At 46.0% G+C, this 143,342-nt stretch overlaps 2 protein-coding genes across 3 annotated transcripts; one reads left to right on the top strand and one right to left on the bottom strand.

Moving 5' to 3' along the window:
- The first annotated feature begins 1,695 nt into the window (after positions 1–1,695).
- VAPB (VAMP associated protein B and C) lies at positions 1,696–54,745 on the top strand. 2 transcript variants are annotated; one of them, XM_027559004.1, is made up of 6 exons: positions 1,696–2,071; positions 26,483–26,635; positions 39,517–39,620; positions 43,403–43,483; positions 45,309–45,485; positions 47,816–49,308. In XM_027559004.1, exons 1-6 carry the CDS (start codon positions 2,014–2,016, stop codon positions 47,972–47,974), a joined length of 732 nt encoding a protein of 243 aa, XP_027414805.1. In that variant the 5' UTR covers positions 1,696–2,013; the 3' UTR covers positions 47,975–49,308. The 2 variants fall into 2 exon arrangements, with proteins under 2 accessions (XP_027414805.1, XP_027414804.1); XM_027559003.1 differs by lacking the exon at positions 1,696–2,071 and adding an exon at positions 24,036–24,130 and having other exon boundaries at positions 47,816–54,745.
- Positions 54,746–64,276: 9,531 nt separating this feature from the next.
- Positions 64,277–114,113, bottom strand: APCDD1L (APC down-regulated 1 like). The gene is made up of 4 exons (XM_027559005.1): positions 113,405–114,113; positions 73,196–73,334; positions 70,309–70,861; positions 64,277–66,737 (listed from the first exon to the last, which is right to left on the bottom strand). The coding sequence occupies exons 1-4, from the start codon at positions 113,658–113,660 to the stop codon at positions 65,973–65,975; spliced, it is 1,713 nt and encodes a 570-aa protein (XP_027414806.1). The 5' UTR covers positions 113,661–114,113; the 3' UTR covers positions 64,277–65,972.
- Between the last annotated feature and the right edge of the window lie 29,229 nt (positions 114,114–143,342).

Here is a 143,342-nt window from a genome sequence, read left to right on the forward strand (position 1 = left end):
TCTAAGCCATCTAGTCTATATGGTATTTTGCTAAAGCAGCTTGAATGAGCTAAGACAAATAAATTAGAAGATACATTGCGATAAAACTGCAGAACCCCAGGACAATGGGAAGAAACAGAACTTTTCTGAAGGAATAATGAGGAGATTGTCATCTGAAACCTCAGCAGTAACAATGGGAGCTGGAAGTCAGTGGTGGCATCCTACAGTTCTGAGAGAAAACCATTGTCCCTCTAGTAAACCAGCCAAAATATCTTGCAAGAACAGGAGAAAAATAAAGTCAATTTTAGAAGAACAAAATCCAACAGCATTTGCTCCAACAAACTTACTGAAACAGAATTTAAAGATTCAGGCATGAGGAAAGTGATCCTGATTGTAAATTCTGAGATGCAGGAAGAAAAGATGAGCAAAGAACTGTGTGGTTGAGTCTAAATTAATATTGACTGTATAAAATAACTTAGTAATGGCTCACAGGGTGAAAAAGGAAAAGATTAAACTTAAAATATAGTATAATTAAGGCATATAATTTAGAGGATGGGCTATTAAAAGTACACTTAAGTCCTTTTATTTTCAGGGAGCAAAGTAAAGAGTAATCACTGAAACAAAATAGAGTATATAAGAGGAAGAAAAGTGGAATGAGAAAAAAATCAGCTCTAAAAATGCAAAAAGGAAAGGAAAAAGAAAAAAACAAATGTGACCAACAGAAGGCACAAAATAAGATGGTAGAAATATAGCCATATATATCATCAATATAATAAGTATAAATGGACCAAATGCTGTAGTTAAAAGACAAAGATTATCTTTAAAAAAACACATTTTTTTAAAATTACGAAAAATTTCAAATTGGGAAGTCGAAGAACAGTACAAAGAATACCTATATGTCTGTCATGTAGAGTCAATGTTAGCTATTTGCTATTTTCATTTATATATGACAAGGAAAATATTAATAACACATATTTCAGGTAGTACACACTACGTAATGAAGTAAAGTTTAAATGTCAATAATGAGATAATGAGGTAGAGTGTTCACTTTAAAACCAAATGGATATAGGTTCTCAGTAATTTTTAAAAGTGTATTTGTTTGTGTGGGTGGTTATTTATTCAAAGGCTGTCTCATCTATCGCCTCTAGTGAGAAGTAGGAACCAGGTCAATTTTTCTGATCATTGTATTTCTAAATATTTGTTGCATTTAGCAGTACAGGATTCAGCACAGTGCTTGTTACATAGTAAACATTTAAAGTAGGGTAGCTTTTCTTTATTATAATTGATGCTGTTGTTATGTGAAGCGTTCAGCAGAGTGGCACAAAATAAGCAAGCAATAATTGGTAGCTTACTAAATTTATATTTATTGCTTACCACATATCACCGTGTCTAACACACATCATTCACTCACAAACATCATGTTTATAAGAATAAATCGTACTTTCATTATTATTCAAAATCTCTAAGTGCCTGGCACATTAGCAAGGAGAAGTGGAAGTTCATTTTTATTAATTATTGACTAAAGCACTTAACACAAAGTCTGCCTCCCATGCGCCCTGCCTAAATAAATAATCTTCAGGATGATGGTCCTCAATTCTGGGTGTCCCGTACCCTCCCCTCCCCGGGACTTGAGCGACGCCCCGCCCCCTGCCTCCCGGCAGCCCCGCCCCACGGCCACCGCCGCGCCTGCGCACTGCTCGGCAGGGGCTCGCGCGCTCTGCTCCCCGTCGTCCCCGAGCGCGCGCCGGGTTAAGGCGGCCGGCCTGCTGCGTGTGTGCGTGCGTGCGTCGGCGCGTCCGTGCGTGCGTGCGTGTCGTACGCTCGCTGGGCACCGCGGCCTCACCCTCGCCCTCCGCCCCTGCGCCTGCACCGCGTAGGCCGTCCCCCCCCCCGCGCGCAACCCATAGGCGACCCCCGCCCGCGCCCCGGCAGGCCCCCCCTTTCCAAATTTAAAGGGGGCGCAGCATTCACGCGTCCCGCCCCAGGTGACCTCTTAGGGGTCTCCCTGCCCGAGCTGCCCCGCCGCCGAGGAACATGGCGAAGGTGGAGCAGGTCCTGAGCCTCGAGCCGCAGCACGAGCTCAAATTCCGAGGTAAGCCCGGAGGCCCGCCATCTTCGGCCGCGGGCCGGGCCCGCCGCCCCGCGCTCTCTCCCGCGCTCCGGAGGGCCCGGCGGCGCGGCGGTGACGTCGGCCCCCCGGCCGCGGCCCCCGCCCCGCCCCCGTCCGACGGCGAGTCCGCCTGCGCCCCTTCCCCGGCCCCGAGGGTCGGGTGCGGGAGTCCAGGGCCTGCTCCTCCACAGCCTCCCGCGCCTCGCCCTCCAGACACTCGCACAGTTACCGCTGTGACCCTTCCTGTCCAGTCTGTGGCCTCCGCCCAGAGTGTGGGCCCCGGCGACCGCCTGTCCCCGGAAGGCTCAGGTCCTAGGTCAGAGGTCGCCTCCCCGGGAGGCCCGCGCCGACCCGCCACCCCGCCCGGGACACCTGCGGCCGCCCCTGTAGCATCACTCCTGGCAGCTCGGCAACTTAGCCCTGCGTGCGAGGACCACTTTACACACTTGTGTACTGTGTCTGCTCCACATTGGGAGGGAAGCTCCATGAGGACAGGACCTGGTCACGTCTCCGCTTTATCCCCCGCACACCTTAGGGCCCTGATAAGAACCTGTGGAGTAAGTGAATGATAGGAACCTCCTCAGAAGTTCCAACGAGACGGGACCCAACTTTCCTTCTCCTGCCTTTCTTGTGCCTGTGGCTCACACCTGTGCAGCCGTGGGAGGGGCGGTGGGGGAGAGTTGTCAGATCTTCCCCCTCCCCACCCAGAAGAGCCTGGAACTGGAGTCCGAGGAAGCCCAGGGGGCCACCTATATGTTTGTGGCGAGCCCAAGCCCCTTGTAATGTGTGCGTTCATCTTTAGTTATTATTCCCTACTTTGTCCACCAAAGTACAGTGCTAGGGGACAAGAAGGTCTTCACCTGATTTGACCATTCCTTCTTTCCAAATGTACTGAGTGGCTGTGTAGCAGTCATTTGATTGGCACTTGAGAGGGGTGAATGGACAAGACAGACAAGACCCTTGCTTTCTTAAAGATTAGCTTCTAGTGAAGGTTGGCAAGCCAGTACTCCAGAGTATTTCAGGAGGAACTAACACAGGCTGGCATGATGCAAGCATGGTTTCCCTTGAACGGCCAGGTCACTGCAGTGTCACCAACACTTGGCCCAGCGTAGCTCCTCAGTAGATGTTTGTGGCATTGCGATGCCTGCTGGCTACACACACCCCACTTCAAGGCAGGAGGTAGTGTGAGTAATTTACCCAGAGTCACCCAGTTGGCAAATGGCACATTGGAACCCAGATTCCAGAGCTCACGCTCTTTTAACAGTTACGCTTTCTCGATCCCTGGGCATTCTTCCACTGTGGTGGCTGTCATTTTGCCTCCCAGGTTAACAATCTCAGGTTGTCACATTTGGAAGTGATTCCAAATGTATAAACAGTGGAAGGTTTTCCAGTTCAAACAAACACAGACCACAAAACCGTGACGTGGATTATAATTTCATGGCAGTACTTTAAGGTCAGGCCTTCTAGTGGAGCCAGGCTGAGAGAGGAATCTGGTAACTCAAGTGAATGTGGAAGGTGATGGTTTCAACTTGAGTTGTCTGAAATTCTCTACCCTGGAAGCCTGGCTTAACTCCTCCCGGAAGTTGGCACGTCCATTCTTTGAGTCCACAGGCATTTACCCATTGCCTGCTCCATGTGACAGGTGACAGGAGAAGACGAGTCACATCACATAGATGCCCCCATTCTCCCTCAGGCCCCCACCCCAGAACTTAGTTCTTGGAAAGAGAGTTGACAACACAATCAGCCAGAACAGTGCCGTGATACAAGGAATCCAGATTGCTCCAAGATCAGCACCCGAAGAAGGTGTCATTTGACCTGAGTTCAAAGGTCAGATGGAAGTGGGTGACAGGGAGAAAGGAGTGAGGAGTGTGTCAGTTGGAGGAAATTGCAGGTACCGAGGCACAAAGGCTGAGACTACTGGGCTCCTTTGGGATGCCATTAGTATATCTGAATGACTAGGGCACAGAGCCTTTGTTGGAGTCACGAGGCGCTGGCTGGTTGACAAGAGTCCTGTCTTCCAAGGCCTTTGTGAACAGACACAGCCTGTGTCCAAATGCAGATTGTGTTGTGTCTCCTCAGCTAGTTCTCCCTGATTAACCCCACCTCTGCCTGCAGCCCTAACCCCACTCTTGAACATACACTCTCCTCAGTTCTTGTCCCAGTTCTTTCACTTAGTGATGTTTGAGCTTAGGCTGGCCACTTTGCTCGCCAAAACCTGGGATTACTCTCTTCTCCATGGGAGTGGTGCTCATATCTACCTTGCTTCCTGTAGAAAGTTTGGTTGAGATTATGGCTGTTCAGCTGCTTCGTAAATGTGCAGTATTGTACAGAGATTGGTTGTATTTTACACAACTGGTTTCATCATTTCAGTTTCTTTACCTGAACGGTGTGGCAAAGAGGAGTCATCTCTCAGCCTAGGGTTGGCCAGAGTAATGATGGCCAAAGTTGCTGGATATGTTTGCTGGGGAAGTGATCCAGGAAAGTCCTGGTATCAGATTGTTGAGGGCTGTTGGCTTGTGACTTCAGAAGAGGCATATGCAGTCTTCAATAAACCACTTTCATGATTTGTTTGTGGGTTTGTTTTAAACTGAGCACTAAAATCATGAAATGAGGTTCAATACCCTGTTTTGCTGTATAGAGAGCATTCATTTCAGGATGAGAACTGGCTCATTTAACTAGTATCTTCCAGATTACTTGGAATGATGATTCTGACTTCGGACAGTTCACGTAGATGAATCAGACTTGTAAGCTAACTTTACATAAGAAGATATAATTTAAATGTCTGTCATCTAGAGGAAAAAAATTAATCATCTTTTAAGTGTAGCCTAAGATGGTATACGGTTGTATATGTTGGATTATTTTTCATCTTGGACATTTTGTGTGATTATGTTGAAGTTAAGAATGTTACAGAAGAAAAGAGGACACAGCCTTACAGGACCTTGTTCAGTCTTAAAGAAAGTGCTGAGCTGCTTTGTGGTTAAGTGTCAGAAGGAGAAGGCCTCCTGGCCTCCCAAAAGAAGCGTGATGCTGTGATACTCGGCATGGTGGAATAGTAGGATCTCTTTGGATTGGAGTCACCCTTCTGAAAGAGTTAAAGGCTTTTAAAACCTGAGAAAAGTGTGCTTTGCATTGTTACTCTTTTCTGTTGTTCTTCCTTCAAGGCCAAATCCTTTACTTTCTCTCTCTGAGGTTCCAGTTGTTGCCCAACTCAGTGAGAGTTTTATGAGAGAGTCAACTTTTAGGGTATTTCGTATCTCTTTTCTTTCTCCTCTCCCTCCCCTTCCATTGATTCCATCCACAGTTAAGTAGTATGCTGTATATTTTCTCGGTCATTGCCCAGGACTCTTCCTCTTTCTTCACACCCTAGCGTCCTCCTCCATCTCATGACACTGTCACGTGAGAATGGTCTGTTAACTGTCCTCAGGAGCTGGTTAGTTAAGGTTTAAATCCACAGTGGACCCATTTACCTTTGCTTGATTCTGCGACTGAACCAGTGACCTTCAGGAAACCTCAGGTAGTCCTGTTGTTGGTCAGTATGTATCCACTGGATTGTTGTGGTTGATTACCACTTTGTGGAGGAAAGGGGAGCTTGGGTCAATGGGTTAGGGACCTCTCTTTGTCTGAGGAAAGTGCTTAGAATCTTTAGTTCACCCTATTTAGTTAACTTGTAGCTGAAGATTGTTTAGGAAGCTAAAAAATAGAAAACCTTGTGGATATAGTCTGTTCTATGCAGTAATTATCTTTCAGATGCTAATTACAGCATTAATTCTTTAGTTTTAGCATAGCCCTGATTTCCTTAACATTTCATGATCACATAGAGCAGACTGTGTTTTACAGCACAACAAAATGTCAGCAGTGTGCTTAAGATTCTTTATGGTTGTGGTTTAAATCCATCCTGAATAGATTATGTTCATTTATTTAATTATTAACCAGCTTGCTCATCAGAAGCAAGTGGCATTAAACTTACCAACCTTTAGTCAAACTTAAGTCTTCATAGATTGTGTTATTAACTCCTAAATTTTTGTTTCTGGGAGAAAAATGTGAATTAGACGTTAACTTATTTTTACTCACTTATTCTTTTCTTTACAGTTAACTCCTTGAGGAAAAAATGGATAGTTGTTGGCTGTGTGCTTGTATTTGGAAAATGGTGATAGTTCCTTGTTGTGTGTGCTTGCAGTGTGAACACGGTTATCTTGATAATTACCTGGTAGGTCTGCATGCAGGTGTGGATTTGTTAAAATAATTAGTCTGAATTGATGCTTATTAAAGAAATGAACTCTTAAACATTATTAACACTATCTTTTATTTATTAAAATTATATAGCATCTTTCCTTCCAGTGCTGAAGGCAAAATATGAGAACTTTGACCCAGCAATATTACCACCAAGTAGCTGAAAATTAGGGGAGGAATCAGGGGAATAAACTATATTGGTTATGCTCACACATGGCCCTTAGGCTTAATTTTTAGAACCTGAAACTTGAGTTTTTACATAAGGAATTATTTCCGAGACTGCTTCGTAGATCTCCCATTTGTATTTGAAGAATTTGCCATCTGAAAGATGACCATGATTTGAAACAAATGAGCACAGCTTTCAGCACAAGAAAGACAAACAAAAAGAGTGCTGAGTTCCATTAGTCAAGACAAGGTTGCCATCGAATGTTTAGTGAAATAGAAGCCTTCTGCACAGTTATTTTGCACTGGGATTGTTTTAAAAACAAAGTTGTGTTATGGTTTGTGGGCTTGTGCCCTCATTTTCTGTCATTTTAGGCTCCTCTCAGCATAGCATATCCAGGATTGCTTTGGCCCTTGCCTGCCGGATGGGCTCATTCTTTGAAGTTTTTACCTGACAGACTTAGGCTGTTGGCTTTCCAAAAACATGAGTTGTTTAAAGAGCTTCATTATGCAAGCAAAATTACTGAACTCAACAGTCAATTTAAGATTAGTTTTTAAAATGCCAGTGTGTCAAAATAGTATCTCTAGAATATCTGTTTTTCAAAATGTTAAACTGTTGTTTTAACAAAAACTGTTGATGTCTAAAAACAATGCCTTAATGTGCTTTTGGATCCCCCCTCTCCCCCTGGCCCCCCTGCCCCTGGCGTGGGGGAAAAAAAAAATCCTTGAAAAAATGGCATCATCCCATGGGAAAAAATCTTGTAGTGCTTTCTTTTAATAATATTTTAGCATTGATGGCACAAAACTCTAAAGGTATAGAAATACTTTCCTAGAGGTTTCCTTCATCCTTTCAGAGGGGTTATTATTACTTTCTGACAAGTAGGTTAGCATTTCTTTTCATCTGTCAAGTATTGTCTTCAGTCAGGCTTCTTCTGGTTGTGTGTGTGTGTGTGTGTGTGTGCGTGCCTGCGCGTTTGTGTGCAGGCCCATGTGGCCACACCTTCACACAGATAACTGATGTGCTTGAATTAGTATACAGTTGGCATTTCAATGAGGTCCTTCAGCCTTAACCTGTCTGGGAGGGGCTTGGAAAATATATGTTTTGGAGGAGAGTGAGGTTGAGGCTGCTGTGTGTTTTGGATTGTGCTTTTTGTGTGTGTGTTAGTCGCTCAGTCGTTTCTGACTCTTTGTCCGATCCCATGGACTGTAGCGCACCAGGCTCCTCCTGTCCATGGAGTTCTCCAGGCAAGAATACTGCAGTGGGTAGCAATTCCCTTCTCCAGGGGAACTTCCTCACTCAGGGTTCGAAACCAGGTCTCCTGCATTGCAGGCAGATTCTTTGCCATCTGAACCGCTTTAAGACAGTATAATGGCCCCGTGGGCCATTTATCTAGGTTTGAATTGCTTATAACCTTTAGGAACCAAGTTCCTTGGGCTGTCTTTAAAAGATGCTCAGAGAGTGGAGAGGAGCAGAAAACTGGCTGAGCTCAGAACAGAGGGCATATTTGTAAGGGGCTAAGTGCTAGACTAACACCACCACTTCCCTGCAGTTACTTGGGTCCGAAATTTAAAGCAATGGCCGTAGTGATGCTTCCATCCGTTATGCAATATGAGAGGAAAGGGAAGGGAAGAATGAATGTTTCTAGAAGAGAAATGGTTGATTTCCAGAAGGTGGTCCACAAAGCCTGGGGACAATGGTAGAGGCTTTAGGTTCTTTATCTTGTTGTTTAATCTGTAGCACAGTTCTGTGATATGAGTTACTCAGTGGTCAGGAGGCCTGCCCCTGGATGGGGCCACTGGGTAAAAAGTGGTGCAGGGATTTAGCCCAGGTGTGTATCAGCAAAGCCCATTTCTTTCACATCATCTCTGGAAGGAACTTGTGAACAGGGTCGGGGGAGGAAGGCAGAGAATTTTTAACCATTACGGATGTCTTAGTAGCTGTCAGGATAATTTCTTAAGAATATTAGTTAATTAAGAGTTACTATTTGTGGAATTTTTAGAAGGGATTTCTTTCTTCTTTTAAAAAGTCCATACAGATGACTCCAAAGCATTCTTTGATTTACCTTGTGAATTTTCTTTTTTTCTTTTTTGTAACAGAAACCATTGGTGTTTAATGATTCTGTATGTTTAGAACACACTAACTTTCAAGTAATCTGCAAATCTGCTCTGGAGTCTTTGGAAGATAGGGTGAAACTTGTGTGAGGTAGAGATATCACAGGTTTTTGCAGATCTGTAAAGTGGGAATTTAGAGTTCAAAAGGGTGTTTATTAGGAATAGGAATGTCACTGGAGGGGGAGGTGGCAACCCACTCTGGTATTCTTGCTTGGGAAATCCCATGGATAAAGGAGCCTGGCAGGCTGCAGTCCACAGAGTTGCAAAAGAGTCGGACACAACTTAATGACTAAACAACATAAAAGATTTATGTTTTACTATACTATAATAATATATGTGATATTATGCACATAATAAAAAAAGATAAGAATGTCTGAAATGTGACCTTCATCGGTGCTACCGCAAAGCTTACAGGTGGGGCTGAGATGACTAGCGATTTCTCAAACGCTGTAAGAGACTGACTCACAGTGAATATTAGAAGGTGCTCTTCCATTCTGTAGGGGGTATGCTTTGGGAAGTCTTCCTTCCCTGAATGATGACAGCCACTCGTAGGAATCATGAGATGTGCAGGGGTATGGTGATTGTGTGCATAGTAGACGATTGTCCAGTTGGAAATGTTTGGAGTTTCTTCTTTTTCCACAGCTCAGGCTTTGAGGTGTTCCTCACTGACAGAGGAGCCCCTCTTGTCAGATGGAATATAACGTGGTTGTGATTCGGGACTGGTCTGGTTGCCACATCCCAAAAGCTTCCTGTGGGCCAGGCCCTGGGGTGGGGGCTGGAGTGGAGTCCTGGCCCTAAAATGTCCAGGCTCCTGTAAGTAAATGCTCAGTTATTCTTAAAACAGGACTAGGAAGTAAGATAGTTACAATTCTCAGGTTTGTAACCTGAATTAGATGTGGATTTGAACCAAGATCTGTCTGACTGCAGAGCCCCTGTTTATCATTCCATTGACTGTGTTGCTCCTCTTAAAAAGTGAGTGGGAGTGTGGCTCAGGAGGAAGGCCCAGGACTTTGGTATTTATTACCTTGCTAGGAAGATGAAAGGAGGACTGGAAATAGGACCCGGGGAATGGAGAAAGAGCGCTGAAAGACAAATGAAATATAAAAATGAAGGAAAAAATGCTTAATTGTCAGTGTAATCTGGTAATGGCTTCCTTGTCACTGCTTCCATGAAGCAGACTCCAGTGTTGTTCTGGAGTGTTGGAGTGACTGATTAAAAAAAAGTAATTGTACTAATTCTGTTTCCCCTAAGAACTTTTCATCCTAACTCAGTAACTTCTGATTATGTCATTTTTATACTAATGTTGAAAATTACGTGCTGATATTATCACATACCTTCCCTTCTTCCTCACTCCTCACATGCCCTCTTGCCTCAGTGCTTGTCATCACAAACAATGCAGGCTGATTGGGTACTGTTTTGCCTTTTAGTCACATTTCACTCAACATTTATAGTATAATGGGGAAAGGGGAAGGAAAGGAAGGGTACCTAGGTCAGTTTTCTGTGCTTCTCCACTCTCTGAGCACTCTCCAGCCTTTAGAGTCCTAAATGTTCCAAGCCCCATCACCAGCACTTCAGATCTAGGAAAACAGCCAGGATTATCATCCTCTGCGTTTCAGAGATGAGAGGAACTGGACTGGCACTTGGCGGAATGCAGAACTTGCTTGTGTGCTTGTATTACAAAGGGCATCTTGTGCTCCTGCCCCCGCTGTCACTCCCCAGCCAGCTTTGATTCCCTCTCCTGTTGGATGAGGAAGCTTGACCCCAAGGCCGCTTGGAGTTCCTTCCAGCTCCAGTCTTGAGAACATGCTATTAAAATTTGTTTTAGTTGAAGAAGAAAGATGGAAAGCCCCCTGAGGGCAGAAACTGGGGTTTGTATTTCTCTTAGTACCGACCAGTGCTTTGCACTAGTGGGGTGTCAGATCTTTAATTAATGAGCCGTCTTGTTCCTGTTGAAAAGCTCACTGTACTCTAGTAACTTTTCCTGAGTATTCTTGGATATTCTTATCCAGCTCCAGTGTTTTCTGCATCACCTCAAACTGTACAACCCGGGTACCCTGTGCATGTTTATGGCATCTGCTCCTTGTGCTTTATTTATGATGGCTTTGTCTTCCATGCTGTAGACTGCAGGCCCCTATAGGTTTTGTTTCTGCAGTTTTCCCCGGTGGTAACTATAGGATATGTTCTTGTCTTCTGCTATTTAATAGTAACCCCAAAGAAGGGATATAGCCCTGGACTAGGTCATCTTTTCAGTGTTTGGCTTGACCATTTGAAATGGACGCATACATAAAGAATAAAAAGAAGGATTTGCTGAAAAACCAAAGGTTTGTCCTTGTGGAGGCTTATTTGAATTCTCATTTTCTTGGTTGAATTGATTTGTTGGCATATTAATGTATCTTGATGGACTGCTCTGAAAATCCAAATTCGTGCTTTTTGACCTTTTAAAAGTCAGACACTGCTTTACTAATTGAACGAAGCAAAGTCCTGAATCACTCCTTGGAGAGTCCAGTCATTCAGAACTTCTCATGGAGTTTTGGGCGCAGGGGGGTGACAGTTTACAGTGCCTGCCTGGTTAACCTCTCGTCTTGCCCAGAGAATGACAGAAGTGGAAAAGATGGGAGAGGTCATCTGGAGCAGTCCAGAGAAAACTCAGTCAGTTTACCTGGGTCTCTTTATTTTATTCTTTAAAAAAAAAATTTTTTTTTAATGAATTATGCCTTCAGTGCCCTTCATAACAAGACTATTTTATTTTATTTTTTTTCTTTTACGTGCCTAACTCTAGGCATACATGCCCAACTTTGGCAATTAGTCCTCTTCAGTAAACATCTGAATATTTCCCTGTCCACTTTCAGACAGGAGTTAACTGTGTTCTCAGGTGGGCTTGCTCTCCTCGCTCCTTCCTTCCAGGAGGAGCGTATGTGCTAGCAAGCTTTACTCCTGAGTCGTCACCTGGGCACTTCACTGCCTCGTTACTACATCTGTTATTTTATTTTATTATTTACCTCACATGTACAGTACTCTTTGGAGCATTTGGCCTCTGTGATGGCGCGGGACTCGACGCTCTTCCCTTCACCTCCTCACGCACCACCTTTCGGCTTTCTCCCCCTCCTCTGGCCGTTTCCGCCTGCTCCTTAAGGAGCCCTGAGGATGGTGCTGAGGGGCGCAGGTTTTCCAGCCCCGGCTCTTGTTCCTCTTCTCCTCTCAGCGCCCCACCCAGTCGCCCTGTCTCTTCCGCCAGTTCCCTTGGCTTCTTCCAGCGTTTAGAGTGATCCTAGGGCTGACCCAAGCTCAGATGTGGGCTGCAGGTACTTTACGTGCCACACGCCCCAAAATGTCTTCTTCCCCACTCCCTTTTCCTTTTTCCTTTGGACCTCCTTTTCTGACACGTACCTCCCTGAGTGGTATCCACATGCACACAGTCGAGCAGCTCCCTCTGAACCCGGCATTCAGGTCTGTCCTGTCCTTCTTGTCCCCTCCGTGATGCCTCCTTTCCGTGGATGACTGTAATTGTTTCTTACCTGGTCTTCCCGTCCCAGTCCTTAGGCTTGTCTCCATACTGATGGCACTTTCAGATGGGCCAATCTTAGCTTCTCTCTTGCTTTCTTAAAAATCTTAAATTTTTGTACGCCCATTGCCAAAAGAATAAAATTTGCATTCTCTAACAACGCCTGGGAAATCGTTTGTGCCCTTGATCTCCCCGGCGCCACCTGCCTCGTGCCTGCGCTCTGGCCTTTGCTTCCTCCAGTCCCAGAGCTCCTGCGTTCACCTCTCCGCCTGTCCCACTGCTCCCTCCTCCACGTCTTTGCGGTCGTTTTCCTGACACTGTCCACATACACCATGCCTGTGCCCCTGCACAGTCAGCTGTGTTTGGTTACTTGCTTTCCTTCCCCACTAACCAGCAATGCCTTTGCCCTCTTGGACGGTTTTCTTTACCCCTGATCCCAGTGCTCAGCGTGATGCACGGCGCTTGGCACGTTCCAGGGAGTCAATGTCCAGGTCTGAGAGTGTCGAGAAAGGTAAAGAGGGGAAAAAAAAAAAGACAGCTTTCTGTGGAAAGGGATGGTGGAACCCATCAACAAGGCTGCTGTGTGCAGCTGACATTCAGTATTAAGATATTCTACCTAGGGTTGGTCACTTCTTTCTCTTCTACAAACGTATGTTCCCACCATCCTCCCCTCCTGTTTCAGAGACTCAGCACCACCTCTCACGCAGTGTGCATCTCTCCATCCCTTTTCCATCCCTGTGGTGTCTCGCTCCATTAGTCAGCCTCCTCCTGGTGCCTCAGATTTCTGTTCTGCTTGATGCTTTCCCAGTGCCTACAAACATGCTTAAGTTTCTCCTTCCTGAAAAGAAACTACCTTCCTCCAGATCTTCCCCCGCTTAAGCAAATGCCCAGTCTTATATCACAACTAAATTTTTGGAAGCAGTGAATTTCAGTGAGTGGTTTACATCTAGTTTCCTTTCAGTTCTCATACCTTATGTTCCACTAAGCCCTTCTCAATTCACCCATTTTCTCTTTGTGACTTTCACCTTTGACTTTTCTGGTGAACTCCCTAGCCCTTGATCATGGTTACTGGATGTTGACATTTCCCAAGCTTCTGTTCTCCATCTTCTCCATTTAAGCACTCTTTGTATGTTATCTCATTCACAGTCCTTTCAACTCTCACCGCTACACAGAAAACTTCCAAGTCTGTATCTCCAAGCATATCTTGGTCTCGAGGCTTTCTGCCTGCTGGACATTCCTGCCTGTTGGTTGTCATGAAAGTACATCAGGACTCGCTGTATTCCACGCTGCGTTCCTGACTTACGCTCTCAAATGTGCCTTCCCTGTCTTGGGACTGGCCCCTGAACCCACGCGGGTAAGCCAGGAATCCTAAACCCGTCTTCCACTGCCCCCTCTTCCCATCCCACTCGCATCTTGTCAGTCACTGTCTTCAGCAGTGTCTCCTGTACCCCTTTGCTTCCGCTTCTCCCCACTGCCATATCCTGAGTGCAGGATTATTGCCCCATGTGCCCCGTCTGGCTCTAATATACCCTCTCCTTCCCTGACCCTTCAGGCCACCCTGCGTACACTTGATAGAGTTATTTTTCTAAACTTGAAAACATTTTTTGGCTCCCTCAACCCTACAGGTTAGCAGAATTCTTAGGCCAGCATCACAGGCTTTCAAATTGGGCCATGCTTTTTTTTATTTTTAAAACAGTCTCAGCTTTTATTCTCCATTTTAAACACCTGAAATGTTCAAACACTCAGACACACACAGACTTGTGTGAGTACATCTCCTCTTACATCTGGGTTCCCCCGGAGGCTGGCAGAGGCAGTGGATACTGTTTAGAGCCCGTGAAGAGAAGAGAAAGCCCGTTTTCCTTCATCGTACCTGCCTTCCTAGAGTCACTTTTAATTTTCTTCCTTTCATTTTCTCTTGTAGAGCTCACTGCCAGACTTGTATAGGTATGAGGTTTTATAGCTTATTTTTAAACTATAAGGTGTTAAAAAGCATAGCAGATGTGATCGCCCCTCGCCCCATTTCTCCTTTCACTCCCTCCGCTCAGACCCCTCCTGCTGTAGCCACGTGGCCTCCTTTTCCAAGGCCCCCTTGTGCTTTGATCACCCCACACCGTGCTCACACCAACACTTTTCCTTCAACTCAGAAAGTGTGTTCCTTCATCTTTTCAAACTCTGGGATTTACCCTCAGTGTTCAGCTCCCCGCCCCCGCACCCTCCTGTGTTTATACAACACTTTACATGTTAACTTCCACATGGTGTTCTGTGCAGTGAGAGGTCGAGTACCACACAGCAGTTGAGAGTGTGAATTCTTGGGCCAGACTGCCTGGATGTGACTGCTGGATCTACCACCTGAAAATCTAGGATAAAATATTCAATGTCTCCATGCCTCAAATTCTTCACTTCTGGGTATGTTGGAAGGATTAAGTGAGTTGATGCACATAAAGTGCTTAGAATAGACCTGTTAAGTGTTAACTAACGTCACTATCGTTTGATAATTTTGTTTTCAAGATAGATCATTCCAGAGCCTCAGTCCCAGAGATTCTTGTTCTTTAGTTCTGGCTGGGTCCTGGGACGGCTGTCCAAGTGTATTGACCCTGTCTCTTCAGGGTTCTGGGCAGGAGAGCAGTGTCGTCTCTGAGCTTGAGGGCCTAGCACAGTACCTGGACTGTGCCGTCATCAGTTACTCATTGAATGCCTGCACTGTGCTGAATGTTGTTCTGGATGCTTGAGAGACTGAGATGAAAGAACTGACAAGACCTTTGCCTTATGGAGCTCATCTTCTAGTGGGGGAGATGGGCACTAGATAAGAGAAGGGAAAATATGTAGACTATGCTTTGAGATAATGGTAGGTGCTAAATGGGGTTGAGAGGATGGTGGATGAAGTTTAAAGGGGTTTGGAAGTGGGTTCTGTTATAAAGAGGGCAATCGGAGAAGGCCAAGTTTCTGAGAAGGCAATACAGTATTGGAACTGAGACCTGTGTAAAATGAGTGCAAGCTGTGCACACATTTTGGGGGAAGAACATTCAAGAGAGAGGAAAGGACAAATGCAAGGCCCTAGGTGGCGATAAGCTTGGTGTGTTCAAGCAGCAGCAGAGACATTATGCCTGCAGAGGAGCGGTGGGCTCAGAGAGGAAGGTGGCACCTTCCCGGTAGACAGGCCATGGGAGGGACTTTGGATTTTGTTCTGAGCTGGAAAACCATGGAGGATTCTAAGCAAGAGTCTTTTTAAAAGACCATGGCTGGTGTGGGGAAAGTAGGCTATTTAGATGTGTGGTTGGTGTGTGTGGAAGCCATGAGGCTGCTACACTTACCCATTATCCATCCACCCATCCACCCTCCACACAGTTATCCAATAATCTGTCCACCCATACATCATCCATAAGTTGTCCCTAACCCAGGCCAACAGACTGTGGCTTGAACCAGCATGGTGACAATTAAGAGAATGGGATGAGAAGTGCTCAGATTCCAAATCTCTTTTGAAGGTAGAGCTGGCTGAAGGATTAAATGTGGAATGGGAGGGGAAGTAAGGTAACTGCTTTTGGCCCAAGCTTTTTGGTGAATGGCGGTTTCTTTTTCCTGAGATGGGAAGCAGTGTGTTTGGGTGAGGGGAATTGGGCTCTGCTGCTTGGCCATGATAAACTTAAGATGCTTATTACAGCCACAAGTGGACACCAGTGGAGAGGGTCAGGATATAAATTTGGTCATCATCAGCTTATTGTTAGAACACAGTATAGGAAGGAATAATTTTTTCCAACTGAGAGATTAGGTAAGCCTTTTCAAAAGAGAATGCATTTGAGCAAAACTTTGAAGAATGAATATGATTTCCAAAGGCAGAGAAGGAGGAAAATAGAAGATATTTTTCATCCAAGTCTCATAGCCTTTTTCCCTGGCCTCTTGTTGAATTTAAGAAGCTGCTGATCTCTTTTCACTGGTGTAGCCACTTAGATTCTCTGTTGAAAAGGAAACCAAAGCAGATTACATACTAACTGATAAACCGAATTCTGCTATTTCTCATTGTTCACAAATTGAAAACTCACGCTGGACCATAGAGGTGCAGAATGCTAAGTGTGCGTGTGCTTCTCGCCTCTGTGTGTCTGCTGTGATTTGGGATGTGTTGATTTTGGTGTGGCGGCTGTTTGTATGCTGTCTGTCGTCTCCATTAAAGATTGAACATTTTGGGGAAGTTTTTACTTCCGCTGATACTGACTCTCAGCACTTGACTTGAACTGTTAATTTATAACTCAGTCAAGTTACAGCCACAACCATGACCGTGAGAAATTGGGACCCCTTGCTCTCTAATCACGCATGTCTCTCTCATTTGGGCATAATTCTGTCTTGATTCTTCCTGCTTTGTGTGGAAAAAATGTCATGTTTTGCCCCTCATATTTAAGTAGAATTTTAATTTAGTAGAGTATTGCTTACCTTTTTGTTTATTTTCATGATCTCTCTAAATCACAAATTTTTATCTTTTAAATAGAGAAAAATTACTAGATGTTTTGTTAGTGGGACAAAAGATTCTGCATTGAAAAAAATTGAGTCTAAGATCTTTTTAGAACTGATATAAAATTCACACTAGACATGTGTGCCATCACCTTAAAATAATCTTCATTGGTGTACCATAATATGTCTTAGTGCTGTGTATTGATGAAATGTACAAAACTTCAGCTCTTACATAAACGTTCTGCCATTTTCCTGTTTAGAAAAGAGGTGTTGCATTAACAAAAATAGTCATAGAATTTATCTCTAGGTGTGTAAAGGCTTCTAGTCTTATTTCTAGGTGCGTAAAGGCTTATTATCGGAGAAGGCAATGGCACCCCACTCCAATACTCTTGCCTGGAGAATCCCATGGATGGAGGAGCCTGGTAGGCTGCAGTCCATGGGGTCACTAAGAGTTGGACACGACTGAGCGACTTAACTTTCACTTTTCACTTTCATGCATTGGAGAAGGAAATGGCAACCCACTCCAGCGTTCTTGCCTGGAGAATCCCAGGGATGGCGGAGCCTGGTGGGCTGCCGTCTGTGGGGTCGCACAGAGTCGGACATGACTGAAGTGACTTAGCAGCAGCAGCAGCAGCAGCAGCAAAGGCTTATTATAGTCTTCAAGGTTTTTACAATAGATTTTGTAAGAATTTGGGGTTTGGGTTTTTGTCTTGAATTGAGACCACTGCTACTCTAAACATGTTTTAAATAATTACCTTGATTTTTATAAAAATAACATAAGAATGGCTATTGATGTGTATGTCTGTGTGTGTGTATATATATAGGTTTTCAAGAAACTCCACAATTCAGGATTCTAGTATTTTTATATATACAGAGAGCATTCTAGGCAAGAAGAAAATTCTCTCAGAATATTGTCTGGATCTTACATAAACTATAGCTCTTTTCATGTGGAAAAAATACAATTACAGAAAAATACAGATCATGTAATAAACATCTAAATACAAAATAACTAAATGTTTTGAAGTTTTTCTTTAATGAATAAGGTTCACCAAGAATTTGAAGACATGTCTGCCCTCCACATCTGCCCGTTCATGCTCCTCTCTTCTTTACTTTTCAGAGGAATTTAGTGTGAACTATTTCCTTTTTTTTTTTTTTCTTGTTTTACCTAATGTGGTATTATGGTGTTTGTATCACTTACCATGTTTTTAAGACCAGATCTACTTCATTCTTTTCAATTGTTGTGTAGAATTCTTTCATAAGAATTTGACACATTTGTTCTTAATAAGAGTTATTTATATGTTCTGAATTCTTGCTTGTCTGTTAACATAGGCTCCAAATATCCTTCCGCTTGTTAGGCGGTTGTTCCTTGCTGCCCAGCTTTTTGTCTTTCGCAGGGAGCTTTCCTGAGCCTGTCCTTAAGCTTCCATAGTACTTTGATCCACTGAGTCCTTACACTACAGCAGGGTGCCTTATGTGGTAGTTTCCCACCCATGGAGTTGATGGGAGACTGAATTTTATTTCTTTTTGCTCCAGAGGAGCTAGGAAACTAGTGAGTTGAATAAGCAGCCTTAAATGTTGGTATAGTCTTTTTCAATCAAGCCAGTGTCTAGATCATTAGTGAATATTCTTGGGTTTTGATTTCTCTTGCTATAATAATGGGTGTGATGCTTCTCAATAGCTGGCTCTCTCCCAGGGATATCAGGTGGGTTGGTTGCTCTATTAATTTAGAACACTTTGCATTCTGAGATTTCTTTAGGAAAGTTATGTGTGTGTGTCGGGTTCTTTTTATTTGTGGTACTTTCAGAATCAGAGATATATAATAAGGCTTTCTGCTGAAGTGTTGGAATCCAGTGTCTGCCAGTAAAGGCACATTAATTGCAAAGCTTTATTTTTGTTTGTAAAACATTGAATTAATGTGTGAGCTAAGACTTAAATCAAGAAAACAGATTAAAAAAAAATCTCCCAGTGTTGTTACTCTTGAGTTCATGGTTATTTAAGAGTTTACCCTCTTTGGATATCTGTTACTATGAAATCTGTTTTTCATTTTTTAGAGGGACAACTTTAAACAAAATTATCATAGAATAATAGTGACAAAAGCCTTATTGACACAAGTGACCATTTTTATTAATAGTACCTTCAACCTGTGTATGGTCAGCCCAAATATATCATGATTGCAGAGCGAAGTTACTGATGAGGCATTCTTTTACAGGAAACGTGTCAGAATGAGTTGGGTTGCCTCTGAGGAAACCTGGTATCCATTCAGGCTGCACACACTTAGTGAGCCCATTACTATGTGTGTGGTATGCGCGGTTTTAGGCTTTGGACATCCAGTGCTGAATTGTGTGGAGGTTCACTCCAGGTGGGAAGCAGTCAGGAAAGGAACACGTGAACTGTCAAGTTGATTCTGAGTCCTGTGCAGAAGATGAAAAGGGGACTAATCCTGCAGAGGGAGCTGTAGCTAGCTCAGTATTGATTCACCCAGAGCCTGGTGGTGCCTCCAGGAGGGAGGGTTCAGGAAGAGAGAAAGCCTTGTTTAAAACAGATGGAAGTGTGGCATGGCCATTCACTCATTTTCCAGCACATTTATTGAGCATCCATGCTACGTCTGGAAATGCTCTGGAAACCTGTGATCAGGAGTGAACAAGAAAAGTCTCTCTGTTCAGGCAGTTTACATTCTGAAAGCGGAAGCCTAACCTAAACAAGAAGAATAATGAGAAGGCTGGTGCACTGCAGGTAGGTTGGGAGGGCAGGAGGCAGTAGGACACATTTAATGAAAACAGACTGTCAAAGGATCAGTTTTGAAGACATCTGTAAGATATCCAGCCAGTTTTTACTTTAGAGTGTCCATTTCCCCCATTTTAATGTATTTTCCCATACACAGAGTCTGTTGTATTAAAACCTCAAACATAATTTCATTGTCTTAACAAAATCCATCATGAGTCCTAGGCTTCTGGAGACAGATTATTACCTTCCCAGAAGGTAATCTTTTCAGAGTTGAAGTGAAATATGGTAACATGTTTTTTGGGAGGGTTGAAGAAAAGAGAGATGATGTACCTCAATTGTGTTTGCAAGAGTATAAAATAATATAGCTCTTTTTATGCAGTGTGAAAAAAACTGGTGTGGAACTAATAACTCTTAAGTTTATATTTGGAAAGCTGAGACCTGATAGATAATATATCAAATTGGTATATAACTTCCTTGGTAACACACAGTTTGAGTTTCAAAGTATCGTAGCTACATCAGGAGACATATTACATAGGAAGAATATTTATTTGCAACACCAGAATTTTTCATGAACTCCAGAAAAGGAAAAGCAAAACGCAGCATCTTTGTTCATTTATCTTTATCCAATTATATCTACATAATGTCTGTTAAAAATCAGTGATACTTAATATCTGAGATGTTGAGGGTGCTTCTTTTTTTTTTTTTTGGCAGGGTGGAAAGCTTTATTTTTTAAGATCAGTTTTAGGTTGACAGCAAACTTAGCACAGAGTTGCGCCTGGCCTCACGCACGCACAGCTTCCTCCGCTGTCGGCATCCAGCACCAGAATGGTGCTACAGCTGATACACCTGCACTGACATGTCCTTGTCACCCAAAGTCCACGGTCTAAGTCGGGGGTCAGCCTTGGTGGTGTACATCCCGCGGGCTTTGACAAATGTGTAATAACACTCATCCACCATTGTAGTATCACACAGAATAGTTTCACTGCCCTGACCACCCTCTGTCCTTGGTCTGTTTATCCCTCCATTCCTTCATAAGCCCTGCAAACTGCTATCTCCATAGTTTTGCCTTTTCCAGAATGTTATATAATTGAAATTATGTAGGGTATAGTCTTTTCAGATTGGCTTCCTTAACTGAGTAATGTGCATTTAAGACTCATCTGGGTCTGAATTTTCGTGGTGTGATAGCTCATCTTAGTGTGAAATGATACTCCGTGGTCTGTATGTCCCACAGCTTATTTACCTGCTAAAGGACATCTTGGTGCTCTCAGGTTTTGGCAGTATAAATAAAGTTGCTGTCAACACCTGTGTGCATGTTTTTGTGTGCATGTGGGTTTTCTGCTCCCATGGGTGAATACCAAGGAGTGTGATTGCTGGATTGTGTAGTAAGAGAGTATATTGAGTTTGTGTGTGTGTGTGTGTTTTAAATACAGTCAGACTGTCTTCCAGAGGTTTGAATTTGCAGCAGTGAGGAATGAAAACTGTTGCTCTACATCCTTGCCAGCCTTTGATGCTGTAAGTGTTTTAAATTTTGGCCACTGATAAGTATGTATTGGTATCTCATGTGTTGTTTTAATTGGCAGTTTCTTAATGACATATGTTGAGCATCTTTTCATTTCTATATTTTTTTCTATCTGTAGATCTTAATTTCCTTCTGTATATCTTCTTTGCTGAGGTGTCCAGATCTTTTGCCCATTGTTTTTAAAAGTTCGGTTGTTCATTTTCTTATTGTTGAATTTTAAGAGTTCTTTATATATTTTGGGTGACAATTCTTTATTAAGTATGTCTTTTGCAGATATTTTCTCCTAGTATTTGGCTTGTTTGTCTTCTCATTCTCCTTAACAGTATCCATTGCAGAGCAAATCTTTTTAATTTTAATGAAGTCCAGCTTATTAATTATTTCTTTCATGGATTGTGCCTTCCATGTTGTATCTTTTGAAAAGTCATGTCAAACCCAAGGTACCTGGATTTTCTTATGTTATCTTCTAGAGGTTTTATAATTGTGTGTGTGTGTGTCTGTCTGTCTGTCTATCTGTCTTTATTTTCTAGTTGAATTGCTAAGTAAAAGTAGTACCCCTTAAATTATGTCCTGCGCTTTACATGTGGGGTGATATGATCTGCTTAAAGTTACAAAGATAAGTAAGGTCAAGATTGAGTTTTGAGTTCACTTGGCGTTTCCGCTGTTACCTTTAGAAAAGTCATTGGGACCTGAATGCTTAGGTCATTCTTTTATGAAAATGGTTGTTTCCTCTTTCTGAAAGGAAGAGTTTTGTTACAGTCTTTTCTTCCATGGATCTTGGAGTGAATGGTCACAGAAAGGAAGTACTTAAACCATGCATATATTGGTAAAATCTTTCAAGATTTAATGGAATATTTTTTCCACAAAGTGCTCTTGTGTTTCTTGATTGATACGTTTATCCAGCCATTTTTTAATGAAATTGCCACTACCTGAGGTCTGACGTCATGCTGTTGAGGAGTTTGCTGGCTTGTGACTGTGTTTCCTTGATCTTTAAAACCAAAGCTTTATAATTATGAGGCTCCATTTCTGTAAGGAAGACTGAAAGATTCACTGTTTCTGCTTTTAGTTTTAATGCTGTGCATATTTCTGCTGACATTCTATTATTTACTTTCTAAGACAGGACAATTCTAGATCTTCATGTCTTAAAATATACACTTTCAAATGACAATAAGCTGAACCTGAATGAGGAAATGGTTTATACTGTGCTTAGTTTTATCTTAATACATTTTAAAGCATGTTATGGAATTTGAATTCAAGTTAGTTAATGCTATTCATGAGCATCTATCAAACTCACAAGCATTTTCACAGATGAATATGCATAATATAGGGCATAAAGAACATTATTCAAATGGCTGAAAAGAAAAAAAATTAGGACTCGAAGGAATATTCCTAATTTCTCTCAAACTCATGTTGTTTCATTTTGGGGGACCTCCTATTTCACATTTTAGATGTTCTTAAAATATCTGCATAACTGTCTGAAAGACTAGAAGATTAGAAAGAAAAATGATTAAATGAGTGTGCTGCAGTTCTAGAGATACCAAATCATTTTTTCATCTCTTAAAAGAAGAAAGTCTAGTTTGTGAATATTTCATTTGTAAAATTGACTGTACTGCATAACCAGTGTTTGAGTTCATTGGAGATAAACACCCATGTTGGTATAGTAAAATCCCATTTTTACATAATGCTTTAATGGAAATGGCAGTTTTATGAAAGGAAAATGACTAGTAAAAATCTGAATGATGCTTACGAGCTTTTACATCATTTTTATTGGGATTTTTGTATATTCTAATTCATTAATACAAGAGAAAAGGAGAACACTAACATAGTTTATTTCCTGTAGTTACTCAAATCAAATAGAATTTGTTTTCAGTAAAATTCTTGAATTGTCTGGAGGGTGGGTTGAAGGGTTGGCCTGTTTTTACAGAATGTCTTGATTTTTTCACATTAGACTTTGCTGTTTTATCAGTGACGTTGTTCACTTGCCTATATTTTTAGTATTGTTTCCTCTAGATTTTTTTTAAAAAAAGGCCTACATAAGCCCAAGAAGTCTCTAATACTTTTGTTGAGGGAGAAATCTGAGATATTTATTTATTCTGCTTATTTATTGCAAATAATGTTTGTTTTTTAATAGTTTAGACTATCTTTTAAATGAATCATATAGGTTAAAATATTATTTAGATTGCTGTGTAATAGGTTAACCAGTGGAGTTTCCAGAAGCAGATTAGTGTCCACAGTTAAATTTGCTTAATTTTTGTGGACTACCTAGAAGAAAAGGTCACTGCAAAGGATAAATGCACTTAAATTTATCCCTGACTCTGATTTATGAGGCAGCAGGAGGAGGAAGGGACAGGAGAAACTGAGTTGGAAACGAGTATTCTTAATTTCATCACAGTGAAATCTCACCAAATCCCTGTTTTCTGCTTAGTATACTTCAAACCACCTTAGAAAATGCTGTTTTTTTGGCAGGGTGGGGTGGTGGATGTGGATTTGTGGGCTCTTATGAATTCTTGGCATTCTGATCTGAAGATGCTTCCATGTTCTTGAGGCAGAATTTTGTTGAAATGAACAGATTTCAGCTTGTATCTAAAAAGCTTTAAGGCCTGGTGGATTATGAATCACATTCAAATTGTCAATGAGAGTACTGTTCCCCCGTAGGCTTTGTATTTGGAAGCTCACCTTTTTTCAGATGTCTACATTTTTTCAATCTGTTTTCTCCTCCTTTCCCCCCAAGCAGTGTGGGGCCATTAGAGCTGGAGCTATGCTTATGTGGAGTTCTTGTAGTGGGCCCTTTTTATGTGAGGGCCAAAGAATGTATGTACATGGTGATCGTGCCCGTGTAGGTCTGAGCTGTATTTGTGTGCTTGTTTAATAGCTTTGACTCCAGGAAACCAGAGTTGTGTTTGGTTTGGTTTTTGTTTTTTTTTTTTTTACCATTGCTGAAGTGATACCATTTCAAGCAGAGACTTACTGGGAGAAAACTTCCTCCATCTTCATTCTGAGCCAGACTGCGTGTGTTGGGGATTAGAAAAGGGTGGAGCCCTGGATAATCCCGCATAAAGGTGCTGCCTTCAGCACCAAGTGTCCTGTTTCTCCCTGGAGGCCAACAACTTGATCCAAGGATGAAGCATGGTCAGCACCTGGCTTTCCCTCACTGTAGCTGCAAATCCCCTGGAGCCACAGGGTGCCCACCCTCAGTAAGGGGGTGACGTAGCTTGTAGGGAGAGGCTTTGTGTGGTGGAGTCAGTAGGGGAGACGGAACGCCCCACGTCTGGCCACAATTGGACCTGGAGAATGCCCCCCTCTCGTGGCTTCCAGTTTGGCTGCCGGAGGGTCAAAGGCAAGGCTTATGGGAAAGGTAAGCAAATGGAGAAATTGTTATTAGGCATTTCATTTTTTATTTTTTTACTCGCCACGTGGCTTGTAGGGTCTTAGTTCCCCAACCAGGGATTGAACTATCACCCTCAGCAGTGAAAGTCTGGAGTCTTAACCACTGAACCACTGGGAAATTCCCTAGCCATTTCATTCTTGAAGGTGTCATTGCTCAAAGAATGGAAGTAGCTTTTAGTGTAAGTAACTACAAAACTATAGATAATCCAGTAGTATGGTAGTTCCTGCTATAACATGATATATGCATTCCTAAAAATCGCCATCCTGTACAAAATAGCACAAAAGACCATAAGACTTAAGAGGAAGGAACAAGGTTAGATGCGTAACACTCAAAAGCTTTGTTGGTCAGAGACACACATAAAGATGGGAACCTAATATAAGCAGAAGCACAGTTTAGCACACATTAAATGGCTCAGAAATAGATAAATACTGTAATAAATATGATACTTTACCATGAAAAGCTGACGTTTGCCCGTGGAAGTGGTCGCTGGAAGGGTGACAGTTTGTGAGGGCCGCGGGGTGAGCCCGCATAGCTGGTAGTGATGGAGATGTGTGCACTTGTGTGTTTTCTGTATCTCTCTGCCATTCAGTTCAGCTGGATGTTGTTTTCTGTGATCATTTAGCGTTTCTTGCAGACAAATCACACATAAGCAAATGTGAAATTCATTTTATGCTCAGATTGTCCCCCTAATATGCACATCAATCACATTGAAACAGATTCACATTTTCAAAATAAGCTTTCTAGCAGAACTGGCTGTAGTTTATTTTATTTTGGAATTGAGTCTCTTTTCCTTTCTTTCTTTTCACCGTTATTGATTTCTTAATTTATATTTGTTAAGCCCATATCAGATTGATTTTTCATACCCGGAGTACCTCCAGAGGCGAGAAAGCAGCCTGAGATTTTAATTTTGCTGGTGGTAATCCACGAGGTAGTTTCCTCCTTGGTGAAGGACTCTCAGTCAGTCAATCTCAATCTCTCAACCCCTGCCCCCATCCCTTCACTAGATGCCGGGCACTGTGTCGGACATGTGAGAACTGGTACTGTATCATTCTTGCCCTCAGAAGCTCAGAGTCTCACTGAAAAATGTTCGAGGCACAGATGTAAATATCTGTGTTGCGGATCTTCTTACAGAGCAGATGAACCAACTATGTATTTCTTAGTTTGTGAGCACAGGGGCACATATACCTCCCCACCCCATCTCTGAATTCCCTGTGAACGTAAAGATAGGAGTAAAGAGCTTGCCTGGAAGACGCACAAAGACACCTTTGCTGTACACAGTGAAAAGATGTAAATTTGAAAAGGGGTTGAAAAGGACCTAAGAGACATTATAGTTCAACCCTCCCACCTGACTCCTTTATAAACCTTACGGGTCAGGTTTCAGAGAAGTTTCAGAGTAATGTGAGTAGTATGATCCCATTTTTGTTACCCCCCCACACACACACTCATGTATGCATGTACAGTTTGTGTAAGCACAGATGCTGTGGATGGATCTCCCACAGTGTTAATATTAGTTACCTCAAGGGACAGGGGAAAGCTTATTAACTTCCTCTTTATACATCTTTTATTATTGTTTGGCTTGTTTTGAGAAGCATGTTTTACTTTTTTAATTAAAAAATCTAATAAAGTAGAAAATGAATAAATAATAATAAAAAATACCCTTAGGGCACCGAGCTTTGTTTCAGTCTTCCAATACCCTGGGTAGTTAAAAGCGAATGCACTGTTGTAGGTGTGGGCTGCCCCACAGGACTCTGACCTTGCTGTAGCATCACTGTATTGTGTGTGCTGGGGGTTATTGTTTGCAGACCACTAACACTTGGAAGTCTTTCTTGCATCTGCTGCCTTCGGCACTCTGCCTTTGATCATCATTTTGGACCCAAGTCTCGTTCTTCACCTTCTCTCTGTTAGATTTCATCTGGTCACTGTGGAAATCAGTGTTCAGCATAGGTTAAGAGCTGGCCTTGGACTCAGGCTGCCTGGTTGCAGACCCTCACTACCACTAACTACCATGAAAATTTTAGGCAAGTGGTACGTTCTCCCAAGCCTCAGCGTTCTTGTCTGGCAGTAAAGTTGTGAGGTATCAGGGAGACCCTGTCTGCTGGAATACTCACTAGGCCAGGTGCCTGGTGGTGTGACGAGACCGTGGTGGATTTTAGCTGTCACTGTTTGTGCGTCAGCCTCAGCCCATCTCTCCTGTGTGTCATGATGAAATGATCATGGGTCAGCCGCGTTCCACATCTGTCCTGACCCCGTACCATAAATCAGTCTTTCATCCGCGTGGTCCTCATGGAATCCCCAACCAGTCCCTGTCTCATTCTGCAGGTCCTTTCACCGATGTTGTCACCACCAACCTGAAGCTTGGCAACCCGACAGATCGAAATGTGTGTTTTAAAGTGAAGACCACGGCACCACGTAGGTACTGCGTGAGGCCCAACAGTGGGATCATTGATGCAGGGGCCTCGATTAACGTATCTGGTAAGTTCTGAGAATGAAGGCCTGAAGGGTGGGCTAAAAAGGCTCCCTAGAGGCAGTGGGGTCTCTGCAAGCTTGTGTTTGCAGTATAGCAAAGGAAGATGGTAGGCATCTCCCCCCAGCTCCCTACCCTCTGATTAAGAATCTCGGTGGGTCGCACTCACCTATTGTTTTTCCATAATTAATGCCTCTTTAGTTTAATGCTTACAGCCTTTGTGCCTCAATAGTTAGAGCAAAATTAAAGTGCTAACATCAGACTTTACTTGAGAATGAGTTGGGTTTTCACTCCCTTGAAATTAAATCTGCCCTTTGGCAATAAATAAAAAAAGGGCTAAACAAACTTAATTTTACTTTGTGGGAGAAAGCTAAATGGAGTTATTTTCTTATTTAAGCTAAATGATTTCTGACATTAAGCTCATGTCATTTCCAATGATTGGTAACTGCACTTTACTGATTGTGAAAAGCTAAGGGAGATGAAGGCTGAGGAAATTGGAATGTATTCAAGGGTGCAAGTTTTGTGCATGTCTGATGGGTTTTTTCCCCCCTTCTGTCTGAGAGTGCATTTATTTTCCAGAGTCCAACTTTTGAAAAGATGCTGGTAGAGTGCCCAAACTGAGAATTGGATTTCAGAATTAAGGAGATGTAAGCGATGGGTTTGAGTTTAAATGTATTTTAGAAATGGAATAAACTTTGAGCTCATTAGGACTTGTGGATCCAGCAGTGCCTTTTGTATTTGTGGAGGAGCTCTTGGGGAGTGTGTGTTAATCCTTCAAATATCAGGAGACTGTCACCAAGGGCTCTGAGGCATCATTAGAAGCTACTCCTCATTTGAAATGGGTATCTGGCTGACTTTTTTCCTGATGGATTTTGATTGTGATACATTTGGCTATTCATTTGACACCTGAAAGAAAATGACTCACCTCTTTGGAAAGATATAAGGTGTTTCATTATCTCGTGGTTTCTATAGACTTGTTCCCTGCATCCTCTGGGTTCTCTCATTAGGGTGCGCCCACACTGGCTGTACCCCTGCGTGTTTCTCTCTGCGGCTGCAAGACCTGATTCGGACTCTCGAATCAGGTTATTATCCAGGAGGAATCAGGAGGGTGGGAGCCAACACTTGCTGAGGATCTCTTATGTGCTGGGTCTGCACACGTATTATCTCATGTGATTTCTGTTACCTGCCCAGTGTGGAATGCATTGTTACCCCGTTGTACCAGAACGACTCCGGTGGCCACAGGCTCACAAAGCTGGCCGGTGACAAAACCAAGATGTAGATCCTGCTTGTCTGGCTCTAGTCCCCAAACCTTCTGCACTGTAGCTCACTGGTCAGGGAGGGGGACCCAGGATATTGGCATTTCAGCATTCCTTGAATTCATGTGGTTTGCATTTTTCTGTTGAAATCAAGGGCAACTGATGTTTTTTATTCTCTTTTTAAAGTTGACTTCTTTTTTACCTCTTGATTTCGTTGCCCATGACATATTTAAGCACAGTTGTCAGTAGATGAGACTTACCCAGTTTTCACAGTAAATTTGGGGCAGCAACATCGTTTTCTGAATAAAATAGTCTCAACAGGAAGATGTACAGTGTAGGTGTGCCTTCTGATATTAAATATGAATGGGTGAGCATAAGTGTATCTCTTTCAGAAAGATTTACCCCTCCCCCATCAGAGGAGTGGTTTTTAAAGTAATAACTAACCCTGGGCATTTGTTTTGATTTATGATTGTCTGCTAAGGAAGACCAAGATTTTGTGGTTGTGGCCTTCCTTTTGCAGATAAGAAGGAAAGGTTCAGGGGGTGGGGGGTGGGGTAATCATCCAGAGGCACGTGGTGATGATGGCAGAGCTGGTAGTGGAAGCCAGGTGTCTGTCCTGATCCAGTGACTCTTTGGTGACACCAACTGCCTCAGCAAGGAGGTCACACCAGTCAATCTTAAAGGAAATCAACCCTGAATATTCACTGGAAGGACTGATGCTGCAACTCCAGTACTTTGGCCGCCTGATGTGAAGAGCTGACTCATTGGAAAAGACCCTGATGCTGGGAAAGATTGAGGGCAGGAGGAGAAGGGGACGACAGAGGACGAGATGGTTGGATGGCATCAGTGGACATGAATTTGAGCAAATTCCAGGAGATGGTGAAGGACAGGGAAGCCTGGCGTGCTGCAGTCCATGGGGTTGCAGAGTCGGGTACGACGTAGTGACTGAACAAAACAACTGCCTCAGCAGTGTCAGGGGATGGCCCCGCTTACAAATAAATATAAAACAAAATACCTTGGCTCTCAGAGTATCATTTACTTGGGAAAAAAAGCAGTTGAATAACAAAATGTCCTTGTGTTTGCAGGCCTTCCTTCTAATGAGACAAGATTATGCTCACACGTGAGAAAGGGCCCCTTTGTTTTCATTTGGTGTGTGTTGGCCTCAGTGCTGAGGTGCACCTGGGTGAAGCCTGATTCCGTTGCCTTTCCGGGACAGCTTCACCCGTTGGCACCGGAGGCCAGCCTCCGCTTGCTGGGGTTTTGTGTGCTGAGGGGCCACTGTGTTGTTTATTAGACGGCCGTGTCTGGGGGCAGAAAGCATTGTAGTTTTTCAAGGGTTCTCTTACAGTACAGCCAGGTGATGGCGTCCTGGTGAGAACGTGGAGTTCCCGGTTCCTTCAGCGGAGGGCCTCTCCTCAGGAGGAGGAGGACGCCAGCAGTGGGCAGTGCAGAGGGTTCAAGGCCAGCTTCCCTTCCGTGGGCACGCGTGGCTGAGCTGGATTGCACCCACTCTACTCGGAGATGAGGAGACCTGGGTGCAGAAACCTGAGAGGAAACCCAATCCCTGCTGTTGAGCCTGTTGGCCGGTCTTTGGCCAAAACTAACCTCTGAAGGTTCTAGTTTTCTCATTCGTAAGATGGAGGGAATGGTATTCATGTTACTAGTGCTGCAGAATTTTAACTGGAAGTGTGGTACAAGACTGGGGTTGCATTTTCTTCCACTAACTTTGACAAAGATTGGCTGGTTTCTGTTGAAGGTGGGTTGTACATATCTGAATTGCACTTTTAGAAATACATCAGTTTGATGCATTTAACTAATTTATGGAATTTTTCTAATTCTAATTCAAGAAATTTTTGTTTTTCTTCTTTATGTAATATGCATTTGTTTATAGTGAAAAGTCACTAGGGTAGGTTTTCACATATGAAAAGGAGGTCATCAGGTCAACTGAAAATAACTAGCAGTGTTGCCCTGTCTACACAGAACGTCGCAGCATACCGTCCAGGGAAGTTGTTCTTTCCCCATTTCTGAAAACCCTAATAGCTATTAGGAAAGGTTATAAATCATTCTTAGACAAGGGGAGCAAGCAGGGAGAGAAAGAAGAGGAGGAGGATGGTATCTGGAGCTGGTCAGAGAGACTGCGGTTTTGAAGGCTTGCAGGTCGGGTTTTTATGGGGGACTGAGACGTTCTAGCTGTCTGATGTCTTTCAAGATGTACCCTGTGAACCTTTTCTCCGCCGTCAGCTTAATCTGATCCTCGGGACCTCACATTCTGCATCAAAAGTCTTGGCTCTGACCTGTTTTATTTTCTTCAGAAAGTGGCACTTTCTGTCTCGTACTGGGGTCCTTAAACGGAACAAATCCCCGTGTTATAAACTCGCGTGGTGAAGTTACAATTGGAAACTGGTATGAACTGAGCTTTAAGTGCCATAGCTGGAAACTTATGGACTTCCCAGCGGGCTGTTGTGGGGTCTAGTCACCCGAGTCTCTGAGTGAGTCCTTCTCTTTGCCCTTTAGATGAGGGTGGGTCCTCCTTTCTTCTCTTTCTGATTGCCCCATCAGGGTCTTGTCTGCTGGATGAGGCAGTGCAGTGGGTGGGAGGGTGCTGGGTGCTTTGTGTTTGCATTAATTGGCCCAGAATGCCATGGTTTTGGCCCCTTGCTCCTTGACACACACCATCTACTAGAGATAGTTTTGAATTATTCAAATCTGGACCTCAGCAAAATAGGCACACTTAAATGGAGATTGGAGAAGAGGAGATTGGATTTTTTCCCCCAGAGATTTTAAATGCAAGGAAAATAGAACTTTTTGAATTAATGAATTGTTTGAAGCAGTGGGGGGTCTCTCCATTTGTTCTAGCTTTACAAAATTAAATCTGTTTTCTGAACTGTCTGGTGGGGAAATATTTTTAAGGTAGATAATTTCTGAAAGTGTCTTTGTGGTAAGCTGTTAGTGGTTGTAGGGTTTTTTTTTAATACTGTAGTTTAATAACGAGGGAGTTTTCCATTAATATTCCAAACCATGTTTGCCAGCAGATACAGCAGGTGAAGTGGTAAAATTATGGGCCATCAAAAATACTTACGCTTCCTGTAATATGATATTAAGTTTAATATTTTTATCACCTTCACTGAATTCTAATTTCACTAAAGTAGCAAGCGCGCTTCCATTTGCAGTTCAATTATGCACATTGGTTGCCTATGTACCAAGCAAATTAAAAATGCAAAATATCTGTTTGGCGGGGTGGGCCTTGGAAAGAGTCGGTAAAGATACCAGTATTTAGGTACAGATACACTTTACTAAGTGTACCCTGGGAATCAAAAGTGAATTGAAGACAAACAGACACAAGTCTTCTGGTGTCTGAATCTGTATTTTAAATTCAAAGAATTCAGGAACAATGTTCATTCCTGACATATAGCCCTTTTCAGCACTTACTTCAATCACATTTAAAGCACAGAGTTCTTCCAGTAAAATCCAGAGGACAGAGAATGAATATCAGCAGCTCTTCTTGGATGGAATCACTGGTCAATTAATGTAATTGGGTAGGATCACAATTGATAATTAATCCTCCTAAGATTTTGCTGACTCAGTTTAGTGGAGCGGCCCGCTTGCCGTGGACCAGCCAACCTTGGGTGGCAGCTTTTAGGTGATTAGCACCAGAGTCTAAGCCCACTGCCCTTAGAGAAGGAAGTCAGGCATCCGTCTGTCAAGTGCTGATAGCAGGAGCTGTATTTGGGGGGTTCAGGCATCTTAACAGCATCATTGTTCGTGTGATCATCTGCTTTGGAAGTCTCTGATAAGCGAAACCTTGTTATAGATGGTTTTCATGAATCAGGGTTATTACTCTCAGATAAGAACAACTCAGAGTCGTACTTACAAGATGTCTTTAATCTTTTTCCCCAGTTGAGATTCTGGTTTTTTTAAAAAGAGGGGGGAGTAGATTACCAATAAAAATTTAGCTTAATCGTGCTTTTAATGGTTTCTTTAAAAGTTTACTATAATTTTTAAGTTTCTTAAGAAGAACCCCATGTTTCACTTTTTGTGAGTTTAACACAGTTTACTTATTCTTTCCATTTTAAAAGATGATGGTCAAGAGGGTTTATCCAAGTACATTCAGTCCACCTCACTTAGACAAAGTAATGTCAGCTCTTACAGTGTGGCCAAGGAGCAGAAACCAAGCCCAACTTGGGAGCAGCCAAAAGTCATGTTCCTGTCATTGATGGCAGCTCCCTGCACATTGATACACCTGGGCTTCTAACCTTAACTCTACTGTTTATACCCTTACTTTAGACTCTCTGTTAACCTATTCTGATGTCCAGCCCATCACAGAATGAAAGGGAAGAGCTGTGAGAGGTGGCCACAGTGAAGGCCTGGACAGGAACACTCCAGAGGACAAGTATGGGAGAGATAACAGGGGTCTGAAATTAACCCCAGCCTCAGGACAAACCTTTCTTCCTGCACAGTGGCCCTGGCATGTGGTTCAGATTAAGACAGATGTAATGTGAGTTGATAATCAGAACATGAGAGTACTCAGGAAAGGCTATGTGGGATTCCATTAGAAAGCATTAATGGAGATAGGAAAGTGCGTTGGAATTTTGAAAATAGATGTGCATTTTAAAAGATATTTATGAAAGGGAGTGAGTGAGCCATGTTCTTAGGCGTGTATATGATGCACCTCATTTCCAGCAGTATTGGGGTACATTTGTACTGTAAACACTGCACAGATAAGTTAATCAGACTCTGAAGAGTTTGTTATCTAAAATGATCTATACTGAACCGGAAGATCCTTTAGAGAACGCAAAGACAATTCCGTGTCAACTAATTTATAAGTAGATAAGATTAATTACCCACTAGACTCATAGTTCCATCCATGGGTCCCTGAATAGGCAGAAGTCCAGGAAATTAGTCTTGTTTTCAACATTTTGAGCATCCTGAAGGAAATGATAAATTTATTCCTGATAAGGGCACCTAGTCTAACTAAAATGTCTGATTCCTTTGCTTTAGGCTAGAATTCTGTCACCTCATTGCGGTAACACTGGTTATTATAAGCTGTTGACAGAGTTCTGGTTTGTCTCTGATCAGTTTCCAAAAAAGTGGAGCAGTGACTTCATTATGACGTTGTAAATGCAGTTTGGTAGACGACAGTTTGACAGAGGCATAAAAGCGAAGAGATAGTGAGAGGACAGTGGTGATAACAAGTTTAGAAACCGGGACTTCCCTGGTGGTCTGGTGGTTAAGACTCTGCCCTACCACTGCAGGGGATGTGGGTTCAATCCCTGGTCAGGGAACTAAGATCCCGCATCCTGAGGCCAAAAATAAAAAAAAAAACAGCAAATTGTGGCCTCCAAAAAAAAAAAAAAGTTTAGAAACCATTGTCTTAAACCAGGAGATGAAGAGTGAGTGTGGGAAAGGGGAGCCTGTGGGAGAGCTCTGTATGGGTGGTGTCCGCTGACAGTAAGTCCAGTAAGGACGAGAGGGTGAGACGGCCTTCAGGGGTGCTTTCAGCCCACCTTCTCCGGGCGTGGGTCCTGGACCACCAGCAGCAGCAGCTGGGAACCCGTCACCCCACCCCAGACCTGTGCAATCAGAAGCTGGAGGTGGGACCCTGCCACCTGTGTTCTAACACACACTCCAGGTAGGTCTGCTGCAAGCTGAAGTTGGAGACCCCCTCGTGACAGTCAGACTAGTAGAAGGTTCAGAGTCAGAGAAAGCCCAAGAAGGTATGGCATACTGAGATGCGAGTAGGGCAGGTGGACCACGAGGGATGTGCCAGCCGACTAAGGCCAACGGGGTCAGAGGCGCCGTGGAGAACACCTGGGGGTGTGGGCGTGGCCGGCGCCCTGTGCACACCTGTTGGACCAGCAGCGTGAACAATTGTTGGATCATATCAGGAAACTGAGAGAACGAGACTGTGGACATGGATTGATTGTCTTTTACTTGGGAAATAGTTTTTTTTCGTTTGAGGACTATCAAGCTGGTGAGCCGGGTACTTGGGGGAGATGGAATATGTGGGTTACAGGGGCTCTGAGAGAAACTGGGAGGAGGTGGGAGATCTGGGAGGAGAAACCTGGATGTTGGAGGAGGCCTGCACTGAGATGGTGGTCATGTAAACAGGAGAGAGGCATGTTAAAGATAAAATTCTGAGATTAAAAAATAATAATAAAGCAGTTGCCAGGGTGCCTTGTTAAGCTTTTGTTCATGTGCTCTGTTGCCGTTATAATGCAGATGAAAGTGATCTGTGACTTGCCCCGGTTCTCATAAGCTTTTATGCAGCATTTAATGAAGTCATTTCTCCGAGGTGTGTGCGCTTGTGTGTGTTAAGTAGTGTATATTCTGCATGTCTTCTGAAGAAAGTCTGATCTTATTGATCCAGTGTTTTATGACTGTGAAGGCCCTTTCCTAACAGGATCCCACTTTTGCAACCTGCATTCAGCTGACAGTGTATCACAAAGCATTAATGCTGGTGAGTGGTGACCTGGTCTCCAGGCCGTCTCCTGGTAACGGGCCTCTTTTTAATGTAGTATCAGCGATACATTTTAAAAAGTAGGATAGATGGTTCATTTAAGAGGGTTTTATCATCAGTGTCTCTGGAATTCAAGTGAAATAAATTAAGTTAATGGGAAGCTCTTTTATAGCCTGTCATGGAAAAAAGTACATAATTTCTGTCACAATTTGCATGTATGGAGCTGCGAGAACAAACGATTAACGTTTATTCTGTCATGTTCTCGTAAAGTCCCAGCTAGTAGGGTCTAGCAAATTGAACTTGACATGAGATGATAGCGGCTGAGAAATACAGGCTTTTGGGCATGAGTTGGGGGCAGCACGATGCAGATGCTGAAGCCCAGGAGCCTTCATGAAGTTTCAGGAAGTCTGGGTGCCACCTGACCTCCTCACTCTTGATCGCTGATTGGGGAGCCCACAGAAAAGGAGAGCTGGTGGGTGGCAAACATCTTGTTTTCCACCTGCTGCTCTAGGCGGAGGGAGCGTCGCTGCAGAGAGGGAGGGGCCAAGCACCCATCTCACACCCTGAGCTTCCTGAAATTCACCGGTGGTCATCGTTTTCACTCAGTTGGAAGTTTTCTCCTCGCCAGCCTTAGGGTGAGCTGGGCGTCTGTGCTTCCATGTTTTGAGTCCGTGCCTTTTACAGAGGGTATGTGACCGCCCCCTCTGCTGTCTCCAGTGCTCCTGTAAGGTGGGCTAGTTGCCACCAGTACCCACTTCTTTGTGTGCTTGTGTTCTCATGAGCTCGGAGGTCTTTGTGTAAGTTCTGTCTTCGTGAGGTCCTTCTAACTCTGCACATGGCAACTTGGCGGGCAATGCACTCTAGGCCTGGAGGTGGGCTGATGACATCTGTGAGTTCTGAGGGTGGCAGGGGTATCAGACGGCGACACCTGCAGAGGGGAGCACGCTGCAGCAAGGTGGTTTGGTTAGCCGAGCATGGGACGCCCCAGTCTCCTCCTCTCAGGGACAGGTGTGTGTGCAGCCGTGTGCACGTGGGGCGGAAACTTGGTTTGTGTGAACTGCTTTCTCTTTTAAATGGCACATTCTCCCAAGAGGGGACTGTAGGAAGCCACCAGTGCCTTCACTTGAATTAGCAACCAGATAATTTCCCTCCTGGAGGGGCCTGCAAGGCACCCTGATGTAGAGTAATGGTACTCAGACCTTTTGGTCTCAGGGCCCCTTTTGTATATGCTTAGAAATTAAAGACCAAAAAAGCTTTTTTTTTTTTTTTCCGGTTTGTGGGTTGTATCAATATTTGTTGTATTGCAAATTAAACTGAGAAATTTAAAAAGTATTAATTCTTTCATAACAATTTTAATAAATACAATTCACACATTTTTTAGTGAAAGATAACTTTTCAAAAAATTATGGCATTATTTGATAGGTTTTGCATATTTCCTTAATTTCTGGATTCTCTCAGTTGCTTTTGCATTTCGTTCTGTTACAGGGTGTTTCGGTGAATGTATATGAAGTAAAATACCTACAATTACAGTACAATTGTACAATACAATACAATACAATTACAAATACAATTACAATGTATATGAAGTAAAATACCTACAATTACAATACATATCAGTGGTAATACGATGTGTATTGGATCTTCACCTTTACCACGATATGTATTGTAATTGTAGGTGTTCTTCTTTGATGCTGTGCCAGAACTTGTCGAGCAGCACTTTTCTTCACGTTCGTCAGCACAGTGTAGACTCTGACCCCGTCCCAGTAAACCGTTTGAACTTTGTTTCACCAAGATGCTTTGGTTTCCCTTGCACTTGGTGGCTTTGGTAGTATTATGCCAGCTGAGCTACACAGACCTTCCAGCTGTCGACAGATTTCATTATCCAGCATCAAAAACGTACATTTGTTACTCTCCTTTCTGATCTCCTTGGGAAAACTGAAGCTCTTGGTGGCCAAGAGAGGTTTCCCAAGATTCTAAGGTTTTTTGAAAGCCTGGATTTTATCACCAACAAGAGCTACAAGTTGTTTTCCCTACAGTGACCGGTTCACTTCATTCATTTTTAGGAAAATATCTGCCATATACCCGGTGTGAATGCCCATAGTTTTCTGTCAGTGGTTCCATGCGAAAGTGTCCAGTTTAGCTCATAACCCGGGGTGGTTACACAAGTGCTTTGCCCAGGGCAGCAGAGATGCTTGATGTGTGTTTTCATAGAGCAGAGTGCCAAGATGCGCGGTCCAAGGTTGGGATTTAGTGAAGTGAGTGATGTTTATTGCTTCATCGAGGATATTCTTAAGTGAGATGGCCTTTTAAACACACTGCACATGAGTGGCAGTGCCTGCCGTCTGCTGTCCACACTTAGGCACCAGCAGATTCCCCCACTGTTGCTTTTGTGCCCACCGTTACTGGGGGTAGCAGTGCAGTGGAAAAGACATGTAATGTCTTGGTATCATCAGGACCAGCTTTGACTTTATGGACCACCTGACGTGGGGGTGGAGATGTCTCAGGGTCTGCGAGTAATGCTTTGAGAACCTGTGCCGTGGAAGTCAGACTGTGGACACAGAACCAGTGTGGAGTTCTGGTCCATCAGTTGATACTGGCCATGTGGCCCAAGCAAGACTGCTTAGCCCTTCTAAGCCTTGTCTTCTCACCTAGAAAAGGAAGACATGACCATCTTTATGGTTGTTGTGAAGACTGATGGGAGAACTAAGGAAAATATGCCTTCTTTGGTGCCTGGTCCATACTAGGTGCCAGTAACAGTTATTTTCCTTTTGCTCTTGGGACATTGTGAAGGCACTGGGGACAGGAGCATGGTGCAAGATGGAGAGATGGAAAGGAAGGGTCAGTGTACCGTAGGATGGGCCTGCAGCCCACATGCCCTTCTTTCTGGCTTGCACCTCCTGGAGGAAAGGGGAAAAGAGTGGGAGGAAACAGCTCTTAGGGTCTCTGGATGCTGCTGTTCTTTGTGTGTGACCCAGTGTTGTTGAAGCTAAAGAGCCAACTTCTCTGAGAATTAGTAGTGTCTTCTGATGGCTCTCATCTTCTGGGCATCTTTACAGATAATCCTGGCTCAGCCTTAGAGGCCTCCATAGTGGAGGACTGGAAGCCATTCACAGCTGGGAAAGCAGAGTCTCAAGGATGAGACAGTGTTTCTGCTAGACCTGTGCCCTACTGAAATCTAAATGCAGTCTAAGACTAAGTTCTTTCCCATTCTAAAGAAATTCTAGAGCATGATTTTGTCACAGCTAGGTGAGATCTGAAATTCTCAAAACCTAATTCACTTCAATTTTTTTAAATGAACATTAATCTGATAGTAGTTGGAAGACCGTGACCCAACTCCAGTAAAGCTGACATTCCCTGTCCAGGCAGGATCACAGTGCATGTGAAGATAGTGGCTGCTTTATCACATACATCTTTACTGCAATCTTAGAGGTGGAAAAAATGCAGTGGAAATTCAGCTTTCAGAATAAAAGTCTGTGGTGTTGACCTCCTATTCCGGCCATTTGTCCCTGGGGTTAAATGTCAAGCCCCAGTGTGTAGCGATGCTCTGGGAGAGCTCCTGCTAGCTCAGTGATGCAAGCAGCAGACTTGTCTCCATTCCAGGTCCCAGGCCACCAGCAAGGACTGCTTCTCCAGGATAGAGCCATGCCTTTACATCTGCAAGAATAAAATTTCAAGTGGAGTGGCCCTGTGCCTGTTTTAAATGACCTTTTGTTCTCTCTGCTGATGGTTTCACTTTGAATATCAGATCCTCAGATTGAATGTATTTTATTGATAAACTTTCTCTGTCCCCAAGAGAGAAAGGACCCATGCACCTCCAAGACAGAGAGGGATGTTTGTGTTCCTCCTCCTCGTCACGTGTAAGATCCGTGATGGGGGATCTGGGGATGTGACCCCACCTGTGTCAGAGAATCCAGTGTGGCAAAAGGGTTGCTGAACAGCATGTTTTGCTGCTTCCCAGAGTGGTGACCTTGAGCAGGTCCCTCACTTTGTCGGGTCCCAAATTCCTTTATAAGCCAGGCTTAGGGCAGGGCTGGTTGTTTGCTGCAGGGGTGGATGACTGTGAGGCTTTAAGAACCCAGGAAGTTCTCAGTGAGTTCAAAGGCAGGAAAACACTGGTGAGTGGCCAGCACAGAGATCCAGCCCTCTTGTGGCCCTGAACGTTGGCCCTCCAGTCAGACCGCTCCATCATGGTATTGGGCTAATCTTTCTGTGCTTCAGTTTTTCCATCTGCAAGTAAGCATCACAATACCTTCTGCAACACTCCCTGCCTCTGAAGGATTAACTGAAGTGATGGTAAAGCTGAAGGGCAGAGCCCAGCTTCTGGCCCCAGGGGGACGCTCGGTCCCGGGGAGCTCGTCACTCATCAGGGCTACAGCAGGCTTTCCCTGCGTGTGAGCAAGTTAGGTTTCAGGGAGCTCAACTAGATGTGTGGTTTCTCAAAGCCTTGTAGGAAACCTCATGTTGTAAAGCAGCCGTCATTCAGTGGGGTAGGGTGGCAGGTCCTGGGGAGGCTGGCCAGAATAGGACAGCCCCTCAGTCTGTGGATGTGCTCGGTCCAGGGAGCCTGCAAGGGAGAGTCCTCTAGGTTCTTGGGAGAAAGGTTGTGAAAGCTGATGGGGTCTTCTCCATGCTGTGAGGGTGTGGGTTGTAAAAATTCTCTAACATCCTTGGCAAAATTGTATCTGAAGTGTGACCATGACGATCTTGACATGGAGAATAGCACAGAGAGATGCCTGAACTGCTCCTCAGATGTGGACCGTCCTTAGTTCTTGAGGAGATCGTTGGCGGGTGCTTTCCTGAGCAGAACAGGTACAGATGTCTGTATCTGGTTGACCTGGATGCAAGGCCTGTGGCAGTTGTTGGGTCAGGTGTGCCATGGTGGCAGATCAGGGGCTGCGAGTCTGAAGACCTGGGTCCTAAGCCCCGGTCCCGGCTCTGCCACTGCCTGCTGTTTGACCTCGGGCAGGTCCCTTCATGTCCCTGACCTGAGGTCTGAGACCCGAAGGGTGGGGAAGAGGCTGCTCATCTCGAAGTGCTCACTTCACCAGGGGCTTCATGAGGCTCAGAGAAGAACGTCCTGGTGAACTGCTTTACCACCAAAGTGCAAGTATTAATGTAACAAATGGTTGCCGGTAACCAAGCTCTGACCCTCCTAATGAAATATTTTCTTTCTCAGTGATGTTACAGCCTTTCGATTATGATCCCAATGAGAAAAGTAAACACAAGTTTATGGTTCAGTCTATGTTTGCTCCAACTGACACTTCTGATATGGAAGCAGTAGTAAGTACTGAATGCTTTTTTTTTTTCTCCAGTAATTAAAAAAAAAAAAATAGGTGCAGAATTGTGGGTGCATGCATTTCAAAATATGTCAAAATTGTTTTTAAAGGGGAATGGTGCTTTTCAGGAGGTTTGTACTTTGACTGCCTTTATGGGTTTCTAGAACTTTGATTTTAACATTTTATGTAACTTTTAGAACACTCTTCTGACTTTTCTGGTATCTGACTCTTCTGGTTTCCTTCAGCAGTTCCTTGTTCTGGTGGGTTGTGTCTTGAATGGTCTAAGGGTTCTCTACCTTCACCCCCTTCCCTCCCCCTACAGATAAGGGCAATTTTTATTCTAGAAAACGCTTTCTGCCTCTTCCTCCCGATCCCCCAGAATCTAGAGGGATGCGGGAGAGTTGAATACTAAATATCCTTCAATCCTTTAGGCTTTTTTCGCCCTGCTTGGTTCTAGTAAGTGCCATTCTTTGTGTTTTTATTGTTGTATCCCTGCCCCCCCCCCGGCCCCTCCCCCAGATTCCTTCAATTTTTCCACCCTCCTCCCCTTAAATATGTGTTCAACTCCATCTTTTCATTTTGGTAAAAATAAGTTGACTTCATTTTCATAAAATAAGTAGTTGATACCTTATAGTTGGGCCTCCATTGCTCTGGGTTCTGCTCTGTGGGTGTGAAGTGCTGGCAGCGGCAGCATCTTCTATGAAGGACTTGAGCGTCCACGGACTTTGGTCGCCATGGGGACAGAGCCCCACAGCCAGTCCCCTGTATTGATTTTTCTAGAAGATGATTATAATGGCAGTTCTACCCCCAGCTTTTTACACGCGTGAATCAATCAGCAGGCATCCTGGTGCTGTGAGAGTCTCAGTATACTGATAGACCCCTAATATCCACAGCCCAGGGAGGGCAGACTGTCTAGTCCTCACAGTTTGGAAAAGAAGGGCAGGACTGCCTCAACATTTTCACCACTTTCCAGATCATCAAGTGAAACTTAGAGACTGGTGTTGTCCAAGGAATGCCTACAAATTCGAGTTAGCTAGGATTCACACTATGTTATTTTTTTTCTCTTTCAAAGTTTTATTTGAAGTACTGTTTCATGCACATCCTACCTTCAGGCCCCTGTGTGACCACACAGCCATTTCTTTCAGTTTTATAAAAGCATAGCTGACCACCTTCATGCTTAACTCCGTGTAACTCCTGGGCAGGAAGTGAGGGATAAATGAGACATTTGAGGTTTCACAGAGACCAGCGATCATAGGCTTTGTGTTAACATTCCTTCTCATAGAAATAATTATGGATACATTCACTGCTTTCACTTCCTGGAACATGGTGTGTCACTTCAAGTTACCTTGTGTGATCAAAAAAATGTATGGCAAATGCACCACGTGGACTCTCCAAGAATATGTTCTGTTTGGCTTCGCTGCATGGCTTGGTGAAAGAGCATGGCCTTGGGTGTCTTGAGTGTGAAGCTGACTCTGCCTTTTACTAACATTGTGGCCTTGGGCAGTTTTCATTAACTTTCTTGAGGGTTTGGTCATGTGTAAAATGGGGGAAAAAACCTAGTTCCCAGGGCTGTCGTGGGACTAAATGTGCTGTATGTAGAGCGCGAGGCAGTGTCTGGCAGCTGTCTTACCTGAGTGCTGCTACAGGCCAGGCCTCAGTGTACAGTAAAAGTGAATTTTACTTTCTTTCGTGATAATGTTCATAACAATTAAAAAATGAGATGTACTTTGTTGGAAATCTGGGATACATACAAACAAGCAAAAATAAAACTATGTGACCTGTAGTTTGTTCATACTAGACCCAACCACCGTTAGTGAGAGCCTGGTGCTTTTTCTTTACTTTAAAATATTATTCTTCATATTTTTGATGTACTGAAAGTTGAAAAAACAGTAGTGCCTATTCTTCTAACCTTTACTAAGATCACCTTTTAACAATTTGCCACGTTTGCTTCTTCTCTGTCCTAAACTTTGTTTTTTGCTGAGTTTCCTAACTGTAAGATGCACTGTTCATGAAACTTCACCATCCCTGAATGCATTGTAACAAGGGCAGGCTCTTTCATAGACTCAGTTCTGTTGAGTAGCCTGTCACTCGTGGCTAAGAGGCTTAACATTAATTCAATAATGTGTTTAAGAGAGAAGCCCATATTAGCATTTCCCAGTTCAAGAGATGGCCTTTCGTTGGTGTTCTACTAGTGCACACTCATCCTGTTTACAGTCCAGACCAAGTGCCTTGTAGAATGTCCCACATTCTGGATTTATCAAATGATTCCCTCATGACTAAATTCAGGTTCGGTATTTTTGGTTTTTTGCAAGGCAGTGTCCTTTGTGCATCATGTCCCTCCTTTGGTGACACCAGGTCTGATTATGTGGTTAGGGTGGTGACTGCCACCTCTGTCCAGTGCAGAGCACGTCTGCCCCGGTGGGTAAGGGGTGGTCTGTGATACGCAGAGCAGTCAGACCCTCGAAGATCACTGGACTGCCTGCCTGCCAGCAGGCTTTCACGCGGTGACTTCCAGCACACTGAGATGACCCTTGCCTGAAGGTCTTACGGTACACGCACACACGCGCATGTATCTGTACGCACGTGTGTGTGCGTGCAGAGGAGCGGTCTTACGGTACGTGCACACACGCGCATGTATCTGTGCGCACGTGTGTGTGTGCATGCAGAGGAGCGGTCTTACGGTACGCGCACACATGCGCATGTATCTGTGCACACGTGTGTGCGCGCGCGCAGAGGAGCGGTCTTACCGTATGCGCACACACGCGCATGTATCTGTGCACACGTGTGTGTGCGCGTGTGCAGAGAAGCGGTCTTACCACACGCACACACACACGCATGTATCTGTGCGCACGGGTGTGCGCGCGCAGAGGAGCAGACTTAAAAGACTGCTTGCGGTTTCTTCATTTATATCCTGTGAATTTTCCCCATGTAATTAAACACTCTTCGGTATCCCTTGAATGGCATGCTGTTCCATGACTGTGCCCACCATGGCTTACTTTGGCGTTCCTGTTTTGCTTGACACAGAGATTATTTCCCATTTTTGACTTTTGGTACCTGTTGCTCTCTCTGCCTCCTGCATGGTTCTGGGGTCAGGGTGGGGGAATTCGTTCCTTTTGCTGTATCACCTTCTTGCTATGTTGGTTTACTCTATAATTCTCAGGACATCTGGGATTCCTGTTCTCCTCTGCCAAAACGAGGAGCAGTAAGCCAGGAGTGCCTCCTCCCAGAACATGGATTTAATCAGGAACATGTTCCTACCAGCAGGCTGAGGGAGTGGTGGTCAGCCCAGACAGTAGGGGTCACAGAGAGTGTGGCCTTCCCATTCCCATGCCCTGCTGGTAGTTGGCAGTGTTCTAAAAGCACCTCCAAGTAGTATGGGCTTCCGCTTAGAAAGACATGCCCTGCAAAGTAAGTTGTATTTTCTTAAGGAGAGCCCAGATGTCCTTAGGCCATCCAGATGCAGGCTAGAAGATTCCTCTGGGTCCAGTGGTGGTCTTCTCTGTCCTGTGTGCTTTTCACAGCCTGGCGACAAGGAGCGTTGGTGGACACAGAGGAGTCAGGCAGCATTACTGGGGCTGGTGAAGAATAATCAATATTCAGGGGAGCTGGTGTATTTAATCTTGTCACGTTAAAAATATTGAAATCTCAGCAGACTTAAGTTCTTTATTTGATGTACATCAGGGCTTTCTCATTAAGCGTATTTTTCTGAAATTGTCAGTTATAAGAAGAAAATCATTCTTCTAGCAGCTTTATAATATCCTGATTATTGAATTTAAATTGTTTTAGTGGAAGGAGGCAAAACCGGAAGACCTTATGGATTCAAAACTTAGATGTGTGTTTGAATTGCCAGCAGAAAATGATAAACCAGTAAGTATGTTTATAGTTAACAATAATTGAATGTTGCAAGCTGATACTTATTTGCATACCATCTCCTGCAAAACCAAGATTTAAGTTGGCAAATTATTTTCCTTCTTCTGATGTATGAAGAGAAAAATAAGCTGAAGTCAACAAATAAGTGGGCCTTTGTGAAATCTGCCTTTGGAAGATTCACAGAAAGAACTCATTGAAACATTTTTTTGCCTTTGAAAAGCAGAACCTGTTGAAATGTCATAAAGTCCGAAGAGCTTCTTTGACTTGGGCAAAGCTCTAGGTTGCTGTAATATTTAACAGTGGGAAAGACAAAAACGGAATAATTTGCCATTTATCCTGGTGCTTGATGGACAGGTGGTGGTGAGCGCGCAGCTCCTCCTGTTCAGTGCTGTCTGCAGGCTTCCCGGTCTGCACTGAGCACCAACTGTCTACCTCTTGAACCCCAGATTCTCTTCAGTCAAAATGTGCTTTTAGATGAGGGTTTCTCACCCTCAGCCCTGCCGGCTTTCGGGCCAGGAGCCCTTCGCTGTGGGACTGTCCTGTGCCTTGCAGGGTGTGCTGCGGCACCCTTGACCTCACCCCAGTAGCGTCCCTGGTCGTGGCAACCTGAAGCGTCTCTGCATGTCGCCTGGTACGCCCTTCCTGAGGCAGAGTCAGTTCTCGTTGAGAATCACCCCCTATGCTGCCTGAGCACTGAGGGTAAGAAGTGACTCCCTCCCAGCTGCCGGCTCACTTTTCTTTGTGTGAAACCAAAGCATGAGCCTGGTTGGCATGGACCTCCCTTCACCCTAGTCAGAAAACTTAAACTGTGTTAACACAGTTTAAAACCCATGCAGAATATTAAACCACCCTGGCTGTTAATAGCTGGTGGTGGGAATAGAAATGTTCAAGCTCTCAACGTTATCCATAACGATCTCCAGGAATGCTGATGCTTTGTGTCAAAACTACTTAGCATTTTTTTCTGGCTCACTAATTGACCACCATCACTATCCCATTTCTTTGAAAGAGTGGTGGTCGTCTTTCCTTTTTCCCTTCCCTCTTGCCACAGCGTGTTCTGCCAGTTATGTATAGTTGAGGACTGTATTCTGGCCCCAGCTGTGCACTTGGAGGTTAGCTCTGTGTGTTGAGGTCTTGCCTGCCAGGGCCTCACTCCTCTCCCCTGGGAGACTAAGGGTAGAGCTCGCTGTTCTCCGTTTGCCGCATGGACCCCCGAGGGCTTCCGTGCTTCCCCTGCCCGCACGTACTCACTCATCCCCAGTGGGTCTCCAGAGGGGGTCACAGCACAGTCGTGGCTGGGTAAGTGAGGAACACATTGCCTCCCCAGGTTGAAATACCGTAGACACTGAATTTGTTGCACTTTCATCCCATCTCTGCAGTTGTCTAAGTTCAGGAGACAGATCACCCTCTGGGTCACGTCCCCTCTGGCCTTCTGCTCCCGCCCAGCCAGTCTGGGGGATGTTTGTGTCTTTGTAGTGACGGTAATTTGTGGTTGATGATTCCTGAGCTTGCACAGCTATGCTCTGCTGATTTTTCATGGCAGGAATTTGATAGTGCAGTGCGCACGGGCCCTTTTCTCTTTCTTTGAAGTATTAGTCTCAGCCAGACTTCAATATTTGCCCTCATCTATAATTTCTGGAGCCCAGTTTTAGATTATGAAGATACTACGTGATAAAGTGATCCGTTTTAAAAGTAAATGTGACATTGTACAGTTTGGATGAAACGCTGCCTTGGGTAGTGTCTGCTGAGAACTACTTTACTTTGCATGAAGAAGTCCTTTAATACGTGGTTGGTGACACTTGGGCTTTCATTTATTTCTGAACAGCATGATGTAGAAATAAATAAAATTATACCCACAACTGCATCAAAGACAGAAACACCAACGGTGTCTAAAGCTCTGAGTTCCTCCTTGGATGACACTGAAGTTAAGAAGGTGATGGAAGAGTGTAAGAGGCTGCAGAGCGAAGTCCAGAGGCTTCGGGAGGAGAACAAGCAGTTCAAGGTAATGGCAGTTTATTTCCTGATCATCTCCAGGGAATGGGGGCTTGCTACTGTGGTCTTGGGTGAGGAGGTTGAACACCGAATTTGTGGAGTTGTCTTGTATTTGCATGTTTTTCCTCCAGGCTGAAGTTTCTGTACCTTTCCTAAGGTTCTCAAAACAATCCTTGGACACACGCCCACATGCATCCCAAATTAAGAACCATTGTCCCTTGAGCAGTAGTTTTTCAACTATTTAAACTCTTGTCCCCTCATAAAAAGACAGCAGACAAACAAGAAATCCATTAGTGTAAAGTGAAATTAAAAAAACAACAATGGTTATCTTGAATTCACATTTTCAAGCCCCTGTTCCATCCCCATTGGATGAGAATCTTTTTGAAGAGAGTAAAGACTGATCTGTATTCTGTTTCAAGGCAATCATCATTCTGATTTTTTAGTATCCTAAATAGATCAGCAGTAGGGTCTCATCCTCTATCAGTATGGTCAGGAGACTGGAGCTGGGGTGCTGTCACATCCATGGGAGAGATTACAGAGAACCAGGGGCTCCAGCTTGTGGCCCTAGACCTGGCGAGTGGCCCTGGCTTTGCAGGGTGGCCCTGGCGTTGGGGGGTGAGGTTGCACTGGTGCTGGAGCGAGGCAGGTGTGCTACTCTTGGCTTTGGAGGCCTGCGGTAGTGTGGAAGTGGCCAGCCAGACTTGGACACTCTGTGTAACGTAGTCCGTCACAGCGGCTTCTGGCCTGTGTTTGCAAAACCCTGTTAAGGCCCCTTCCAGTGTTGAAAGTATGCCTTTCATACACAGGATTAAAGAGAGCGTTTCTGAACATCTGATTGTAGGATCTTTTGTTGCAGCTTAAGTCTTGAGGCCGATCTGTTCTTTTCATCTTGATCATGTCCCCAGCTACCATAGATTGTCACTCTGACTGCATAGCACCAGGTACACACCATAAATTCACTGCAGGTGACTCTTCCTTCTCTTACTCTGATGAGGGAGGAGACACAGCGGGGCCAGCAGGGTTTAGGAAGTGGCATCCTCGTCTTTCTCTGCAGTAATCATGATTTGCCTCATTCAGTGACTGCTGTTAGTATGGAGTAAATTATGAAGCTGACACTCTACTTTTGGCTAAAAGTCTAAGATACGCCTAAAGCTTCTTCTTGAATGTATTTCTCTTCTGTGCCATTTAAAGTGATAAATAGGTGGAAATAGCTTCTATATAAACCCAATAAAATAAATGCTGTATTTTGCTGTGCCCCCCCCCCTTTTTTTTAAGTTAATCGAATAGCACCAGTCATTTATCAGCACACAGCAATATTGGCCATACCCCACGAGCAAAGTGTCTTTAAAATATTATCAGACCAGTCTTGACATTAGAAGATTCTTCATCTTGCAAAACAAGGATTTCTTGTTTTGTGTTCTTTCATACTTTGATTTGGCCACACATTTCCTAAGACCCTCCTGTGTGCCCAGCACTGTGGGATACAGACATGGGTGGTCCCTGCCCTTAAGATAAGCCCCAGAGTAGCCAGGAAGACACAGCCACAGATACTGATAATCCCACAGACGTGGCCTTGAGTGTCATGGGAGGTGGGCTCAAGGGGCTGGCTGTCTCTTGTCGTCAGATCTATCAGACACTTGATGAGTGTGAACGAACTGAAGGAGAAGAAAAGAAAGTGCAGCTGTTGTGGAGGGTGTCAGGGATGGATTGAGGGTAATTAGAACAGGAAGGCCTTGATGTGTGCCCTATTTGGGATTGTGAAGAAAGGAAAAGTGTCAATTCTCACAGGTCTGTGTAGGTGGGGAAAATGTGGCCAAGTTATCTTCATATGTAGGAAAAAGATTGTTTCTTCTTTGGTAGAAATTCCATGCATTAAATAGAAAATATTTGAGATGTGTTATGCAGTTCAGTTATACTTTGATATTACAGACATCCCATTTTCAGTCCAGCAGTCTCCATGTAACTCACCAAGTATCAACCATGGAGCTCTACATTTAAAAGCATCCAGGTCCCCTACTTGGTCATTTCTTGGGATTCTTTTCTGTGAAGAACTTTTTTCTATAAATCTCAGAGAACCACATTAGTGCCCTGCCTTAGACAAAGGGACCAGCAGACTGTGGTGGATGCATGGAGGAAGAGGGACCTCAAGCCAGTCTCTTCTCTGTAGGCTGTTTCTCTATTTGCAAAATGAGGAGGTGGGGACCATATCGTGTGATGGAGTCTGGGCGTAACTCCCTGCCCACCCCCTCCCCAGCCCCCACCAAACCTCTGCTAAGCTGTACAGCTGCCTTCCGCTTCTGGTGCCTTGGACTGTCTTTGAAATGTGTCTTTGCTCCGCAGGAGGAAGACGGCCTTCGGATGAGGAAGACAGCACAGAGCAACAGCCCCGCTCCCGCGTCAGCCATGGCTGGGAAGGAGGAGGGCCTGAGCACCCGGCTGCTGGCGCTTGTCGTCCTCTTCTTCATCGTTGGCGTGATCATAGGGAAGATCGCCTTGTAGAGGCAGCATGCGAGCCGGGGATTGGATTGATGGGTCCGCCATAGTGTGGGATTTAAATTTATCATAACCATGTGTAAAGAGAAATTAATGTATGATGACATCTCACAGGTCTTGCCTTTAAATTACCCCTCCCCGCTTGTGTGCGCCCGCGTGCACACATGCACACACACACACAAATAGAACATAATATAACAATCTTTTAGAAAGTTTAAAATGCATAGTAAATGATTGGGGCAAAGAGTGAACCTTATTAATGACAAGGGAAACCATGATTAAATGGTAATGGCATGTTGTAAATGTCATTTTAAGCGTCCATAGCCTTGGTCCACGTTGCTGGATTTCCTCTCTGCAAACACGACACTCTTCCCTGTCTGTTGGTGCTGGCCTCTGGGAAGCTGGAGCCCACCCTGTCGATGTCCTTCCCCGTGCCACTCACTCACTGTGGGCAGCCTCTCCATGCCCACCCTGGCCATCAGTTCCTGGGGACTGATGAACAGGGCCTGAAGGCACCAAGAACGGCGCTGTGGCAGCATCGGCTGTGCTCATCAGCAGTGGGGAGTGTGTGTTGCTGATTGACCCGACGCTCTGGAAGTCAAAGTCATTGAATGCTGTTCTCTTCAAGGGACCAAGCTAGCTAACTATTGGTTCATGTAGTGAGATTGAATTATTATTCAGAGATGTTTAATGCATATTTAACTTATATAATGTATTTCATCTCATGTCTTCTGTCACAAGATTATAATTAATTCTGTGGCCTAAAACCCACCTGTGCTACCTAACACCATGGAGTGAAGCTGGCGTTGCTGCCGAAGGTTCAGGGCTGTGTGCGCGCATGTGCACGCACGCACGCGCGCGCGCACACACGGAGGTGTGCTTGTGGGAACGTTGGAGAACAACTGCCAGGAAATGTTTTCTGTGTAGATAAGTAATAGGCACCGTGGGGAGAGGACTCTCAGTAGCGGCAGTCAGCTCGAGGTCACTGTCTAGGGGAAAGGGTAGCCGGTCCCTGTGCTGTCTTTCTCTGCTTCTCACCACCACCCACACTTCAGCACCCATGCCCCAGTGTGGTCCTGACCTTCCCAGGCAGCCCTGACTTGGAATCAGGGCGAGAGAGGCAGGCAGCAGAGGGGCCGGGGAGAGGGAGCCAGCTAGGCTGGGCCGGGGCGTGGGGGGTGGTGCGGGAGGGGCTTCGAGAGGAACTTTGGATGAGCCGTCAAGTAGTGATGGAGAGCTTGACTGTGAATTAATTTTATGCCGTAAAAGACCAATCCAATTCTGTTTGACTATGTAGCATCTTAAAAAGAAAAAAAAAAAATAAAGCCCCCAAATTAAGAGATCTTTTGTCATTTTGTCACTTTTGCTAAGTGGGTTGGGGGTACTATTTTTATCATTATTATTTTGTCATTGGAAGGTTGATTTAAAAATGACCCCTATCTAAAAAGAAAAATGACCCTATGGATGAGAAATACGTATGTTTACATGCTGAGCACTCTTGGTAAACATTGAACAGACCTAGTTCCCAACCACAGACCCATTGCATGAAGCTGTGGAATCCCTGCCAGCAGTTATAAGTTAGTCTCCAGTGTCCATTCCGTGTGGATCCAGATACTTAAGAAAAGGGGTGAGAAGACTGAGCAGGGAAGTGTGTGCGTTCTGCCAGCTTCTGTTAAGTGTAGCAGTTGCAGCAGGTTAATCTTTGTGTGATAAATCTGCTGCAACTCCTGGCCTTGAAAGGGCAGTGCTTCGGAGGGCCTCACATCATGCCTGGGACTCCCCAGGTGTCTCAGCGGTAAAGAGCCTGCCTGCCAGTGCAGGAGCCGCCAGAGATGCAGGTTCAGTCCTTGGGTCAGGGAGATCCCCTGCAGGAGGAAATGGCTACCCACTCCAGTTTCTTGCCTGGAGAATCCCATGGACAGAGGAGCCTGGCTGGCTACAGTCCATGGGGTCTCAAAGAGTTGGATGTGCCTGAGCACGCACAAATAGTGCCTGTGGCTGTAGTGCAGTCCCATTTCCTTAGATCAGGAGTCGGAAGACTTTTCCTTCAAGGAGGTTGCCGTGTGTGCCAATAAAACTTTATTCACAAGAACAGCTGCTGGGATCTGGCCCATGAGACAAATTTGCTGGTGCCTGTATCAAGTGTCTTAAGTTCTCAAAAAGAGTGTTTGGGGCACCTGTGTTTCAGGTATTTGAAAATGACTTAGTATTTTGTGTACATCTAGAAAAAGGAAATCCGCGTCTCAGAGGATGTGGGCTATTTGTGTGTGTGTGACCTAAAATCAAAATTTAAAATCCAAGGTTGTCTCTTCTAACTAGTCATCTTATTAAACCTCTTGGCCGTTTTAGGGGTTAGGACTTGGTGAACACCTGTTAGTTTGTTGAACTTTCTGATTGAGTGGAAGAAGGGAACCCCCACCAGGGAGAGAAGGTAGTGATGGGAAGACCAGACCTCATGTCAGTGACCCTGGTCAGCTACCGCTCTGGTTCATTATTTTAAGAGCCAGGGACACTCAAGATCTTGAGCCTGGAAGAGTGTGCAGATTTTGGGTGTCTTTCCTGGAAATTGAGAGTGAGGCAGGTAGATGGTGGTCCTGCCCGTAGACTATTCTGTCCTGAGCTGGTGAGAGTCAAGTCATTGGAATAAACTGGCTTGGAACAAGCTAGGTTGAAGCTGGTTGGAGTGTCGGCTGGGAAGGGAGGCTGGGCGGGCATGGTCAGGCTGCTCCAGTGCCTGCAGCCCTAGTTACTGCTTATAGCACCTGTGAGGGCAGTGCCCTCCCTGGTTTAGAAATACCCACCCCCGAGCTCACAGATAACAAAAGATTATAAGCAGTAACAGAGTCCTATAAATTTTTATTGATTGATAATTGATAATTTAGGCTCCCTTGGCACCATAGGGAATACCTCTTAAAGATCAGCAGGCTGTGTTGTTTGTAGGCATGAGGACCTGGCTTTAATTTTTTTTTTTCTCCTCCTAGTTTGCATGTTTTCCTTCTCTCTAGTCGTCTAAACTGCTGGCACCAGCGGTAATAAATACTGATAAAATCAAAATTGATTTTTACCAGTGGACAGTTTATGCCTAGAGAGACAGCTTATACCTATATAACACAGAAGGGGGAAAAAATGAAGAACCTCCAGTGATCCGTGAAAACCTAAATGCTTTCAAACGAATCCCAGGAAAAGAATTGCTATTGGAAAGTATCGCTATTGGACTTGCAGGCTGTGTTGAGTCAGATATAACTGAATTCAGTGATAGCTCACAGCTAAATAGCCTTTCAAATTAATTTGCAAACAGGCTGTGTGTGTGTAGCATATATACCATATGTAAGTAGCTTAACATTTTTCAAATGGTGTCTGTTTTTTTTTGCACACAAAAATATATTTGCAAACTCAGGATCCACGCCAATATAGAATGCTGTTTATCATTTTCAGTTCCTTTTCTAAAGAACTGGCTCATTTACAAGTTTTTGTTTACAGTTTGTTTGTGAAATTGTTGGTAAAAAAATACCGAGAGAGGTGGATGTGGACTTGAAAGTCACCTTGAACACTTGAGTAACATCCGCATTGGCAGGTGGAGAGGCCACTGCACCCCCTGTGGGTGATGGCAGTTCACTGACATGCGTCTCGCTGGGGCCTGGGGCGGGAGCAGCTTGTCTCATGGCCCCTTCCTGTTGAGGCTGTGGGGCTGGAGCAGGAGGAGCCCTAAGTAATTCATTCACTCACCAGAGTTCCCTCTCTGGAGACCTTGCACAGTGAACCTTGGGTGGCAGTCGCTGGTGCTGAGATGTGAGCAGGAATGGGTTGTGTTCAGGAGGTCCGCCACACTGTTGGACTGATGACTCCAGCTGGGCGAGCAGGTCCCACAAGACCAGAAAGGGCACTCGGGACCCCCTGTGCCCCATGAGAAGTGGGGTCCCTCAGAGTTCCCAGCCTAGTTGGATTTGGAGAATATTCTTGTTTTTTAAAAGCCTTCTTCAGAGCTTCTCTGATGGTAACCTTGCAAAGAAAGTCGCTGCTGTGAGGATGCCCTCGCCACCCCGCGCAGAGCATTTCCTCTCTGCTGCTTCATTGACTCAATCCTCATGATAACTGGGATACATTGGGGAGCAAGGGTTCTGTTTTGCCCAAGAGGAAGTGAAGCCTCCAGGAGGTTAAATGGAACAACTTCTTAGAACCTCTAGTTTGGAACAAAGTTAGTCTCTGGGAAGCCTCCTGCGAGGGCCTAAGTCTCTAAGACGCTGTTTCAGCTTCAAAAACCCCTCAGAGGGGCCGTAAGAAAGGCCTCGGTGAATTAGCGGGGGCCCATCTCAGCAACACGGGCCCTTCAGGCACCTTGTCTGTGTTTGCCTTCATCCCTTCTGTAGTTGGTTTTACATACAAAGCAGATGGAGTCACGACTCTCATTCAGATGCTTCTTTATTTTTCTTTTGGAAACTAAACACACTTCAGACAGTGAAGATACATGCATTTTCCATTTTCTCATTGCCTGAAGATTGCTGTGTGACGCTCCTGGGGAATGAATTTGGGGGCTTGAGAAAGAAAATGACTAGTCTGTCTCACAAGGTGATGATGAGGCTTTCCGTGGAGGCTTTACATAACTTGTAAGTGAAACGTGAAGCAAAAACCAGCATTAAAAACCAGCATCACAGAAGGGGCCTGCTGGGGATTACAGCCGCACAGCCGCTGGTCCCAGACCCCTCCGGGAAATCACCGAAGGGGGGCCGCCACAGCAGACCCCACTAAAGCGCCTCAGCTGACAGGCAGGCCAGGGAGGCTGTGGAAGTGCACCCCCAGCAAGATAAATTCACTAACCCGCTTCCTCCTGCGTCTGAATCTTCGTCAGCCGCATACCTGGTGCACATGAAACTCGGCCTCCAGGAACGTCAGGGTGCACAAGGTCCCCCACCCCCAAGTCGGCAGACCCGACCTCCCTCTGTTCACTGTAACCCCACCATGAAAAGCAAAGATTTCACTTTTATTGTCATTACAGAGGTATTTTGGAAAACTTAGAAGACATGAACACACATAAACAGTTGTGTGTAATAGTTAAAAGTGAAGCTGGTAGAGGTGGGTGAGCAGTTGTCTCAATGACTATAATGATTTTAGGTGTTCTTAATGGAAATAACTCATTAGAAAACCCAATCGGGAGGGAAGAAAGAAAGAACTAGCAACAGAAATAAAGCTATTATCATCTAACTTGCCATAAATACTTGCAATTATGATACCTGGGAATGTTGCCATGATATGGATTGCTTTGATTAAAAGATGTCAGTTGAATAAAACAGTATGGTGGGGTAATATGAATAGTCTGCTGCTGCTGAATAAATACTGATGTTTATTTTTAAACCAGAAAACATTGATCCTGTGACAATGCCCTGTTACAGTTACTCTGTCAAACTGCAGGGTGGATGTGTGTTTAATCCTCGGGCTCAGGGATGCGGGGGCAGGACAGGTGCTGGCTTCCTGTCCTGCCCACCTCTGTGTCCTGAGCCAAGGGAGCTTGGCCCTGGCTTCCGCAGGTGCGGCTGTAGCCCCTGAGGGTTTTGTTTGACTGACGCCCAACAAGTCTGGCCAGAACAGAAAAGGTTACATTATCTGTTCATTGCCCTTCAGCAACTGCCGACTAAGGGAGACAAATCAGATATCTTCACACGATTTCATTAAGGCTTAGTGCTAACAAGAATGCATAGTTTTTGTGATTTAAGATAATAAATTAGCGTGTGTGTTTCCCACATCGACTCGACATTTTTCCACGTAATACAGAAAGGTCTGGTTCTTTTTATGAACTGGGTGCCTGCATTGCCATCTTTCCTTTGTATTTTAGAAGTAAACTAAATTCATCTGTGAGCCTCTAGTGCAGCATTCATTTAAAAATATCTCTTTTTTTCCATTGATAATTTTCTTTGGATTCAAAGGTCAGAGTTTATTGTCTGTCCCACTGACACCATGTGCACAAGAACCGCCGCTTGCTCTTCACCAGCCCTCACTCAGCAAACATCGGTCAGTTTACCTTCTCAGTGTCAGAGCCTGAGTGAGATGCTGAGAAACTACTCAACAGGGATGATTGTCGTTTTGTGTTTTTCATTCGTAAGCAGCCTCAGTGAACTGACTCACTCTTCTACGTAGAGAGAAACACGCAAAATGCATTTGGTTCTCATTTCTCTTACTAGCGTTTCCTTATAAAAACACAACTTATAAGCTCCTGCCATTTGGAACTTCTTATAAGAAACTCAAAATGATCTATTTTTATTTAAATGTTCTCTTCACCTCCTCTCTCTTTGTGAAAATAAGTAGTTTCAGTAACACATGCTGTTCTTTCCATAGCTTACATCTCCCTGTCTTGAAAAAAAAGATCTCTGCAGTTTGTGATGAGGGTTTTTATCCTGACTTCGATATATGTTAACATTTTGGGGATTGAGTATTCTAAGACATGTCTTAGAATGCTTTCATTTTCATCGTTCTTACGTATTTTAAGTTGTATGACCCGTTTTGACGTGGAATGCATTTAAAAAGTTGGTGTAGGAGAGGACTCTTTACCATGGTATGTGTTGGTTATCTGATATGTAATAAATGCATGGTTTCGTGGCTGATTTTCCACCTCCCAAAGGGAAGGGGGTGGGTTTCCTTAGTGTCCAGATCAAAGGAGCCATTCATAGCATGTTCTCACATGTTCCATGTCAGCCTGATGAAACCTGCCCTGCCGAGGCGTGAACTTTCCGTACTAGCCGTCTCCGTGTTATGTTCAATAAATTCTGTGCTCTGAATGTATTTGAAGGATGCTTCAGTGTAAAATTATTTGGAATGGATGGCCTAAGAGCATTTAGACCAGATACTAGAGCCCATCACTAGCTTTCTTACTGTTCCTTGGGAACACAAAATTGGTTTAAATGAACAATCAGATATTTTGTGCCCGAAAACAGCCTTACAGAACAACTTAGGTCAAACTTATCATTTTGCTGCTGAGGAAACTTTTTGCCCAGAGAGCTTCAGCATGGTGACCAGGCCTGCAGCCCTGTGTTTCCCTGTCAGGGGAGGAGTTTGTTGTTGACTTATTGATTACTCACTGGTGTAAACTTCCTCCAAGCCTGCACACTGGGGTGGCGTTGGTCTTTTAAGTGGTGGCAGATAGTCTCCATCTTCCAGTGTTTTCATGTTAAAACATTAATGAGAACATTTGACCTCTGGAGGAAGTTACACATGCAAAGTTTCAAAAGTACTGAAACTCCAGTACTTTGGCCACCTCATGTGAAGAGTTGACTCACTGGAAAAGACTGATGCTGGGAGGGATTGGGGGCAGGAGGAAAAGGGGACGACAGAGGATGAGATGGCTGGATGGCATCACCAACTCGATGGACGTGGGTTTGCGTGAACTCCAGAGTTGGTGATGGACAGGGAGGCCTGGCGTGCTGTGATTCATGGGGTCACAAAGAGTCGGACACGACTGAGCAACTGAACTGAACTGAACACATGCAAACGGTAAGGCTTCATGCAAGAGCGAAGAGTAGACAGCTCCTCTTCAGTGTCCTCCAGTCCAAAACCCGCTTCCCTTCTCCACAGGCTCCCCACACCCCATTTCCTGTTCAGCTCTCCCCAGAGAGGCCCTCTGTGTGCTCCTGTGTGTGCAGAGCCCTTGTGTTTTCTTACAAGCAGCAGCACACACTCCCCTCCCTGTCCTGAGCGCTACTTTATAGAGCGTCTTAGAGATCATTTCGTGGCCACACACATCTGAATGGCTCCATGGGTCTCCCCTGCGTGATTTTTCTCAACCAGCCCTCTGAGAGGTGCACCTAAGTCATTTCTAGTCTCACTGCTGCAAACAGAGCTGCAGCAAATGCCCCTGTAAGTGAGCTGGAATATCAGGAGAGAGTTCCTGAAAGAGACCTGGGAAAGGGCGTTGTGTGCGTGCGTAGTCACTTAGTTGTATCCGACTCTGTGACGCTATGGACTGTAGCCTGCCAGGCTCCTCTGTCCATGGGATTCTCCAGGGCAGAATACTGGAGTAGGTTGCCATTTCCTCCTCCAGGGAATCTTCCTGACCCAGGGATAGAACCCGCGTCTCCAGCATCTCATGCATTGGCAGGCAGATTCTTTTACCTCTGTGCCACTTGGGAAGCCCCACGGGAAAGGACGCCTGCGTGTAAAATTTGACCCCGTGACTCTACATCTTACGGAGGACATGGGGGCATGTCGCCCCAGAACTACCTCCTTTCCTCCTGTTCCTTCACCAGCATCTTACCTCACCCACCTTTTTGATCTTTGCTCATCAGAAGCATGCACTTGGTTTCCGAGTTTTAATTTGGGGTTTCTGTGTGTGAGGTTGAGCAGCTTTTCATGGGGTAAAGGATCAGCAGTGACATTGAAAGGCACACCCCACAAGGGGCTGATGACAGAATGACAAAAATGAAGATGCTGAGGACACATTTATGAATGTGCAAATACGAATCTACGTGATTTCACTAATAGGAAAATCACTGCAAAGAGTACAGAAGTGGACTGGGTGGGAGAGGAAATCACCCTGTGTGGCCAACAAACGGAGCTTGGACTGTTGACCCGAATCAGCAGCCCCACTACTGCACTGGTCTGAACATCACACATCACATTCCTGGGGTTCTTTGACTATGGCGTTCTAAGAGGATGCGTTTCAGCCTCCTAGTCCGGGGCGAAGCTTCCTCATATAAACGGTACTGAAAATGGTGGTAATCCATACAGGGTTAAAATCCCAGCTGTGAAATGGAAGCTTTTTTTTTTTTTTTTCCAAGCTTTTCATTTTGTATTGGAGTGCAGCCAATTAACAATGTGGTGATAGCTTCAGGTGCACAGTAAAGTGACCCGGGCATGCATATACATCTATCCATTCTCCCCTAAACTCCACTCCCATCCAGCCTGTCACAACACGGAGCAGAGTTCCCTGGGCTGTACCGTAGGTCCTTGTTGGTTATCCACTTTAAATATAGCAGAGAATACACGTGCATCCCAAATTCCCTAACTATCCCTTCCCCCCTGGCAACTATAGGTTCCTTCTCTCAGTCTGTGAGTCTCTTTCTGTTTTGTAAATAAGTTCATTTGTATCATTTCTTTTGAGATTCCACATATAAGGGCTGTCATATTTCTCCTCTGAGTGACTTCACCTCAGTATGACAATCTCTAGGTGAGGCCTTTTTAAACAAGAGAAGGTGCTGTGCTGAAAAAGTAACCACACCAATTTGCCATTAACTTTTATCACTGCTTAGAAGACAAATCTGCTCCCTAAGAACCTGCCGGGTCCTAAATGGGATGCACTGCATCAGACACGGAATGCCCTCAGAAATCGTACCCAGAGTCTTGACTTCCTTTTTTTTTTTTTTCAAGTTGAACTTATGTTTTCTTAGCAATATTTGACCACTAAGGTCACTTCAAAGACCTGTGGCGGATTCACTCTGATATTTGGCAAAACTAATACAATTCTGTAAAGTTTAAAAATAAAATAAAATTGTAGTTGGGGAAAAAAAAAAAAAGAAGCAAAGAAATAGCAAAACTTTGGAGAAACACAAAATGAGTGTTATGGACTTCTGGAAAAATGTACCTTTATGCTTCTTCAAAAATGTTAGGAAAATGTGTATGGGGGCAGGACTCTTTAAAATCAAGCCAAGGCCCACTGTCGTATTTTAAGCCTCTCTTTGCAGTCACATCGCCAGTTCTAAACGTGACTCCAAACTCCGTTAGGAATGATAAAGTCATCAAAGGATAGCCATCCAGTCCCCGTGTCCCTGTCATGTGTGTGGTAAGTTGTTTCAGTCATGTCTGACTCTTTGCAACCCTGTGGACTGTAGCCCACCAGGCTCCTCTGTCCACAGGATTCTCTAGGCAAAAACACTGGAGTCGGTTGCCACGCCCTTCTCCAGGGGATCTTCCTGACCCAGGGATCAAACTGCATCTCTTACGTCTCCTGCATTGGCAGGTGGGTTCTTTACCACTAGTGCCACCTGGGAAGCCTGTGGCCCCATCATACCCTCAGTATTTCTCCTAAGTCTCAGACATTGAGGACAAGCCAGGTTTACAGACATTGGCTGAGACTGCCGGCTCTAAGTCACCTTCCCAAGCCCACCACCGCTGTCCCCAGTTCTCTGTCCCTTTATTGGATTAAAAGCAATTTGAAGGGACATTCTAGGTTCTGTCATTGGATTTGGCCTTGTGGTATTTTTGTTTTTTAACCCGAGCATTTCATTTAATAGTATTAACAGCCAAATAGTTCTAACAGGCTCATAATGAAAACCAGCAGACCCTCATCACTCCTGGCTTCCATTGCCTAGAGGCAGCTGTTTTTAGCACTAATTTCTTCTGGTAATTAACCTCTATATTTCTGAATAGTGTGCATGTGCTGCTTTTTTCTTGATTTTTCATGTCTAGATACTATTTCTTGATTTCCTTCTAAGGAAGATAAGGGTTTAGCTCCAATAACCTTTCTCCCCACCCCTGTCTACAGCACAGTCTCCTCTCCTGTCCCTCTCTGCGTGTCATGCCATCATACTGGCTATGTAAGTACCCTTATGCATGGTTGTTGTTCAGTTGCTAAGTTGTGACCCCATGGACTGCAGCACACCAGGCTTCCCTGTCCTTCACTATCTCCCAGAGTGTGCTCAAACTCATGTTCATTGGGTTAACAATGCCATCTAACCATCTTATCCTCTGTTGCCCCCTTCTCCTCTTGCCCTCAATCTTTCCCAGCATCAGGGTCTTTTTTAATGAGTCAGCTCTTTGCATCAGGTGGCCAAAGTATTGGAGCTTCAGCTTCAGCATCAGTCCTTCCAGGGAATATTCAGGGTTGATTTCCTTTAGGATTGACTAGTTTGATCTCCTTGCTGTCCAAGGGATTCTCAAGAGTCTCCTCCAGTAACACAATTTGAAAGCATCGATTCTTTGGTGCTCAGCCTTCTTTATGGTTCAGCTCTCACATCTGTACATGACTACTGGTGAAACTATGGCTTTGATTAGATGGACCTTTGTTGGCAAAGTGATGTCTCTGCTTTTTAATATGCTGTCTAGGTTTGTCATAGCTTCCCTTCCAAGGAAAACATCCTTCACAGCTCTGCCTTGTATGTTTTATGAGTGTATGTATCCAGGACCTTTCCCCCCTCCCCCAGAATAACTGCATCTTAGTGTTTTGTTTGCTTAGTCTATGTATCTCTAATGAATTCAGCCTCCAACTCTGACAGAAGTATAACTCTCTTTAGTACTTTCGCATATTGGGTAGCCTGTGATTTTTATGTGTGTGTGTTTTCTTAGAAAGCTCCCTCCTAGGACCTCTGCATCCCTTGCTATTCTCTGGACTGATATCTTTAGGCCTGCTGCCCAGCTCTCATCCCAGGAGGGCCCTTTCTTCCCTTTCATCTTGGGAGCTTCCTTTGTTCTTTTCTGGGTGGGTTTCTTGTTTTCTGGGTCTCTTGCTTTCTCCTTCTTGTTTTACTACCTGCTGAAGAACGTGGCAGCATGTATCCTTTAGCAGATTTCTAATGGAGAAGTAAGGGTGAGATCATTTTTCTGAGAATTTCACATTTCTGGAAGTGCTCTATTCTGCCCTCCTACTTGGTTGATAGTTGTAGTGGGTATAGTAATCAAGGTTGGGAATCATTTAGAGGATTTTGAAGCATCGTTCACTGATTGCCAGTTTCCAGTGTTGCCCATAAGAAGTCAGAGGCCGTTTTAATGTGTGATCCTTTTTCTATTTCTGCAGAAATTCTTCAATCTCCAATGTTCTTTTGATTTTTTCTTTCTGTTAATGTATTTATCATTTTCAAGACTTCTTTCTTTTCCAGTTATTCTTATTTGTTTATGGCCAGCTGCTGTTGCTAGATGTATATGCTGCTTTCTTTTCATTGAGGATATTATAGTTCTTTTGCTGTTGTTCTAGAAGCTTCTGTTCTGTTGTTCTATAAGAGAGACTAAAAAATGGTGGTGGTCTTTAAAAAGTTAACGTGCTTTTCACTGAGGAAAGTATCGTCTTTGTTGTGGGTCTATCCCCTGCATTATCTACTACCTACTACTTGCTTTGGGCTAGGTTTGTGTCTCTACCACTTTGGAGGTTTTCTCAAATGCCTGGTGATTCTTGACATCCTTAGGTATTTATTTTTTGTTGTTTAATTGCTAAGTCACGTCTGACTCTTTTGTGACCCCATGGACTGTAGCCCACCAGACTCCTCTGTCCATGGGATTTCCCAGGCAAGAATACCAAAGTGAGTTGTCGTTTCCTTCTTCAGGGGATCTTCCCTACCAAGGGATCAAACCTGTGTCTCCTGAATTGGCAGGTGGATTCTTTACCACTGAGCCACCAGGGAAGCAAGTATTTTTAGTGAAGCCCTAAAAAGCTGATGGGAAGGTGCATGGGGGAAGGTGGGATTTGTTGAACAGTGGGTTTCAATGAAAGCTAACTCATTAAGGACCTAACAGATACCTTGTTGAGCAATTTCTAGCTGTCAGTACCTGTAGTTGGTTTAGCTGGGGCTCATTTCTCTAAAGAGGAATCTTACAGTCTCCTGCCTGGCAGCAGAAGTCTGGCCATCATCCCTTAACAAGGAAGAGAATGTACAGCTTCACTGTTTCATGTTTCACTTCATTTTTAGCTTATACCTTGTCCTGGCCCTAAATAGTTTCCACGTCCAAAGATACTCTGATTAAACTGCTGGTTGTTAGAGGGGTTAGGGACAGGATCTGGGGGCAAAACTCCTTTTATAGACTTGCAAATGGTCCTCCGGTTTTCAGCCCTACTGCTGTCCTGCTTCTGAGTTGCCTTGGCCCACCAATTCCTTAGCCTTCAGGGCACAGTGGACGCACCTCTGAGCTCCACCTCTCAGCCAACCCGCCAGCTCTATTCTTTGACTTTCTCGTAGCCTACTACAGAAAGGGGCCCATCCGTGTTCCAGATCCCAGAATTTTCCTCTTGTTGGCTGTTGTCTCTTTTCCTTTTTCATCTGTGTGATTTTGTGGTGTTTTATTCTTTTCCTGACATTTACTGGGATTTCAGAAGAAAGTAGAGGGAAAAGCATGTGTTCTACCTGGCCACTTTAGCCAGAAGCTTGGCAGACCTTCATGGTGGATGCTAAGTCAATATTTATAGGTCTTATTAAGCAGACATGGCTGATTTTAACACAAGCAATAAACCACCTAAGTTTTTTGTTAATTTATTTTCTCCTAAGGTATTAAAAAAATACCAGATGTAGGAGGAAGAGTAGTACATTATTAATTAATAGCCTTTAGGAAATAAATGTGACATCACTGAGAAAAGACCCAACCTCACCAAGTTTCCTAGTTTAAAGCCATTCCTCTTAGACTATGTTGTTGATTCCTCTTGCATCACTTGCCAGTTATGGTCTTTCCTGTTGCAGATGGGTGGCTCCAGGAATTATTATCAGGTTTCAGCTCATTTTGCTCGTGGGAGGACCGGAGCAGCAAGAACATGGAGTCTAAGGTGCATGTGTGAGGCTGAGGGTGTCCTCAGGCTCCATGACCTCTGTTAAGTATGAAAAACCTGAGGTGGGTTCTCAGGGGATCCTGTATTGGGTGCTGTGACCCCCTCTCCTGGAACAGCAGTTGTACCTAATGTCCTTCCTAGAGAGAGTCTGGCTAGTAGAAAATAGGTATCTTCAAGTTCACAGAGTTCTGCTTTGTCCATCTTATTAAAAAAAACAAAATTCCAAGCTGGTATTTAAGGAATGTGGTTATCATCTTGATGCTTGAATGCAGAGCACTTCCAGGCAGTTCTCAGAGCATTTCTTCATTTAACCAGTGTTTATTGAGCCCCTACTCTGTGCCAGGCTCTGTTTCACACCCAGGGGGACAGTGGGGAACCAGACAGACAAGGGTCGGCTGTCAAGAAACTCATCCTCTAGAGGAGAGAGTAGTAGTGTCAGTCAATCAGCTGTGTCCAACTCTTTGCGACCCCGTGGACTGTAGCCCACCAGGTTCCTCTGTCCATGGAATTCTCCAGGCAAGAAGACTGGAGTGGGTTGCCATTTCCCTTCTCCAGGGGCTCTTCCCAACCCAGGGATTGAACCTGGGTCTCCTGCATTGCAGGCGGATTCCTTACCATCTGAGCCACCAGGGAAGCCCCTAGAGGAGAGAGGCTGACAAGAAAGAAGGAAACCAACAAATAGGGTATTTGAGATCCTGAAAATTGCTGTGGTGGGATAAAAAGGATGCCCTGGTGGGCAGTGACACAGTGGGGTGAAGTGAGCAGAATGCTCCAGGCAGAGGGGGGATCAGAGGCAAAGAACCTGAGAGGGACCACATTCAGGACAGCAGGGGGGCGGCTGGCTGGGGCTGATGGAGGATGGAGGTGGCCAAAGGGGTCTCAGGGAAATCCGGGGGTCACAGGAGGGCCGGCCTCGAATATGAAAAGTTGAGTCCTAGGGAATATTGGCAGGTAATTGACTCCTGGGCTCACGTCCGTGTGATGGTGGTTATGTATGACAAGGCAAAGGCTGTCTGTCACTTAAGGCCTTAAGGAACAGACTGGGGGTCTCACACTGCTGCCCAGGTGACCCTCTCTGAGCAGAGCAGCCCTCCCCAGCCGGCTCCACTAATGGCTGGGAGGGGGTCCAGGCCGGGCTGGCACTGATGTTAGTCCCTCCCTGCGGCCGGAGGCTCTGCCCCTCCCCGCTCCCGGCTGCGTCACGGGCCCCAGGGACCAGAGCCACTGCGTCACCTTGAGCTGCGTGGCTCAGGCCAGCTGCACCACTGGGAGACTGAGCATATTCGTTTAGAGAAAGCAAAGAAATAACTTCTGTTGATAATCAGCATCTGTTAGTTAATAGGCCTCTGAGAGCTGTAGACAATTTAAACTTTTTATTAAAAAAGAAAAAAGCTCATTTACCCTCCTGGGAGCCTGTGCTATGAAATTATAAACTGCACAGGTTTTTTTTTTAAAACGTGACTGAACATACAATGGAGAACATTAATTTTGTTTTGTTTTGAATGAGAACTGTTGGCTTTACTTTCCCCTCTTCTGATTAAAGCTATCTTGAGTTCTCTGTGGAAGGTCCAGACATAATGATAAGGTGGGTCCCCAGCCCTGGAAGAGTCCCCTCAGTCCTCTGGGTAGAAACCCACCCCTCACTGGAGCCCAGAGTCTGGGAAGCTTGGCTTCTTGCCCTGGAGAAAAGAGCCTGGAACTTTCTGTCAGCAATGAGTGGGCTTTCCCAGGTGATGCTAATGGTAAAGAACCCATCTGCCAATGCAGGAGATGTGGATTCGATCCCTGGGTCAGGAAGATCCCCTGGAGAAGAGCATAGCAACCCACTCCAGTATTCTTGCCTGGAGAATCCCATGGACAGAGGAGCCTGATGGGCTATGGTCCCTAGGGTCGCAAAGTGTCAGACACGACTGAAGCAACTTAGCACACACACATCGAATGTTCCAGAACCAGGAAGCCCAGGATGGGAGGGTGCTTCCATCTCGTCCCTGGGGCCAGGAACCTTCTCTCTTCCTCAGCATAGGCTTCCTAATTAGGGGAGGCTCAGTCATGTCCTCCAAAGCAGCCCTGAACTGCTTTCTTCAAACACAGTCATGACTCCCACCCCTGCCAGGAACCGGTGCCCCAGTAGGACGCCACGAGTCAGAAGCTCTGCACTCAGGCTCTTGGGGCTCAGCTGTGGGGGCCTGGGGCTGATCCCTCTCTCCTCCAAGCCTGGGTTCTCTCTGCTAGTTGCAGAGTCCCACTCTACACTGTGGGGTGCCCCCCTCATGGGATGCCTCACCAGGCACGTGGCAGTGCCTTCTTTGCTGGTGAAGGTTAACTGCGATCACTAGCCTTGGTTCACCCAACCATATGCATCCCGGTGCTACTGAGCACCAGGTATGGCTGTACCAGTTGGAAAAGATCCCGGTGACTGATTCAGTCCTTCCCTCGAGGCAGAGAATAAACATGGATAAATCTGACAGTGATCAGCAAGCATTATAAGGAACATAAAGCAGAGTGATGGGGTGGATAGAGAGGAGAGCAGGAAACGGAGGCTGCCTTGGGGGTGGGGGGTGGAATATTCATGTGGCTTCCCCAAGGAGGTGGCACGCAGTCCAAGATGTGAATGAAAGGAGTCGCATCTCTGTGATCTGGGGGAGGAGGCACCGGGTGGCAACAATGACACGTGCAAAGGTCCTGGGGCACGAAACAGCTTGGCGTGGTCAGGAGACAGAAGCACACCCAGGGCAGCCGGGGTAGCCGGTGGTATGTCCAGACCTGGGATTTTATTCTGTGTGTGCTGGAAGCCCCTGGAGAGCTTTAATTAGCACAGGGCAGTGGTGTGAACTGAAGGAGCAACACAGAGAAAGCCAGGGTTCACCTCCACTGGTTTTATTCTCTTTCACATGTTCTCCACAAGATACTTCACTTCCTTTCTTTAGAACCATAATCCCCTTGGTTGACTTTAATAACCAGCAGGAACATTTTTCAGGCTGTTTAATTTTATTAAAAGATTCAAATTTGATGATAAATGGCAGTATGGCTGCCTCAAGCCTCGGATACAAGACTTGCTCAGCCATGGACATGTTCCCGCCACCCACCCTCATCCCCACCAGGAACATAGACACACGCAACCCCCACCGTGATGCAGTCTGAGACTGTAAATAATCTAATTATTTCTTGTACTTTGGTAAATATGCCAGGAACACTCATAGCTCTCTGAGACCTATAGAGAATATTAACTTGGTGGTTTTTTTTTTTTTTTATAAAGAAGAATGGGTAGATAAGTTAGCAATTTCAGCAGACTGATTGAACCCCACACTGCTGAACAGAGGACAAGGGCCTCCCTCTGAAAGCATCATTAGCCTCACAGACAATTGTTCAAGATCTGCGATAAGAGCCATAGATAGATAGGATTCTAGGATTCAGGCAGAGGAAGGAGGGTGTGACTCATCAGCACAGCATCCCGGAAACCCTTGAGCCCACCAGGAGGCCAGTTAATTTCGCGGTGTACAGACGAGGCCCTGGGAACACAGGCAGGGTCCCTGGAGAGGCACAGCCTGTCCCCACCATGATGACAGCTCCCTCTGAACTGAGAGCATGGGCACAGCAGCACTGCAGCAGGCAGGCTGGGCACGGTGTGGCTCTCCAGCTCATCCTCCAGACACTGCTGGGCAGCCCAGTGACCCTTGGATGGTCCCAGAGATGCACCGGAGGTTTCTCTCCCTCCTTGTCAGCCAAGCACAGGGAATCTTGAAAACAGAGGATGCCAGTGCAGGCCTAATTACAGAGCACGTTAGTGTTACCGCTGTCATTAGTATTAATTACTTTCCAAAGGCTGGAAACACTGCTTTCCTCCAAAGACCTGGCCCCGGCCGCTAGCTCCACGCACTGGCGTACGGGGTGGGCAAGGGAGGCCAAGCTTCTAGGCTCAGATGGGGCCGCCTTGATTTGCTCCCTGGCCCAGGAGGGCTCAATTTCTCTGCACATGCTGTTGACAGCTTGAGGCCTGACTTGCAGAAGCACAGGCGGGCGCAGACAAACGCCAGCAGTCACAACTCAAGAAAGCCGAGTTGCCCCCAAAGAGAGACGAGCCCCTGCCGGCGAGCTGAGTTGTGCTGAAAGCCCGAAGCAGCATCTTTAATTCATGGCTTGGTTTTGAGTTGGTATTGCTAAATGCAAATTAATAATCTTTAAACAGCAACCCACAGACTCAGGAGAACTGTGGCAGCATGCACGCGGAGAACCGTGTTCCCAGTTCACTGAATCCTGGGGCTCCAGGAGAGAACTGAGGCACCATCGGGCAGGGAGATGGGCGTAGTCCACTCCTCGGACTACCCAGGAAAATCAGAGTGAGCATGTAGAAACTCGGAGCAGGTGACTGCTGCCAGGCCTGAGTTTGTGGTCGTGACTTAAGTTGCTGGCCGTGGTGCAGACCCTGCAGGTGCTGAGCTGACGCAGCCAGGCTGTATCACTGTCCAGGACAGCCATGGGTGTAGGAGTCTATGGCCAGGAGGGAGTCCACGGGCCAGACGAGTGTCCTGAGGCACCAGCTGGAAGTATATACCTATTTCACAACCACTGGAAGAAGGCCGGCCTGAGGACCAGGAGTAGGACAGGGAGAGGGGCCACGTGGGGACATGGTGTCCCACCGCGGACAGGCGTCTGCAGCCGAGCCCCGTGCTGCGGGGAGAAGTCCCAGGTCACGCTGTCACAGAGCACCAGGGGTGCTTGATAGGAGGTGGGCCGCTTCTCCGGAGTGTCGGGACTCGAGCCGTCGGTGGGCCTTTGTCCAATGAAGAGCAGGCTTTGCCCAAGGGGGTCCCGCTCCATCCTGAACAGCTCATACTCCACGTGGGGCAGCCTGATGCCCAGTGGCAGGCACCCATTGGTGGCAGTGATGTCACGCTCAGCTCCCAGGGCCCAAGCCCCCGGGCCCCCGCAGGTGCTCGGTTCAGAGAAGTTGAGCATGGCCGTGGTGACCCGGTCCATGGGGGTGACACGGGCCCTTGTGACCTGGAACACCAGCTCAGTGCCACCTCGAACCTTGACGGATGGTGTGCCCTTGGTATAGTGGCCGGCCGCATAGACAGTGAAGGTGGGCTGCCGGCAGGTGGGGTCTGAGAAGTGGTGGTAATATCCTTCCCAGGATCGGTTGTGACCGTGGAAGGTGAAGAGCCTGGTGAGGAAGAGCACGGCGGGGCGTACCTCGCACCCGGGGCTGACCCAGTGGCCGCCCAGGCGCAGAGGCAGGGCCGCCTGAGGGGGCAGCACGGGTGGGTGGTGCTCGTCAGAGCGGGCGATGAGGCTGCAGGCTGGACAGGGGTGGGCATGGTGCTGGCAGAGACAAAGGGGAAGGGGGTGACGTCAGAGGTGGGGTGCCAGGGTGTGCCTGGAGTGGGCTGGCTCGTAATCCCACCCACCGCCCCCGCACCCATCACTTCCTTCATTCCTGCCTCCAGCCCCGTGGTCACTTTACTCTTCTTGAACCTCTGTCAGCTCCTCCATCCTCTAGGCCTTTGCACCTGCTGCTGCTTCCACCTGGACCCCACCTTCCCCTCCGCCCCAACACGTGGCCTGACTGCCCTCTTCCCAACCTCTAAGTCTCAGCTCAGAGACCGGCCTCAGAGAGACCTCTTCTGACCTCGCCTTGGATGGTGGCCCTCAGAGATGCACCATCCCCTCTTTCCTCTTCTCTCCGCCCCTACCCCTTCATTGGACAGTAAGCTCCAGAGAGCCAGACCGTCTCTCCCTGGCTGTTATACCCCCAGCTGCGCAAGGTTCCTGTTCACAGCAGGTGTATTGGGTGAAGGAAGGAAGGAGAGATGGAACTTGTATCCTGGGATTTGAAAGGAGGTGTCCTTTCCCATACCTGGCCTGCTTGGTCCTAAAATCTGACCATTAACATTTACTATCCTTCTTGCCTGTAGTTATTCCTTTCACTCCCAACTCATTCTTTGTTAGGTGCTTCTTAAGGGCCAAGAGCTGTGCTGAGCGCATTCCACGCGCTGTTACTTTAGAGCCGCTAAAATTCTCATGCCCCCAGACCTGCTTGCTGAGGGTCTGTGCTGAGGTGTGGCTGAAAAGTTGGCAAAGTGATGAGACACAAAGATGTTCATTCCTGTGTTGTTTAGAACTGGAAACCCAGTCCCCACTGCACTGTCACGTGAGGGCACGGTCCTCAGTTGTCTGAGGCTGTGGGTTTGTTTTCCTCTCGCTTTGGCCTTATTTACAGTTGCCTCTGCCTTATAAATTCTCATGAGTTGGGTTTACAGTAAAACACGTCAACAGGAAGCAGATGCTGAACCAAATTGCGTGGGAGGAGTCAGTCTGCTTTTGGAGTGAAAAAGCTCAGTCCAGGCCAAGAAGAAACAAGATACTGACTTCTTTTTTTTTTTAAAGGGAGCTGCTGCCCAGAATTTAGTTGAGAGCATCATTCTGAAAGGTAAATGTCCTGGAACAGCCTCTTGTCAAAGCAAGCATCTCTAGCTTTAGCTGCTCCAGAAGGGGACTCAGGGCCAAGGGCGTACAACAGGGCCAGGAAGGGAAATGCTTCTTGAGGGTCCAGCTGGGAAAACAGATCCAATTTTTTTTTCTTGCCAAAAAAAAACAAAAAACAAAAAAACATATTTCCACAGATTGCTGCTGGGTGAGTCTCATGCCAAACAAGGGGCATTTGGGAGTTCTGATTTAGAAAGGAAATATTGGATGAGTGAGAACTTTTTTTTTTTCTTATTTATTTCTATGATGAACCTACACTTGCCCGGAATTCTACTTCTATCATACAGAAAATGATATTCTTTTTGTTTTGGGGGATTTTGACCCAGAGGACCTGAAGGCACTTGGCACTGCTAAATAAATGGCTACAGAAGTGTTTATAACAAAGAAGCAAGAAAGCTGGGTAGTTAGCTGGAGTGCTGGTAATTGGAGTGCTGGCTGATAAGAGTCTCCTCTAATTTAGGCATTTTAACCCACATTCCAATTGTTGTTACACTAATGTGTATGGACAGGACATAATGTATTATATCAAAATAATCTCTGGGCTGCCTTTCTCCCTCAAAGGATATCTTCTGCATACAGGCTATCTGGGGATGCTGGCTGATGATCTGGGGCAACCAGTCTTCTGCAATGGCAGAGACAAATGGAGAACAAGCACGACTGGAAGCTGAGAGAGGGGGAGAGAGAGCATTTCCTTCTCCGGTGCTCTGGAAGAGGGTGGAAGGAAATACCCATCTCCCTCAAAAAGCCTTCCCGGGCATCACTGTGCACAGGTCCGGAGTTACATGTGTTAATACACAAGACTCTGGCCAGCAGAATTCACACTTGTGTGCAAGCCAAACGCCTTCTGATTTAAGCTTGTAACATAAAGTTATACCAACAACACAGAACAGTTTCTAATTAACCCCTAGAGGTGACACCAGGCTTAGATGATTTTGGTCGATTAGGACTCTATATCCAGGCAATGAATTTGGGGATCAAATTGGCTTTAAATTAACTTCTAAAAATGTTCATATTTACCATCTGGTTTGGGTTGTGGGCAAGGCTTGGGACCCAGAGAGCTTAAGGTAATGACTAATTCGTTACTTGGGAGTCTATCTGCAGTGTATCCATCTTTGAAATTATCTTCCTTTTTCTTTTTCTATGGGGAGGGGGGCAGTTGGTGAGAAGACGTTTAATTTAATGTCTGCACATCGGGCCTGCCGGCCCAGGCTCCCATGCACGTGTGTCCTGCTTCGCAATCATGCTGCAGATTGCATGGGTACCCTGGGTGGTCAGGCAACAGAAGGGCAAGAGTGTGTGGCCCCAGGGACGGTGTCATCCTCCACACCTTGGGGTCCTTCCTCTCTGTGTCTGGAGCAGACTGCCCTCCTAATGAGGTGATGGGTGCCAGTAACCACCCCACCACCAGCACTTGCTCTGCTCTGAGAAGGATGGACATCAGAGCGGCCTGGAACATTGGCTGGCAAACAGAGAATTGTTTCGAGGTCATGAAAAGAACTCGGGCTAATTTTCTGATTGCGAGAACTTCTTATTGTGCTTCCTCCCAGATCCTGAGTTGGGAGGAGGGAAGAGGGAGAAGGAGAGAGAGCAGAGGGTGCCCCTGCCTCCCGCCACCCCCACCCCCAATACACAGTGGATGCTTCGCCTCATTTGATTTAATTCCTTAAGTGTCTAGTATACAGCAGGCACTCAATACACGCTGAATGTGTGAGGGTTGCCTGTGGGTTCAAAGAACACCTGATAAGGATACCTGAACGATTTTCACTTTTGAAAAATATCCCTTGGGTATCTCTTACAGACATTCTTAACCCAGCATCCTAACCTTGACTTCATTTTTACTAACCTCAACGTAAACTCAAAAGAATTAAAAATTCTTCCAATTGTGAGAGCGGGCAGCAAAGCCCTGTAGCCCTGTGGCTTCAGTGCCCCCCAACCCCCCAGTTCATATAGCAACGTTTATGGGGCCCAGCAAGTGTGCCAGCCCCTGGGCTCTGGGTGGGGACACAGAGGGGCAGAGGGCTTCCCCCTTGCAGAGGATCCAGTGCTGCTGGGGCAAGGCAGTCAACTGCAAATTCAGTGCAGCCCTGAGTGTGTGCAGAGTGGGGATGGGAGGGGACAACTGAGCAGAGACCTGAGAGACAGGGACCTGCACCGTCCCAGCAGGGGCAGGAAAGAACCCTCTAGAGTCCAGGAGGGCCACACTCAAGAAGGCAACCCAGGAGTTCCTGCTGGAAAAAGCCAGTCCTCTCCAGACCTGAGGAAAGGCCTCAAGCAGAGGGAAGAGCATGTGCAAAAGTCCTGAGGCCGGCAGACCAGTGTGGGGTTGGAGTCGCGGGGAAAGAGGGCTCCAGGCAGGGAGAGTCCCCACAGGCTCTCAGAACTCACCCTCCCTGGACCCCAGACTCACCAGGGCGCTCTGCAGCGGACGCTGGTAGCCGGTGGGCCGGTAGTGCCGCCGCTCGGCCCGCTCGGTGTGGATGTCCCCCAGGTAGAGCTCCTCCACCAGGCGAGGCGCGGCCCGGGGCTCGGGCTGCAAGCGGCGCTGCACGCGCACCAGGCTGAGCTCGTGCATGGTGAAGCCCAGGGCGGCCGCGCAGTCACGCTCAGCCCCAGCGCCCAGCAGCTCGTACAGGGCCCCGGGCAGCCAGGCCCGCGCGGGGGGCAGGCGGTGCGCGCAGTCCCCGCCCGCTTTACTGTGGTCCAGGCGCCTGGCCAGGTCAAGCAGGGCGCGGCGGCTGTGGAAGACGACGCCCACCTTGTGCAGATGGTAGTCGGCCTCCGTGGCGCCGCGGGTGACCCAGGAGGCCCGGCGCAGGCGCACCCTGCCCTTGATGAGCAGCGAGTGGGTGGGCTCGCTGCACGAGGGGTCCCGGTAGAAGAACTGGTAGGCGCGGAACAGGCGGTTGGGGTAGAAAGTATAGGAGCGGATGAGGAACTCGGGTCCCGGGCGCACCTCGCAGCTGCGGGGCAGAGGGAGAAGAGTGCAGGGCAGTGAGCTGGGCTCGTGCATGGTGAAGCCCAGGGCGGCTCCGGGCTCCACCTCCCTCAGCCTTCCTCTCAGGCCTGCAGGCTCAGTTCCCCCAGCTGCCCTCAGCCCCACCCTGCATGCTGGGGGCCTTCCCCTTTTGCCTTATGGTCTCAACAGAAGCTTTCCTTCCATTCGGTCCTAAGCACCTTTTTCAGCCGACATCTCCCCCTTTCTGGCCTGGGTCCCCCAGGGATCCCCATTGGTCCAGGAAACACACAGGCTTTGCAGCCAGAGGCCCCTGGTTCAAATTCCATTTCAGTCCCTCATGAGGAGTGTGACCCGGGATGATGCCCAGCTTCTTCCTCTGGACTCAGGCATCAGATCCACAGGCCGGGCTCCCAGGAAGCAACCAGCACAGTGACGGCACCTGGGAGAGGTTTAAGAAATGGGGGCTCCTTTGCTTTGTGTGGGGAACCCTGTGCTCTGAGCTCCAGGAGGCAGGGTCCTGCCTATTCTTTCCCCAGTGGATTCCTGGCACCTGCTCCAGGACCAGGCACACACTGGATCCCCCAACCCTGGTCCTCATTGAGTGACTTATGAATGATGAGCACTTACATTGTCTCCCCATTTGCCAAGCTGACCACCACTGCCCCCCCACCCCAAACCAGGTTTCATCCAAGTCTGTGACAGACTTGTTGGTCTAAACCGGGGGGGTCAGCACACTTTTCATGGAGAGGGTCAGACTATAACTATTTTGTCTTTGTGGCCAGGTGGTCTTTGTTGCAGTTACTCAAGATTGTGGTCTTGGAGCCAAAGTGGCCAGAGACAGTACTATATGTAATGGGTGTGGTTGTGTGCCAGTAAAGCTTTATTTACAAAGCCAGCCCTGGTCCTCAGGCCTTATTCTGCCGGTGATGAAAACAGGACTCCTGGACCCTGTCACATCCTGGGCTGGGGCCAGGGAGCATCTGGGACTTTCCCGTGGGGGCTCAGCTGGGGTGGACGGTGGACAAGTCCCCCCAGAAATAGGCAGTACCTGGACTGTTATTTTCTCAGTATCTTTCGTACTGGGGCTGCTGGAGCAGGAGAAAAGTTCTCACCAGCCTTTTCTTTCTATCCTATGTCTTTAATACCAACCTCCCCTTTCTCCCAAAGCAAACAGAGTCGGGGCCTCAGGCAGACAGTGAGAGACTCGGGTGAGAACCTAATGATGTTGTTTCGTTTTCAGACTTTCTTTTTAGGGTTACCTCCTATTTATGGCAAGTGGCTCAGCTCTCCATATCCATAGTGATATGACACTTCCTTTGAAACATAATCACAGTACTGTAAATGTGTACAGTGTACCAATTATCCCCCAATAAAGCTGTAAAAATACATGAATATATTTACACCAACAAAAGCAAGTTGGTTTAAAGAAGAATCGTGAGGAAATCATAAAGATTCTTCTTAAGAAGAATCGTAAGAAGAACTACCACCTGTAAGAATCAGTACAGGTGGTAGTTAAACACAGAGAGAAGTGACTCACACTCCAGCGTGGGGAGATTTGCCCAAGGGAAGGTAGCAGGTCGCACTAGATGTCCTCGTGGTTCTCAGACTCTGGGTCCTTCCCTATGCTGCTCCCAGAAAGCAACAGACCCTATCTGAAGGGTACAATGGAGGACTTTCTAGGAAGAAAATACTAGAAGCTTCTAGAACTATCTGGAATGCTATTGTCCCAGGGCAAGAACAGCCTGCAGCCAGCCCCCTTCCTCCCCATGTTCTGTCTCACACTGACCCTGGCCAGTGATGCCTGAATCCCACCTGGCCTGTGGAAGGTGGGGGCAGAGCCTGGGAATGCATCCAGAGCAACTTTGCAGATCTCAAGTCCCCACCCACCCCAGGGAGCTGCTAGCAGATGTTTGGCAGTGGAATTTCCCCCTGACCTCAGGAGGTGCATGGAGGACGTGCAAAGTCCAGTCCTTGACCCCAGAGTGGGACTGGCCCAAGGGGATGGTGGGTGAGGACGCTGCCTGCCTTCTCTCTGACCCTAGCGGGGAGGACTCTCCTGGCTGCCCCACCAGTGAGGGCAGAGCGCTAAGCCCACCCCTCAGAGCAGCAGTGGGCCTCAGAAATGTCAGGTGAGACTATCAGGTGAAAGGGAGAATTGGGTGGATGGCTCCTTCTGGCCTCCTAGGCTCACTCTGGGGAGGGTGACAAGCAAGCCCATGCCTGGGCAGCCTCTGGACAACCAGATGAATTGTGCCCGTTTCACAGATGTGAACACGGAGGTTCAGGGTGAGGTCTCCCGGCCCACGGGCCTGTGCTCAGTATGACCCTCAAGTCTTACCCAGTGGAGATCCAGGGCCCGTCCAGGCGTGGGGGCAGCAGCGCGGTGACCAGGGCTCTGTTGGGCAGGGGCTGCTGGCAGCTTGGTTCCCAGTGCAGATGGCCCGCCCCTGCCATCCCAGCTGCCTCTGAAGTGCGGGCTGCAAAGCAGACAGACCCAGGTCAGCGATCTGGGCACACCCTAGTTCTCTAGCTGACTGGCACCTCCCTCCTGGCTCAGGGTGCAGCAGAGAGCTAGGCAAGAGTCTGTGCCCACCTGCACCTCCTCCTGTGGCCAAGTGCCACTGGGCGGCTGTGAAAAGGCCCTGCACCAGGGGCAGGAGGCCGCCAGGACCCAGACAGAGAAGCCGGACAGTGGGACTGCCATCCTCTCCCTTACGAGCCCAGGTTCAGCTTGACCTCTGCCCCCTGGAGCAGCCAGACCTGCACCTGCCCCTCGCGGCCACTCCCTTCGTGGTCTCTCGGTGGTGCCAGGCCCAGGCATTGTCCATCCCCACATGGGTGGACCAGGAAGGCACTGGGGTACACAGTGATGCTCAGGATGTGTGTGGTAGGACCCGGGCTGAAGCACAAGGCCAACAGAGGGGCGGTGGGGGTGGGGTTGGGGGTGGGGGACTCAGAGGCCTCATGGAAGAGGGCCCCCCACCCTCTTCAGGGACCCCTCCCTCCCCTGCCAGATATGATCATCTGGTGGAGACCAGACAGGCCTGGCCAGATCTTCACTTCTAGGAGCGGCCCGGAGGTGAGAGCACCAGGGCCTTCATCTGCTAAAGAGCAGCAACTCCCCTGGAAACTGTCATCCCCACTCAGAGAGGCGGGCTTGACGTGGCCCAGATGCGGGAGGCTGTAAGCTTGGTGGTAGCAGCGTCCAAATGTTATAGCTGCTGCAACCCGCTGGCCCCACTCCATCGCCAGCCTTCCTAGGGTGTTTCCCCCTACACCACACCAGGTTCAGGAAAGATGCTCGGGCCGGGAGGCTTGGGGTCCCCTCCTTGCCCCTTCACAGCAGTCTTCTGGGGCCCCCAAGCTCTCTGCTCCCCCTTGGCCTGCCAGAGGTCTGGGGTCTCCCTGGGAGACTCTTGGGTTCCCATGGGACTGGCTGAGAAAGCTGGAATGACGCTGATGGTGATGACGACACGAGGCGGCAGCAGCCCCTCTTAGCTGGGTACCGACTCTGGACATCTTTATTATGTTATTTTATAAATATTTTTACACATTAGCTCACCATCGCGATGACCCTAGGGAATGGTGTTAGTCTCGACTTCCCATGATGGGCAGAGCCAAGGGCTCAGTGAACTGGGCTCAGCTGGCCCCAGGCCTGGCCTGCCCCAGGGGATGGAGCCGGGCTTGGAGCCAGGCCGTGAGCTCTGGCCTGTCAGCTTAACCGTGGCTCCTTTTGAATCACAGGCAGGGGAAGGGGTTGAAGGAATGAATGAGTGAAAATGCTGCTGCAGCACTGGGTCCTTGTATGTTCCTGCTGTGCCCTACACCTGATTTGTGGACTTCAATCAGCCAAATAAGACAGATGGAGACAGACAGCTGGTGCACCAGCGCTGCGGTGTCCCCAGGGACAGGGGGCACTTGGATTACCCCAAGGGCTGTCAGGGCCACTCCTCAGAGTAACTCCATGCAAGGAGAGGCTTGAAAGAGTAGTTCTGTGCTCACTCGGGCACATCTAGTCTTTTGGGGACCAGAGCCAGGACGCTGGGGTGCCTGAGTTGGGCCAAACGCCCAGCAAAGCTGATTGGGAGTCTGGAGCTGAAATACACACGCCAGGGTATCCACGCTTCACACCTTCTTCTTGAGCTCCCAAGAAGACGTTGGGTTCACAACATGCTATTTTTTTTTTTTTCAACTTAAAAAAAAAAATTTTAGTTTTTTTTTTTTGGACACCAAAAACGTTTTGTATTTTGACATGAATCCTCAGATACCATCTTCCCACTAAGTGTCTTTTAGTTTGTCTTGTTTTTCTGCGAAAATTTGGGATTTAATTAATTCAGGAGATGATGAGATATGGTGGGATCTCACCGTATTCAGAACATGTACACACGAAACACAAAATGGAGCCCTTCTTGGTAAAAAGCTCAGAGTGGAGCGTGATACTGCCTCCTGGCTGGAGCTTCAACTTCAAGGTTACAAAAAATGAAACCAACCGATGAGAAATGAACTTGTGAAATGCTTCCAGTCCCAGCTTTGGAGGCTGCTTATAGATTTTCTTTTCTCTCTCTCCCTCTCTTCTCCCCTAGAAAAGTCTGGGCTCAGGAAACCACAGCGGAAAGCAGATGGTGCCATGGGCTGGCTTGCACGACTTTTCTCAGGGACCTGATAGACGGAGTTAAATGCGTGGGCCAAATTGATTTTTATCAACCATGGATTTTTAATTAACAGTGGTGTCCACTTGCCGCCATCCATTATTTACTGTTTACCCACTAATTAAAAATTATGCTGCTTTTGCACTCATAGAGCAGGACATTTGAAATTAGATCGTGTCGTTGAAATTACCTGCAGAATGAAATCCGGAGCGTCCAATTGCTCAGACCAGACTACTGGGGTTTCAGATCTGATGTGCTCCAGCCTGTTGTGTGATTGTGAGTCAGAATGCCAGCAGTGGGCTGCACCGCAGACATCACGTGGAGCCTGCCTGGGGCCTTAGTGGAGAAGACGACTTCGGAGCCTGTCTTGAGCACTGGTGCTTTGTGGTCTCAAGAGGTGGTCTCACCCCATAACCACCCAGGAGGCAGCCGGTCGGCACCCTGATGGAGTGCTTACATGTGCCGGCCATTCCTACGGATCATCTGCAAGACCTCCCATGGCCCAGGTTCCGTCTGTGCCCCCATTTTGCAGACAAGGAAACTGAGGTTCAGAGGATGGAGAGTTGGCTACCCCAGGCAGGTGCTTCATATTCAATTAACAAATAAAATAGGGTAAAATACACCTAACATAAACATTACCATTTTAACCACTTTAAAGCATACGATTAAAATTCAGTGGCATTTAAGATGTTCACCAGGTCACGCAAACATCAGCTCTGTCGAGTTCCAGAATCTTTTCATCACCCCAAAAGGAAGCCCTGCACACATTAGCAGTCACTCTCCACGCCTCTCTCCTCTCAAACCCTTGCAGCCACTAATCTGCTTTCTGTCTCGGTGGATTGGCCTATTCGGGGGTATTTCGTAAAATAAAAAATATGTGCCCTTTTCTTATCTGCTGTTCACAACACTTCTGTTAGGTGGACGTGATTATCTTCATTTTCCAGATGAAAAATGGAGTCTTGGGAGCCGGTTTATACCCAGGTGCACCGTCCTGTTTTCTTCAAAGATCATGAGACGCGTGGGTCTGGATCAATAGGGGAGGGGGCGGGGGAGGGAAGGCGTGCGGTTCGTAGCCAGAGCAGATGGAGAAATATCAGGTCTTCAGATATCTTTCTGTTGGGGGCAAAAAGCAAAAGAAAAACACTCGCTTTTTTTTTCTATCCTAATTGGCTTGTTCCGAGGTTCTGGGAGGTGTGCCAGGTGATTTTAGGTGCAGTGGTGAGCATTTCTTATTCCAGTGGTTATACATCGATTTTAGAGGGTGTTAAAAAGCAGCGGCTGTTACTGTAGCAAAATCAGGCTTTCACAGCCCACAAAGATAAGACTGAGTTTTAAAAGGGGTTTGGTCTGCATTGGATTTTTTTAAAAATTAAGTAACACTTTATGTAAATGATATTTAATAAGCAACTATTTAATATGTAGATGTGGTCAGTAGCCCGAAGGGGTGCACAGAATGGCAGAGGCCAAGGTTATCGCCTCTCTTCCCAACATGGCTGTGCATTCTGGAGCCTTCATGACCAAGGACAGCAAACTACGAGACTGAAAATGGCAGGACTTTATTCTTTCACAGTCTGGAGACCAGAAGTCTGAAATCAAGGTGTGGGCAGGGCTGCCTCTCTCTGGACGTTCCAAGGGAGGGTCCTTCCTGCCTCTTCCAGCTTCTGGGGGCCCAGGGCATCCATGGCTTTTAAGTGTATCATTTTACTCTTTCCCTGTCTTCACATGACTGTCTTTTCTCTATGTGTCTATGTCTTTGTAGCCAAACCTCCCTCTCCTCTTTTATAAAGACATCAGTCACTGGGTTTGGGTCCACCTTTATCCAGTACGACTGCATCTATATCAGCAGAGACCTTTTTCCAAATAAGGTCACATTTACTGGTACCGTCTTTTTAGGGACACAATTCAATTCACAACCCATACCAAGCCACCCAGGCCTCCCAGGACCATACCCTTTGTCCATTCTCTTCTCTCTCCCCTCCCCTACCATGAACTTTGCATGGCCGTTACATGCTTTGTAAGGGAGCACGTGATGGCCAGAGTTCCTGTTCTCTCGGGGAGGCTGGCATTAATCAAGGAGACCCACTATGGATTGTAATTTCAAAGAATCATAATTGTCTCAAAGGAAATTTACACAATGGCCAAAAACTTCCTAATACACTTGAAGTAGCATTCCATGCTTTTCCTTAGGATCTCCAGGGCCCTTTAAAATTGGCTGTCTTCCAAGGCCATCCATAAGCTCCCACCATACTTCTCCACTGTGTGTTCCTGGGGATGAGCAGCAAAGACTCTCCCGCCTCGGGGCCATTGCAGAGCTATTTCTTGGCCAGAGCATCCTCCCTCTGTTTTGAGCTGGGTGCTCTCCGCTTGCTGCGGCCTCAGCATAATTGGAATTCCTGGCAGGCTGACATCAAACCTTCCCTTTTGCTCTTTTCTACCTCTCTTCTCACCTGTACAGCACTCATCACCTCTCTCAATTACTTACCTGCTTACTGTTGTTAATTTACTTTTATTTTTTGACTTTGCAAGTTGAGATCATTTCATACCTTACAAAAATATTGCTGAAGCAGTAGAAAGAGCTCTACTAGCCCTGATTTCCCCAAAGGTTACCATCTTGCATAGACACAGTACAATGGTCAAAACCAAGAAATTAACATTGATCCCATGTTATGACCTAACCTACAAATTCTATGCAGATATTACCAGTTGTCCCAGTAATGTTTCCTTTCTGGTCCAGAATCCAATGCAGGATCAGACATCACATTTAGTTGTTACGTCTTTTTGTTGTTGTTCAGTCGCTCAGTCACGTCCAACTTTTTGCGACCCCACGGACTGCAGCACACCAGGCTTCCCTATCCTTCACTATCTCCTGGAATTTACTCAGATTCATGTCCATTGAGTCAGTGATGCTATCTAACCATCTGATCCTCTATCACCCCCTTCTCCTTTTGCCTTCAATCTTGCCCAGGATAAGGGTCTTTTCTAACGAGTCATCTTTTCGCATCAGGTGACCAAAGTATTGGAGCTTTGGCTTCAGCCTCAGTCCCTCCAATGAATATGCAAAGTTGATTTCCTTTAAGATTGACTGGTTTGATCTCCTTGCTGTGCAGGGGACTCTCAAGAGTCTTCTCCAGCACCACAGTTTGAAAGCATCAATTCTTCAGCCCTCAACTTTCTTTATGGTTCAACTCTCACTTCTGTACATGACTCAGGGAAAAACCATAGCTTTGACTACTTGGACCTTTGTCAGCAAAGTGATGTCTCTGCTTTCTAATATGATGTCTAGGTTTGTCATAGCTTTTCTTCTAAGGAGCAAGTGTCTTTTAAATTCATGGCTGCAGTCGCAGTCCACAGTAAGGTCTCTTTAGTCCTTCAATCAGAAATGCTTCTTGAGTCTTTGTTTTTCATAAACTTGACACTTTTGAAGAGTACTGGCCAGTTATTTTGAAGTGTGTTCTTCAATTTAGGATTTTTGGATATTTCTTCATGATTACATTCAGTTTACATGGTTTGGGCCCAAACCCCAAAGAAGTGATTTTGTGCCCTTCTCAGTGCATTGCTTGAGGAAGCACTGGTGATATTAACTTTGACCACTCACTTAAGGAGGCATCTGCTAAATGACTATTTTTCTCTTTGTAATTAATCATTATCTTATGGGGATATACTTAGAGATCATGCAAATATCTTGTTTGCCATTATACTCCCCCTGCTAACTTTAGCATCTATTGATGACCAGTGATGATTCTTACTTACAAGTTATAACTGTGGTGTTTTCCAAATGGTCATTTGCTAGTTCCACCCTTCTTTCTGAATCTATTAACTGGGATTGTGCTATAAAGAAGCACGCTCTCTTCTCCTTGCTTATCTCTTTATTCGATTATTATTTGTATTAGTGTGAACTCAGCGATATTTGTTTTACAGGTTACAATCCATTGCTATCATTATTTAGTCTGTAGCTCAAATTATCCCTGTGGCCCTCAGGAGCACTATCGACTTACTTCCTGGGTCCTTTCTAAATGCATTTGTTATTTATTTGTTTTAGCATGTCCTCACTTTCTGGCACTAGATCTTCTAGGCTCATTATGTACGTATTTCTCCAAGGTGTCCTGGTTCCTTTTATTGGAGAATGGTATTTAGAAACCAAGATCTGGGTGCTGGGTGCTCACTGCTAGTGAGGTGTCACTCCAGACACCCCAAGTCTCTCTCTTCTTTTTCCTTCCTTCCTTCCCTCCCTCCCTCTTTTCTTTCTCTCTTTCTCCTCCTGCCCTCCCTCCCTCTCCTCTTTCTTTCTTTTCGTCCTTTATTTCCTCTTTTCTTTCTCCCTCCTTTCCATGAGGACAGGCCCTTATCTCTCTTGTTCCCTGCCGACTCCCCAGCCCCTTAGGACAGTGTCCAGTGGATGCTAACGATCTGTTGTGTCAAGACATGGACACCACTTAGGACAATGCCTTCACATAGTTAGCACTCAGTAAATGCTAGTCGTGGTCGCTGCTTTTAGTTGAATGGATGAATGAATGACTCATGCTCCATGAGATCAATGCCCATAAATTCCTTGTTGATACTTCGCCCATCCCTTGGGGCCTCCCCTCCTAAAAATTGGCTGGTGATTTCCATCATGTGTGTGGCTAATAGGGTCAGGCTTGAAATGGAAGTGAGGAAAAAGAAGGCTTGCAGCTGTTGGGATCACTAAGAATCTGGCTGAGGGTAGAAGGATAATAAGTAAGGGAGTTCCCAGCAGGAAGGGAACCCTGGTTTATCCAAGTAGGGAGAAAGGAAAGACAAGTAGTCAAAGGGAGATTTAAGTCTGAGCCTCAAGTCCTGCCGAGAGTTTTGAGGATGGGTCAAATCTGGCATAAGCACCTGATGCTAGCTCCTTGGCTTTAAAGCCTTTTTGATCCTTGGGGCCTGCCCCGCAAAACTAGGACCCTGATATGGTTCTTCATCCCAGGGCAGGCTCCAGCCTGGCTCCACAGCACTGCTCAATAGACACATACTGTGAGTCACACATTATAAAAAGCCAAACAGTAGCAGGTGCAATTAATTTTAACAATATTTTATCCAGACCCGAAAGTGTCTGTAATAAATTCAACATGTATAAATACAAAAACTAGCGGTGAGATATTTTATACGCTCTTTCAAACACAAGTCTTCAAAGTCGGGTGTGCATATACACTCCAGCACAGCTCAGTTTAGACGGGTCCCATTTCAGGGGCTCAGGGGCCCCTTCTGTACTGGATAGTACAGAGATGTCTACATCAGATTTCACTGTATCAGAGGTTTTCAAGCTGGTTTCCAAAAACCAGAGATGTTTTTTTCAGGAGAGAAGGGGAGACCCAGTGAGTGGGACCCCGGCCTTTTTCAGCCCACGAAGGCCCCCCACCCTTTGCTCTGGTTTATGTCCTGGGAGGCTAATTAAGATCTGCTTTGAAAAAAGTGTTCTCTTGCTTAAAAAAAAAAAAAATCTGAAACCCTCTGGTTTATTTCAAAATCCTGAGCTTGAGGTAATTCACCTAGAATGTCTGTACTTGGAAGCTTACGCACATTTTCAATAAAAATCCCCACCCCAAAATAACCTCTCTTGATTAGAGGCGGCCGCCCTTTACACTCTGAGAAATGCTGGCGTGCAACGGCACACAGGGGACGTTTGGCCAACAAGCTTCGGAATCCGGCTGTTGAGATGGCAGCCGTTACCGCGTCGCTATAGCAGAAGACGTGCTTTGCAAGGCGGCCACGGCACAAAAGCCACGCAGGGTTTCCGTTTAAACTCCCCTGAGAAGGTCACAGATTGACATGCGGTGCCGGTACCAGCAAGTCACAGAAATATGAACATAAACTTTGAATTCTAAGGAGCCTAAACTTCCCCCTCTGGTGTGGACGGCCAGCCCTCACACCCCTCATATGGCCCTCATTTGGCCGTAATTGAATCTCATTATCCATCTGATCCGAGGGTCTTTGCCTTCAAGGCCAGAGGGAAGGGGCGTTGCGGGGGAGGGATTGGACAGGACAGACTTTGTATTTTTGGGAAACTCAGAAATGGCATGCTCTAGAAAAAGGACACTCTGCTTCCCCAGCCCTGCAGCTTCCCGGGACTGAGAAGTGTGCCTGCCTTTGCATGGTGAGTTTGGAGAGTTGGTGAGTTGAGCGAGCAACTTTCTGCTCCCTCAGGACATGGTCCCTCCTGAGGGAGCAGAAATTCTGGAGGGACTGCATGCCTAGGAAAACAGATTCTGAGCTTCTGAGATGCAGGAGGGCCTCAGACTCAGATGTCAGTGTGTTGAAAGGCTGTGGAAGGAACGTAGCTTGGTTTGTCACTGTCTCCCCTGTTTTGCATGAAAAGTTCCAGTTTGGGCTGGACCAAGGGATGGGTGGAAAAGGTGGACATTATAGGTGCTGCTTGGAGAAGGCAACTGTTTTATTATGCTTGTGTTTCCAAAATTGAAAACATGTTGTCGAGGGGACTGGCTGACCACGTAGATCTCTCCCCAAGGCCTGTGTTGAGCGTTTCCTGCTAAGCGGAGAGAAAATGCAGGGCTTATGGGATGGGAAGGGAAGGGGGGATTTGGGAGACAGAGTCTGGCCCACCAGGCCTGGCTCATCAGCCAGGTTTTTTTTTTTTTTTTTTTTTTAATTTGTTTGTTTGCTTAGGAATGTTCCAGTACTAAAACCGTTCCCATCAAAACTCCCTGAGCCCCATGATAATGCTAATCACTCCTCTCTCTGGCCGGGTCTTCCACCCGGATGAAAACTAGGAATTCCCAGCCAAGGTCCAGCTGCTTCCAAGCAGCCGAGGCGTCCGGGTGATTCATGGGAGCTTTTCCCTTTTCACCCAGATGTTCTGGTGTCTTGGACACATGTCCTCCTGAGCTCAACTTGAGTGCCTGTGTTCCCAGATCTGCACGTTGGCCCTGTAGATATTCATAATTTATACCAAATTTCCTGCTTCAGCCTCATCAGCACCTGCCTTCTCTCAGGGAAGAGTGGCTGATGACCCCAGGAGGAGAACGCCTGACATTTGGCCCAGAGCCTCTGGGGTGGGGTTGTCCCAGCCACCGCTGGGTGACTGCAGTGGGGAGCGAAGGGTCTTCCCAGGTGCTGATAATGGTAAAGAACCCACCTGCCAATGCAGGAGACATAAGAGATGTGAATCCCATCCCTGGGTTGGGAAGATCCCCTGGAGGAAGAAATGGCAATTCGGTGATCTTGCCTGGAGAATCCCAGGGACAGAGGAGCCTGGCAGGCTACAGTCTATGGGGTCACAAAGAGTCGGACATGACTGGGCATGCATGCAGCAGATACCAAATTTGGTCAATACTCTCCACAGATACCAGCCCTATGCTTTGAGGGGAGTAACAAGTGGCGTGGGGGTGGGGTGCTGTGCTGGAGTGTGAGATCTCTGCTGGCTTCTGAACCTGCCTGGGTCCCACCGAGCATTCTAGTGCTGCCCTGAGGGCTGTAGTTACAAGTCCGTGTTTGCGAAACAGAACGTGTGTCTAGAAGTCTCCAGTTGCATTGCATCCTTGTTCGCTCTCCTGGCAGAAGACTGAAGGTTCCATTGTTCTATAGGACAGGAATTTGGCAAGGCAATCACAAGGCTTTGACACGTTCAGTAAGAAAGAAGATGTTGTGTCCTCGCCGTGAAGACTCCCGCAAAGAGGCTCAGAAGGGACCTTGGGGAGGCACCTTGGGGAGGCACCTTGGGAAGCTTGGTTGTCCACCAGGTCTTGCCTGGAGGGGCCAAGAATCCTCTTGTCTCACAGAAATACTTAGGTTTCGAGGAGAGAGGATTGGAGACTGTTGGTCGCCTCTTGAGTGCCTTTGGGTCTGAGAGCGGTCCGGAGGTGTGGGGGGGTCCCGGGTCGCAGCCCCCAGCGTTGGGGAAGTATACCACGTACGGGGCTGTTCTTGGAAGTGTCCACAAGGGGGCCCTCTTGAACTTTGGTTGGGGCGGTTGGGCGGCCTCGGTTGAAACCCAGCACCGTCTCCTCCAGCCTCGGCGTTCAGCCGAGGGCCAGGGCCTCTCTCCGCCCACCTTGGCGCTGGTGGAGGAGCCCTTGGAAGGCCGGCTCCGGGGGCCCATGCCTTCTTCCACGTGGGGGAATCTTGGGCTCCAGTCCTACCAAGAACGCATTTGGAGACCCAAGGGTGAGGGTAACGGGGTCACCAAGCTTGGCCTCCTTTGGAAGAAGTTTGCAAGGCAGAGCAAACGCTCCAATTTGGAACCGTGAGAAAGGGGTCCGGGAAGCTTCATAAACAATCAAACAAACCATCCCAGCTCCTCTCGGCCTTTCCCCAAAGACGCGCATGGGAGGGCCTTTGGGTCAGCTACGCTGGGAAGCATGGAGATTTTAAATGCAAGAAAATTATTGCAATTTAACAAGTCAATTTTTCTTACATTGTGTTGAGATGGAGTTCATGGTCTCTTCCATACATTCAAAATCAGGAATTTCCCGAGAGTGTAGTTTTGTGGGAAAACCTACATCATGTTTTGAAAAACCCATTTTGTTAGGCATTACTAGATTTTATTTTTTTTAAAAGAAATGGTAATATTTAATTACTGCATTATTTTACTGTCTAGAAAATTAAAGTGCTTTTGGAGTTTCAGGAGAAAGGTGAGCTGTAAGTCCGAACCCTATTTTTAAATTACCATACAAATAGAATCCCAAAGATGTAAATATTGGCTTAAGTGTTGCAGGCAAGGTGCAGGAAATGGGCTGGCTTCTTAAATGTTAAGTAAACAGGCTTGTAATTCTCACCTTTCCTTGCCACCCTGGATCAAGGGTTCACATCCCAGGGAGGCATCCCGGGGAGGGAGCTCGCAGCTCACCCAGGGGACACAGTCAGGCTAACTGTGTGACCACAGTGGATTAAATTTTGGGCGTCTAGTTACCATACTGACAACAAGACACAGGTTTCCTGTAGCTCTAGAGTCTGCAGAACCCACGTTTATTTATCTGTGGGGTCCTCACAGCAAGCCTTTGGGGTAGGTCTTGGGGTTGCCCACATTCCACATACGAGGAAACAGAGGTTCCAAAAAGGAGTGTCTGAGAGTGTCTAACTTCTGTCACACGAGTCGGTGGGTGGAAAGGCCCCAAATCCAAACCAACTGTGTTCCCTGCAAACCCCACGGTCCTTCCAAGTTCACACACAGGCCCAGGTCTCTGCGCCACATTGCACCTACCAAGTGCCTGGCCACGGGATAGCAAAGGTGCTTTGACAAGGGGGCACACAGCCTGATGTTCTGCACTCGGGAGACAGAGGTGGGTGTTCTGGTCCGGTCTGCCAAGAGGAGCCTTGCCGCCTCTGCTCCTTGAGAGTCTTGGAGCAGGAGCGGCTTGATGGGTGGAGAGGGCCATAATGGGCCCTGGGCAGAGGCTGGAGGGGTGGGGAGGTGTGAAAAGCAAGCCGGCTGAGCAGGAAGTCATTAGTCCCCAAGCAGAGAGCAGCAGAGAGCACACGGAGCCGAGCCAGAGCCAGCGGGCAGGAGAGGGAGAGGCAGGGAGCAGCAGGAGCTGCATGGAGGATTGCCCGCCCTCACTCTGGGGGTGTGAGGAAGCCTCGTGGGGGCGGGAGGAGAGCCAGTGGGCATTCTGAAAGGCATGCTTTCCCAAGGGCACTGTGCCCACCTGGGTGGCACAGGGGTAGGTGATGGACAGTTTACCTTTGAAGTTTACCTGTCTTATTTCGATTCAGCTCGATAACTGACACATCCAGCCTGGAATTTTGTTAGCACGAGGCTAAAGCATACAAGGATAGATTAATTTTTAAAATAAGTGAAAATGAGTTAGTTGATTTGGAGAGAAAGGTTGACCCTATTATAGGACAGGAGAATCAGATATGGCCAACTGCTGTTGGTGGCTCACAGTGACAGCGGCTAGGGACCGAAGCGCTAAGGCTCTGCGGGCTTGTGGTCAGGGTGGTCGAGTGTATGCAGTGGTGGTGGGGCGGCTCACAGTGACCCGTGGGTGACCACCTCAAATCCCAGCACGAAGGTGAGGCTGGGGAAGAGGGGTTCTCAGGAGGAGGTGCCAGGGCGGCTGAGATGTGGGGTGAAGACAGTGTCTGTGTGGGTTCTCAGCCAGGAAACTGGGGTCTGGGAGTCCATCCTGAGAAGGGGGCCTGGGGAGAGTTCCATTTTGGGCGTGTGTCATTTAAGAAGCCAACAGGACATCCAGGAAGAGCCAGTCATGAGGAGCTGGCTTGGCCACACACCTGTCCACAGCACATACATGGGCGGAGGACAGAGGTCAAGTTAGACAGAGGCAGAGTCCCAGGGCAAGCCGCCCTGCTGGAAGGGGCAGGCAAGGGCCAAGGAGCCCCCACCCCCACCCATCCCTGCCGGAGATGCAGAAGCGCTGAGAGCAGGTTGTGTACGCAGATACAACACGGGACACCCACTTACATTTGATATCCAGATACAAAACAAGCTTTAGCATCAATGTCTCAGTGATTGCACTGACGAGTGTAGGGGTTTGGAGAAGAGAGACAAGACCAAAGGGATAGATAGATTGCGTTTTATGGCTTAATTATTATTTTTATATAAGTTCTTCCATGCCATACACAGGGCAAAAAATAAATAGATAAATAAACAGAAGATACAGAAAAGCATGAAGGTGATGTACAAGCTCACCCACATCACCTCACACAGAGCACACTGCCATTACCCTGCTGGTACACAGGTGACTCCCTGAATTCTAGAGTCTGGGTTGTCAAGAGAGCTGAGCACAGGGACCCTGGTCCCCTTTGATCCTCTACCACAATATCTGGCCCATGGCAGGCGCACAATACGTTTTTCTTTCTTTTTTTTTAAATTTTATTTTATTTTTAAACTTTACAATATTGTATTCGTTTTGCCAAATATCGAAATGAATCCGCCACAGGTATACATGTGTTCCCCATCCTGAACCCTCCTCCCTCCTCCTTCCCCATACCATCCCTCTGGGTCGTCCCAGTGCACCAGCCCCAGGCATCCAGTATCGTGCATCGAACCTGGACTGGCGACTCGTTTCATACATGATATTATACATGTTTCAATGCCATTCTCCCAAATCTTTCCACCTTCTCCCTCTCCCACAGAGTCCATAAGACTGTTCTATACATCAGTGTCTCTTTTGCTGTCTCGTACACAGGGTTATTGTTACCATCTTTCTAAATTCCATATATATGCGTTAGTATACTGTATTGGTGTTTTTCTTTCTGGCTTACTTCACTCTGTATAATAGGCTCCAGTTTCGTCCACCTCATTAGAACTGATTCAAATGTATTCTTTTTAATGGCTGAGTAATACTCCATTGTGTATATGTACCATAGCTTTCTTATCCATTCATCTGCTGATGGACATCTAGGTTGTTTCCATGTCCTAAATCTTCCTAGACTTTTCTTTTCACACACATGTATGCATATTCAAAATATATATATGAAAGTGAAGTGAAAATGAAAGTCACTCAATCGTGTCCGACTCTTTGGGACCCCATGGACTATACAGTCCATGGAATTCTCCAGGCCAGAATACTGGAGTGGGTATCCTTTCCCTTCTCCAGGGAATTTTCCCAATCTGGGGATCGAACCCAGGTCTCCTGAATTACAGGCAGATTCTTTACCATCTGAGCCACAAGGGAAGCCCAAGAATACTGGAGTGGGTAGCCTATTCCTTCTCCAGCGGATTGTCTTGACTCAGGAATTGAACCAGGGTCTCCTGCATTGCAGGTGGATTCTTTATCAACTGAGCTATCAGGGAAACATTTATATATATATATGTTTTCATATATATGTATATTTTTTCATATATATATATATATGTTTTCATATATATATATATATGAAAAAAATAGGACCATACTATGTATATTATATGGAATCTATATTTTTAAATTAATAATGGATTTTGGAAATCTTTGAGGAAGGCTGGCCTTTTAGGACTGGAGGGACTTTGAAGGAAGTCTTTGAAGGAAGAATCTGAGGAAATAATGAAATGGCACAAACAGAAGAGGTAATAACCAGGGAAAGTGGTGCCCTAATCAAGAAGAGTCCAATAAAAACAGGCTAAACTCTTCAAACAAAACAATATGTGGCTTGCAGCGGAATTTTCAAAATGTATAAAAAAGGTGTAAAATGAAAAGCGAAAGTTGCTTTCCACCCTGAAGCCCTTGTTGCTCCCTCCAAAGTGAATCATTTTAAGTTTCTTGTGCATCCTCCCAGAAAATGCATTCACGCCAATCTCTGCATATAAATGTAAATGTTTTTTTTATTTGGCTGTTAAATTTTTTTTATGAATGCAATCTTCCTATACACATACTTCTGCATTTTGCTTTCTACACTTAAATTATTGGGGCTATCTTTCCATCTTAGCCTTCTCTCTTTGTGGAAAAAACGAAACAGTATTCCATTATATAGATGAATCTTGATTTAGTTAACCAATCCTCTGCAGATAGTTATTTAGATTGTGGTCAATTTTTTAAACATACAACAACATGTTGGACATCCTTTTAATACATCTTGGTATAAATTTTATGGGTGTCTTTTAGAGAAATTCCTAACAAAGAAATTTGTATGTGCATTTAACATGTTGATGGGATTTGACCAAATTGCCCTTTAAAAATGCCATTTCAATTTACCTTCCATCAGTGGTATATGAAAGTATCCATGTCCTTACACATTTGACCACACTGGATATTATCAGACTTTTCACTTTTTGCAAATCTAACATATGAACAATGGAAGAGAAATTAGAAGCTAATGAAAGTTTGTGGTCAAACACATATTTTTGTGTGTGATTATAAAATACTGCTAAATAAAGGGGCACAGGTTAATAAGCAGTTACTCCACTAACTTGGATTCATACCCTTATGCTTATTTTTATTGCCACCACTCTGGGTAAAGCCATCATTTCTCACCTGAATTGCAGGGAAGCCTCTGAATTCTCTGGTCCCCTGAATGAGCTGAAGTGGGACCTGTGGAGACTCTACTGAGGGCAGAAGCCAAAGTCAGCATTTGGGGCAGGGAACCAGGACTTACAGGGTTGCTGGTGCCCCTTGACACTTAGGAGAAGTAAATATGAATATTCTCCTGCGGAAAGCATGATCATTTTAGGTCCCAAAATTGTCCATGATGTCCCAGTTAAAGATCACCAAATACATAGTAAACAATCCACTATGGAGTAAGAGTTAGCAGAAAGAAAAGGCTAACATACCAAGAGCTTCAGATATTGGAGTTACTATCACATAATAAAAGTATGTATGAAATATTTAATGAAGTAAAATATGGAATTAAAAAAATGAACAACAGACATGAACCTATAGAAATGACCGAACGGATTCAAAAAAGAATCAAATGGAACTTTAAGAAATAAAATAATGTACTTGTTGGTATAAAAACTTAGTACTTAGATCATGGGATAGATTAGATGCTGTTGGAGAAGGAATTAGTGGACTGGAAAATAGATGCAAAGAAATTACCCAAAATTCAGGAAAGAAAGAGAGGGGGCTAAAAACTTAAAAAGGCTTTAATAGACATAGCAGCTATAATGAGAAAGCCTAAATAATATCTCCTGGAAGGAGAGAAAAGAAAGTTATAGAACAAGCAATAGGTGAAGGAAAAAAATGTCTCAATATTTTCTAGAAGTGATAAAAGAACCAAATCATTGGTACCCAGAAGGACAGTGAATACTAAGCAGGATTAATAAAAATAAATCAACAATTGAATCTGCAGAACTCTGAAGAGAAGAAGAAAAGAGCCATCAATCTAGATTTTTTTTTTCAGTTCAGTTCAGTTGCTCAGTCCTGTCCGACTCTTTGCGACCCCATGAATTGCAGCATGCCAGGCTTCCCTGTCTATCACGAACTCACGGAGTTCACCCAAACTCTTGTCCATCGAGTCAGTGATGCCATCCAGCCATCTCATCCTCTGTCGTCCCCTTCTTCTGCCCCCAATCCCTCCCAGCATCAGGGTCTTTTCCAATGAGTCAACTCTTCACATGAGGTGGCCAAAGTACTGGAGTTTCAGCTTTAGCATCAGTCCTTCCAATGAACACCAAAGGACTGATCTCCTTTAGAATGGACTGGTTGGATCTCCTTGCAGTCCAAGGGACTCTCAAGAGTCTTCTCCAACACCACACTTCAAAAGCATCAATTCTTCGGCGCTCAGCTTTCTTCACAGTCCAACTCTCACATCCATACATGACCACAGGAAAAACCATAGCCTTGACTGGACGGACCTTTGTTGGCAAAGTAATGTCTCTGCTTTTGAATATGCTATCTAGGTTGGTCATAACTTTTCTTCCAATAAGTAAGCGTCTTTTAATTTCATGGCTGCAGTCACCATCTGCAGTGATTTTGGAGCCCAAAAAATAAAGTTTGACACTGTTTCCACTGTTTCCCCATCTATTTCCCATGAAGTGATGGGACCAGATGCCATGATCTTAGTTTTCTGAATGTTGAGCTTTAAGCCAACTTTTTCACTCTCCTCTTTCACTTTCATCAAAAGGCTTTTTAGCTCCTCTTCACTTTCTGCCATAAGGGTGGTGTCATCTGCATATCTGAGGTTATTGATATTTCTCCCGGCAATCTTGATTCCAGCTTGTGCTTCTTCCAGCCCAGCGTTTCTCATGATGTACTCTGCATAGAAGTTAAATAAGCAAGGTGACAATATACAGCCTTGACGTACTCCTTTTCCTATTTGGAACCAGTCTGTTGTTCCATGTCCAGTTCTAACTGTTGCTTCCTGACCTGCATATAGGTTTCTCAAGAGGCAGGTCAGGTGGTCTGGTATTCCCATCTCTTTCAGAATTTTCCACAGTTTATTGTGATCCACACAGTCAAAGGCTTTGGCATAGTCAATAAAGCAGAAATAGATGTTTTTCTGGAACTCTCTTGCTTTTTCCATGATCCAGCGGATGTTGGCAATTTGATCTCTGGTTCCTCTGCCTTTTCTAAAACCAGCTTGAACATCAGGAAGTTCACGGTTCACGTATTGCTGAAGCCTGGCTTGGAGAATTTTGAGTATTACTTTACTAGCATGTGAGATGAGTGCAATTGTGCGGTAGTTTGAACATTCTTTGGCATTGCCTTTCTCTGGGATTGGAATGAAAACTGACCTTTTCCAGTTCTGCGGCCACTGCTGAGTTTTCCAAATTTGCTGGCATATTGAGTGCAGCACTTTCACAGCATCATCTTCCAGGATTGGAAATAGCTCAACTGGAATTCCATCACCTCCACTAGCTTTGTTTCTAGTGATGCTTTCTAAGGCCCACTTGACTTCACATTCCAGGATGTCTGGCTCTAGGTCAGTGATCACACCATTGTAATTATCTTGGTTGTGAAGATCTTTTTTGGACCCTGCCAAACAACCTTTCAAGATTAAGGATGAAACAAAGACACTTTCAGATAAACAATACTAAGAATGTTTATGACTGTATGAAATGATCTTCTATGCAAAGGAGTTTATGATGAAGGAAGATCTAATTTTTAAGAAGATATAATGAACAAAGAACTTGAAAATGTTGTAAATCTAAAAAAAAAAACTGAATAAACTTATGATCTGTAATTTTGTAGGGTTAAAAAAAGGACATCAACAAAATTGCTGGAAAACAGTAGCATGTAATTTGGAGGAGAAATGATCAGGTTAATGTTCTAAATTCCTTGTACTATCAGGAAAAAGATTAAGATATTAAGATGCTATAATTTCAGAAGTAGCCACTAAAATAATAAATAGTATTATATAACTTCTAAATTTGAAGAAAGAAAAAATGGTATAAACAGAACCCAACCTTATTAAAAAAAAAAAAAACAAACTACAACCCTTGTTTAAAAAAAATACAAGAAAATAGGAAAAAAAACATAAAGAGCACAATTTTGAAAACTAAATATGATAAAACAAATCTCATTTAATAACCTGTTAACAGACACTATTAAATTGGATGTTTAAAACTTCTGCTTTATGTTATTTATATACTTGATGTGTAAAGACACAGAAAGGTTGAAAGTAACAGGATTGAAAGTCCTTACCAAATACAAAATAAAAGGAAACTGATATCAGATAAAATAGGATTACTAGAAAAAGCATTATTAAGGATAGTGATCACTCCATAAAAGATCCAATCTTCCAGGAAGACATGACTATAAAACGGCATCAAAATGCACAAAGCAAAAATTGCTACAGATATAGGGAGACAGTGAAAAATCCGTCATCTTAATGAAAGATTTTAGCACAGCTCTTTCAATTGTGTATAGGTCTGGCAGACAAGAGTAGTAATGTAATGATACACAAGGCTTAAAAAGACACAACAAACATGATTCATTTTATACAGGTGTGTGTACAGTACACATATACATGTACGTGTGCACGTTTGTATGTATTGTTTAAATGTATATACACATTATTACTGGGCCAAACAATTAGAGAATGCACCTTTTTTTTTTTTTTTGAGCACACATGGAACATTTACAGAAGTTGACCCATATGAGGCCACAGAATGTCTCAACAAATTCAAAGGACTGGTATCATACAGGTGACACTTCTATAACCGAAATAAAATAAGAATCAGAAATAAAAACAATTTAAAAAAATCTGTGTTTGTAAATTTAAAATACTTCTGAAACAGTCAGACCTCAATTAAGAAATACAGATAAAATAAAGAAATAGAGCAAAAACTGAGCAAAAAGAGAAAATAGTCCCTATAAAAACACATTTCATATGTGGAGAAAGCAAGTCTTCAAAGTAAGCTTATAGGCTTATACTTAAAAGAAGAAAGTCTGCAAGTTAAAGATACTTATCCAACTGAAAAAGGTAGAACATGAAAAGTAGGGTAAGCCCAAAGAAAGATAAAGGAAAGAGATAATCATAATAAAAAAGAAAGCAGACATTGATAAAGTAGAAAACAAAGCTTTGAAAGACAATCAACAAGGCTCAAGTTCATTCTCTAAAATCCTTTATAAATGGGAATCATCTCTGGTAAGACTGATCATAAAAACAAAGAAAGAGCAGCATAGTGGATGGGTGGGGAGAGATGAGAGGGAAATTAATAATACTGGGAGTGGAAAGGGGACATAACTACAGATCCTGCAGCAATATTGAAAAGAAGCTTCTGATCCAACAACAATATAAATCATCTATACCTCATTAAAAAAAGTCCATGATCTAGCATTTATACATACTGGTATATATATATATATATATATATATATATATATATATATATATATATATGGGTAGTTCTATAACGGAGAAATTGAACAGTAATTTACCACCATCCCCCAAATAAACAAAAGACCCAGGCTAGGGTGTTTGTACAAAAGAGTTCCACTAAAGGCTAAAGCAGCAGATCATTCTGATGTTACATAATCTCCTGCAAAGAGCAGGAGGAAAGGGCAGCCCCGAGCTCCTCTGTGGTCCTTTGTGTACACAGGGCAGATCCAGGTTTTGTGGAGCCTGAAGTTTATTCAATTTACAAGCCCCTCCAAAGAAAAGGGCTGCAAATTTATACAAAAATTCAAAATTGGCATAAAAGTACATATTGATTGAAAATGAGGAAAAAATCATATGAGATTACAAATTTTATACAGTTGACAAATGTTAAACTAAGATCATGGCATCTGGTCCCATCACTTCATGGGAAATAGATGGGGAAACAGTGGAAACAGTGTCAGACTTTATTTGGGGGGGCTCCAAAATCACTGCAGATGGTGATTGCAGCCATGAAATTAAAAGACGCTTACTTATTGGAAGAAAAGTTATGACCAACCTAGATAGCATATTCAAAAGCAGAGACATTACTTTGCCAACGAAGGTTCGTCTAGTCAAGGCTATGGTTTTTCCTGTGGTCATGTATGGTTGTGAGAGTTGGACTGTGAAGAAGGCTGAGCACTGAAGAATTGATGCTTTTGAACTGTGGTGTTGGAGAAGACTCTTGAGAGTCCCTTGGACGGCAAGGAGATCCAACCAGTCCATTCTAAAGGAGATCCAACCAGTCCATTCTAAAGGAGATCAGTCCTGGGTGTTCATTGGAAGGACTGACGCTAAAGCTGAAACTCCAATACTTTGGCCACCTCATGTGAAGAGTTGACTCATTGGAAAAGACTCTGATGCTGGGAGGGATTGGGGGCAGGAGGAGAAGGGGATGACAGAGGATGAGATGGCTGGATGGCATCAGCGACTCGATGGACATGAGTTTGAGTAAACTCTGGGAGTTGGTGATGGACAGGGAGGCCTGGCGTGCTGCAATTCATGGGGTCGCAAAGAGTCAGACATGACTGAGTGACTGAACTGAACTGAACATACATTATAAAACCCAGAACATACTATTTTCACTAATCAATGACTTGAATCTTCTACAGCAGTTTCTTTCTTCATCGTCTGGGTTGTACAAGCTTGGATTCCCTCTTTATATGACAAAGACTTTGTATTTTCATTCTTTATGGGAAGAGTGGAAAGGCCTTTCAGTCTTTCTTTTGCTTTTGTTGGTTGAGTGTATTTTTGGCTATTGATAGTTTAGAAATGTTTCTTTTTAGCTTCACAGCTCCTTATAATAGCAAATATTTTCCAGGTTGTCATCAAACTTTGGAAAACCCTAACCTCTGTTAAGCTGCTTTCACCTACAGGCTAGGAGATGTGAAGAAACATTTCCTAGCCTCGCCCCAGCTCTGGGCGGCTCACGCCTTGTCTCTCCTCCACCCTTGAACTTCTGATGCTAGAGGACAAATTTACACATGCCTTCATGTCCTCACAGTGGGAAGGGAGTCCAGTGAGAGGCACGTCTTCTTGGAAGCCAGCCCCCCTACATGCTCAGCCAGCTATAACTACACAGGGGAGTAGCTTTGAAACACATGGACACATCTCACTAAGTAAAAGAATCTCCAGCTCAACTTCTCCTTAAGCTGATGCCTGAGTGCCCATGGTCCCTGCAACACTTTACAGCAAGAGGCAGGGATGAAAGGTAGTCGGGGGTAAAAGGACCGACCAAGGAAAGAAAAGGAAGAGACTGTCTCCTATGTTCACATAGCTTACAGTTCCAGTGTCTGCAAAAACTGATGTCCACATGAAGACATGTGGGGTCTTGCTTCTCCTGGGGTCCTGCTTCTCCTCCCGGTTTTGGAAAGGACACTCAGGAGAGAGAAACCCTGAAGCCTTTTGAGGACAGTGTGAGGAAGGGAAATTAAGAATGATGTGAAAAAGGAAAGTTACAGGACAACCTCATTGATGGACCTGGTTGCAAAAGTCCTAAATTAACTATTAGCAAGGGACTTCCCTGGTGGCCCAGGGCTTAAGAATCTGTCGTACAATGCAGGTGATGTGGGTTTAATCCCCAATCAGGGAATTAAGATCCCATAGGCTGCAGAGGCAACCAAGCCCACGTGCCACCAGAAAAGATCCCACGCAACAAAGACCTGAGGTGGAAAAATAGACAAATAAATATTTTTGAAAAATGAGCAACTGAAATACATAGTATATAAGAAGATCATGCATTATGTCCATGTTGGGGTCTATCGCAATGTGTTTAATGTTAGAAAAATCTATAAATGTCATTCACCACATTCCCATATGATCAGAAACACCACATGATATGACTCATAGATGCAGGAAAGTCAGTTCTGTTCAGTCACTCAGTCACGTCCAACTCTTTGAGACCCCATGGACTGCAGCACACCAGGCCTCCCTGTCCATCACCAACCCCGGGAGCTTACTCAAACTCATGTCCATTGAATCAGTGATGCCATCCAACCATCTCATCCTCTGTTGTCCCCTTCTCCTCCCACCTTCAATCTTTCCCACCATCAGGTCTTTTCAAATGAGTCAGTTCTTCGCATCAGGTGGCCAAAGTATTGGAGTTTCAGCTTCAGCATCAGTCCTTTCAATGAATATTCAGGACTTGATTTCCTTTAGGATGGACTAGTTGGATCTCCTTGCTGTCCAAGGGACTCTCAAGAGTCTTCTCCAAAACCACAGTTCAAAAGCATCAACTCTTCGGGACTCAGCTTTCTTTACAGATGCAGGAAAACTTTTGATATAATTCCACACCTCTTCACAATTAAAAAAAAATCCTTATCAAAAGATATCCTTATGCTGATTAAGGGCATTACCCTAATATCTCTTAATAGTAAGCAAGCTCCGAGAGTTGGTGATGGACAGGAAACCCTGGTGTGCTGCAATCCATGGGGTTGCAAAGAGTCGGACACAACTGAGTGACTGAACTGAACTGAACTGAATAGTAAAATACTGGCCAGCTGGGATCAGAAATGAGATGACATTACAGTGGATGTCAGTTACTCTCAACATTTACTGAAGGTCCTAGCAGTAGGATAAAAAAAGAAATAAAAGATTTAAGGATTAAATAAGAAATAACATGGTCACTATTTGTGGATGATATGATTATCTTAGAATAGAAGTCAAAATCTGCAGAAAAATGATGGGAAACAGCAAGAGTGTTTAGCAAGATCGCTGGATAAAATAAATCAATGTAAAAAAATTGATTACATTCTATAATAGCAAGAAAGAGATGGAGGGGGCAGATACCATTTATAATAGTAATAAGAAGTATAAGGTACCTAGGACTACGTCTCATAAAGATGTGCAAGACATATTTGGAGAAAATTATAAAAACACATTGATAGATGTTAAAGAAGATAGAAATGATATATATTCATGGGTAGGAAATATTGAGATGCCTGTTCTCTGAAAACTGATCCATAGATACAATGGATTCAGATCAGAATCCCAATAGGTGATTCTATTTTATTTTATTATTTTAGGATATTGACGAGATGGTTATAAAATTTATATGAAAGAGCGAAGGTGTCAGAAATTGAAGAAAAACAAGAAATGGGGGTGTGTTGTATTAGAGACCAAGATTTATGGAAAACTAGAGTAATTATAGCATTGAACATTCTGTGAAGAGATAAACAAATTAACTAAAAGAATACAATAGATCCTTCAGATACTGACTCATGAAATTCAGAAGATTGATAAGGGACAGGACTGCTGATCAGCAAGGATGAAGGCTATTCAATACATAGCCTTTGGTTATCCACATGGAAAATAAAAAGAAATTCTTCCCTTTCCTCATGCCAAGCCCCCAAATCAACTTACAATGGATAAAAAACTTAAATGTAAATTGTTGTTACTGTATAGTCGCTAAGTCACGTCTGACTCTTTTGCCACCCTGTAGATTGTAGCCCACCAGGCTCTTCTGCCCATGGGATTCTCCAGGCAAGAATACTGGAGTGGGTTGCCATTTCCATCTCCAGGGTATCTTCCCAAACCAGAGATTGAACCCATGTCTCCTGCATTGCAGGTGGATTCTTTGCTCTTGAGCCACCAGGGAAGGCCAAATGGAAACTGCAAAGTACTGAAACTCTCAGAAGAAAATATGAAAGAATATCTTTATGACTTCAGGGTAGGGAAGGATTTCTCAAACAAGATGCAAAAAGTGTTACACTGAAAGACAAGCAAATAAATACATTAAAGTTAGGAACTCCTGTTACTCAAATAAGGGAGTGAAAAGGAAGACCACCAACTAGGAGGAGACACCTGCCACACAGAGAACCAGCAAAGGGCTGATGTGCAGAACACGAAGAAGTCCCATAGACCTTAAGGAAAAGACAACACAATGGACAAAGAGGTGCAAGACACAAGCCAGGATCTTACAGAAGAGAAAACAGAATGTTAAATAAAGCTTGGTAGAGACATTCCAGCCCATTAACTGTCAGGGCCATGGAAATTAAGGCCCAATGAGGTAACATTTTATACTCACAAGATGAGCAAAAATCAGGAATTCCCCAAATAGCAAGTGTAGGTAAAGATTAGTGGGAACCCTGGTGTTTTATAAAACCACTCCCATACATGAGCATCTTAAAAGTTTGCAGCGTGAGACCAGTGGGCTTTACAAATGTTTGCTGGTGCTCACAGTCAGAAATCCATTTTACATCAGCAAGCAGCATTCACACATGCAAATTACAGAAACAAGGGATTTAGGAAACAATATTGATTCTTACCATGAGACAGCCATGCCTTTCTTACTGGTGCTGTTTTGTAGAACAATGTTGACAGGTTTTGTGGGAGTTTTTTCATATACTTAAAAAACATTAGGCTTCTCTTTTCATGTTTTAGCATTTTCATCATTTTTCTTTTGGTAACTGGAGCCATGTATCAAGTATGGGGGAAATTTTCTCTTGTTTCAAAAGTTTTGTCAATTTTTAGGTTGAAAAATGATGCCTAGAGTTTGCTTTATTATGTTGAATTAAAATCAGTATTTCTCTAAAAACAGCAGCAACAAAACAAAACCTTTAAGAAAACGCACAGATTAGGGTCCTCGAGTGTGGTTTCCTAATGCATTAACAGATCATGACTCTGATTTTATAACTCTTGCACATGTGTACCTGGTGCCAAGTACAAGAATGTCTATAAGAGCCTTGCTTGTAATAGCCTAAAACTGAAAACAGATGTAACAGACTGACGAAGAGAAAGATAATCTAGACTGTTTTACATATTGGAATATAACACAGCAGTGGAAAAGCATGACAGGCAGCCACGTAGAACAGCATGCACACACAACTTGGAGACCTAATGGGGAGTGACCAAAGTGCAGAAGACCATGCACAGCTCCTAATAACTTATTCAGCTCAAGAACAAGCAACATATGTAACAAACTTACATTCAGGGTACACATACCCTGAAAAAAGCAAGGGACAGAAAACACAAAATTCAGGAAGGAAAGAAATATACAAGGATAGAGATACTAGTAAAATTCTGGTTCTTGGTGTAAGAGATGGGCTCACAGGTGTCTATTTGTGACCCCATGGACGGTGGCCCACAAAGCTCCTCTGTCCATGGAATTCTCCAGGCAAGAATGCTGGAGTGGCTTGCCATTCCCTTCTCCAGCAGATCTTCCCAACCCAGGAATCAAACCTGGATCTTGTGCATGCAGGCAGAATGTTTACCATCTGAGCCACCAGGGAAGCTCTATTTTTATTTTTTGCATGAATAATTATCAAACATTATGTCATAAAAACATATTTGTGAGCGAATACCTATTTAAAATCCTTCCCATTTCCGAGTCCTTCAAAACCCAGTCTCTGCCTGCAATTCCTTTCTCTTAGTTTCTCCCAGCACTTGGCACATCACACACTGATTTACTGCCAATTTTTTTTTGTAATCACACCCAGTACTATGACAATGTTTGTGCCTGCCTCAAATACATAAGCTGAAGCCCTGCGCCCCAGTGCAATGGCATTTGGAGGTGGGGACCTTTGGGGACATTCATTTTAAATGAGGTCATGAGGGTGGAGCCCCCAGGATGGGATTAGCCCCCTTATAAGAAGAGAAAGTCCTGAGCCCCCCGAGGACACACCAAGAAGGCAGATAGGGAAGTAGGCCTTTAGTAGATATGGAATTTGCTGGCACCTTGATCTTGGGCCTCCCAGGCTCTAGAACTGGGAGAAACACATCTGTGCTTGAAGCTGCCCAGTCCATGGTAATAGCCATGTGGTAACAGCCGCCAGAAACAACTAAGATGCCCAGCTTGTACTAACCCCAGGGCTTTTTCCCTGGCAGCTCCTTGGCCCAGGAATGCTCTTTAGGACCTTTCAGCTCCTTCTCATCCTTCAGCTCAGATGTCACTTTTTTAGTGACAATTTCCCCATGATCCTGTCTCAAGCCTGCCCTCCAATTCCCTCTTTGGCCTGTGGCCCCACTTCACTGTCTCCAGAGGGAACAAGGGAGGTTCTGGTTACCACCTTCCCAGCGATGACTGCTGTTTGTGCAGCACTTGGGGATCGTGGGCATCTTCAGCCGACTGAGCTTGGGGGGCGGCTGGGACCCTTCTGTCTAGGGTCGTGCCACTCCTGACAGATGCATGCAAGAACATTGGCCACTGGGACCAGCTCCATAAACTGGGGGCCCAGTGCATGCTGAAAAAGCAAGGCCCTTGTTCAGAAAGCATTAAGAATTTCAAGACTGGGAGCAGAGCGTGACACCCACATAGCCCCCCGTGTATGAATGTCTACAGCTGCCCCCTTGCAGATCAGTGCGTGAAAGGGGTGTGGTCTTAAGAAGGCACGGCAGGGCCTTGGGATCACATTGTGTCATCTAACCACACTGTGCATCACGTCCCTACTGAAGGCATGCCTCTGCCCAGGGAGCAGGAGGGGGCCTCTGTGCTTCCCTAGCCCCCAGTACACACCTGTGCTTCACCCCTGTGCTGAGGCCCCTTGAAGGCAGGGACCATGGTGGCTAGAGCCCAGACTGGACCCAGCAGATCCAGGCTGGAATCCAGGTTAGTGGCTTTGAGGGAGAAGCTCAGTTTCTCCATCTGTATAATGGGTTCAGAGGCTCACTGTGCAGAAAGAGGTAACACAGGCAAAGTACTCCACGTTCAGTCCATGCATGTGATTACTGTTGTAACCCCAAACATCAAACGCCAGGCTGTGATGCGCTGCATTTACTAAGGGTCTCCTGTCTCCTCGGCACTGACCTGACCATCCACACAACACGTGCTATCTCCTTGCTCTCCTCCAGCCTTGGCAGGAGTCAGGACCCTCAGCCCTGGGGTCACTGCTTGTGTGATCATGCAGCCCCATCACTCACTTCCGGCACAGGGACAGAGTGCAGAGCTGGGGCCGTGGAGAGCTGAGCACAGGGCTTGCCACGAGGCAGGCTGTGGCCACGCTCACGCTTTATGAATATTTTTATGAGCAGAGGAGGGCAAGGGGGCATTTCTATTCAGTCCTGCTACCCCTGAGGTTAATGAGTTCAGGTTGATTTTCTGAATCCTGAAAAGAAATTTTAGTGTATGCAATTACAGCTTTTATTTAGCAATAATCTACACCAAACCCTGGGTCAGGTGTGGGAGAGACTCGAAGAAGAATAAAACCCATTGTGCCCTGGAGGGGTTCACAGCCCCGCCTGGGAGCCAGATCCCAGATAAATCAACAGTGTGCGGTGGGGCAAGGAGGTGGGTCCCCAGAGTGGAGGGCGGGGATGGGATGCTGGGTGCTGTGCTGGGTGAGTGGGGACAGATAGTGTTTACGTAATCTCAGGGATGAAATATCACAACAAATGCTGAGGATGGGTTTGAGGGGTGAAGGGGAAAGCTAGCCAGGAGGGCTCCCTGGCTGGGGGTCCAGGGGAGTTTGGGGAAATGATATGTGGAAAGTAAGTTCAAGCTAACGGAACAGCATGTGCAAAGGCCCTGAGGATGGGCTGAGCTGGAAATGGGCAAGGGGAGGACAGAAAGCTGCTGCAGCTGCAGCTCTGCCTGCAGGGAGAGTGGGGCCCACAGGGCACGGAGACTGCCTGGGTGGAGCAGGCTGGTTTGGGCAGGTGGGGCCGTATTGGAGGCAAAGGAGCCCTGGAGGTGCTTCAGGCAGAAGCAACTGAGGGAGCATGGGCCTGCAGTGGAGAGAGGGGTGGGGGAGCAGGGGACCCCTCAGGGGTCTTCCTGGCGCCAGGCAGGGATGGGTGAGGCTATGTCTGCGATCAGGGGCTAGGGAAAGGGGAAAGGGCTTCTTATGAGTGGCACTGAGGAGATGTTAATAAGATTCTGATTTACTTTGAGTGAAACAAAAAAAGGTAGGCAAGTCAAACTATATGAAAAACAAAAGTCACTGTGTGAATTTGCAAGTGTGTAAGGTCTTCCCTTGTGACTCAGCTGGTAAAGAATCCACCTGAAACACAGGAGACCTGGGTTCAATCCCTGGGTTGGGAAGATCCCCTGGTGAAGGGAAAGGCTATACCCACTCCAGTATTCTGGCCTGGAGAATTCCATGGACTGTATAGTCCATGGGGTCGCAAAGAGTCCGACACGACTGAGCAACTTTCACTTTCGTTGCTAGGTCTGAACTCAGACCTGCTCACAGGGACCCCTCTGGGGATCGAGGCTGCAGGAGAGAGTATAGGGAGAGTTTCAGATTGCAGAAAAGCTGGGAAGAAAGTAGAGAGTCCTCATCTACACTAGCCCCAATTCCCCTGTTAATAGCATTTTATGTGAGTGCAGTGCGTGTTGTCATGTCCGACCCTTTGTGACCCCATGGACTATAGCCGCCAGGCTCCTCTGTCCATGGGATTTCCTAGGCAAGAACACTGGAGTGGGTTGCCATTTTCTTCTCCAGGGGATCTTCCCCACTCAGTGATTGAACCTGCATCTCCTGCGTTGCCAGGCGGATTCTTTACCACTGAGCCACCTAAGAAGCCCACACTTACTATGATTACATAATCAATCTTGATGCATCATTATTAACTAAAGTCCATACATACTTTATTCAGATTTTCTCCAGTTTTATCTAACGCCCCTTTTCTGAGAAACATGATTCTAGCTTATATTTCAAAACTAAAATTCAGTTCAGTTACTTAAAAGAACACTTTTAAGCTTTGTATCAACTTGGGTAAGCATGTGCCTCTCCTTTTCAACAGTAAATTTTATAAAGCTTAAATATATAATGATTTCTGATGGAAATTTTATGCCCCAAATTTTGAATATTATCGCACATTATTTTAAAAATAATGCCAACTCTCAATAATTTTAAAATATTGGTTGTGTGTGGCAACGATAGTATTTTGGATATCTTGGGTTAAGTAAGAATGTCTTTAAATATGAATCAAACTATGAGTTCAGTTCAGTTGTGTCCAATTCTTTGTGACCCCATGGACTACAACATGCCAGGCTTCTCTGTCCATAATCAACTCCTGGAGCTTGCTCATACTCATGTCCATCGAGTCACTGAATCAAACTATATAATTACACAACTTCATTTTATTCTTTTTTCCTTTTAAAAGTGTGGCTACTAGAAAATTTAAAATTACACCTATGGGGACTTCCCTGGCAGTCCAGTGGTTAAGACTCCACTTCCACTTCGGGGACATGGGTTCCATCCCTGGTCGAGGAGCTAGGATTCACGTGCAATACGTGGCAGCCAAAAATTACATACGTGGCCAGCATCTAATTTCCGTTCGCCAGCACTGGTTTGAGGGATAGAAGCCTGTGAAATGACCGAAGAGGGATATACAGAGAGAAGGGAGGGGTGTCAGAATGAGGGAGGCTGGGTGGGCCGGCAGGGGGCCAGGAAGCAGGCAGGGGGGAGAGGGGGAGGCAGGAGGAGGAGGGGGAGGAGGGAGAGGCAGGGCCTAGGGCAGGGCACGCCTACGAGAAGCCCCACTGAGGCCTGGATGCCCCGGAGGAGAGGAGGGGCCCGTGTGGGGATCCAGCTGAGGGGGATCGTAGGATCTTGGTGGGGACGTGGGACTCCTGGCCAGCAATGCTAAGGTCTCAGTGGGCCTTTCGAGGACAGAATAGGGGAACGTGGTTACCGTGTGGGGCCAGGTGCGTGAGATGCGATGGTCCTAATCCCTCCAAAATTGCCTGGCTTCCTGTGCAGACTGCAGACAGGGACTGGGGAGGGGGCGCCGGCGTGAGAGCTGCTTGGGTGGGGGCTGGGCCTGTTGTCCAACTCGGGGCAATCTTGATGCCCCACTTCATGGAGGAGGATGCTGGACCCCCGCCCACCCCCATGCCTCACTCTATTAGGTCCCAGGGGAGCATCACCCAGCCCCCCACACCGGGGGCTTAAACAACAGAAATGGATTCTCCCTCCCTGTGGAGACCAGCTGTCCCAGGTGGAGGTGTGGCAGGGGGGGTTCCCTCTGAGGCTTCTCTCCTGGGCTTGTAGACGACTCCCTCCCCTCGTCCTCACGTTGGTTCCCCTCTTTATGAGGACGTCGGCCATTTTGAATTACAGTCCCCCTTCCCATGACCTCACTTTAATGCCATCACTCTGTAAAGACCCTTTCCAAAAAGAAGGGCACATTATGGAGTTCTGGGGGTTAGGACTTCATCATACAAATTTTGGGGGTAAGGTGCGGGGCATGCTTCAACCCATAACACGGGCCCCTGCCTGCGGGGCTGGTGGAGGCAGGACTCTGTCTACCCCCTATTAGTGTATTGGCATTACTAAGGAATAAGGCAGGGCAGCAGAATTCCCTTTAATCAGCCTTCAACCTCCTTCCTTTCCCAGCAGACCATTACTATCAATCTGCCTGTCTTTCTAGACCTTTGTTATGGAGGGATACACAGAAATACGTGTTGCAGGTGGGTGGGTGGGGGGCAGACTGTTTTTAAAACAAAATTTAAATCCTCTTTACGGTGAAAAACCTAGCTAATGAAAATTATGTTTCAAAACAGACAGAGGCGTTCTTTGTGCTAAATATGGTGTTGTCTCATTTGCAATGGAAAAGTCCCTCATTAAAAAAAAAAATTATTAAGAGGCCTTACAATACAAACCACATTTTCCAACTCAATAGCGTATAAGGTCAGCCAAGCAAAGACAATGTAAACTAGCTTCGAAAGTGTGTTGCTCAATAATGAAATGTTTTCAGTAGGGGGAGGGAAGCAGCAAGATAATCAGACTGGTGGTGGTGCGGCTGAAATTTCAGCCCCCCCGAAATGCACCCCTTCAGTAATTGGGGACCTATTAGATGATGCTTAAGTGCGGCTTCAGATACTGCATTCCTGATTAACAAGGATATAATTTCTTGAAGGGAAGAAGGACTCTGTTCACACCCTTGGTTATCCTGAAGTGGCCCTCATGCACAAAGAAAGGCCATTTGTCCAGCGGGAGCTGATGGGACACACCTGGCCAGGAAAAGGGTTGAAGGGGCTGGGAGGGATGGAGGAGGAAGTTCAAAGGTGTCTGCCTGAACTGGCTGCCTGTTTGGACGTGGAGTCCAGTTTGGACGTGGAGACCAGCCAAACCCACACCTCCCATCCCTGAGAACTTTGGTTTCCACTCGAATGCCAGCCTCCCTGATGACAGGTCCTAAGCCGGTACTGCTTGGAGATCACAGGTCCTCCTCCCTCGGACAAAACCTCTCATCCTTGGAGGGTGCCCTGACCTTCATCACCTCCTGGTGGACGTCACCTCCAGCTGCTGTCCTTCCCTCACCAAGGCCACGGGCCCCACTCTCACATCTCCCTGTCCTCTATGGAGTCTCATCTCCATCCTGTGTCCACCTGGGAGGCTGGCCTCCTCCTGGCTTCAGACCCCGTTGACTGCTCACGCCCTTCACCTGCGTCAGGACCACTTTTGGGTGCTGTGGTCAAGACCCTCAGCAGCAGTCACCAAGGTTGGGTGGACGTTCATTTCTCGTCTGCAGGTGGGGCTGGTGTGTCTGCTGTGTCCGGCAGAGTTCTCCAAACCCCAGCCTTCCGCTGTACCCTGTCCCTGGCTGTGACCTTCACCGGCGTGGTCTCCTGAGGTTCTGCTCCACATCCCACCCCACCACCAAGACAGCAGGCCCCCGTGTTCTCAGAACATGTGACCCAGGAGCATGGTGTCCCCTGGCCTGGACGCCCCTCCCTCTAGCTCGTCTCACCTCTGGGATCTTCAACCTCCTTTCCTGGGCCTCAGACCTAGTCAAGTCCTCTCTCACACCCCCTCTTCCTCACACCACTGCGCAGCTCAATTCACCTCCTCTGGAAGCCACACTTCCCCAGTCACCATCTTTCCTTAGTACCACTCCATCAGTCATTCTCTTGTTTCTTATTTATTGTCTGCGCTCCCCTACCCCACCCCACTACTCAATTAGAAGGCAAGCCCCACAAGGGCCATACCAGGCCCATTTTGTTCATGCCTGTGTCCCCAAGACGTGGAACAGTGCCTGGCACACTGTCAGCATCCACTGAACACCCCTTGAAGAATACTTGAATGAAGAAATGTTTCCATCATTGGAGTTGAAATTATACCAAGTTATCCAAAAACATAGTAAATGCATATTCATTCATTTCGTTCTAAATTAGAATTTGGAGGAGAGAGACAAAGAAGTTTGTAGTTAAGTGGGATTTAAAAAAAAGAACTTTCTGAGCAAATTATCTGTGTAAACAGGGGACTATGTTTCACCCTCTTAATAATGAACTCCAGCAGCTCTGGCCTCAAACACTCTGAGAAGCTCTGTGGTGATGAATATGCAAATTCCAAGCAATTCCATGTTTTGTTGAAGCCCTTAAAGGATTCTGGAAGCTCGGTATCCTAACCTCTATTCCCTGAGGCCCCTGCCAGCAGTAATAATGTAGAGCCTGATATAATGGGACTGGGCTTAAGCTCTTTACCTGGAACACCAAGTTTTCAAGAAGTCAGCATCAGGAAGTTTTCAGGAATTCACTGCTAAGCATGATGGCATTTCACTGTGGCAGAGATGAATACATCTCTGAATTGGCCCCAAACAGGCATCTCTAGTCCCTGAAGGCTTGGGGTGGGGTTTACCAGGAAAATGCAGCTAGTCACTCCATCACCAGGTTAACAGTTTTCTGAGGTCTTATTGGTTACTTTAAGTTGACCTCCCTGTAAAAGGCAGACGAAATGTAAAACTATCGTAAGAAAAAAAAGAAGGGCAAACATCAACTGGAAAAGCCCAGGCACTCTCACCCCCTGGCAAGTTGGTCTTCATTTCAGTTAACTGGGGGTTGCTGCTAAGGAAAGTGGAGCCCATCTGAACCCGGTTAGAGCTGACAGACCAAACAGTAGACTTCACTTTCAAACTATCTAGAAACCACACCCAACCACCAAAAAACACATGTTAAAACAACTCTTAATTGTACATTTCAGAGGACAAGTAATTTTGTTTTGCTGTGGTCACTGGTAATTCCAAGCTAAATACATCTCTGTGTTGAGCTCTGTTTTTACTCGTATTTGGGGGCAAGAAGAGGGTTAGGTGTGATTGACTGCTTTGCTTCTCCCTTTTTGTATAATTTAATATTGAGGTTTGGAGAGGGCAGCTCAGATTTTGTAATGCACATTGAGCTCTTGGAATAGCTGTGGGCACAGGCCTGAGATTCGTGTCCCAGGTAGGAGGGGAGGCACCTTGGCTCACAAGTCCTCCAGAACTGGAGTTAGTAAGGGAAACTTTGCTGTTAGAGCAGAAAAAGGGAGCAAGGAACCTAGGCAGGCAGACCCAGCACTTGTCCACTGCAGTTTGGCTTCAAACAGAAGAAGGCTTGAGAAGGGGGTGGCGGGAGAGGATTACTCAGGACAAACCCTCCACTGTTAATTAGACCAACAGGTAGCACCATGGATCTCCCTGGCATTTGTGAAGGATCCCACCTTCCCTGGTTCCTCTCTGTGATGGGGAATGGGTCTCCTGGTCCCTGAGCTAACCATGTAGACAGACTATTAGTACCTTAGGGCCACCAGGGAGCAGTGAGTTGTGTGGACTTACTGGGTTGGTATCTCACATGCTGTGGATGGTTGCTGAGCAACCAAGAGCTCACTGGTCTGCAAACTTTTTAGGAACCCTAGCCCGTTGGCCTCCATTTCTTCAGGTGTGAAATGGCAATGACTGTAGTGTCCAAACAATACAGCAATCGTAAAGAAGTAATATAATGCTCCTACAATGCTTAACAAAAGCAGGTGCCCAGTGGATGTTGACTTTTTTACTTTTTTTTAAATTTAATTTTTAATGGGAGGAAAATTGCTTTACAATGTTGTGTTGGTTTCTGCCATACAACAATGCAAATCAGCCATAATTATATACATATCACCTCCCTCTTGAGCCTTCCTCCCTTTCCCCCATCCCACCCCTCTAGCTCATTGCAGACCCCTAGGCTCAGCTTCTTGTGTATACACTAGCTTCTCACCAGCTATCCATTTTACACACGGTAGTATATTTATGTTGATGTTACTTTTTCTGTTCGTCCCACTCTTTCTTTCCCCCACTGTGTCCACAAGTCCGTTTTCTGGGTATGTGTGTTAGTTGCTCAGTCTTGTTCGACTTTTTGCAACCCCATGGACTATAGCCCACCAGGCTCCTCTGTCCATGTAGTTCTCCAGGCAAGAATACTGGAGTGGGTAACCATTCCCTTCTCCAAAGGATCTTCCCAACCCAGGGCTCATCCTCTGTTGCCCTCTTCTCCTCCTGCCTTCACTCTTTCTCAGCATCAGGGCCTTTTCCAATGAGTCAGCTCAGGTGGCCAACGCATTGGAGCTTCAGCTTCAGCATCACTCCTTCCAATGAATATTTAGGGTTGATTTCCTTTATGATTGACTGGTTTGATCACCTTGCAGTCCTAGGGACTCTCAAGAGTCTTCTCCAGCACCACAATTCAAAAGCATCAATTCTTCAGCATTCAGCCTTCTTTATGGTCTAACTCTCAAATCCATACATGACTACTGGTAAAACCATAGCTTTGAGTATTTGGACCTTTGTTGGCAAAGTGATGTCTTTGCTTTTTAATACGCTGTCTAGGTTTGTCATAGCTTTCCTCACAAAGACCCCCCCCCGCCATCCCTCCTTCCTGAAATTCATGGCGCCGTCCCACCCACTGGATGGGCACTTCAGGTCCACTACCAGGCAGAGGCAACCCAAGCCCCCACATGCCTTTGAAAGCAGGAAGTCAGGCTTCTGACTCCTTTTTCATACTTTGCATCCCTGTCCTCCTCTGACTCTGTCCATCACCCTCTTTGACCCCTCCTCCCCAGCCACACTCCTGACATCCCAGACTGCCCTGCAGTTGCCCCCTCTGCAATCCCACAAGGAGAAGGATAGCATATTTCCCAGATTGGACCTTGCAGGGCAGTGTCTGTCACCTTAACAGTGATGTGAGTGACCTCACCAAGCCCCTGCTGTGTGCCTGGTGCTGTATTAAACACTCCACATGGATAGTAATACCGACTTCTCACAGTAGTCCCTTGGGGTCAACTTCATGAAGGAGGAAACTGAGGCATGGAAGGATGAGGTAATCTGCAGCAAATGGAGCAGCTGGAATTTGAATGTGGGAAGCCGAATTCCAGAGCCCAGCAGCTCTGCAGCCTTTGCAGATGGACAATTAGGATCCTTCCCTCTTCAACAACTCTCAGATTAACATTTAATTGGGGATTTAAAACGCTGTTCTTGTTAGCATGCCTGTGGTCTCTGCGCTGCGATCTTCCCCATTAAGTCGTGTTATGTAAACCATCAGCCCAGATGCCACAGAGCCTGTGGATCTCCTGGCGCCCAAACTTGGCTCAAAAGCCCAGTTCTTTCGAGCAGCAGCAGAGCAGGGAGCCTCTTGCCTGAGCTTTGAGCTGAACTGCCTCAGGAGAGGGCAGCTGAAGCAGGAAGCTTGGTGGTCCGCAAATCTCAGCCCCTGGGCTTGCCGGCTGGACGACCTTGGGTGTGTGGCCTTGCTTCTGTCATCTGTAGAATGGTGCCCATGGCACAGGAGGTTGCAAGAATCATGGGGTATCATTTATGACATGCTTGTTAGCATAGTGCTTGGGCTGTATCTCTCCCCCCCGAGGAAAGTCAGTTTCTCCTTCACACACAGACACCATATGTGGTCATTCATAGTAAGACTATCTGGCCATCTATTCTCCTCTTGGGTGAAAAAATGCACATTTTGCTTAGAAACCACATGCCTTCGCATGTTTCAGCGGAATAAATGTGAAAGAGACCAGGAACAAAGAGTAAATTCTCTTTCAGGAAGTTTGGGTGGACAAACAGAAAGCTAGGGAAAATGGCAATGTATATGGGAGACAGCTACTTCTCTCTATATAAAAAGCACTAACAAATCAATAAGGAGAAAAAAATTTTTTTTAAGTTCGATATAAAAATGGGCAAAGGAGATTACTGGAGGTGTCATAGGAAAGTCAATGAAAGGGGTTATATACAGACATTCTTCTTTACTCATAACTGATGGAATGCAAGTATAAATAACCAGGCATTGCCACTGGCAAGATTTTTAAAGAAAAGTAATGATGAAGGTTGGCAAGGATGTGGGGAAAGGGTCTCATAGCCCTTCCATGGAGGTTGTTGACTGTGCAAGCCCTTAGAAAGGAAGGCTCTGGGGAGAATTTACACACATATTTTGCTGCAGCAATTTCATGACTAGGGATTTACATCCAAATCTGCAGATGAAGGGGAGGCTGGGGGCAGGGAACAGTATTCTAAGCAGAGGAACAGCATGTGTGTGTGTATAGGCTGCGGTGGAAAGGGGCGTGGCTTGAAGGACAGGCTGACAGAGTGTTTCTGTATCCTGGTGGTGGCTGGTGATACCTTCTCTGAGGAGGAAGAAAGCCTGTCTGTGAAGTGTGCAGGGAGGAGGGTCACACAAGAAATGGGGCCACGGACAGGGGCTCAAAGGAGAAGGCACGGGTGTGAACACAGCTGAGCAGGACAGAGGCTCTGGCGGGGACTGAGTATCCCTGGAGGGTGGGGCTATCATCATTCCCAACTCGCTAATGGGGACATAGGTGACAGGGCTGGAAGGTGACAAAGCCAGGATGGGACCCGGGTCTTTTCAGTTCCTAAGATGCTGCTCTCAAGCTCTCCATAGCACACAAGACGTGTTAAACTCAGCCAAGACCGACCAACCTCCCAGTGCACAGGTGGAGGTCCTGGGGGACTAGTCCTGCCTCCCCAGGGAACCAAAGCCCACTTGAACCCCTGGTGGCCCTTCGCACAGGGAGGTCTGATGTTCTCTGGGACATCTGTTCACCATGACCCTTGCACTCCCCACTCTGGGTCGGGGGCTGGCTTTGGGCAATAAACTTCTGAAACCCATTCTGGTTTGAGGATCAGTCTCACTGCCTACCACCCAGCTACAACTCATGGCCACCTCTGGCACCAGCTTCAGAATTCAGTTCCTTCCCCGGATCACCCCCAGCTCAGCCTGAACTGCCCTCAAGTTCAAACTGAACTCAGTGGCCTCTTTTGGCATTGGGTTCTTTTTAGTTACTTTATTGATTAATTTACTTGGCTGCACCAGGTCTTTTATTTTTTGCCTTTTTAAATTTTTACTTTGCGTTGGGGTAGAGCCTATTAACAATGTTGTGATAATTTCAGGTGAACAGCGAAGGGACTCAGCAGGGGCTCATTTTGGCTTTCAGCTTCCATGAACATAGTGAGTATCCAATACATTTCCCAAATAGTTCTTCACACGTAGCTTCTTACTAGTTTGCCATCCAGATGGTTTGGAGACCAATGAAGCTGTTCTGTTTGTCTTGAGCTGATTATTTAGACTTTGGAGATTCCAGCATCAGTCAGAATACAAGTGAAATAGCTGGCCACAATGATCCAAGCGGTGAGAGGAAGTTTTCATTCAAAAAAACTTTTTTTTGTTTTACGTAATGAATACAATTACCTATCTCCTTTCACCTTTGATTTTTCGGACCCATCTACTAAGTTCATTTTCTCCCCAGCTTTCACTCTTAGTTTTGAAACAGAGCCCCATATCCACAAGTAATTTATTATGGAATAGCCTGTGATTTTGTCCTAGTTAATCTGTCTCTAAATGATAACTTGCCATTGCAAAGTATATGGCTAGAGATAAAAGCAGGGCTGAAATTAGAAAAAAGAAATACAAATGAGAGGGGGAAAAAAAGAAGCTGTGGTTTTTCATTTTCCCCCTCAAGCATAAATTGTTGAGTAAGGAGATTTTTAAGAGCCAGAAATTGCTGAGGAGTGAACCAAAGCTGGAAGCCACTGCACTGGCACAAGACACATCTGGCGATGGAGGGTTTTGACAAGGGTCTGCTGCAGCCGGTAACTAGCCACCCTCACCCACAGCCAGCTCCTGTCATCTCCAGGGAGGACATTTTCAGAGACCAGGGGAGAGTGGACAAGCGGGAAAAATCAACGTCTAGATTAGAAACTACTTCAACTGTGTTGTTTTTCTTGAGGTCCCACTGTGCCTTTGATTTCCTGATTGCTCAGAGCAAGAATAACAAAATCCACCTAACCTGGTGATTTTTGACAGATTCATCTGAAAGTTGAATTTGATCTGCCCACACCAGTGGGTCTCAGCGGGGAACAATCGTGGCCCCTGGGGACATCCAGCAGTTTCTGGGGATGTTTGTGGTTTTCATAGCTGGGAGGTGTTGTTACTGGCGTGTGGTGGGTGGAGGCCAAAGATGGTGTTCCATGTCCTCCAGGGCATGGGATGGCCCCCAGCAGAAAAGGGTCTGGACCACAGTATCAACAGTGCTGAGGCTGAGAAACCCTGGTGGGGTGTATATGTGTGTGTGTGTGTGTGTGTGTGTGAGAAGGTGCATTCCCGTGGTGGGGCCGTTGGTGTGCCTACAGTAGTTTCTTGAACCTGGAGACATGAAGTCCAGGCTTGCCTCTGCTCAGGTACCTCAATTATCTAAGTATCTGAAGGATTAAAAGGGTTCTGTCTCCTTTCACTAAAGCACAAGGAACTTGTTGCCTGGTGATGCAGCCAGTGGTGAGAAGGACTTTGGGAAAAGGGTTCAGTGGAAAATGGGGCCCGGCTCAGAGCGAGGAGCTGTGAAGGCAGCCCGCACGGGTCTGTCACCCCAAGGTTGAGACCTGGGTCTCAACCGCAGGCTCCACAGCCGCCCCTTCTGTTCACCCAGGCCTCCGGGTACTCTCGGCTTCTCTCCTGTGGAGTCTGTCTGACTTGGGGTGGCGAGAGGTCACCTGGGAGCGAAGCAGCAGGACTCCAGAGAGCCAGGAGCGAGGCTACACTGGCGCTGATTTTATTGGCGTGACAGAAGCACGGGGCCTGCCAAGGACAACGGCCCTGTGCTGTGACCAAGGCTGCAGGTTTCTGGGGAAATGTACCCTACTGGGCTGGCCCGTCCCATCCCCATGGGATGGAACCACTTGGGAGGAGGAGAGGTGAAGACACAGCTTCCTCCTTCTCCCCCTCCCAGCTCTCTGCCCACAGGGCAAGCACACAGACTCTTTGCCCAGCCTTCCCCTCCGTGCCCCCTTCCTTCCACTCTTACTTTCCACTCTTACTTACTTTTGTGCCCAGTGAGAACTCCTTGGCCATGGACAGCCGTGTGACCTCTCGCCCCAGCCCTGAGGTAAACATCCCCTTTTGGCAGATACATCTGCAGCTCTTCAAACTGCCTACACATCCTCCCTTGACCTTCCTTCAGACCCAGCTCATCTCTTCTTCAGATATCTAGCTGAGAAATTCGGGGCTGATTGAAGAGCTGCAGGGAGACCTGACTTTGCTCCTTGCCTGTAAGTGGAGAAAAGCGTGCTCAGCGATAACTGGGCAGTGTGTCTTCCTGCAGGATAGACACCTCGGGGCTGGGCAGTGTGCTAGTCGCTTCTCCTGCTCTCCTTCTTGTAACCCTCACAATAACCCCAGACAGCGGTGAGGATCTCATGAGCCCATTTGATAGATGAGAAAGTTGAGGCTAAGAGAACTGATGGACATGCCTGTCCAAGTTCACACAGGCTGATATGAAGCTGATCTGGACTTCTGAGTCAGGTGATCTGACTCCAGGGATAGAATTCTTAATCCTTCACAAGGTGAGGGTGCTTGGGGGTGAGCCCGGCACACTGTGATTACTATTGTCATCTTTGCCAATGGTGGTACACCACGGTCAGCGGGCATAACAGAATTTTGATCTTCCTACCCTCTAAGAAGAGGCAGCTGGAGAGCAGTTAGTTCTGGAGACGACGCTGTCCCCTCTATGGGGGTCTGGTCCCCTGACCCCCTACCCCAAGCCTGCTGGGCACCAGAATTTGAGGGGTGGGGTGAGGGTCACTGTGCCCTCCCCTCACTTCTTCTGTAGCTCTGCTGTAGGACAGCAGCTCTGAGTCCCAGCCCATCTAGGATTCAGTGGGCAAGACCAGATTCCGCAGCCCAGGTCTGAGTGACGTGGAGCTTGCACCTTGCTGAGGGGCTCCCAGTGGGCTCGGGATCCCTGGAGGTCAGGCTTCGCGGGCACTGAGCACAGAGGGGCGCGCACGTGGTTCCGCGCCCAGCTTCCCAGCACAGGGTCCAGGAGGAGGCTGGAGGTGAAGCAGGTGCCCGGCCAGGTGAGGCTGGAGAAGAGCGCGCGAGACACAGAACTGCCGGCCTGGCTCACCAGCCCACACTGCAGTCCCCAGGAAGCCCAAGGAATGTCAAATGGCAGCTCCCTCCCTTCTGACCTCGGGCAGCGAGGCAGTGGGGGGAGGGTGGCACCTACCTCCCAACAGCACCAGGACACAAGCGTAGGGGAGCATGGCAGCCGGCATCCCGTCGAGGGTGGCAGGACGGCCCCTGGGGCGCCTCCACACTGTGTGGAGAAGAGGCGCCGGCGCAGGGCTCTCAGGCGGCCTCGGACAGCGGCGGCCCGGCTGGGGTCCTGCGAAGAAGTCACGAGGGTCCTGCGCCCCCCTCCGCTCTTGCACGCGCTCGCCCTCCCGGGCTGTTGATAGTTGTAAGGAGAGCAGCGCACTCATAGGTCCAACTTTCCAGAAGAGGTGGAGACAGCCCCCGGCCTTGCTCGCACAGCCTCGCAGTGCGCCCAGCCCTCTGGCGCAGCTCCTCCTGCCATTCAGAACCCAGTCGACCCCCCTCCGTGCCCTGGTTCTTTCCTCTCCCCACCAAGTCTCTGCAGTGAGCCAGGAGGCCTCCCGAAAACTCTTGTCCTGGCCAAGCCAGACGTTGCGGTGCGCTCCTCCGCAAAAGCAAAACCCTATGCAGGTTGTCCCCTCCAAGGGCAAGGGGGTCGGGGGCAGCTCATCTGTGCCCACTGGGCCCTCAGACCCCCAAGGCTTCTCTTCAGGCCTTCCAGACACTTTTGGAAAAGTCGCGTCAACTTGGAGTGCAGGAGCGCAGTGAATGTGGCCAACCTGGGGCGCCCAGCAGCCCACAGCCGCTCCCTGTAATTAGCTCTTCTCTGCTCCAAAGAGCATCTGGGCAAACAGTGTGGAGCCGACCAGGGCGGTTCCCCCCACCCCCAACTCCTCCTCCTGCCCCCACCCCTAATCCCCATCTGAGTGAGTCAGCTGAGGGTGGCTGCTCAGAGGCAAGGCAGCTGGGAGAAGGAGGAGGGAGATGGATGGGTCAGGCCACCTCAGGGCCTGACCTGAGGGCCTGGGCTCCCCCAGGCAGCTCCTCAGTGGTAGGGAAGACTTGAAGGACAGGAGTAGCATCTGGGGAAGGAACCTCCCAAGTTATTGGATTTATGAATGAAGAAGCGACAGAATCACTTGGATTGGAGAAGTGGAAGTTGAAGGGCTTCCCACCTGCGGGGATCACCAGAAGAATGGAAGTAAAGTCGTGAAGGCGGGGTTGGTGGGGGGCTGAGATGTGTAGATCAAGGTGTCCATTTTCATTGTGTTGTCCTTAACAGTGAAAGAAGAAGAGAGAGTAGATAGAACCAAACGAGAGGTGAAAGAGAGAAGCTAGAAGGAGAGAGGGGGAAGAAAGATAAGGAAAGAGAAAAGGGCAGAGAGGGAGAGAGAAAGACAGGGACAAGGAAGTAAGGCAGAGAAGAGAGGCAGATGGAAAGGCAGATGGGAAAGGGAGGAAGAAGAAGAGAATGAAAAAGAGGGAGGAAGAGGGAGAGAGAGAGATGGAGGATGTCCCTTGGGGAGGACTTGGGCACGTGGGGACATGTCTGTGCCCAGGGTGCGTGTCCAGGCAGCTGACCTGCCCTCTGAAGAGACCCACCTGTCCACACTTGTGGGCTGCTTGGCCCTGGGGGTCAGTAGACAGCACCCCGTCTTTTGATTTTTTACCCTGGGCCTCCGGAACCCTTCAACTTCCACCAGGGACCCCTCAGCCAGGGACCCCCCGTCCCCGGGATGTCCTTAGCTTTTCTTTTCTCTGGAGGAACAGACTCGACAAGTGTGGAAGGAGGCCACAGCGTGATCTTACACAAATGGAAATGTGAGAGAAACGATCAATTCCCTTCCTGAAAATGACATTTTTTTCTGGTCTCTATGGATTGCTGAGAACAGCATGAGGCTCGAGGTGGCCTTGCTGAAGCCGAGATGCCATCAGCTCCCCGGCAGACAGCGGCCGCGCGCCACATATTAAGTTTCGGTGAAAGGGGTAACGTGGGTGGGGGGTGGGGTGTGCTTATTTATAATTGCATAACGGTGATTGTTTGTGGCAACTTTGTGCCTTTAAATTTTAAAAATTTACAATTATGGATAGTTTTAAAAAAAACTGCATGCTCTTTTGGCCCTGACTGTTTGAGGCTGTACTTTCTGTGCTTCCAGCTTGAGGGCATTTTTGCAGTCCCAGTTCACTGATGGGGCTTTGAGTAAGAATGGTTTGGCTTGGGAGGTGGATGTTACGCTGATGCGACGTGGGGTTATGATTTGGTACTTTCAGAACCTACTGTACTGCTATTAGAAAACAGAGCTTCCCTGCAAAGCCTGGTGCTCATGTACTAATTGTTATATTGGCTTATTTATTTATATTGGCTTATTTATAAGAGGAATTGCTGATAATTATTGCAACCTGGAGAAGGAAATGGCAACGCACGCCAGTATTCTTGCCTGGGAAATCCCATGGATAGAGGAGCCTGGAGGGCTACAGTCCATGGGATTGCAAAGAGTTGGACACGACTGAGCAACTAATACCCACATTGAGACCTTGGTGTGGGCCAGGTGCTTTAGATGCATAGACTTTATATCTGGACAGCCTGATGAGAAATAAGAAGTATTGTTGGCCCCATTTTACAGAGCAGGGTAACTGAGTTCAGAGAGGTTGGGCCACTGCCTCAAGGCCACACAGCTGGAAAGTGGCAGACTCCTTAGTCCCTGCTTGTGTCTGGGATGCTCTGTGTCTCCATGGGATTCCCTGACTGACCGGGCTCTTGGCTCCATTCTGAGTTTCAAGTTCCTAAATGAGAAAACCCATTCTATTAATACGATAACACCCTTTCTTCGAAGAGGCTTAGGAATGGCAGGGAAGCCCTATTGCAAAGTGCTGCCTAGGTCTTAGCCAAACTCCTCTGTTGAGATTGAGCATTATAGGTGGTATCGTACTCGCCCAGCCCGACATGAACAGTGGGTGATGCTTGGAAGGATGGGAGAAGCTAGGAGGGGTCTTCAAGGCCCACTGGCGCTGCTCTCCTGGCTTTACAGGTGAGAAAACAGAAGCACAGGGTCAGATAAGTTCCCTGTTCAATGCAGATTTTACTCCAAAAAAAAGAAAGAAAATGAACAATTAGTGTTTGAACAACCGTCTGGTCATAAGATCTAACAAAAGAGAGAGAAGGAACCGAAGCTAAACTTACTTGACTTCAAACGTAGATATTTATTTTTAACCCCCCAAATTTGTATTGTCCAGACCTTGCATTTTGCTGCAGCAAGGGTGTTAATTGTTCTATTCCTGATCCCTTTCGTACCTACAGACCCGAGAATATTTGAAATGATTAGTAATTATAAGGTTGTCTGGGGAAGAAGCAGGTTCTTTCTTGAGCCTCGACTCTGCTAGCCATGAGTCATGTCTGTGGGCTTTACCATCGGCCTCCAGAGCTGACTTCTCTGGGTTGATCACTGCAGGGGTCTTCCCAAGTGGTCAGAGCTGCGGGAAGAGTGGGGGGACACAGGGCAGGCTTTCTGGAGCCATCCACCGCTGGTGTGAGGGAGGGGCCCTGAGCCAGACATCCACCCCACCCTCCCCCCAAATCAAAGCCCGAGGCTGGCGCAATAGGAGAGCTTTGCAGAATGAGCCTCTTTCTTTCCTCCCCACCAAACACCTACCTCCTCATCCTCCTGCATATTAACAGCACCACGGGAAGATAAGATCACCCCACGAAATCTTGCTGTAAAATGGTCTGTTTCCCCTGCTCGTTATCAGGGGTGTCTGATCAAAGAAACGGTGCCCGGGCCTGGTTATCTAATAACCCAATAAACATCCAGGCCAGCTTCCCTGGTGGGAAAGGCAGGCGGGGGCTGCTCTGGATGAATTGAGGGGCAGGTTGAACACCCTTCCCCCCACGTGGTGACCATCTCTGCCTGCAGAGCATCACACTGCCTGTCCTGGAGCCCCCCAGACCCTCACAACCAGCCCTCTGTTTCAGATGGAGAAACTGAGGCAGGGAGCCTGTGTTCCTGTCCCCCGGGAAAGCCCTTGATCCCCCCGCAGTTGTCCATCCAGTCCCCCGTGGCACTGGTACATCTCACCTTGTGTGTGATGGGGACTTACTACGTTTTGTTGAATGAATGAGCAAATGATCAAACACTCTATCACAGGATGAGCACTGGGCCCTGTTGGAAGACTCTGTTGCAAATCTTTAAAAGAGACTTTTATTTATTTATTTGGCTGCTCCAGGTCTTAGTTGTGGCATGCAGGATCTAGTTCTCTGACCAGGGATCGAACCCAGGCTCTCTGTACTAGGAGCACAGAGTCTTATCCACTGGATCACCAGGGAAGTCCCTCAGTTGCAAAACTTAATGCTACCACTTAGCAGCTCACCAGGGCCACAGCCAGGGTGAGGGATTGGGGCTCGAATACTGAGGGGCTGCTCACTCTCAGGCTATGGAGGTACAGGGTGGGTGCCTGAAGCTGAGCACCGCCTACATTTTGAGGCCTGGGTGCCTCTCTGGACTCATCTGGTCCTAGCCTGCAACTCCCCACCTCAGTTTCCTCCTCTATAAAATGGGGATAATGCCCATGCGACCCTGAAGGATTAAGATGACAGTGTCTACAGAAGTTGACATTGGGTATAGGATCCAGTCTTCTCAGGCCCTGAGACTCCCTGGAGGGAAGTCAAAGGTCATACAGCTGGTGTGAGATGGAGCCTGAATGAGAAGTTGCTCTGGGACTTGAGAGTCCTGCTCCTCAACCTGACCCTAAACTGCCTGAGTCCTGAATGACTTCCAGTTCACCAGCTCCTGGGGAGGCAGATTGTGAGAATGTCCTGGGATGCCCAGAAACCTCCCCACCAGCCCTCACACCTCAGTCTTCTTGCCCCATCAGGCTGTAGTAGGGGTAGGGGACATTGGAAGGATCAACTCAGCACATTGACACAGAGGTGTTGAGTGAACACATTCTGGATGGATACGTAGATGAATGAGTGGGTGGATGGATGGATAGATACATGTTTGTGCGGGTGATTGGATGGATGGGTGGATGGATGGATAGAATGAATAACATTACAGTTGTCATGATTGTTGTTCTGGGGTGGTCCCTAAGCTGGTTTGTTGATTTTATCCTCTCATTTATTAATTGATTCGTAATAATTCACTAATGTACCAACTCACCCTTGGGCTGCCGGTCCCCATACTGTGGAGATACATCCCAGTCCCTCATTCACAGAGGTGGGGCCATGTGTTCCCATATGAATAGCTTCATGCTAGTGTCCAGGGGTCTGTCTAGCTAAACTGCACGGGGGTTCCTGATGCTGTCAGAGAAACCAATGAGACACACACAACCGAAGAGAGAGATCTAGAAAATGTAGTGTCTTGAGAAAGAGGTAGGAAGCAGAAGGGCTTCTTCACGGAAGCTCCAAGCATAAAGCCGCATCCACAGGTTTTCATGTGTGCGTATCTAAGGCAACACGTCCGACAGATTTGAGAGGCTGCCTTCAGGCGTGAGAGGAGGGAAGTGGGCATGGGGTGGGAGAAGGAAAAAATGATAAAATACAACACATGAGAGGCCTCACACAGAGCTGAGTTATTAGCTCACCATGAACTCGGTTACGTGATGGCAGCTTTCTGCTCTGAGTCTGAAAAGTAAGATGAACAAAAGAGAGCGGAGAACGTGGACTCGCCTTCCTGAACAGGGGCAATTGAGACGCAGCAAGGGCAGGAGGCACCGCCCAGGTGGTTCTTTGCTCTTCATCTCTCCTCCTAGACCGTGGGGCACTGTGTGGGTGCCAACTTCTCCTGTCTGTGGTGTTTGCAAGAGGGCTGCCCAGAGCAGAGTCTCACCTTTCCCCAGCCCCCTGCCCACCCACCAGCCGAGTGGCTAGAAGGCAAACCTACTGTGACGATTCCTGTTTTGAGGGGCTTTTGTCAGAGGATGAAAATTACAAAAAAATGTTGGGGGGCATGCATGACTGTAGATGGTTGATTTTTTTTTTTTAACAATAAATGTTACGGTGGTGGTAGTGCTCAGTCATGTCCGATTCTTTGTGACACCATGGGCTGTAGCCTGCCAGGCTCCTCTGTCCATGGGATTCTCCAGGCAAGAATACAAAGGTGTGGGTTGCATTCCCTTCTCTAGGGGATCTTCCCAACCCAGGGATTGAACCCAGGTCTCCCACATTGCCCCAGTTAGAAACATCTATATATACACCTGGGATTTCAGCCCTGGGATTTCTTTGGAAGGAATGATGCTAAAGCTGAAACTCCAGTACTTTGGCCACCTCATGCGAAGAGTTGACTCATTGGAAAAGACTCTAATGCTGGGAGGGATTGGGGGCAAGAGGAGAAGGGGACGACAGAGGATGAGATGGCTGGATGGCATCACTGACTCGATGGATGTGAGTCTGAGTGAACTCCAGGAGTTGGTGATGGACAGGGAGGCCTGGCGTGCTGTGATTCATGGGGTCGCAAAGAGTTGGACACAACTGAGCGACTGATCTGATCTGATCTGATCTGATCTGATATATACACCTAACGTAGCATTTAAAAAGCACAAAGTTGGTTATTTCTCTCCCATTATAACATGTTCCTAATAAATTTTCTTGGAAAATACAAAGTAGAATGGATAGAAATGAAAGTCACTCAATGTGAGGCCACAGGAGGACAAGTCCAGCTGACTCTGGGACATTACCACTTTCTTTTCCATTTATGTGTGTATTTTCCAACCTGTGGTCAAATTTAATAATGTAAACGTCTAAATAAACCAGTAATCCCCAAATTTCATCTTTTGGCTTAATTTTCTAGCCTTTAAGGAACTGTCAGGTGCAGGGCCACACAGCAGAGGGGACAAGAGGCCAGCAATGAAAGTCATATTCTTTCCTGGCCCGCGTGTCCCAATAGTGTGACTAGCTCTTGTTTCGTTTGAGCCTTTTGACAGGCATCTGTTTGTAAACTTTCCTCTGCTTCCAATTTCAGTCTGGAAGCAGCAAATTGATTTTAAATAGAAATACCTCGAAGGTGGTGGTGTTTAGGGGTTTAAAAATCCATCCAGAGGGCCCCTCACAAGTGGGGATTTTGCGGCTGCTTCGGTACATCAATAGAAGAGGCGGTGCGTTGTCTGGGGAGCAAGTAAGCTATAGTCGGTGAACAGACAGAAATTTGGGGGTGGGGGGAAGTTTACAAGCGCTCAAGGCACAGCCCAAGCAGAAGACCTTACATATTTTTTCCTTTCCTTCTTCTTTTTCATTTTTTTTCGTTTTACAATTAACATTCAGAGTTCAGTCTCCACCCTCCCTCTTGAAATGGAATTTTTATCTCTTGATTCATGCTACAAGATAAAATCCCTGTTTATCCAGTTGCATGAATAATTGATAAGCTCTTTCCAACTTGCCAGAAGCAACTTAGCGGTCTCGCCTTGCGGCCTGGAACCCCTGGCAATTTCCGGAGTGCCCAGTGAGAGACCTTTGCACAGTTTCTGCTTGGAATGCACCGACTTTCTGTCTCAGGGGTGCGGTTTATCTCTTGATCCAGATTCAGGAGTTACAGATTAGGTACCTAGGGCTCCCACATCCAGGGGAGGTAGGGAGGAGGGGAGGGCTCCTGGGTGTCCACTTAGATTTTCTGAAATCGAGTCTGTGACAGGTGTGGATTCCGCCGGGAGCCTCCTGGCTGGCGGCTTCAGAGTTCACGGCATTAATTAACTCTAATCTGTTCCCTGATAGTTTAAACCAGACCCAAGATGTGAAGGTATTTTCTTTCCTAATATTTAATGGGCTTAATGAGATAGCAACCAGGGCCTGTGTCTCGCCTCTTTAATGCACTTGGCTCTCTGGCCGTGTTTATATGATAAAAGCAGTGGGGTGTAATTTATGCTCTTAGCTGGGGTTTATCCTTTTTAAACAGGTCTGGACGGCTTACCCTGTTATATTTGGCTCAAGCTGGCTTAAAAAAAGAATTTATAGAGTGTACTGCAGAATGTCCCAATTCTGCGACGCCAAGGTAAATGGAACCTGGGGTGATGGTGCAAAATACCCCTAAGGAAAAGGGTTAACAAGATACTGTTCCTGCCCCTCCCCTCTCCAAGCATCTCTTGGCCAGCTCTCTAGGTGGGTTTGATGCAGCTGAGATTGCTATGCCTCAAGGCTGGCGGGGTCTCAGATTGAAACCTGTTGAGAGGAGCGGCTTCCAGGTCCCTCGGGAACTGTGCAGTGCTATCTCGCTGCGGGGGAAGCAGGTCTTTGATTTAAGCTGCTCTCATTTATCAACCACGCCATTCATTCCGGTTTCTCTTTCATTTGTGGAAGGTGGAGAGAAAATGAATCAGAGACCTTTTTCACCCTCCCCCTGGCCCATTACCCCGAAGCTCCAGGAAATTAAGAAGCATGCCATTAGTTTTAGGGAACAGTTTAAGCAGAGTCAAACCAAAGACCCCACCAAAAGCCTGGGATCTTGAAGAGACACCGTCAGTGGTCCTGTCCTTTCTGATGGAGGCTCCCAAAATGGAGGAGGAGCCAGGGAATGGGAAGAAGGGGGAGCACAGGGTGGGGAGGGTATATGCGGTCTGCAACTGACAGACACCCCACCTCCACACAGACTCCTAGAGCCAGCGGGCCTTTCATTGGAAGCTGGTCCCTGACACCACACTGGGTGGCCTGCTCCTGCGCCACTTACATTCATAGGTTCTGGAAGTGTCTCCACGCTGGGCTGTGTGGTTTATTTGAAAGTAAAGTGTGTGTGGGCTTCCCAGGCGGTGCTAGTAGTAAAGAACCTGTCTGCCAAGGCAGGAGACCTAAGAGATGGGGGTTCGATCGCTGGATCAGGAAGATTCCCTGGAGGAGGGCGTGGCAACCTGCTCCAGTATTCCTGCCTGGAGAATCCCTTGGACAGAGGAGCCCAGAGGTGGACTACGGCCCATAGGGTCACAAAGAGTCAGACACAACTGAAGCAACTTAGCACGCATGCAGAGTGTGTGGTGGGTTTCAGCCATCTGTGCTCTAGCGGAAATGTTAACGGCTGAGCTCTGCCCCAGGGTGGACACGGTGGGACGCAGGTGCCCCAGGCTGGCTCGATCCTGGTGTTTAAGATGCACGTTCTGTTGGACCGCATTGATGGGTCTCCAATGGCTGTTCTGAGTAAATGAGAAGACGCATATAAAGCTGCAGTCCTGGTGCTTGGCCTAAGGTGACTGTTGAATGGTGTTGACTTCCGATGACAATAATGATGAACAGAAAGAGGCAGGGTGTTAGGAGTTCTGGCTCCAGCCCAGTCAAACCATAAGAGTGACCTCAGCAAGTCCCTGTCTCCTTTGGGACTTTGCCTATTTGTCCATAAAACATCCAAAGTGCGCTGGGGGGAGGTAAGAAGTGATCTTGAGAAGCTGACACCCTGAAACTGCTGGTCTCCGCTGGTGCAGGCTTCTTTCCTCTTCCTCTCTTTCTATTTTTCTCATTCCAACATAAAATACTTTTCTATTACAGAAACTTGTAATAAGCAGAAACATCCCCCAGGAAGACCAGAGTCTACTCGTCCTTCCGTCATTCATTCAACAGACCCTTGTTGAGGATGCAGTGGGAGGGGAGCCAAGACTTGGGTTTTCACATAGAAATCAACACCTCCATTCTAGAATACATAGGACTGTTTGGAATTGTGCTGACTCTATGCATTGGTTTTAGAAGATCTGACTCCTTAATATGGTCTCCCAGTCCGTCAACATGGCATCTTTCTCCATCTATTGAGGTCTTTGGTTTCCTTCGTCACTATTGTTTTGTTTTCAGCATATGGGTTTTGCATGTATTTTGTAAGAGTCATACTTAATTATTCATGGTTTTGGTACTATTGTATTAAATGGTACTTTCAAATATTTTCATTTTCAATTGGAAGTGTCTAGAAATACAATCAGTTTTTGTATACAGACCTTGCACCCTAGGACCTCACTACATTTGCATCTTAGTTCCAGTTATTGTTCAGCCCCTAAGTTGTGTCTGACACTTCACAGCCCCATGAACTACAGCACACCAGGCTTCCCTGGCCTTCACTGTTTCCCGGAGTTTGCTCAAACTCATGTCCATTGAGTCGGTGATGCCATCCAACCATCTCATCCTGTCGCCCGCTTTTCCTGATCTTTCCCAACAGTTTAGTTCTAGTAAGTTTTTCGTAGATTCTTTGGAACTTTTTTGTGTAGATGATTATGTAATCTATGAACACAGTTTCATTTCTTTCCAATGAATGTGCTCTTTTTCCTCTGGACTGTTTGCAGCAGCACCATACTGAAGAGAAACGACGAGAGCCAATCTCCTTGTTGTTCTGGATCTCAACAGTAAGGCATTTGGTCTTTATATGTGTGGTGTTAGCTGTAGATGTCCTTTAATAGTTTACATGCTTTTCTAGTCCTTGTTTTCTGAGAGATTTTACTTTTTCTTAAATCATGGATGTGTCTTTATAAAATACTTTTTCTGCATCTTTTGTCATGATCATTTGATTTTTCTTCTTTAACCTGCTAGTACAGTGAGTTTCAGTGACTGCTTTTTGAATGTCGAGCCAGCCATACCTTCCTGGGATAAAGCCCACCTGACTGTGATGAATTATCCTTTATATACACTATTGGATTTGATGTACTTATATTTTGTTAAAGATTTTTATCTATATTCACAGAGGTTACTAATCTATAATTTTCTTTTACTGTGATGTCTTTGTGTTTGGCCTCAAGGTAATGCTGGTCTTATAAAATGAGCTGGGAAGTACCCGTTCCTCTTTCATGTTCCAGGACAATATATGTAAAGTTGGTGTTATCTCCTCCTTAAATATTTAGTAGAATTCACCTTTGAAGCCATCCAGGTCTGGGGTTTTCTTTTTTAAAAAGGTCTTAACTGTACATTTTATTTATTTAATAGGTAAAGGTTTATTCAGATTATTCATTTTTTCCTGAATGAGCTTTGGCAGTTGGTGCCTCTCAGGGATTACTCTGTCTGTAGGCATAGAGTTGCTTGTAATATTCCTTTATTATCTTTTAATCTTTGCAGTGTGAGGGTCCAATCTTTTATTCCTGATATTGATAACTTATGTTATTCTCTTTTCCTATTGGTTAATCTAGTTAGAGGTTTATCTGCTTTATTTTTTCAAAGAAGCAGCTTTGGGTTTCATCCATTTTCTCTATTATTCATCTGTTCTCAATTTCAGTAGTTTCTGCTCTTATCTTTATTATTTCCATTCTTCTATTTATGATTCTATTTTATCTTCCCTAGTGGCTTAGTATTTATATCTTAATTTTTTTTAGCGATTGCCCTATGTTTTACAGTGTAAATCTTTAATTAAAATTTTTGACTTCAGTTAAAATGATACTGCTTTATGTCTAGTCTAGGAAACTTACAACAATATACTAATAATTCATTCAAATGCTTTGTGTCATTGGGGGTCAAGTGTTTCACTTTTGATATGAGCACACAGAAGCTTGCCAATACTTTTGCTTTTGCTACTCCTTTTTTTGAAAATCAGTTATCTTTTGGAGTTGGCAAATTTTTTTCTTTAGAGTCAGTAAATATTTTAGGATTTCAAGCCATGTGGTTTTGTCAGTGTTTTGACTCTACTGTTGTCACGTGAAAGCAGCCATATAGACAATACATGTTTGAATTGTATAAATTCAATACCGCTTTATTTACAGAAATAGACAGCAGGTGGAATATGGCCCACAAACTGGGGAATAAATTTGGGGTTGATAGGTTCTTTTTCCTTTTAGCACTCCAAAGATGTCATTTCCATTGTCTTTTATCTTGCCAAGTTTCTGATGAGATGTCTGATGTAATAATTATCTTTGTTCCTCTATATGAAAGGTAAAGTTTATTTTCCTTCTGTTTGCCTTTGGTTTTCTCCTCGTCCTTAGTTTTCAGCAGTTTGAATATGCCTATCTTGGTGTTCGTTTTTATTTATTTCATCCTGGTTGGTGTTCTCTGAGCTCCTTGGATCTTTGGTTTGATGTCAGTCATTAGCTTTGGAAAATACTTTTTGTTTGATTTCAGTGATTAATTTTGAAGTGTTAGCATTGATTTCCTGGCTCAGAATACGGTTCATCTTGCTGAATATTCCTTGTGTACTTGGATGGAATTTTCTAAAAATGTCAATGAGATAATTATTTCTTCAAATAGTTTTTCTGCCTCATTCTCTCCTCTCTTTCTCTGATTCCAAATACACTTCTGTTGGGTCATTTGTTATTGTCCCATAACCGTTGGAGGCTGATTTTTTAAAAACTCTATTCCTATTTGAGTTTCAATTTGAATAATTTCTATTGGCCTGTCTTCAAGTCTGTTATTACCTGCATTATATTTTTTAACGAGTCTGTCAAAATCACTGTGGTTTTTATTTTCATTGTTGCCATTTGATTCTTTCTTTTGGGTTCTAGTCTTCTGTTGAAATCACCCCTGTGATCATTAGCGGTACTTCATTTCTACTTGAGCCATTGACATATTAATCAGTTATGTTAAGTTCCTGTCTGATAATTCCAACATCTGTACCATACCTGGGCTTCCCCAGTGGCTCAGCTGGTAAAGAACCCGCCTGCCAATGCAGGAGACTCATGAGATGCAGGTTCAATCCCTGGGTCAGGAAGATCCCCTGGAGAAGGGAATGGGAACCCACTCCCTTGTCTTCTTGCCTGGAGATTCCCATGGACAGAGGAGCCTGTGAAGTCCATGGGGTCACAAGGAGTTGGACACAACTAAACACACACACATATAAGGTACCATATCTGAGTCTGATTCTGTTGATTCTTTTGTCTCTTGACAGTTTGTTGCTTTTTTTTTTTTCCTGAGTGCCCTCAAAAATTTTTTTATTGAAAGCCAGACATCTAGTGTCAGACAATAGGGACTGAGATAAATAGTTTCTAAAGTCTGGAATCGGAACGTGCCTTTATTTCTGCTGGGCCTTTAGGATGGGGAGATGAGTCAATCACTTAAGAGTTCAGCTGATCTTAAGGTTTTGTTGTTGCTATGGTTACCCTCAATGCATCACTAGCTTCAGAGTCCTCTTTTGTTAGCTTGTGTTTATTTTGGGGATTGCTTTGTGAGAGCATTTTCCTTAATGTCTGCTCCACCCTCAGCTTAAGTCTTCCTTTGCACTTCACCAGAGAGAGAATCCCTCTGCGCCCTTTTGCCCCTCTCCTGGCAGCAGATACTGTTAAAATGCCGGTGACTCTGCACTGATGTGCCCGGTGGTGGAAGTGTTCTCTGTTCTGAATATGCCTTGATCACAGCCAGGCCCTGTGTGACCCTGTCCAGTCCCAGCTGGAGGTCTGGGCTCAGGATGTCTTCCTTTGCATTTCCCCACCGCAGGAATAGAGGGGGTTTATTGCTGTTTCCTTCAATCAGCTTCATTGCTCTTCACCAGTGTCCTAAGGGTACCAGGTTTTATTGTCCTGCCCCTGGAACTTTTAGAAGATGGGGAGAAAGACCTGGGTGGGGCTTTGTGCTTCTCCTGTGGTGGCCACTGTTCCCATCCTTCAGTCTCGCCCTGTGAGGGAGCTTTCTCAGAATCCTCAGCCTACCTTGTCTTGTCTTATCTGGATACCAGTTCAGTGGTCAAAACAAACCTGTGTGTACAGGACCTCCCTGGCGGCTCAGTGGTAGAGAATCCGCCTGCCAATGCAGAAGACATGGGTTCAATCCCTGATCCGGGAAGATCCCACATGCTGCAGAGCAACTGAGCCTGTGCGCCACAATTACTGAGCCTGTGCTCTAGAGCCCATGCTCCGCAACAAGAGAAGCCACTGCAGTGAGAAGCCTGTGAACTGCAGCTAGAGAGTAGCCCCTGCTCTCCACAAGAGAAAAGCCCATGCAGCAGCAAAGACCCAGCACAGCCCAAATAAAATAAATAATTTATTTAAATAAATTTATTTTTAAATTAAATTAAATATAATTTTAAAAATTTAAAAATTAAATATAATTTATTTAAACCCTACATGTAGAATGAATTTCTCTTATGTCATTGGCACCAAGATGTCCTGCATTGTCTCTCTAGCCCACATTGAACCTTTAGCAATTTGTTAAATATTTTAGCTGTTTGTCCAGTGGCACGTACCCTAGGTAAGCAAGTGCCCCAGTTCTGTCTGTCCCTGGAGGCATCTGTCTTTCCTTAGATTTCAGGTGAGTTGATTCCCTGGCACCCTCAGATCTCTGCTGGATTAAAGAAAAGTTGCAAAATTTCAAGTTGTCTGGCTTCTTCTTTTGTTGTACTAGTAAGGATGGGAGTGATGCTCTTTCTAGCTTTCTACATCTGAAGCTGTCTGACTTAAAGTTAACTTTTTTTAATGAAAAATAATTTCCTTTAAATAATAAATTCATAACATGAAACCAAGGGTAGTACAAGGAAATGGCAAAAAAAAAAAAAAAAAAGGAGGGTGGGGGGAGGTGATAGGCAAGGTTGTAATCTAGAAAAACCCTGGGGTAGGGGCAGGAGTTTTGGAACCAGTGTTCCACCTCAAGATGACTGTGTAACCTTGGGTGTGACCTTGGGTGAGGGACTTGACCTCAGTGAGTCTCTGTTTCCGTTTCTCCTTTTGTACACTGGAAATCAAACGTGACCACTCCAGAGGATTAAAAGAGCTAATTGGCTTTTCTTGTGGCTCAGTGGCTCAGTGGTAAAGAATCTGCCTGCAGTGCAGGAGACCTGGGTTCGATCCCTGGGTCAGAAAGATTCCCTGGAGCAGGAAATGGCAACCCTATCCAGTATTCTTGCCTGGAGAATCCCATGGATGGAGGAGCCTGGAAATACATAGGAAGTGCTTGGTATGGGACGTGACTCATGCTATGTGCTCAGTAAAGGGAGGTTATTCATTTTCATAAATCTGAAAACTGTTTTCACAGTGTGGGAGGCACTTGTAGAAGCACACAGATGAGAAATGACTGGGTTATTTTCCTTTTTTTTTTTTTTTTTAAGTTTATTTTACTGAATATAGTTGATTTCCAGTGTACTTTGTTAGTATGCCAAAGTGATTCACTTATATAAATATATACATTCTTTTTCATATTCTTTTCTATTATGGTTTTTCAGAGGGTATAGTATAAAGGTTCCCTGTGCTGTACAGTAGGATCTTGTTGTTTATCCATCCTATGTATAATAATTTGATTCTGCTAATCCCAAACTGCCACTCCATCCCTCCCCTCCCCTCCCCTCCCCTCCCCTTGGGACCCACGGGTCTCTGTGCCTGAGATTCTGTTTCACAGACAAGTTCGTTTGTGCCGTATTTTAGATTCCACGTATAAGTGATACCATGATTCTAGCCTTTCTCTTTCTGACTTACTTCACCTAGTATGACAGTCTCTAGGCCCATCCATGTTGCTGCAAATGGTATTATTTCCTTCTTTTTTATGGCTGAATGATATTGCATAGTATATATGTACAGCATCTTCTTTATCCCTTCATCTGTAGATAGATATTTAGGTTGTCTCCATGCCTTGGGTATTGTGAACAGTGCTGCTATGAACATAGGGGTGCATGTTTCTTTTTGAATTATAGTTTCATCTGGATATATGCCCAGGCGTGAGATTGCTGGATCATATGGCAACTCTATTTTCAGTTTTTTTAAGCAACCTCTGTACTGTTTTCCATAGTGACTGCACCAATTTACATCCCCACCAAGAGTGTAGGAGAAGGGTTCCCTTTTCTTCATACCCTCTCCAGCATTTATCATTTGTCGACTTTTTAGTGATGGCCATTCTGACCAGCATGAGGAAGCTTCTGCACAACCTCCACCTTGGAATCACCTAAGAAAATGGATACATATCCATATCATAGATATCCATATCATAGCCTAAGAAAATGGATAGATCAGGAAATGTTTTAAGGAGTGAGAGAAGGTGGAAGTAGTCAGCCTAGCATGGGGCATCTAGAAAGCACTCAGCAAACACTGGCAAGATGAGAAAAAGAGGAAATAGTCAGCTAGGGCTGGAGCTAACTCCCAGCTTAGCCTTATTTTTGTCAGTCATGTGTCTGTTGAACTTGGCCAAGACCCTTGACTTCTCTGAGCCTGAATTTCCCACCAGCAAGATGGCAGACATCTTTGCGGCCCTCACTTAGCTCCTGGATTGTTATGAGGTTTATACGGGACAGTGTCTTCGATCATGTGAAGATTCCAAAAACATAGAAGGCATTAGTATTAAAAATGATCACTCCAATCCATGCTGAAAGGTTGAAGGATACATGGATAGTGGACCTCAGGGCCTTCTCAATTACAGCTTCAGGAATAGTTAAGGTGAAGCCAGTCGGCGCACGATCAATTCTTTCTGAAGCTTCTCTCCCAAGGAGGCACTGGGACTTTTGCAGCTGCCTGACGTGTTTCTTAACAAGTTACCTCCAACCAGAGAAACATCAGTAGTTGTCGAGGCCACAGTTTGTCTGGCTGATTTATACAAATCGGTGAAACAATATCTCCAGCCTGTTCTTTGATCTTGGTTTGAAGCAAGTCATCTTAAACACTCGTGGGAGCTGGAGGGAGATCCTTCATATAAACGTGTCCACAATCTTTCCTGGACGCTCAGGGTGAGGCCTCCGCCAGTTGCTTCAAAGGCCTCATCCATCACGACAAAGGGAATAAAAACTCGAGTTATGCTGTATTCATCTTATTGATCGCCACCCTTGACCCAACTCAACCCACAGCCAACTGCGGCAGGAATTTCTAACTCAACTTTTCTTCTAGACCTCCCCTCTCTCCACTGCCACCCCCTCTTCCCTCCATCCGCACCCCGCCCCCACCCCCCGTTCCCCTGTGACCATCCCTCTCTTTAATCAAGGAGGCTAGCTGGAGGAGGAAGCTCTCGTTGCTGGAGACTGAGCACTGGAGGTTAACTGTGACTCTGGAGCCCAACTGCCTGGGTTTGAAACCCAGCCCGAGCCTGTACTTCAACCTATACTATGCTAACTGCAGATCAGCCGTAGAAACTCTCCTCTGCCTCAGTTTCCCTGTTTAGAAATTTAGATAATGTATCAGTCAGGGTTATACTAGAGAAACAGAGCCAGTAGGGTATTTATATTACAAGATGCATGTATTTATTTATTTTTATTGTTTGGCCATACCATATACCATGTGGGATCTTAGGATCTTAATTCCCTGACTAGGGATTGAACTTGTATCCCCTTCATTGGAAGCATGGAGTCTTAATCACTGGACCACCAGGGAAGCCCTAAGAGATGCATTTTAAGGAATTGGATTACAGGATGGAGAGGGGGTAAGTTGAAATCTGCAGGCTGATGCTTGAGGCTGCTGTCCACAGGCAGACTACCTTCCTCAAGGAAACTTCTGTTCTGCCTTTGAACCAATTGGGTGAATCCCTCACGTTATCATGGATCGTCTCCTTTATTTAAAGGCACCTGTCTTGTTTTTTCAAAAAGATATTTAATTTTTTTAATTTTTTTTTAGAGCAAAAAAAAAAAAGTTTCCCTGATGACTCAGCGGTAAAGATTCTGCCTGCAATGTGGGAGATGTGTGTTCAATTCCTGGGTGGGGAAGATCCCCTGGAGAAGGAAATGGCAACCCACTCCAGTATTCTTGCCTAGGAAATCCCATGGACAGAGGAGCCCAGTGACTTACAGTCCATGGGGTCACAAAAGAGTTGGACACGACTTAGCAACTGAACAACAACAGAGTAAAAAGTTTATTCATATGACCCATAAAATTGGGGGTGAAGGTCCAATGTCAGTTTAAAGTTTTTCTTTTCCTTTAAAAAATTTTTGTTTTATTCATTTATATAATTTTGACCATGCTGTGTCTTCTTTGCTACACAGACTTCTCTCCAGTTGTGGCTGGAAGAGGGCAATCCATAGTTGCGGTACCTGGGCTTCTCATTGGAGTGGCTTCTCTCTTGTTTTGGAGTGTGAGCTCTAGCGTGTGCGGGCTTCAGTAGTTACGGCATGCAGGCTCAGTAGAGAACAGGCACACAGGATTAGCTGCTCCTCAACATGTGGTATCTTCCCGGACCCGGGATCAAACCCAAGTCTCCTGCATTGTCAGGTGGACTCTTCATCACTGAGCCAGCAAGGAAGCCTCTCAAATTTTGTTTTCTGAATGAAGTCAATTTACAGCTCAAAAAAATAAAGAAAAAGGCACACAGAGTTCAAGTGTATGCAGAAAGTTGCCTTGCTGTGCTCTGATCCAGTCTCTTAGCTGCATGTGTGTCATAGGGTGGCGAAGAGCCAAGCATCTGGGGACACAGAGATGGATTTAGTGTCACATTTATCTCTTGGTACTTTATGGTCGTTGGGAATTGTGTAACCTTCCTCTATATCATTTAATAAGAGCACAATGTGAGAAAATAATAGTATATGTCCTGCAGGAGTGTTGTGAAAATTAAGTAAGAGAACACCAAATTCTTCCCCTCAAGCTTTGTGTGCATTCATAAATGCTCATTATTAATCATGGAAAATGTATGTACACTGTGCATCTTCAGGCGTGTCCAGCTCTTTGTTACTCTGTGGACTGTAGCCCACCAGGCTCCTCTGTCCCTGGGATTCTCCAAGAATATTGGATTGGGTTGCCATGCCCTCCTTCAGGGGATCTTCCCAACCCAGGGCTCAAACCTGTACCTCTTATGTCTCCTGCATTGGCAGGCAGGTTCTTTATGACTAGTGCCACCCACTATGAATAAAATAGATAACTCATGAGAAACTGCTGTATAGCACAGGGAACTCTACTCAGTGCTCTGCGGTGACCTAAATGGGAAGGAAATAACAAAAAGAGGGGATTATGTATACGTTTGGCTCATCCCCTTTGCTGTACATCAGAAACTAACACAACATTATTAAGCAATGATACATCCGGTCCTATTATATCATGGCAAATAGATGGGGAAACAGTGGAAACAGTGTCAGACTTTATTTTTCTGGGCTCCAAAATCACTGCAGATGGTGATTGCAGCCATGAGATTAAAAGACGCTTACTCCTTGGAAGGAAAGTTATGACCAACCTAGACAACATATTCAAAAGCAGAGATATTACTTTGCCAACAAAGGTTCGTCTAGTCAAGGCTTTGGTTTTTCCAGTGGTCATGTATGGATGTGAGAGTTGGACTGTGAAGAAAGCTGAGCGCCGAAGAATTGATGCTTTTGAACTGTGGTGTTGGAGAAGACTCTTGAGAGTCCCTTGGACTGCAAGGAGATCCAACCAGTCCATCCGAAAGGAGACTAGTCCTGGGTGTTCATTGGAACACTGATATTGAAGCTGAAACTCCAATACTTTGGCCACCTGATGTGAAGAGCTGACTCATTTGAAAAGACCCTGATGCTGGGAAAGATTGAGGGCAGGAGGAGAAGGGGGTGACAGAGGATAAGATGGCTGGATGGCATCACCGACTTGATGGACATGGGTTTGGGTGGACTCTGGGAGTTGGTGATGGACAGGGAGTGCTGCGGTTCATGGGGTTGCAAAGAGTCAGACATGACTGAGCGACTGAATTGAACTGAACTGAACTGAACTCCAATAAAAAATTTTTAAGAAGTCACCTGTCAATGGTCACTCATCTACAAGATACCTTCACTGCAGTACCTAGGTTCATTTTTGGTGGAATAACAAGGTGCAGTAAACCAGCCAGAGGGACACGTGCCGCTGTCCATCCCAGATGCGCGGAATTGAGGGAAAGAAGATAAGGGTTATCTGTACAGTGCGTAGGGTGGGGCCTGGCGGAGAGGATGCTCTCCATAGATGTTAGATTATTACTAGGGAGAGGATGAGGTGAGAGAACACTCACTGTAGCTCAGCACATAGTAGGTGCTTGGTAAACGCTAGCTGTTATGATGTCTTTGTAATTTTGCTTGGTAGATCTGTATGGAGCTTCTCCCATGTGCCAGGCATTGCTGGGTGGGAAATATGCTGATGGGTGCACGGACTCAGACCTGTGGTCACAAGTCATCACACACACACATACACACACAGCCAATGACAGTTGCTCACTCCAGAGGCTGACACGACACCCTGGAGGGTCTGAGGGCTTGTGGAGACTTCCTTGAGAATGTGAGTTTGGAGCGGAGGTTTGAAGGGCAAGCGAGGGTGACTAGGACGTGGGCAGTGGGGTGGAGGGGGCGGGGCTGTGGGAGAACATCATGGGGAGAAGGACAGGTACAAACACAAGCCCCCCACGCAGGGGCCAGGCGCTATAGGCTGGACCCCAACCAACATGTGCGTCCTGACCGTGAGTATTTGAGTGCTGTGAATTTATATTTGTATCAATAGGTCTTTTCTCTCTTAGGCTGCAAATAATTAAAATAACTGTCTTTCGGTTTTGTGTAGCTGGGTGCCCTGTCGCTTAGTTGAGTCTGAGCTTCAACCCCATGGACTGTAGCCCACCAGGCTCCTCTGTCCGTGGGATTCTCCAGGCAAGCATACTGGAGTAGGTAGCCATGCCCTCCTCCAGGGGATCTTCCCAGCCCAGGGGTCGAACCTGAGTCTTCTGCGTTGTAGGCAGATTCTTTGCTGCTGAGCCACCAGGGAAGCCCTTCGTGTAGCCATTTCAAAGTAATGAAATACTATTACTAACAAGATCATTATTCCTAAAAAGAGTTTAAGATCTCTTTGCAGTTCTTTTTGTCCAACCAGAGTGCACATCCTTATCAGTGTATTTTTAAATCACCAAATGTGATTTTTCTCTGATTGGTTAAACCAAGACTTGGCAAACCTTTTCTTGAAGGTCAAGTGGCCCAGGTACAAAGTGGCTTTTTTTTTTTTGATTTACAATGTTGTCTTAGTTTCAAGTGTACAGAAAAGTGACTCAGTTATACATACATACGTAAGTGTGTGTGAAAGTGATAAATATATATACATTATTTTTTAGATTCTTATATTACATTTTAGATTCTTTTCACTATAGATTACTACAAGATACTGAGTATAGTCTCCTATGTTATGTAGTAGGTCTTGTTGCTGATCTATTTTATATATAGTGGTGTGTATCTGTTAATCCCAAACTCTTAATTTATCCCTTCCCCACCTTTCCCCTTTGGTAACCATAAGTTGTTTGTTGTTTTTTTTTTTCCTGTGTCTGCAAGCCTGTTTCTGTTTTGTAAATAATTTCATTTGTATCATTTTTCAGATTCCAGATATAAGCAGTATCATGATATTTGTCTTTCTCTGTCTTATTTCACTTGGTTTGATAACCTCTAGGTCCATCCATGTTGCTATACATGGCATTATTTCATTCTTTTTCATGGCTGAGTAGTATTCTACTGTATGTATATATCACATCTTCTTTATCTAGAAAATGGCCCTTCCTCCGAAGGGTATTAGGAGGATGAAGCTGTTTGGCCCAGGCACGGTGCTTGGCCCTTCACTGGGCATCCCCATCGGAGGTCAGTGTCCTCCAACCCTTGCTGCTCACTAACACGTCTTACAGCTTCTCCACCCACCACCACAGCAGAGAGTAATTGAGATTGTGTTCTTTTACATCTGGTTCCTTTTGCCCAACATTTTTTTTTGGTATATGTTTCAATATAACTTTATTTATAGAACACAGATACTATGTACGGCCTACAGGTTTGCCAAATTCTACTTTGTACTTTCACTGGGGCCAGCACCGACCACCTCCTCCATGCAAGGTTAAGACTGTACAGGTAGAAATCCCATGAGCTACATTTTCTAGATGAGATTAAGTTTTTTAGTGGCACTAAACAAGTGATCCCCAGTCTTCTATTTAGGATCTGAAAAAGACCTTTGAAATATCAAACAATAGATAGAGTTCTTCCTTCTTGTTCCCTGTTTGTCCTTCACTTCTTTCTCTCCCCTGCTCCCTCTCTCTTTTTCTAACATCAGTATGTTTTTCAATTTATTTTTAATTGGGGGGGAAATCGTTTTACGATGCTGTGTTGGTTTCTACCATACAACGATGCAAATCAGCCATGATTATACATACATCATCTCCCTCTTTAGCCTCCCACCCCTCCCCCCGTCATACCCCTCTAGGTCATCACAGAACACCAGGCTGGGCATCCTGTGTTACATAGCAACTTCTCACCAGATATCTATTTCACACACGGTAGTTGGAGAAGGCAAAGGCAACCCATTCCAGTACTCTTGCCTGGAAAATCCCATGGACGGAGGAGCCTGGTAGGCTGCAGTCCCTGGGGTCACTAAGAGTCGCACACGACTGAGCGACTTCACTTTCACTTTCACTTTCATGCATGGGAGAAGGCAATGGCAACCCACTCCAGTGTTCTTGCCTGGAGAATCCAGGGACGGGGGAGCCTGGTGGGCTGCCGTCTATGGGGTCACACAGAGTCGAACACAACTGAAGCGGCTTAGCAGCAGCAACAGCAGCAAGAGCGTGTATGTGTCAATGTTACTTTCTCCATCCGTCCCACTCTCTCCTTTCCCCACTGTGACCACAAGTCCATTCTCCACATCTAAGTCTCCATTCCTTCCCTGAAAAATAGGTTCATCGACACCTTTTCTAGATTCCATATATATGCGTTAATATGTGATACTTGTTTTTCTCTTTCGGACTTACTTCACTCTGTACTGCACAACATTTGTACAATGAAACTCAAGTGTGCTGCTGTGTGTGGGTACAGTTCTTTGGTTGCTTTGCCATATAGTATTCTGTTGGTGAATTTGCCAGTATTTGTGTACCCATTTTGTTCTTGATGGCTGTTTGGGTTGTTTCTATTTGGGAAGCTCCTACAAACAACACTTATGTAAATATTCTTGTACAAGTTTATTTCTGTTGGCACAAGTTGATTTTCTGGGTTATAGGGTATGGTCGGTTTTTATAGATGGCCAGATGGTTTTCTGAAGCTGTGCTCCCAGTTTACCTGCCTGCCAGCGGTGTACCAGAATTCCAGCTGTCCCAGACCCTTGAAATACTTGCTGCTGTCTGGTGGTTTTGTGTTTATTTTTTTGTGTCTTTAGTTTCTCATTCTCTGGGTGGATATAGTATCTTCCTGTGCTTTTATGTGTTCAATTTTTAAAACCATCTTAATCATTTTTAAGTATATTCCATGGTAGTGTTAACTATCGGGACTTCCCAGGAGGTGCAGCAGTGAAGAATTCACCCGCCAATGCAGGAGATGCAAGAGACGTGGGTTTAATCCCTAGGTTGGGAAGATCTCCTGGCGTAGGAACTGGTAACCCACAGTATTCTTGCCTGGAAAATTCCATGGACAGAGGAGCCTGGAAAGCTATAGTTCATGGACTTGCAAAGAGTCATACATGACTGAGCACATACCCATTAAGTAACCTGCAATAAATCTGTAGAAATTTTATATCTCACAAAACCGAAACTCTTTACCCATCAAACGACAGCTTGCAATCTTTCTGTGCTCCCTACCCACCCCCCACCCCCACCCCTGGCGACCTCATTCTATCCTCTGTCTCTATGAGTCTGACTATTTTAGAAACCTTGTGCATGCAGTATTTGTCCTTGTGTCTGACTTATTTCCTTGAGCATCCTGTCCTCAAGGTTCATCCATGTTGTGGCAGGTGTCCAGATTCCCTTCCTTCCTAAGACTGAAGAGCTTCCCATTGTACAGATGCATGCCTCTCTATCCATTCCTGTCCATGGATATTCAGGTTGCATCCACTTCATGGTGCCTTCAACTTGCCTTTCCCTGATGGTTGATTAGGTTGAGTCTCTTTTCATTTGCTTATTGGTTATTTGCATATCTTTTTTGTGAGGTGCCTGTTCAGGTCTTTTGCCCATTTTTTTGCATTAGGTTATTTGTATCTTCTAGTACTCTTGCCTGGAGAATCCCACAGACAGAGGAGCCTGGCCGGCTACAGTCCACGGGGTCGCAAAGAGTCGGACACGACTGAGCTGTGTAGTGTGACTTGTATCTTCTCTTTGACTTGTAGTAATTCTTGGTATTAATATAATCTGGGTATGACCCTTTGCCATTAGTATGTGACTCAGTGGAAAAGTGAATCTCATCCAAAGAGAAGTCTGATCACATCACCCTCATGGCTCCTCTTTCTCTGGCCCTCGTGTTCTGACCTCATTATTTCTGTAGCCTCCCCATGGGCCATCGTCTCTGCCTCCCTGCCTTTGGCCAGGCTGGAGTCTCCTGAATATTCTGCTCTCTGCCCTGGAATCTGACAAAAGGCAGAATAACTTAGAGGTTAAAGGCATGGACTCTGGAACCAGACCACCTGTGTTTCATCCCTTATGTTTCTAGTGATGATAGTAATATTAATAACAGCTCATAGACTTGTTGTGCAGAAACTGGTGTTTTGGGGTGTTTTGCACGTGGTAAAGGGGACGTGAGTACGCACAGCGTGGGCTAGTTTTCAGCCCCACTTGCCCCTTCCATGGGAAGATTTGTGCAGTGCACACTCTGCCCAGCTGTATGTGGTGGCCCCAGCTGGTTTTCAGGTCTTGAATTCCTCCAGAGTGGCTCAATTCTCAGGAGGCTCTCCATTTTTGTGTTACCAGTGATTTCAGCAGGACCAGGCTTACATTCTGCCAGTTTCATAACCCTCTCCAAGAGAGAGCACTTCATCTCCAATACTAGGAGCAGGAAATCGAGAGCCAATGTCCAGGCTAGGATGAGTGTCCTTCCCTGGAGGTGGGGAGGGTGGGAAGGGCTGCTGCAGGGCCACCTGGAATGAACTTCTTGAACTGAGAGCCTTTAAAGTAAAAGGGAGGGTTATTACTAGAAAAAGAGTCAATTCTGAGCAGGAAAAATCCATCATCTTTCCCATCTCCTCCTTTACCCTTCAACCATGGAATCCACCCACTCCCAGTTTGAAGGGAGAATGCTGTGCTGTGCATTGCTTAGTCGCTCATTCGTGCCCAACTCTCTGCCACCTCATGGACTACAGCCCTCCAGGCTCCTCCATCCATGGAATTCTCCAGGCAACAATACTGCAGTGGCTAGCCATTCCTTTCTCCAGGGGATCTTCCCAACTCAGGGATCAAACCCAGGTCTCCTGCATTGCAGGCAGATTCTTTACTGTTTGAGCCACCAGGGAAGCCCTCATAAGAAAACTCACTCCCTCAAATGTCCATTCTCTGCCTGGAAAACCCATCCATCCGGTCACAAATGAGCATCAGACAGAGGTCTTCATCTTTTATGAGTTTAGTGGGCATCAGTTTTATCAACATCCCCGTCATTAATCAAGGAGGAATTACCCAGTGGCAAGGTATTATGGTTTTCTTTTATAACTGGCTTGTTGTAAAAAAAATTAATTTCAGTTTCAACTTTTAAGCGAGAGAAGAGAAAAGATAATTGTGCCGCGTTTCCTGAAAAGTTATGAAAGCAAGTGAGGGGTCATTTTTCAGAACTTCGCTCCTTACGATTAATAATCATCAGTCTTGGGTCTTTCATGTGTCTTGCCACTGAGCTGGGAGCCCTGGAACTAGCGGACTGGGCTCTGCTTCCAAGATGCTTCTTGGAGTCTCTGATTTCAAGGAAGGGGCTTAGATTTAGAGAAAAGGCTGGGGTGTAGCTGGGTGGGTAAATTCTCGCTATAGTCTGATGGTTTCTGCATTCTGCTAGGAGGAAGGCCTCTGCCCACTCCCACCCTCTCTCCAGAGCAGCCCACACCCCAACCACCATTTTTTCTTTTCTATCGTGATTTTTATTTGAATCGTTGGCTGTGTTGTGCTCTCAAGCCTGAACAAGGACACACGGAGTTCTCAAACTGTAATTTATCATGTGGATGAACGTTTTATCTCTTGTCTGGTGCCCACAACATTGGGGTTCTAATTTCCACCCCGGATTCAGTTCCCTGTGGAGCAGGCCAGGCTTTGTCTAACCTTTCTGTGTTAGTTTCATCTTCTGGAAAATAGAGTCAATATCAACCCTGCTCATAGTAGCACAGGAATTAGTCACTGTTTTTCAGAGGGCTAATCTCATACCTTAGTTGGCGGAAGGCAATTCCACCAACAGCCCCCAAATTATATCTGATAGCGTAGTTGCTGATGAGTGGTATTTATTATCACGATTTCCATTGTGAGGCTCCAAACTCATACTTATGAGGTCGCCACTTAATTCATAAATTCAAGAAGCTGTCATAGTCACCGCAAGGAGTGGGGTTCAGAGCCGAGGGCCGCTTGGCAAAAACTCTCCACCCACCCAGGGCCATGTCTTCTTCCTGAGGCTGGGCAGGCAATCGTGGTGGAAATCATAAGGTCACAGTGGGATGTGGCTTCATTCCTTTCTGTTACAGGCTATGATTAATCTCTTCTGATGTTTTTTTATTTGAAAGAATAATCTAAAACCAGCCACAGACAAAATCAACTCTCCTGAAAGGGGAAATCTAGGTGAAAGAAGAGAATGTTTGTGGAGAAGAAAAGGCATGAACACACTTGGGTGGGGGGAGGTTTGGAGGCCACGGAGGACGCTGGAAGGCCGGGTCCCTTAATTTATGGCTTAGAAACGGAGAGCTCTTTCTTCTGGCAAGTGGGTGATTCACGACCTCATTTGGGGGTCTGACTCCATCAAAATTATGTCTAGTTGCAAGAGCTGCCAACAAAGGTGGGTTTCTGCCGTCTGTGAGACCCCACACAGTGGTGTCTCCTCCAGCCAGGGGACCTGGGTGTAATGTGTGAAGTGAAGATGTGAGGTCCCTCAACTTGAGTTTTCCTGCTCTTCTGAATTGTAAATAGTCCAATAGTCCACAAGAAAGACCCTTCAGGAGGCAGGCTGCTTTGGTCTGGCTGGTTCCCTAGGGCAGGGATTCCCAGCCACGGTGCTACTGGTCATCGGCGCCAGGCCATCCAGTGTTTGGGGGTCGTCCTGTACACCGTAGAGAGTTTTGCAGCATCCAAAACCCTAACCCACTGGATGCTCTTAGCTGCCCCTTTGCCTCATTTGGGACAACCCCAAACATCTCCAGTCATGGCCAAATGGCTCCAGAAGTCAAAGTCAGCCTGGTAGCCCCTCATGGAGCTGTGGGGTCCCATGAGCCCTTTCAAGGCTGCCCCTTGCTGTCCCTTCATTTTCACTGGGGAGGCTGAAAGCCTCAGAAACTGGGTTAGGTGAGTGAGGCTGTGGGGTGGCAGGTAGCAGAGATGCTCTGACTCAGGGAGTATCTTTTTGCCAGGGCAACCTTGCTGCTGGTCATGGTGGCCCGCCTTCCAGGTGTCCCTTTGAACTGTGTCTGCAAACCAGGTGGTTAATCAGCGCTGCGGTGCTGTTTGGATGTGTTGCTGCATGTAATTACCAGTTCGCACCCTCAGCCGTGGGCATTCAGGGGAACAGGGTGCTCCTTGCAGGAGGGGGGAATGGGGGAAGTGGTCTTGGAAGTGTGACAAGGATGTCCGAGATGACAGGGACTGGGCCTTTGTTGACAGGCAGTCCCTGGGCTCTCGCAGGTTGTGGCACTCTCTCTGAGCATCTCAGGGGCCCCCTACCCTGGGTGGGTAACATCTGAAGTATGGGAGCCCTTAGGAAGAATTTCTTTCGGATGCCTCACTCCCCATCATCTCCCACAAATTAAAACACACCCACACTTTAACTGTAATTTATTGGCAGTAAAAGTATTTGAAGGGAGTTTAATGATTTTGCTTCTTGAATTATCTGGCTGGCGGGTAATTCATCAACGTCGCAATTACCCTGATCCTGCCCAGAACCAATAGCATCCTGAGGAATTCTCGCAACTGTTTTCGCAAACGTAATGAAGATTTTATGACGATGACATCGTAACACTGCAGCCAACGAGCAGCGGGAGCGGGTGGTGGGGCGGCGGGGCTCACTGCTGCCTTTGGCAGGCGTTTAATGAAGCACTTATTAATTTTGATTTTGCTGCTTTCGTGTCGAATTTCAGAGCCGATCATTTTTCTTCACATGGCACGCGCTTGCACAGGCCCCAGAAAGGCCCGTGCTTCAGGCTCTGAGGAGCAGCCTTGCTCTCCCAGAAGGTGAGAAGAAGATTCCAGAGGCTGCAGAGCAGTCATTGTGCTGGGGTCGAGGGTGTGTGCTTGGGGGGTGGGTGGTTCACCCGGCTGTCAGAGTCACTCCTGGTTTTCTCTTCCTTCGTTTTCATGGAGGTAAAAATTAAGTCGAACCATCTGGAGATCCACATGTGTGATCCCCAAACGTCAAACACGGGCGTTCATTCCTTATTTCTTGATTAATTTATTGGACGGCAGCTTTCTGATCAGCCCTATGCTTTAATCACGGGGAAATTGCCTACCAGCTGGGTATTTTACTTTTCTCTGTTACAGCAAATGAAGCATAATTGCCGGGACGCGGACCAGTCGGAAAAACAAGGAGAAATTAGGTGTAATTGGGCAGCATTTCCTGACGAGTTATAACACCGAGCCCCCAAATGGGATTAGCCGGTGTTTTATTTTCTTTTTTACGAAGAGGGACCTCAAGATTATTAATAGTGCGCCAGCCACCCTCCCTACCACGCTGAGATGAGTGGGTCTGAGCCAGGAGGGCGGTTCCCTCCCCCACCACAGCCAGGGGTGGTGTGTCTCCTGGAAGCTTATGGTAATATTTGCAGATATAAAAAGAGACAGGACAATTAAAAATGTGCACGAGTAGCTGTAGGGCTGACGTTATTGATGCCTTTGTGATCAATAGCGCTATTTGTATTTGAATTGCTGGCTACGAAGGTGCCTTAGGAGGCTCCAGCCCCATAACTGAGAGCCTGACGGAGGGGAGTAAAACCTCGCAGTGACTGCAGTGTCAGGCCCAGGAATAGCGGCTGATTTAAAGCCATGGGTGATGGAGTGAGGCGGGGTTTTCATCAGCGTGTGCCCAGGAGAGGGGATTACATCTGCCCAGCTTCCAGACCCCAGGTGGATTGAAGCCGTTTATAACAGAATTTGGCCGCAGTTGAATTTTAATCTTGGGATTCCCCGATTGCTTTAAGGGCAAGCCCCAGAGGCTGCCATTTGCTTTCAGTAGCTTTGCCCAGAGCCTAAAGAAATCGCTGCCCCCACCCCCCTCAACCCCCCATAGCTCCCATAAGCTCTGTCTGGGGCTGTTTTTGTGGAAGGGATTTGAGAGTGAAAATTTCAGGAATAGGAGCCCTGGATCACACTTCTTTCTGGATGAACTGTCTGGCATTCGTTTTCTGATCATAATCGCAGTTAATGTTTCCTGGGTGCTGGTGACTCACAGGGCACTGGTAAATGCTTGCTTGTCTTGCTTGTTTTCAAACTTGAAACCTGAGTTAGACTCAATTCTTGGGCGTGTTCTCTGGGCCGGCACTGGCCAATACCATGAGAGCTCATGGCGAGTGGCTCTTAAGTACTTGAAGTCTGGCTGGTCCACACTGAGAGTAAAACACAGGCTGAATTTCAGATTTGGGAGGAAAAAAAAGGAATGTAAACCATTAATTTTCAATCTGATTATGTGTTCTGGAATGCTACTCTTCTGGACATATTGTGTTATATAAAACATAAAATTATCTTCTTTAGGCTTTTCACTTTTGTTGTTAATTGTATAAAAATTTGGCTGCCACAGAATAAACACTACAGCTGTGGCTTGCGTTCTATTTCTATTGCATAGTGCTGGTCTAGAGGGAGAAAAGAGGCACAAAGAGGTTAAGCAGCTTGCCCAAGGCCACACAGCGTCCTAGTGGCCACATCTTTTAGAAGTTAATGGCATCACCTCTACTGGTACATGAGTCTGATCTTCTCCATCGGCTTTCTGTCGTTGGCCCTGGTTGAAGTCACAGCCATAACTCTGTCCTTAGTCTTCTCAGCTAGGTCACCAGACAGTTGGGCTATACCATCACGGTGGTTTTTCCCAGAAACTGACATTCTCAGTTTTGAACTCTTTGGCACATTGCGGTGTAGTGTGGGGAGAGAGTGTCAGTCCTCTTAAAGCTTTTTTAATTATATTTAACTAGGAATCTTGTAATATTTTAGCCGGCAATTGGTCTCCTGGGGCCATCTGCTGCAAAGATTTTTGAAAAATCTAAACTTTATTCTTTGCCATCAATCTGTGTGGTTAATGGGGCTGAGTAGGAATAATTTCATCCATCCTTCTGACTCGGAACAAGAGACAGAAGGAGAGGCTGAGCAAAGACGGCCAGGCATCTGACAGCCAAGGTGGCCAGACTCATTCATCTGGGTACTTGCCTATAAGTCCCCAGACTGTGCCCTGTGCTTGGATCCCGGAGATACCTGAGCCCCGGCATCATGTGTCCTGGCTGACATGGTGCCCTAG

The sequence above is a fragment of the Bos indicus x Bos taurus genome, chromosome 13, assembly GCF_003369695.1.
Source record: "Bos indicus x Bos taurus breed Angus x Brahman F1 hybrid chromosome 13, Bos_hybrid_MaternalHap_v2.0, whole genome shotgun sequence".
NCBI lineage: Eukaryota > Metazoa > Chordata > Mammalia > Artiodactyla > Bovidae > Bos > Bos indicus x Bos taurus.

Coding starts and splice junctions, on each gene's coding strand:
- VAPB (XM_027559003.1), top strand. CDS start 24,067: ATGCCCCCCTCTCGTGGCTTCCAGTTTGGCTGCCGGAGGGTCAAAGGC. Junction 24,131..26,482: donor AGGCAAGGCTTATGGGAAAG/GTAAGCAAATGG, acceptor CTCATTCTGCAG/GTCCTTTCACCGATGTTGTC. Junction 43,484..45,308: donor CAGCAGAAAATGATAAACCA/GTAAGTATGTTT, acceptor ATTTCTGAACAG/CATGATGTAGAAATAAATAA.
- APCDD1L (XM_027559005.1), bottom strand. CDS start 113,660: ATGAGTGCGCTGCTCTCCTTACAACTATCAACAGCCCGGGAGGGCGAG. Junction 73,335..113,404: donor TGTCCTGGTGCTGTTGGGAG/GTAGGTGCCACC, acceptor TCTGCTTTGCAG/CCCGCACTTCAGAGGCAGCT. Junction 70,862..73,195: donor GGGCCCTGGATCTCCACTGG/GTAAGACTTGAG, acceptor TCTGCCCCGCAG/CTGCGAGGTGCGCCCGGGAC.